Raw genomic sequence first — 144,179 nt, forward strand, 5'->3', positions numbered from 1 at the left:
TTCTCGTTTTATTATTGCATATCTAAAGTGTAAGCAACCACAAATTATTGTTAGGGCCACATGTCACCAGTGACTTAAGTGAGATATTTTTGGTACACCTTCCAAGAAATTTCATGCTAACATATGCCATGCCAATAATGAGTCTAAGAGAACATTATTGAGAGACATGATTGACTTGAAGTTTTTTTTATAATAATATCATAAGAATAATATTAATGATAAAATTGATGATTAAGTTGAAATTGAACCATTAGGATTGATTGATGATCAAAAGGGATTTTCCATCAACAATACTTGATTACCAATTGATGCAAGGTGGTTTACTATTTTTGGAAATTCATACTTGATACTTTCTATTTTTAGAAATTATATTTTAGACTTTTCTATTTTTAGGAATTCTACTTTTAGACTTTCTATTTATAGAAATTCATCCCTGAGATTTCAATTTTCAACATATTGCAAGTTTGATGAGAAACTTGATATATGTGAATTGAATGTGTGATGCAACTGTGCATACCATATTTGAGAAGGATTCATGCAAAATGGTTTGCGGAGTGATGGTAATGATGGGAGTTGTTTATATTGGGATATTGTACAAGGTTTTAGGGAATAGTGACATGAGTAGATGTAGTAGTGCAATCATCTCTAAAATTGATGGGTCAAACTCATGTATAGTCGATGAAACCATCATGTGGTATCAAAGAATGGGACACACTAGAGAGAAAATACTTCAAGCTATGCAATTTAAGCAAAGGTATGGTCGAAGGTCTACCTGGTAATTCTTTGGAAGTCGGTTTTTGTAAACATTTTATTTGTGGGAAATAGAATCATGTTATATTCCCATCTAGCGCTACAAGGGAAAAATGAATTTTGGGGCTAATTCATAGTGATGTATATGGGGTAGTGCTAGTAAAATTGTTAGGTGACTCCATATATTATGTATTCTTAATTGATGATTTCTTTAGGATGACATGTTTATATTTCTTAAAGAAGAAATCAGAGGTTTTCGAGAAGTTTTGGGAATTTGAATCTCTTGTGGAGAACTAAATGGATAGGAAGTTGAAAGGTGTTGAGAACTAATAATGGACGTGAACTTTGTGGCAAATAAATTGAGAAAATCTACAATCAACATGGGATAGTATAGCACATGACTACTCCATACACTTCTCAGCATAATGGAGTTGTAGAAATAATGAATAGGATGTTAATGGACAAGGAAAGGAGCATGCTCAATAGTGTAGGACTAGCACAAGAGTTTTGGGTGGAGGCAATCAACATTGCATGTTACTTGGTGAATAGGTGTCCATCATCGAAATTGGTCAAGAAAGCTCCATATGGAGTATGGTTTGGTAGAAGGCCATCACTCACACATATCAGAGTCATTGGTCATGAGGCTTTTATCCATATCCCAATGGAGAAGAGGAAAAGATTGGATAGCAAGGTAATCAAGTGCATTTTCATTATCTACAAGGATGGAATGAAAGGATATAAGTTATGGGATCCTATTGTAATCTAGTGAAAAGTGTACATAGCTACTAGTAGATCCACACACAAAGAAGATATTAAGCAAAGTAATACATACAACACATAAGATAGAGCAAAGAGAGAAATAAGAGTAGTGGTAGACCAAAAAAAAACACTTCTTTTCATTAATCCACAATTGTCATTACATTGATTGTCATCATATTATATCATATATAAACTAGAATCCCAATTATTACAACTAAATAATTTTCTTAACTTCGTATTCAATTGACTCAATATGGAAACTAACTCAATTGGTCAATCAACCTAACTTAAATATTAAACAGAGAGTTTAGTCGACTATTTGACACATGATTCTAGTTTTTTAAGTCGACTAGCCCTTCTTGCATCTTCCCCACCCTTAACTCCTTCATCCTGAGGTAGGGTAGATGTAGAGTTTTATAATGTACAAAATTTTGAGGAAATGAGAAAAAGAAAGATTAGTTGGAAAAGATGCAGTAAAATGGAAAGTGGTGTTGTTAGGGACTGTGGTGTTTACTTTGCTTTTTCTAGTGCTAGAGTCAAGTTTGGTTGATCAAAAATATTTTCCTCTAGCCATGGATTAAGAGGTATTTCCTTTTTCTTAATTCCTATTCTCTCTTTTTCCATTGGCCACCAATTTGAGCCTTCTACATCAACCTTATATGGATTCGACTGACTAGGGTGAGCCTCGAGTGTTTATTTGGAGGAACAAGGGTGAAAAAATGATATTTTGGTCGAGAGGGGGAAGGCTCCTCTATTGTTGGCAAAGTTTGATTTTCTCAAAATGTTATCTTCTAAATTATTGGAGTGATCATTTGCAAGCACTAAGAAAATGTATTCCATTCCTTAACTAAATAATGCACTTGAGCCTTTAAAGATTTCATCTAATATATATAGTGCAGTTGGTTCAATAAGAGAGTTGTGCTGAAAATATTGCAATTTTACCATATTCTCCATTTACTGGTTTTTGTTGGATTTTATGAAAATGATCATATGTGACATTGGCTTTTACTTGAGCCTTCTTCCCTTATTTAGAGCCACTGCCTCTCTTCCTACATGAGGTTGGTATCTAGGTTCTTTTCTTGTGTGATCTATATATCAAGATTCATCACAACTCTTCCTTCTAATGTAACACCCCATTTGTCTGTTAATTTTTTAATGAACATTTGTTGAATGCGGAGTATGCTATAGTTTTATGATAAATAAGTTTTCCAATTGTTAAGCACAATATCATTATGATTTCTCTATCCATTTTTTTTACAGTTGATATGCTCAACCATCATTTGTTGCTTTAGTGTTAATGAAAATATTTTTGGCCTAGCCCATGGCCTCTTGAATTTGTTCACCAATTGATGATTGCATTCCTTGGCCTTAGTCTGTCATCAAGTTGACTTTCCCTTCTTTGTTATGTCTTCCAATACTTGTTGGTAAATCATGTCGAGATTTTTCTTCTACTTTGAATCATCTAAGGCAATGCTTTGAAGTACTTCCCAAACTATTATGAAGTCTTGTTCCTCCTCAATGGATTTCTTTTTAGTCAGCTTCTTTTCAGTTGAATTCTTGACTGGTAGCTATGGAGGTGATTATAAGGTTGGATTGATCACAAAATGTTGGAAATATATTTTTTTCCTCCTCGTTCTTCTCTTGTTCTCCATCAGTCAATGGTGTTATCATTTCTTGGGGAAATTGGAGAACAACTTTTAGGATTTTCATGACTAAATGTTCTTGTAAGAATAGTTCATCAAATATGTTTAGGGTAGTCAGTTGCCAAATTAGTTTCTTTTGATGCACCCGATCATTATCATGTACCACACTTTTGTGGTATCCAAATTTAATTGAATATGTGAAGATGGGGGTAGGTTTGAATGACCATATTCGGGTACTCTCCATTAATGGGAGAAATATTTCAAATTTGTAACTAATTTTTGAAGACATCCTCCAAGGAAAGTCACTGAGTCTTCTCCAACCAATTTGATGCGAAATATTTTTAATTTTCCTAGAGGGAACTGACTTTCTTGTAAAATCAGTCTCCACTACATGTGAGAATTGAGCCATTGCTATACAAATTAATAAGGAGGGAAAGTGAATTTCCTTACCTAAGTTCTAACATTCCTTGCAATTTGTTTTCACTATGTCAGCTAGATGATCAACCCAATTGTATTGCTTTACCAACCTCACAATTTGTCTAATGGCTTCCAATATTTTCAACTTTATATCAGATGGTCAACCTACTGCACTCAAGCATAAATACATGACTTTGCATGTCCATTTAATGTGGGCTTATTTGATTCTAGTAATGATAAAACCCTTGTAAGTTGTCATTCTTGTTCCCCCAATGAATTATATGAGCCATTTGTTTGTGTCGATTGTCTTAGGGCTCTCACCTCCTATATGAGGAAGCCCTGTAATATGGTGGATCAAAGTTGTTGTAATTTCTAAGGGATAGTTGAGCCATAGAACACCATCGTGAAACTTACTTGTTATCAATTTTGTGGCCTCTTCTTTCTAATTGTCGAATTCTTCTATAAGCGGTGCACCTAGATAATCTATAATAGCGATTGCGTGCAAGAAATATGACTTGGCCTTTCACTTGTTATCAACTAGTGCCCATTTCTTAAATGGTGTCCATTGGTAATCCCATGTGATCTCTTCTACTTTAGCTTGCCAAATATTGTGTAAGCATACTCCAAGCTTTGTCTTGGTCGATTTATTGAAATGACCTTGGTTTGTGGCTTGACCAGGGTCTTTACTACCTAAACCTATCCCCTCATCCTTGGCATCTTGAAATCTTCTACAAACTCTTCACTTCATAAACACTCTAATAGATTCAAGTTGGATTGAGAAAGATCTCATAGCTCTTAACACTTGAGAATGCTTGATAGCTAACACTGTGTTATTAGGTGTTCAATGTGCAACACTAGTAAATATGATGTATCATGTGTGATTTTGTCTAAGTGTATTAGTGTTTGGGCAGGCTTAGCTCACTAATTTAGTGCAATCCCCCATACAATTGTTACATCATATTGAATTTAGGTGCATGATGTTGGGTTGAGGGGGCTATTTATGGCATACATCTTGGGTCGAGTCAGCCACATCCACAATTGTTTCATTGTCCATCTTTTCGCGTTGACTACTTTGTAGTCAAACCCAACATATTTGTCAGATTTATACCCCTGGTCAGCTTGTTTGTTGTGGTTGGCTTCCTTTTGCAAGTTGATTTTGTGACGTAACAATGCCAATATTTATATCTTATTTATTTTCTTTTGAATTGTAGATCTTTACCTTTCCTTTTCTCGTGTTTCTACATCTTTTTTTAACATATTTCGAATATCTTGTTCTTGATCCATACTGAGTTGATTTGATTATGGAATGAACATGTGAAGCACTTTTTATGGTTGAGGATGTTGGTTATATTATCTACTTTTGCAACCAAATTCTTTGTTATTATATCTAAATCTAGTTATTAACTTCATTAATGAAATAAATTGAAACTAATATGCATCAGTTAGCAGGTGAGGTTGTCATAAGTGGTTTTCAAACTCACCCATGGTTACTGGCACCCCAAAAAGTTTTCACCAGTAAACATGTCAACGAAGTTATGAATTGTAATTCTTAAGGTGAGCATAATTTGCGGCTAAGTCCAACAAATGCCCCCTTTATATTTTTAAATATACTTCCTTCGAAGTTTGAATGTCTTTTGTGTCAAATGGCCATAAGCATGTTATTTTCCATTTTATTGGTTTCCCTTTGACTTGACTATCGAACAGAAGTGCAAGGTATTTTCACTGTAAATTTTTAACTATTCCTGTCACACCACAATTTTTTTCATTAAGTGTTTGGAAATTATTTTCTTCCCTTATGTATATTTGGTGGATGCATTTGTTTATTTCTCTAGCAAAAATGCCTTGACACTCTTTAAGGAATTCAATAAATTTAGTGGTCCATTTTTCCAACCAACAGTCCCCAAGTGAGACCACTTTTGGTCGACCATCGCTAGAGATGTCACTTCTTCAGTTTTTAGCTCTGTGTCCATCCATTCTAGTGCTTTTGCTTCATTGAATTTCCTATCACCAATTTTGATTTCCTAGTATACAGGTGGAAAATATAGCTTTTTAGGTTTGACTTCTTCTAATTTATCTATTTTTAGCACTACTTTAACTTCTTCTTTTTTCTATGTCTCAAGATGGTCCTTTCTCCACTTAGAACTCACATTTTGATTATCATATTTTCCATATCAAGTTGGGAAGCTAGTTGGTTGTCTTGGTCTTAACATGATACTCTATTACAATTCAAAGTCAAATTGGGTTTGACTTCATCTTTTCTTTTATGTATTATTTCAACTGGGTTGTGTCTTCCAATGAAGTCGCTAATGCTCTGTATTGCTTCTTTTCTCTCTCCTCATCTAGTCTAAACTCGACATTCTTAGTAAAGTTGTTCTTTAAATCATTCCAATGGAAGGTTTCACCTTGTGCCTCTTCATTTTTAAGCCATTTTTTGGGCAAGCCATCCAATGTATATGGGAACATATATGGCCAAACACATTCATATATGTACCCAAGTCTTTTCCACTCTTTCTCACAACATTTAATATGCTTCGCAGGGTCATAGTTTAGCTTGAATATTGAAATGTTGGCTTATGCAATTAATTTATTTTTCCAAATCGCTCAAAAAAATAAGTAGTTAAGTAGTCCATGTTTGTAGTCGGGGTGCATGGGAGTCCCAACAATGGGTTGCTTGTCCAATTGGTATGGACAAAATTTTACATTCGACCTTGATCCCCATTTTACTTAGGCACTTCTTTGACATGGGTTTGATGGAGAGTTTCAATCACTGAAACACAAAGAAGCACCTAACCTGAATTTTAAGTTTGAGGGAACCAAAGTTGGGATTTGTTTAAGATTTTCTCATATAAAATTGGTACTATCTTTAACAAAAAACATGGTCGGCTTCTTTTGATTGGAATTGCTTGTATCAATCAACATTATTTGGTCATCGATTCATTGTTTTCTAGCTGCCACTAATAGAGTTCAACATTGGAATTTTATCCAACAGATAGTGATGAGCCTCCTCAAATTTATCCTTCTACATTAGGCTCGACATTATGCTTTTCTTTGTGCATGAATTGGTATAATTGTTTGGTCTTATAGTCATCCCATACTTCAAACCATGGATTTCCCTCTCTTGGGTCCAAAGGGATAATGATATTTTTATTATTTCCTTTCAACTGAATCCTATCCCTTTCTAGGGAGACGGTAGCTTTCATCATTCATCCCTAGGGTCTCCCAACCAGAGTTGGGTATGATGCCTACCCTATACTAATTTGACTACCTCTAAGTTTAAAAAAGTTGGGATACCCATTATGATTATTTGAATGTTCCTTAGTGTACAAATTGGCTCCAAGAAGTGTTGATCTTCCAACTTTAAATAATTTGTTGTTCTTTTTAATGTTGGTCTGCCTAGGTTGATTTAAATAATTTGTTGTTCTTTGTAATGTTGGTCTGCCTAGGTTGATCCATGTTTCTCTAGGTAAGATATTCACATGAGATCCAAAGTCGTCTATGACTTGATTTACCATATGTCCATTAATTTATTAAATCTAACTTGAGTATGACACTCATACAATTTATCATGGGTAATCTAGCGAAAGTGTTTGATCAATCATTGTTCATCCTTACATTCCTTTAATATCTTTAATAATTCGATCATTCAATCAACAAATTACTTTTCCTCAAGGAATTCTACTAAGATGCTATATCAACTCAACACTTGGAAAATTGATCAAAGTCATTATCTCTGAAAAATTGAAGTGCTTCTTTCATTATTTCTTCATAGTACTAGACCTTTGTCATCTTGATACATGCTGTGCGAGGTTGAAATTTTTCCCCACCCCATACCTAGTTACAACACGAAGACTTTTTGAATTTAGACTTCATGTTTCAATGCTTTATGAAGTAAGTTAACAATTCTTTTATTTAATAATTTTCTAAAATATTAGGGCAATCTTCTAGATTGTAGTTGCCCAACCCGGATTTGTTACAAAATCTTGGTTATGTCTTTGCATGGGTAGTCAGGGGTCCACACGACCTCCTTAACAACATGTGAAACAATAAAGTCTTCCCTGGCCTTGAGCTCAACCTCTTCCAAATCCTCCACTGCCTCTTGTTCCTTGGTATCTGCCACGATTCTAATAGCCATTATCGATTGATCGTCTGCTTGTAGCGATAGACTAAATGATAGTTCAATTTATTCTGTCCATTTAATTAGGGTTCTTGAGTCAAATGCATTTCTCTCTCTCATATTGCACGCCATTTTTTTTAACATTTTTGAGATTATATCGGAAATCTCTAGTGGCATGGTTTATCAACATTTGATAGATTTCACCATATAAGTCAAGTTGCACTCAACGAATTTCCTTCTCGAAGGAATCTGTAAATTTGCAATTATCTTTTCCATGTCCTTCGTTCATGCAATTAGTACACTAATTATCATTCCAGCGGACTTCAAAGTTTTGAAAATGTTCTTGCAACTGTTCTAATTTTTCCTCCTATCTTTTATCTATCGACGAGGAAGTTGACGGGAATTCATCATTAGTTTCAATGTACCATGATTTTTTGAGTGCTTCTGCACATGTTTTTATCTCGTGCATTCTCAATGTTGCTATGATTTTTTGAAGAAGTGCAACTACACACGAATGAACCAGGTGATTTTTGTCAATATTGTAATTAATATAACTCAGGAAGTCCTTAAATATTTTATCGTATTCTCGAACTAATTCTCCATCTTTTGCTTCATCTCTTTTAGTTTATGTGCAATGAGATGTAAAACATCTTGGGCTTTGAAGAAGGAAAGGAGGAAATTATTTTTCATTTCAACTTTTGTTCGTGGTTGATTATCCGTGAAATTCATGAACCATTTGAGAGCTCCCTTCCTAAGAGCTCCTGCGATTTGAGCCATCTTATTATCTTCATCATTGATATTGTTTGCATCCCAAAACTTTTTGCAAACGAACCAGTGTATTTCATGGTCCTTTTCCCCTTCATAGAGAGGAATATGGTTGAGCCCCATTTTTATTTTTGAGGATTTAGCATGTTGACTTGCTATAGTTGGTTGATAGGGTGGTGAGAAATTGATTTCTCTATGATGGTGGTCAGTGAATTGTTGTATTAACTCGACTTGGACAATTATTTGGTCACTTTTGGGATCAACATTCCTTCGATATGTTCGTCGATTGCAGAAGGAATTGATTCTTTTTCAACTTCAACACTTATAGTCATAAACATTATTTCGTCAGGTTGGAAAGCTTTATCCACATGCTTTGTAAATCGAGTTACCCATGTTGAGATATTAATCTTACTGTCCACTAGGTGTCATCATATTTAATTCCATTGTCTACTAGGTGTTATAGTCGGTTTTGATTCTCTTGAGCTTAATGGATTCTCACTACAGTGATTTATTGTTGATGTCTCCAATATAATTCTATTTAACTGATTTTAAATATTGAGAAAAGTTGTTAGCTCCATTCCAAGTTTCATTCCTTCTTTGTTTCGCCTCTTCATTTTTTGTCATGGGAACACTAGGTCGCATAAGAACCCAAAGAAAGCAATGTATTGTCAGAGGTCGTGAACGCAGAAGACGAGCTGAGCTGGAGAACTGAAATTCCAAGTTGTTGCAAGCGAACCAATCTTTTTTAAACGAAAAGAATTAAGTGACCAACGCACTTATGGTCTCTGCTCAAGTGAGTTGATGATGGAGAACTTGCAAAACAGTGAAGCGGAATTTTAAAAAGAGTAGCGATTTTATAAAGGTACCAGAGCTCCACGAAATCGTTCGAAAGTCAAAATTAAACGAATTTTCAAAAGTTCATTGGTTGAAAATCAAACGAAAGTTCATGGTATGATATTTTTTTTCAAAGGTTCCGGTTAAAGCATGAGTCCCGAAGCTTCACGTTTAAAAGGGTTCCTTTAATTTTTTATTAAAAAGAGGAATCGTTTTTATAAAATTCCAATTTTTGTGGAAGAATTTCATAAAGCTCTTTGTTTCAAAAAAATTAGGTGGTTTCATAGCTTTAAGAGGGGTTTCAAATTTTTTTTACGTATTCCCTTTGTTTAATATTTTAAGTGGAGATTCATGAGATTCGTTTAAAATATTTTTAAGTGGCCTTATTTAAAAAGAGAGTTTTTACTCTATATGAAAAAAAGAGAGCATATTTTATTAAAAAAGTGATTTTTTTTGTTAAGTAGGTGGTGTTTGATTCAAAATAAAAAAGAGATCATAAAAATATACATATTTGTATTTAAAAAAATGGTTCCTTCTTGCGCTTTGCCACAAACCTTGATTTTGTTTGGCAAAAATTACAACTTTTAGTCCTAAAAAATGAAGACATTTTTGCAAGCCCAAGATTGTTGGGATACCTTGCAAAATGGTTATGTAGAGCCGACCCAAGAACAATTAGCAGCCATAAACAATAATCAGAGGAATGTCGCTACAAATTTCAAAAAGAAAAAGCACATAGCCAAATGTTGGATATAAAACTCAATCAATGGCTCTATCTTCAACAAGATAACCGGCACATCAACAGCAAAAGAGGCTCACGATATTTTGAAAGTTGTGTATCAAGGTAATGATATAATGAACATTGATAAATTGCAGACATTGAGATCTTAGTTTGAAACCCTAAAAATGACTGACACAGAGAATGTGGACTAGATCATGACTAGAGTCATGGGCATAGTCAATCAAATCAAACTCATTGGTGAAACCATTATAGATCATAAGATTGTTGAAAAAGTCCTTCGTAGCCTGCCCAAGAAATATGACATGGTTGTAACAGCGATTATGGAATCCAAAGATTTTACAACTTTCTTAGTAGAACAGTTGATTGGATCACTTTTGGCACACAAAACAAGACTTAACCTGACAGAAGATTCCATGGAACAAGCTTTCAAAGCACAACTCTCTCTTGGCAGAGGCAGAGGCAGAGGATATAGAGGCCGCAACAAGTGAGGCAGTGGTCGAGGCAGATGCAGATCAGAACATCATCATGCAGCAAAGCAGTCAAGACCTTCACAAAACCAAACACAAAGAAGCATAATATGGAGCGAATCGAATGTCCAATGTTATTACTGCAAGAAATTTGGGCATTATGAACATGAATGTAGAAGGAAACAATCAGATCAACAAAGAGGCAATGTCCATCTCTCCAACTATAAAGGAGAATTCTCTGAAACAATGTTTCTTTACTGCCATCTTCCTGAAGACAAACACAACAAGGGCCTTTGGTTGCTGGACAGTGGTTGCAACAATTATATGACAGGTAACAAAAATCTATTTTCTTGCATTGATGCTTCCATAACATCTGAAATTACTCTCGGAGACCATTCTCGTATTAAAGCTGAAGGGAGAGGTACTATCCATGTTCTTACTAAACAAAATCAACAAAAATGCATACCTGTCATTTATTATGTTTCACATTTGAAGTATAACCTCATTAGTGTAGGTCAATTGATGGAACATGGTTATGATGTAATATTTCAAGGGAACACATGTTATATCTATGACAAACCTCCCAATAGAAGATTGATAGCAAAGGTTGAAAAAACCAAGAATAGGATGTTTCCATTGACTCTTAGAAGTCAAAATCTCTCACAGTCTTTTGCCCACAATGTGTCAAGAATAGATGAGTCTCAGCTATGGCATAGTAGGTATTGACATATTCCCCTAAAGAGTCTAAATTTGCTTCAGAAACATTCTATGGTCATTGGTCTCCTTGTTATGAATGAAAAAGATTGTAACTATGAAATTTATATTCTATTCAAGCATAAAAGAGAGAGCTTTCCCACATCTTCCTCTAAAGCAAAAGAGCCTTTAGAGCTAGTCCATACAGATATATGTGGCCCAATGCAGAGACAGTCTGTTAGTGGTAATCTTTACTTTTTAACCTTCTTTATTGATTATAGCAGGAAGATATGGGTTTATTTTCTCAAAAATAAATTCGATACTTTTTCAAGATTCAAAGAGTTCAAAGCAGAAGCCGAAAAGCATGGTGGAAAGCCCTTGAAAGTGCTCAAATCCGACCAAGGAGGAAAATACAACTCCAATGACTTCAAAGCCTTTTGTCAACAGCAAGGAATCATCATGTAGAACACAATAATATATACTCCACAACATAATGGAGTAACAGAAAGGAAAAACTAGACAATCATGAATATGGTCAGATGTATGTTGCGTGAAAAGAAGTTGTCTAATGACTATTGGGCTGAGGCAGTTTCGACAACATTATATGTTCTCAATAGATCTCCAAAAACCAGTCTCAAAGATGCAATATATCAAGAAGTATGGGATAGTAAGAAGATGAATGTATCTCACTTTAGATTTTTTGGATCATTAGCTTTTGCACATGTTTCTGAGTAGCTAAGAAAGAAACTTGATGATAGGAGTGAAATATATATTTTCGTAGACTATAGCGAGCAATCAAAGGCCTATAGACTTTACAATCCAGTTACCAAAAACTTTATTTTAAGCAGAGATGTTAAATTTTTTGAAAATAAATCTTAGTCTGATCATATTGATGAAACTTTAAATCAATATGTTTATCCACCATAGCTACCAAGATTGCAGGTTTAAGTAGAGCCATACCACTCTAAAAATGGTGCCTCTTCTAGCAGTGAATCCTCCAGTGATTCAACATCATTAGAAAACAATCAAGAAATAAGAAGCATCAAAGAAATATATGAGCAAAAGCATGAGTTTGATCAGCAAAATATGTTTTCCTTTCTTTCATTTCAACCAACCCATTTTGAAGCAGTTAAAAAAAACCATTGGGTTGATGCAATGAACCAAGAAATTGTTGCCATAGAGAAGAACCAGACTTGGGAATTAGTTGATCTCCCAAGAGACAAAACCAAAATTGGTGTAAAATGGGTATATAAGACCAAGCTGAATGAAAAAGGAGAGATTGAGAAACATAAGGCAAGGTTGGTGCCAAAGGATTCTCACAACAGTTTAGTGTCGACTATGGTGAAAAATTTGCTCCAGTAGCAAGGTTAGACACTATCAAAACCATTTATCCACAACAATTCAACACAAATGGAAAGTCTATCAACTTGATGTAAAATATGCCTTCTTAAATGGTATATTGCAAGAAGAAGTTTATGTGGAGCAACCTCCTGGTTTTGAAGTTCCAGGGCAGGAGCATAAGGTGTACAAGAAAAAGAAAGCTTTGTGAGGCTTGAAACAAGCTTCAAGAGCTTGGTACAATCGCATTGACACCTATCTCATCAAAAATGTTTTTGTAGAAGCAACCATGAGCCAACCTTGTATACCAAAACTCATGAAGGTAAAATTTTCATTGTATGCCTTTATGTTGATAATCTTCTTTATACAGGAAATATGATGTTAGAAGACTTCAAAGCAACAATACAAACAGAGTTTGATATCACTGATCTAGGAGCCATGAAATACTTCTCAGGCATTGAAATTTAGCAATCTTCTAGTGGCATTTCTGTTGGTCAACAAAAATATGCCATTGACATCCTTCAAACGTTTAGAATGACCAATTGCTCAAGGCACTAAGCTAAGCATACAAGATGTAGCACCACCAGTTGATTCCACATTGTATAAAAGTCTAGTTGGTAGTTTATTATATCTCACTGCAACTAGACCTGATATCATGTTTGCAGCTAGTTTTGTCTCTAGGTTTATGCAATCACCCAAGATTTCTCATTGGAAGGTTGCAAAAAGGATCTTAAGATATATTGCAGGGACCTTAGACTATGGTTTTCTCTACACACATTCTGAAGATAACTCACTTTCAGGTTATACAAACAACAATTATGCAGGCAGTTTAGATGATCACAAAAGCACCTTAGGGTATGTTTTTCATCTTGGAACCAATATGATTTCATGGGCATCCAAGAAACAACCAATCGTTTCAATATCTTCAACAAAGGAAGAATATGTAGTTGCCACTTCAGCAACTTGTCAAGTAGTGTGGCTCAGAAGACTATTGGAAAATCTTTCAAATGTTCAGAAGGAGCCAACTACAATTTACTGTGATAACAGTTCTACAATTTATTTATCAAAAAATCATGTCTTTCACAAAAAGAGCAAGCACATTGACACACATTTTCATTTCATCTATGAGCTTGTCAATGATGGAGACATTATTTGCTTTTTGTGGTTCAAAAGATCAACTTGCAGATATTTTCACAAAGCCTTTGGGCAAAAATGTATTTGAATTTCAAAGAGAGAGACTAGGCATTGTACGTGCAATATTTGTAATAGTTGAGATTAGGAGGGGGTGTTTAGATATTAATCTCATTGTCTGCTAGGTGTCATCATATTTAATTCCATTGTCTGCTAGGTGTCATAGTCAGTTTTGATTCTCTTGAGATTAGTTGAGTTGTAGTTTAGTTTCACTACAGTCATTTATTGTTGATGTCTCCAATGTAATTCTATTTAACTGATTTTGAATATTGAGAAGAGTTGTTAGCTCCATTCCAGTTTTTGAGTTCCTTCTCTATGTGTTTTCACCGCTTCATTTTTTGTCAACCAAGGATTGTGGCTCTTCGTCGACGTTATCTATAAGATTGATATTTTGTTTTGTAGTTAAAAAGCTTAGCAAGATGGGTTCGTCGATGAAATCTCTTATTTGAAGTAGAATATTGTTGACTTCTTCAGTTTCAACCCAAGACTAACTAGTTGTCAGTATTTCTACAAGGAGTTGAACTTTAAACTAATTTCATCATCGTTTTAATTCCATATCAAGGAGGGTTTTGATTCCATGTTCAACCTTTGACTGAGAAATTCACGAATTCTAACATTGGTTATATTTAACATCAAAGAATGACATACTACGGGTCTAGAGTCATTGACGTTCATAGTGTTGACTTATCTCCTTGGGCTTAAATACAATTGGAGATTCTCACTTCACTCTAGAGCCATCAGTGTTATGCCTCTTCACTCTGAGTGTCCTTTAACATCCTCAAAGGAGTCTTGTGCACCAATGATATGTAACTTTGGGGTTTCAAGTTGACTCGACCGATGCATTATTCTTGCGTTGCATATATCTTGTTTTTTTTATAATGCTTTTCCCTTTCAATTTTGTGTTTATTGGTTGTTGGCTTATAATAATGTTCATAGAATTATATCCTCTTTTCTATATCCTCGTCGAGTGTGTACTCCTAAGTCTTTTTGGATGAGCTACTCTTTTTCATATTGGCTCTTTGAATTTGGTTGATTCTATAGCATTATGAGTCTCTTCATGAACAATTATCCCCCAACATCGGCCCCAACTTACTATTGGTCGACAACAAGGTAAGCCATGGGCATAGGTTTTTGTTGAGAAAGTAGTCCCACAGCGCTTTTGTGTTTCGATAGTGAGCTTCTAGGAATTAATCCCAATTGTCTTTCCTCTTTTTGTCATGGATATAAATTGGTTCATGCAGAGGGGATTGATACTGAGCAATATGTTTGATGCCCTTGTCGAGAAGAAATTTATGAGGTAAAGGTGGTATTGTACACAAGAAGCAGTCATGGAAATCATTATAGAATCTCTTTTATTTTTCGATGAAGGTTCAATCCTTGAAAACTTGCTCTTCACAGTATTCTCAGATAATTTGTTCAAACCACTCGTGTAGGTTCATTCTCCCACTATTGATTAATTTTGACATCAAATACGCATCGGTGGGAAGATGATGCTTTAGACAACTAGTTAATGTATTTCTTTCAATTCGACGGGAATGCATTCAATAAAAATTTTGTGTTTCTATGAAAAAATGGGATCTTGCAATGGCTAAAGACAATTAGTTTCTCTTGGCATAATTCCTTAGGTAATTATTGATTTCTTTGCCACCATTCTTGGATCCCTTCTAAGCTCAACATTTATGTGTTCATCTTAGTTGACTCGGGTTTAGGATCTCTTGGCAATAGAACCAATGTTGTAATCTAGCAAAATGTATACATAGTTACTGACAAAGCCATACACCAAGTAGATATTAAGTGAAGGAAGACATGCAACAGAGAGCAAAGAGAAAAATAATAGTGGTAGACCAGCGAAAACACTTTTTTGTATTAATCCACAACTATCATTACATTTATTGTCATACAATCTCATATATAAACTAGGCAGTTTGTTGTTACAACTAACTCACTGCCTTAACTACTTAGTCAATTGACCTGAAAAGGAAACCAACTCGACTGGTTGGTCGACCTAACTTGTATGTTCAAGAGAGATTCAATTTGACTACTAACTCATGGGTCTAGTCAAGTATGTTGACTGGCCCTTCCAATGGATCTGATGGCAAAGAAGACAATTTATAGTTGATATGTGATATTCAAAAAGTTAGGTATACTTCTAGGACTAAAGAGGTGCATGACATAAATTAAGCATCTATTTCATATTTAATTGTAATATGAATATTATTTCAAATGTCATATGTCAACTTCATACTGAACAATGAAAAAATTACACATTTCCCTCGTATTAAAAAGTAAACAAGATTATATATTTTTATTATCAATTACTTTATCTTTCTATATAAGTAAAATTTGAAATATCTTATTTTTTTTAAATTATAATTAATATTATTTTTTATTAATGTTTATTTAGTTTGTTAATATAAATTTTTTTATTATTATTTTATTTATTACTATAAGTATTCTTTTATTATATATAAGTATTCTTTTATTATATTTAAATATTTAATGGTAACCATGCAAAACAGAATCTTTCCTATATTAAATTGTAAAGCACCGGTATAACCCCTTCTTTTATTTATATATATATATATATATATATATATATATATATATATATAACTCTTTATTACAAAATATCAGTTTTCCTCGTAATGTTCAGTGTAACGAGAGTAAATATCCTTTTAATGGCATTTTTAACTATGTTCTTCAATGTAGCGAAAAAGCTACTGTAAGAACATTCACAATTCACTAAAGCTAGCCCAAATCCATCTGACAGAATTTTTTCACCAAATCCATCTGACAGAATTTTTTCATTTCGTTTTATATTTATATAACTAGACTCAAAGGATAGATCTGCTTAAACATATGAGTAGAATAAATAGGTAGTCTGCAACAACTGTTCCGTTTAGACAAACACTAAATTTTTAAGAGAAAAAAATCCAAGTTTGTGTTTGTTAGAATTTAATATAAAACTACGTGGAAACTATAGAAGTTATCCTCTCGCTCGGAACGACAGTAGCATTCTTATTACCCATAGCCACTTTATTTTAGTGGACAGAGCGGAGCTTCGAGAGAAGATAGAGACATCCAGAGGCCAAGAGAACTGACATTGAGAAGCAAAGTAAATCCAGAGGAGAGTGTATGGGAATTTTCTTGCTCTTATCAAACATTCCCACAAGGAGGACCATTACAATTGCATGTCCGAGTTTAGTCTTTAGCTCCTCGAGAGATTGTATTTTCAACCATTTTGGTCTTTCCTGCCCAATTCAAAAAATTTGCCACTAAATTGAAATGAGACGCAGGCATTTTAACAGGGTGACCAGTCTGGTCCATAAGGCAAGCTGCGTTACTCTAATACTTTAAAAATTAAAAATCAATCTTTGTAAATAGATGCGAGTAAAATACTAGATATTTGCAATTACATAGGAGGTTATGAATATACCTGCAATTTGAAAAGGCCAAAAAAATTAGATCCAAAGAGAGTTCCTGAATCTTCCGAACCAGAGCTTTCAGCAGAGACATCTAGGCTGCTTATGAAAAGCCCATAAAGGCCCATACCGAAGATGAGCATGACAGTGCCCATTAGATAGGTATCTGGACAAACCATAACCATTTGCAAGTGGTCAAATAAACTTGGAAACAAAATTAATTAATCGAAAGACACTGTTATGAACTAGTTACATGAAATTAGCCCACACATTGAAGTAACCATAGAATCCTGTATAAAGCCGTGGTATCCCAAATCATCTGAAAGCATTGCAGTTCAGACAAATGATCTAGTGCAGAGCTAGACCGCAATGATTTGGGATTGATTTAGGCAGCTTATCTACACTTCAAAACTGGAGCAAAAATCTTTCGGGACTACATGCCATTTGTTTTTCTATTGTTGGTTCTAAACAGAGCCCATTTCAAATGTTCGATTGATACATTTGGGATATGTGATCTAGCGCAAGGTGCAAATAAGCACCTTGGGCATAAGGAACTGCAAAACTGAGCACATTCACAGCTATTGTGGAAGTGTTGTGTGCTGTAATACCAAATATGGTTCGCATAATTCAAGAAATACAGAGTGAGAACAAATGTGCAGTATAAGAACTTAACAATGTATTACAGAGTATAGGTAGTTATACTATAGAACTACAGTACATAGCTTATAGAAATGTAAACGGATAATGGCACTTGCAAGTTACAATAAAACATCCCACAAGTTATGTGCAACGATAAGAGAGAGATGTTAGCTCAAATTTGTACAATTGCCATGGCCATTACAAAGTTTGCTACAATTCTGAGCATGATTGTGATGTAGTGAAGTAATTCTCCCTAGCTTTGTGGAAGAAGATCGGAGGGGCTAGTCGTGCCAATATACAATGAATGAGAGAAGAGATTGAAATACTAAATTTTGTTTTACAAATGCATTATGATGCAACATTTATACATGAGCAGGATGATGATTGCTCATCCAAGGCAGTCCTGAAGGGTCAACTTTGGCAGTGTATGATGATGATTGTTACCCACAGAAGTGGGTAACCCATAGGAGAAAATTGTTCTCCTATTTGACCAACTTGCTAGCCAGCAGCTCTATGATGATCCATAGATAGCCGGCCTCAAAGGATTTCTATTCATGTTATGGTTAGTGTTTTATTTCATCTAGCTTACTCATCAGATGAAGGTGGGTCATCTATTATAAGGCACATTAACCATTTTTGTACACAAGTGCTTTCATTTAATATTTAGGGGCATTTTAGTATGGATCGTAGGTCGAATTGGATGATAGACCACTTTTGGTTATGTTCTTGTTCCCATGCTTCACCTTGGTGGTTATTCATTGCACGTAGTCTAGTGTGACTTTCCTCGAGGACTTACTTTCCACTATCCAGGGGGGGCACAAATAGGAGGTGCTTATTGATGTTGTGCACCATGATAATCCATACTTAATACTTTCCATCTCTCTTTTGTATCTATGTCCCATCCTAGGATGATTGCTATTTGTCACCAGTATTGGTTCCCTGTTTTCCTCATCCTTGAGTAGGGGCCCCAAAACTTTTCCCTAAGAGGTTAATGCAATAGAAAGAAAGAAAGAAAAAGCATGCATCATAATGATAAAATGCAAATGATTAGCAGGGATAAATGAAAGTGCGTGGACAATATCCTAGCCTAAGCTCTATCCCCTTCATTTGCCCTCATCCAGTTCTTGGCTAATACATGAGCCATCTAAATAAAAGGAACTTTGATGATCCCAAACTCGATGAACAATGAATGCTTCATCTTTAAGGGGTCAACAAACAATGAAAGCTTGTAACCAAAGTTATGCAAGAAAAGGGAAATCAATGAAGAAAAAGGCACACAAGAGGGGTGTTAAAAATAAGTTGAGGAAAGGGGTAGCTCAAGTCCCATGATTGCTCCCTCTTCACATCATAACGCTCAAGGATGATGGAATTTCATAGCCGGTAAAAGGACTATGGCATCCTCCATGAAGTAAACCCCTACCATGTTACTAGCCACTTGCACCCACTAATTGATGGGTCGGCCTAGGAATTGTTCCTCCCCTTAGGGTTGGAAGCACCTAATAGGGCCTTTTGATAACCCTCCCACATCTAAAAATGGTAACTTGTTCACAAATCATAAATTAGGAAGACATTTGAAGATGATGCTTGTGTGAAGCATGTGAAAATTTGGAAGACCCAAATTTCTACTACAGCAACTGATTAAGTATCTTCTATTTGTTAAGTTACTGAACAAATTATTTACTGCATCCTATAGCAAATACTGAAACTAATACACTACAGCCTTCACCAAATAAATTAAATGCAGAAGCAAGACACTGAGCAAGAAAGAAATACACAACACATGACACCGTTATTTTTGGACAAATGTCCCCAGAAAAACCCAATGCAGGAAAACCGGTGCAGCAACTGAGGGTTTGTATTACTAAGCAGTAGTTTTCTGAATACAATCTTTGGATGCCTTTCTGGCTATCCAATACAGAGAATCTACCTGGCAGAAGATTAGCGAGAAATACGTCACACTATCACTGGTGATCTGACACTAATCCAGGCCCTGGATGGCTGGCCCCACACTGGCTCTATGCAGCTACTGCATCGGCCTATGCAGTTCTGCGTCAACCTCTCTGGGGATCTACGTCACCTCTTCCCGGATCTCCTGCTGTCTGGAGCTTTGTTCCTCTGGCTCTCCGATCTCACACCCGGGCTACTAGATCTAGAAGTCGACTTCCTAGCTGAATTTCAGACTCTGTCTGAAGCTCTGTGCTGCCTCTACGTGAGCTTACACTGCCCAGTGTGGCCTTCACGCTGCCTCTTCTAGATCCTTCTCTGCCTCCTCCGTGATGTATTCTCGGATCAGGAAACTCTCCAACAAGACTATACCTGCCCCTCACTGTAAGAAATCTCCTCAATTGATTCTCTAACAATTGTTGCGTTGCCCTCTCTAAGAAATTCGATCTCTTGATCTCTCTCCGATGTGTTTTCCCAATGCCCATCGAGGTCTTTCTTATAATCCTCCAATTGAGTAATCAACGGCCCAGATTAGATTCTAATCAATGGCTTAGATCATTTGGACTCGATCTCCGTCTTCTTCTAGAAGTTTCACCCTCAGTTTGATTAATACCCTTTAATTATTTTAATTTCCTAAGTTTAGACTTAGGCCTCCATTAAAAATAATTAATTATTTTAATAAAATTGTTTCTGGGTGGAATTTCCCAAAACGATTTCTAGGTATTGTGGAATACATGTGTCCTAGCCTCCCTGCAAATTTTGAGGCTTAGAGCACATTCGATGCTACCAGAAATCAACACTCCCTCTTAGCGAGGAATGTGCTCTAGTAATGCAACCTGTTGAAGCATCACCCTTCTCTGTAACATCTCCCTTTGCACTGCTGATGTCTGACATCGCTGCCCACCAACTACTACGCAAATGCTACATCTGTACTGTTGCTGACCCTACCACTACCAACACTGCATCTGTACTGCAACCTTCATAAGTTTTGCATTTGTGTTGCTGCTGGCACTACCACTACGAACACTGCATCTGCACTGTTACCTTCTCCAACTGTTGTTGTTACTGCATCTGCACTGCAACCTTCTCCAATTGTTGTTGCTACTGCATCAGCAACGGAAAAGCATCCAAAATTACTGAACAGGTGTTCAGTATGATGCATCTGTTGCTGGAGTTCTGACTGCTACTAGTCTCTATACTAACCCTCTGAAGCCTCTGCATTGAAGCTGACTCTGCATTGTTGCCAACTCTGCTTTGCGTTGCTCAGTCTCTGATGCTCCTAGCCACTACAATTGTCACTCTGGCACTCCTCTGCACCAACTGACACTGGTCCATCCTGCTACTTCTAATTTGGGCTCCCGTAGCAAGGTATTGATCCAAGAGGTGGGCTCCTCAAGGATCCTGCCCATCTGCAGTTCTTTTGAACTATAGTACTAGATCACCCCACCTCTCCCCTAGAGGTATCTAGGTAACCATGGCAAACTCCTCCTCCTCGATCTTTGTGGATGCAGCGTTCGAATCATGCTTCTCGCCCTTGTCCTTCTTTTTGAGAGGACATTGTGTAGCGTAGTGACCAAATTCACCACACCAGAAGCACTTGATCTTCAAAAAATCTTTCTTCTTCTTCTGTTGCTCCTACTACCCCTTAGATGCAAGGGCTGCATTCTCTTCCTCCTCCTTGGGCTTCGTCCCACTGCTGTTGTTGCTATCAAGTTTGCACTTGACTAAGTCCATCCTCATCTCTTTCTGTTGAAGAGCGGCCAAGATCCCTTCCCAATCTGGCAATCTCTCTTTACCCAGGATGCTCTGGACAAATACTTGTCATTCTTCTGAAACAGAATTCAGGGCCAGCGTCACCATCTCGGTAGGCTGAGGTTTTGACCCCACAGCTATCAATGAGTCTTGGATTTCCAAAAGCTTCATTAGGAACGGATCAATGCGTTCCCCCTTCTGCATCTGCGTGGATCTCATCTTTTGCTCCAAGTACATCTTTCGCTGCTCGGAAGATCCTTCGTATAGCGTAGCCAATGCTTCCCACATCTGTCGGGCAGTATCTTTGCTGGCAATGTGACACACTACGTGATCTCTCACTTCGTCGAGGATCAATCGCTTGGCCTTTGCCATCTCACCCTTGTACTTCTTGAGTGGATCTGGATCCGCAGGTACAGCTACCACACTTGACATAGGTTTTGAGATCGTGCTCATCCAGAAGACATGAGATCCTTGCCTTCCAGATCACATAGTTGGATGCACCATCCAACCGATCCTGATCTCTTAACCCACTCGTTGCCATCTCTGCCAATGAAATGTCGAACTGCCTCCTCTCTCCTCTGCGCAGCACTAGGCTAGCCTACGCACTCCCTGCTGGAGTTAGTAAATCTACTCCTCTCTGCTACTGCTCAACAATAGAGAAATTGAATTCCCTTGCTAGGAATTCTCCGAGGAAGAAATTCCCTCAACAATGTCTCCTTCTTCCTTTTGACATTTTTCTGCCCCAGCAACTGCTGCACAAAAATGTGTTTCACAAGAAAATTGCTCTGCATTGACGCTTCTGCTTTGCTCCCTCTGACACTGACAAACTTTGATCTGGAAATCTTTCTTTGTCGACTCACTCAGAGAGATTTTCCCACGAAAATTTTGCCATTCTTACCTGGACTGCGCAATCTCTCTAGGGATTCGATTTGCTGCCTACACAACACTTCGACTTCTCTCCTTCTCTTCAGCATTGGGCTCTTCCGACTCTGCTCTCTTGCTTCACCTGCAGCCCTGATACCATGTGAAAATTTGGAAGACCCAAATTTCTACTGCAACAACTGATTAAGTGTCTTCTATTTGTTAAGTAATTGAACAAATTATCTACTGCATCCTATAGCAAATAACAAAACTAATACACTGCAACCTTCACCAATTAAATTAAATGGCGAAGCAAGAAACTGAGCAAGAAAGAAATACACAACACATGACACCATTACTTTTGGACAAATGTCCCTGGAAAAACCCAATGCGGGAAAATCGGTGCAGCAGCTAAGGGTTTGTATTATTAAGCAATAGTTTTTTGAATACAATCTTTGGATGCCTTTCAGGCTATCCAATATAGAGAATCTGACTAGCAGAATATTAGTGATAAATACCTCACACTATCACTGGTGATCCGACACTGATCCAGGCCCTAGATGGTTGGCCCCACGCTGGCTCTACGCAGCTACTGTGTCATCCTACGCAGTTCTGTATCAACCTCTCTAGGGATCTGCGTCACCTCTTCCCGGATCTCCTGCTGTCTGGAGCTTCGTTCCTTTAGCTCTCCAGTCTCACACCTCGGCTACTGGCTCTAGAACTCGACTTCCCAGCTGAATTTCGAACTCTCTCTAAAGCTCTACGCTGCCTCTACGTGAGCTTACGCTACCCAACGTGGCCTCTGCACTGCCTCTTCTGGATCTCTCTCTGCCTCCTCTGCGATGTATTCCCAGATCAGGAAACTCTCCAACTGGAACTATCCCTGCCCCTCAATGCAAGAAATCTCCTCAATCGATTCTCTAGCAACTACTGCGCTGCCCTCTTTGAGAAATTCGATCTCTTGATCTCTCTCCAATGTGTTTTCCAAATGCCCATCGAGGTCCTTCTTATAATCCTCTAGTTGAGTAATCAACTGCCTAGATTAGATTATAATCAATGGCTCAGATCATTTGGACTCGATCTTTGTCTTCTTCTACAAGTTTCACCCTCGGTTTGATTAATACCCTTTAATTATTTTAATTTCCTAAGTTTAGACTTAGGCCTCCATTAAATATAATTAATTATTTTAATAAAACTGTCTCCGGGTGGAATTTCCCAAAACAATTTTTAGGTATTGTGGAATACGTGTGTCCTAGCCTCCTTGCAAATTTTGAGGCTTAGAGCACATCCGATGCTACCAGAAATCAACAAAGCACTTTGATGCCTTTTGATACTCCTATGGTTTTTATCCCTATGATGTTGATCTCACTTGATTATGTGAGTATGTCTCAGATGTTTGCTCCCAGGTATACCTGCCATCCCTTGAGGGATTATGTGATGTTTCTCCAACATTTTAGAGAAGACATCCAACCCCATTTGATGACTATTCCAGCCACCAAAGTCGGGACATTGACCACCGTTTGAGGAGCATTGACCTTGGGATATATCCAACACTGTTGATGACCCTCTCCTCTCCCTCCAAATACTAACACGTTGCACATCTGAGCCAAATAATTTCCTTGAGTGCTGATGTACCCCAGAGATCGCAAGACACCCCCAAGCTGGCATTGCACTTTCTTGATGGAATTTGCCCTGTTTCTAAGCTAGTTTGATGATGATGATGACTTGAGATCCCTCTAGAGGGGATGGTACACTTCTCTAGATGATGATGTCATGCCCTAGCCTTGTGATGTCCCCTTTATATGGCTTGCATTGATTACGTGGGCTTGGTTCATGATGACGTCTTGTTGAGGGAGCCCTTGCTTGATGATTGGACACCTTTTTTATGAGGATATGTGGTTTTTGATGAGGAACAACTTTTTTGACTCATACATGGCATATTTTGACATAGACATTCACTTTTGGAGGATGATGTCACCCTTAGAGGCCTTTTTATTCACACGTGTGGATTAAAAAGAGGCTTATTGTCATGTTTTATTATTGAAATAGCTATCTATAAGGTCGGTTTGTGACCTACTTAACTTGTAATCACATACTTTTTTATTTTTAGGGTTTTTAATCAAATATTGGACTAAATCAACTTGGTTTCCCTCACATAAATAAAGGGAAATCAATTTAGAGATGGATCATGGTAACACACTCACTCACACATTTGGAGAGTGCACACTAGTTGTCTCTTTTCTCTTGGTCGCTATGGAACATTGATTGAGCGAATTTTCCTGGGGAGGATATTGTGATTGGAAGGAATTTTTTCTTGGATGATAATGTGATTCTATGGAGATTTTGTGCAAGTTTAATGTAAGTATCTTCTTCCATCTTGTAATTGTTGTAGAATTAGGGTTTCACTGAAATTTTCTACAAAGTATGTTGAATATTTTATGGCATTAACATCTCCTTTTGCAAGATTATCATCTAGTTTCCATCAAGGAACCTTAGTATAGCTTCCTTGCCTATTTATCTCCAATTCACTGAAAGTTGTTGGGGCTTTTTATGAAGAGAAACCTCATTGTAGCCTTTTCACCTAAGTCACAGGACACTTCCCTCAAGGTCTCGTGTCTCGTATTTCACGTGTCGAACACGAAACGTACCTTAAAACGTGTCGAAAACGTTTTTCTTCATGTTGTCCAATCGAGACATGTGTTTTGGACAAGGCGAAAATGTGCCCTAACATTTTTGGTTCTTAGGACACGTGTCCCATGAAAACTGACATTTAAAACCTACAACATGGTTTATTTTTAGGTTTTTTTGTCATTGTTTGCCACCGAAGTCGAGTTTGCTCGTTGTCGAAATCAAATTTGTTGTGCAGTGTGTGGAATTCCATCAGATTCGAGCGCAATGCTCACAACTTCACATTGACCTGGACCTGGAGATGTAGGAGACGAGCATTCGCATGCTTTGCTGAGAGTTTGGAGCACTTATAGATAGTGACCACATATAGATAGTGTGTTGAAATGAAAAGCCCAGCTCCTCGTCATGTGCTCATTGCTCACTACACCTTCAAGGTCTAAAGGGAGGGAAAGCTCAATTAACGCTATGGTCAACAATGAAGTTTGAACACATATAAATTTATAGTTCATAAACTACCTTATGTGAAGTTTGAACATGATCAAACTTGTCTGAAGTTAATAACAAAAGTTAGAGCATGAACAATTAACATTGAACTGTGAACATCATTGATGTAGTAAATTAATAAACTAAATAGTAAATAGTGTATATTAAATACTAAATAGATATCATCATTATTCATATCTATATGGATCAAGCACTATATTTCAGTATTTTTTTACTATATATATATATATATATATATATATATAATGTGTCCCTCGTGTCTTGTTTCCGGGGTCGCTGTGTCTCATGTCGAATACTCGTATTTAAGTGTCCTTCGTGTCTCGTGTCGAATACTCATATTTACGTGTCCTTCGTGTCTCATGTCCTTGTGTCATGCAACTTAGCTTTTCGCTCTCATAAGTCTATTTCCATTGGTCCTTTGCCAGACCTCGCCCCTAACTCCATTAGCTCATTGATTGAGAATGGCACTAGTCCACTAGTCTGTCTATCATCTTAGAATAAAATTTAAAAACCCTAAATTTTGATTTTTTATGTTTTCTAGGTAAATTGGGGTTAGGTTACAACAAAATCTGCATTTAATAGTATCAAATACCTTAGAACTTATAGTCCTAGTGATAAGATTTGCATGTACTAAATTGGAAAAGCATAAATATCATTTTTCATGTATTTTTCAACCATTAATTAGGGCTATGTGATATTCCTACTTAGTATTTTACTAAGTAAATATCAATTTTGCTCAATTTTGACTTATTACATAGTTACACTTAGGAGAAGTGGGCTTAGGGGACCCACATTCGATTTTTGGTATAGGAGGCACTCCAACATTAGAGTTCGATGAAAGATTGCAACCTTGGTGGAGCATGGGGGCCACCACAAGGGAATTTCGGCCCACATGGAGAGTACGCTCACATTGGAGTGAAATTGGTGAGAGGAATTCGATGTGGGCCCACATGAGAAATATTGGAGGCAATTTGACAAAAGGAAGGAGGGACTTTCATTTGGATCATTCATCTATCATTTTAGAATTTGTCTCTTGACATAGCACACTTGAGTAGTGAGCCAAGTCTACATGTGTTGTTTAGCACAAGGGTGTTTCTGAGCGGAGATCCCAACCCTTGCCTCGGTGGACTTCAAGTGCCAACCCAAGGAGGGAGTTTTACTTAGTCCCAAATCATACCAGCAGCAGTGAGGTCGTGTACAACAGCGGGGAAAATTACAGCAGCAGAGGGACTGCGCAGTCTTGGGTAGAGACACTCCGGGAGGTTGAGAAGTGAGTGGAGTTTGAGGTGGAAACTTGGAGAGAAGACTTGGGGAGCCTTCTAACATGGATTGCCAACCTTTTTGGAGCATTTAGTAGCAGATTCTACAGGTGGGTCGATTTTCCCATCAATAGAGCCACTCAAGCCAAAGAGGGTCGAATTTTCGGGGTCAAGCTTCGGCCAAACCCTTTCGTGGGTTATTCTGGGTTTATTGAGGAGAGGTTGGGTTAATTTCTTGGAATTTTCTGAGCAATGGAGAGGGCCCTAGAAACAGATCCTTTCAGGTAGCAGCACATTTCTGGGCATCTACAGCGCTGTACTTGGGTAGCATAGCAACAGTTTGGAGGAGGGTGTCTCACTTGTCTTTTTGGGGTTTTGCTAGTTTGCCTAGAGCAAGCTCAGGTGCACTCATTCCAACACCTATTTATACACCTCTTTCCATTAATAAAAAGAGTACACAACGCAGTTTTTGGGTGTCAATTTGTGGAATAATTGCTTGTTTTTGTCTCATGGTGTTTTTGTCTATTTTTCTTTGCATATTTAATGTTAATTTTTCTTAGGGATATTACACTTGTATCAAAGCTCATAGACTTGGCACAGTGTGTGGGAGCAGCACAGTATATGACACAAGAGGATAAGCAGAATGTGACATACTGAAGGCAAAGGTACAGAAGCAATGAAAGACAGTTGGAAATTACGCTTGATCCTATGATTACAGAGCTTGAGGTAGAGGAATTCGACATGGGGGACAATGGAGGAGACAAAGTGAATGAGGAAAAGGAGATTGCCCAACTCCTACTAAAGGCAGTTCAGGACTTATCTCGGAACATTGAGGGAATGGGCCAGTGAAATGGCAATGGCAACAAGGGTAAGGGAGTCCAAGGGGATTTCCACTATGGAGAAGGGTCTGGCACCTCGCAGCACCACGCATCTCTCAATGCCAACATGCCACTGATCCCAAACACACCCCCTAGGTCTACCATTCCCACATTCCTACAATCTGGAGCTGGTGGGAAACCAGAGCAGGAGGAGGCACCTTATGGGGACTATTTCCTGGAGTATCAGTCCTATGGACCTGATTTTGGGAGGGCCATTACTTTCAAAGACTTTTGTTAGCTAAAGGGCAACAATAGGCCCAAGGGACAGAGTGGAGGAGGCTACATGCAGGGGACATACTTGCAACGCATTGTGCAAAGGTTGTTTCTCCTAACTTTTGATGGGTTCTGTTATACTCCTATACCAATAGGTGTCATATTTCATGATTGACTGATGAAATGCCAAATATGTTCATATTTTCCATGCTGCAAATGTTCCATCTTTTCAAAAAATAAAAAATTTAAAAAATGAAAAGAGGGTATGCCCTAAAAGAAAGATCAAAGAGCAAAAAGAATGAATTGGTCAAAAAGAAAGAAAATGAACCCCAAAGAGAAGACCAAGAAAGTGTGCTAGTCCAAAATGCCACTACTATCCTATTTTTGCAAAGAAGTTCAATGTGTGCAATTAGTTGACTTTTGTCACACTTGATGGATGGCCAAACAGCTTAATCTTGGCCAGTCCATGTTTAAATTTCTTGTTTTAGAGGTAGAGAATAAAATCTGTCCAAACAATTCAAGCTTGGCAGATAAGTAGTTAGGTAGAGAAGCAAGGGTGCTCAACAGTTAAATCTGAGCCCCTGGAAGAAATAAGGGCAGACTTAGATAGGATGGCAGTTAAAAGAAAAGAAGAGAGTAAGGGTTTGCTAGTTCAAATGCACCCAAGCAAAAAGGAAGAAAAAATGTTAGGTGTAATAGGCTGGGTAGGCAGTTTTGATGTTGCAGAAGCAGGTTTATGAGCAATTTTGTCTTTTGAAGATGATTCATCTCATGGATATCATAAGCATAATGGCAATGATTTGGCTACAAGTCAGATGAAGCATGACTAACTTCCCTCCATATTTCTCCAAAAAACACTTACTAACCTCCCCCACAAGGACATTGGGATCTGCTCAATGCCCCCAGTTCACTTCATTTCATGAAAAAGACTAAGTGAAATTTTGTTTTTACTTAGGCAAAGAAAGCCACATTTCTTGTGTAAAAATGTTTTTCTTCGGTTATACTAAGTTTTCCAAATTCATAGCTTGGATCCCCTTTCATTTCCCTAAGCCTAAGTTTCATTTTTTCAACTTAGTGCTTTTATTTTGAATATATCTCTCATATTAACATATTAACCTTATATTATAATTCCTACATAACATTTTCCCCATGCCCGTATTATATAACTATATTAAAATCCCAAGAAAACTAAATATCCTGCCCCCAGCTACACTATAAGCCATATGTTATTTTACAAAGGGAATTGAAAGGTTTATTTGGAACCTTTTAACAGTCCATTGCCGCGCCATTCAAAAAACATTAATCAACATCCGGTTGATTAATTGAATTAACCCCGAACCCGCAGACCCAACCAAAAGCAAATACCCCGCAAAACATTATAAATTCGTTGATTTATATGGTGGGTCCCCACGCCATAGTCTTTGCCATATCCCAGTCGCCGCCAACCATTGGATCTAGCCCTCGCCATCCAACGGCCCACATGAATATCGCGAGCCCTCCTCTGTTCGATGATTAGCGCCCGGGGAACAGTGGTTTTTCCGCCATACCCTGGGACAGGTGGTAGCCTCCCGCAATGATCGTTGCCCCCCCTCCAATACCACCATTGCCCAAAAGCGGTGCGGGGGCCAAACCGCTTACCGCCCATGCTCCCTCCCTGCTGACATCACCCTCGTGTCATCCACTGACGTCACGACCACGTCAGCGCCACGTCACCCCACTACACGACAAAATACCACATCATGCAGACGTCATCCAACTAAAAAGCGCCAAAACCCGCCAAAATCAATTTTTTTTTGTCAAAAAGGCGTGAATGTGTTGTTTTCGTTCATTTCTATTGGTTGCTTTCATGAGACCAGTGCCCGCGATTTTTCGTCCAAATCAGTTGTTCGACCACACAGTCCGCCACCCAGCTAAATTGAGTCCACAATTCAGCCTTCCAGCTCGTCCGGCGACCTGCAAATCGCACAGTTCACTGTCAAAACAGGTATTTACCCGAATTTCGTTCCCAAACCCCGTGTTTTTTCAATTTTCTCTACAAAATTGCCCGAAGAACCCAAATTTGAGTTAAATACATCGTGCTGTCTTCAAGCAAACGGACCAGAACCACTATTTTTGCCCATTTTTTACCGAAAAATCCTGCAGACCTCGTTTTCCTCTACAAATTTCGCCCTGTGAACCAAATTCAAGTCCGCTTCGATCTGCAATTCTCTGAGAAAACCCCCAGAAACTGTCATTTTACCTACTTTTGCTGCAAAAAACCAAATTCCAAGTTGAAAAATCCCAGAAAATTGACAAATGGAAGCTCCAGTGGCCCTGAACATTGCTCCCCTTAATACACCTCATAAGGACTTGGAATGGTTGCCCTTCGCTGATAGGGATTTTCAAATACAGGACTTAATTGGTGACAAAAACCACCTCCAAGCATACTGTGAAATAAGAAATAGTCACCTAAACAAAACTAATCTCTATGGGATATGGGAATCCAATCTGCCCAGATACTATCTCCCCTCAGTAAATGTATTCCCAGATGTCATTCGCCTGTGCTGTGCCAATTATGAACCTACTCAAAGAGCAGTCATGTCTTCAGCTGGAACTGTCCTTTTTTATATAACTCCTGAGTCCATAAATGAAATGTTGCATTTCAAACCTACTCAGCCTCTGGCTCCTCTTTCCATGGGACATTTGGTTGATGAAGGCTCTAAATTATCCACTGCAGAAATAGGCCGGGTTGCCAAGTTGTTTATGAGACCAGATTGCCACCTCCTTTTCACCATGTCTGGTTCAATGAAGTTGGAAAATTCATCATTGACATGATATCCTATGTCCTAGGATTTAAGACAAGTGAATATGTTGATGAGACCATTTTAGCTCTGATGTCCATGTTTATTCCAGGACATCCTCCTGCTGTCAAATTTGACTTTGCTACTTTCATTGCCAACAAGATTCATGACCAATTCATGAGTCTAGAAAGAGAGGGAGTCTTCAAATATACCTCTTATATATATCATCTGTTCTTATACTATCAAACAGACAGTTTTCAGTTTCCTATCAGAAAATTGGATACTAAAGGAGAAAGGAGATCTGTCATATTTTGGACCTCAGTCTTCCATGAAGTCCGTAGCTCTCCTTACACTTACTGTGAATTCATTGATTTGTTTATACATCCAGTCTCCTCTCTGCTGATGAGAACTCCTCCTCCTAGACTCTCTAGTGACATGCAGAAAATTTTACAGCTCTCCAAAAACTACAAAATAGGTGACTGGTACTTTTACCAGAATCACACTGAGATCAGGATATATGGCTGTGAGCTGTGCCCCTATAAACTGCCAAAATATGTGCCTATGAGACTGTTTGCTCTTGAATACTTCAGGCAATTTATTAGCTCAGATTTGACTCATTTTTATGCTGCCAAGAAAAAAGCTCAGCTGAAATTAAGAAACCAATTAGGCCCCTTCATCATTAACAAAAAAGAAGGATGGCAAGATGCTGAAAAGATATTGGGTGAACAACTCAAATTAAAAAGGAGCTTTTGGTGGGTACCCTATGACCCAAATGGATTCATCTGTGATAGAAAGGTAAAAAATAGGCTATCAGCCTATAATCATTGTAGGATCCCTGAATTAGAGCAGTATGCTAACCAAGATGAGTGGGTAGAAGGCACATTGATAGAAGAGTTTACTGAGGAAGAAAGAATGGAACAAGCAATGAAAAATCTTGAAAAGACTCTTGACCTGGACTCTTTTGGACAGGTGTCTTTCAAATTGCCTCAGCAAACCGGAGTGGGCACATCAACTGCTGCAACTTCACAACAACCTGCCCAAGAAAGAACTACACCAGCTGCAGGAACATCTAAGGGCAAAGAAGTGCTGGATTCAAAACAGCACATAATGACAAATCAACCAACATCATCAAAGCAACAAGGCCAAGGGAAAATTCCTCTTGCCCAGACCAAAGCACCAGAGGTACCAGCGTTGCAGACTCCTTTAAATGAGGAAAAGGGCAGAAAAAGGGACCGAGAAGAGACCACACCTGTAAGTGGGCCAGCAGAGCAGCCAGGGGAAAAAAGGCGAAGGATAGATCCTCTACCTGAAGAGGAAATTATTGAGGAGATCATTGAAAGTCCAAGAAGTGAGAGGGCAACCAGCCCACATACATCCACCAGTTTTCAAAGGCAGCAATTGGAGAAACCGCGTAGTGTGGAAATTTCCTTCTCAAGGCCACAGAGCAAGCAAGGCTCTGATATCAAAAGAACATTCACGGACATCAAAGCCCAGAATGAGCCAATAAGACTGCAGCTTTATGACCAATTTCTCAAGATGACCCCCGCCAAACAGCAAAGGTTAATGTCTACATATGACATTAAAGAAGGAAAGATGATCTTGAGTCACTTTAAGCCTAAAGTGCAGCAGCCACAGTCAGCAGCTGATTATATTAGAACAAATCTGGAAGCTCTTTCCAAAGACATTCACCCCATGGACCAGATTGAGTTGCACAAGCAAACTGGAGAGATGGTCTACTCCACATTGGCAGACAAAGCAATGCTAGCTCAACAATTGCAGAATTCATTGAACAACACATCTGTCCAACTGGATTTGGAAAAGACATCCTCTTTAGCCAAGGACAACACGATAAAGTCCTTGGAAGAAATTATTATTGAGTTGGGACATGATCCCAAGGATGCCAAGGGAATAAAAGCATTAATGAAAAAAAAGGAGGATGACATAGCTGCCCTCAAGAAACAATTGAAGCTGCCAATTACTATGCATCCACAAACCACAGAGGTTGTGCAAGAAAAAGCAGAAGAAGACATGATGGATTTGCTAATAAAAATGAATCAAAGATTAAATGAGACAGAGCAGCAATTGGAGAAAGCGTTGCAAGAAAAGCAGGGAGTGTCGACCTCCCAGCCATCTCAAACAGCTCCAACAGTTACAACTGCTCCTCCTACAGCCACAACAGCAGTCCCTCCCACTGTCCCGACATCAACAGCACCAAGTACTTCAACAACAACAACAGCAGGCAGCAGCACTACCATGACCACTGAGGAATTGATAAAGGCTATGGAAGATTTAAAGCTCCAAGTATCAGAATTAAAAGAGGCTAAAGAGAAATTGGCCAAGTTGGAAATAAGTTATGACAAATCTAAAATGACTGTGGCAGAAAAGACAAGAGAGGTGAAGGCATTAGAGAATAAAGTAAAGGCATTGGAAAAAGACCTCTCTTTAGATAAACCTCTGGGAGAAATCAGGGGCATTTTATGGGCTAATATCAATGAATCAATCAGCAATGTGTGGAGATCCATTCAAATTATATATGAACAGATTGACTTAATAGCAGCAGCCCAGGTGGAAATTCAAAGGGCCAGAAATTTATTGGGACATAAGCCCGAACAGGCCAACAAGCTGATCCATTTTTTGAACAATAAAACCAAGGAAGAACTAGCAGCATTGGACATCAGAGACAGGACAGGCACCATCCTAACAGTCAAAAGAGTTTTGACCATGAGAACCCTGATGCAGAATTTGGAGAGGAAGAGCCAAGACATGCAAGTGGAGGTAAATTCTTTTTTAGAAAAATTTACAATTTTGCAGGGAAAGGGCTTGCCCAGTCTGGTGGGAAACAATGAACACCTGTTGAGACAAGCTGAGTACCAGATCAGATTGAATAAATATGCTGTTGATCAACAAAATGCATCATCATCAAGTACTCCAACAGAGAAGACCCTTCCATCCGGCCAATCTCTGTACAGCAATTTGGAAAATCTATTTTATATAGAGCATGAAGTACAACATCTTTTTACAGCCCAGCCTAACTTCTACAAGTACACAGACGCTGATGAGACATTAATAAAGCTGCAAAGACATCAATTGCCAAAAGAGCAGTGGTGGCAAAGGATGTTAGAAGTCTTGTAGGCGGGTTTCAAACTCTTGTTTTTTCCCAGAAAATAACAGATATCATAAAGCGCAGAAAAGGAGCGGGTAAGAATCACGCTGGGCAGCGGTCTATTAAAGCAAAATTAAAAGCACCCGAGAAAGCAAAGCCAGCAGCGCGGAATATCAGTGAAGCATCCATCGGCCGACTCACCAAGCGAACGGTCAATGCCCCTTATCAATTCAGCGGCCAGCACAGCGGCATTCACCTCTGCATTTATTTCTTCCTGTTCCCAAGATCATTTACTTCTCCTGTAGAGTAGGTAGAAGAAGTTATTGCTAGATATTATCTCATTGAGATATTTTGTAAACATTTTGTACAAATACCTCCCCAAGCAAAGTATTAGGGGTTGGTGATACATTTCTGGAACTGCGCTGTAACTCTGAAAACTCTTCTGAATAAAAGGTTGTTGGAATGCGTTGTTGCTGAACTCTCTGGTTATGGAATTGATGGCAGAGGACTATGTTGCAGAATTCTCGAATTATTTCATGGATCAATAAGTCTTTTTAACTCATGTTTTACAGTTTCTGTGTTTTTTATATCATCTATGTTCATAATCTTAATAACAGGGAAAAAGAATAACCCAGAACTTGCTTAACTGCACTCTGTGTTCAATCTCTGTTATTATTTATGTTTTCTTCAGAATTAGCATAAGCAGGAATTCTTAACTGCTCCTGTTTCCCCTGGTTCTTACATCTTGAATATAGCTAAGGAATTCTTAACTGCTCCCTGGCAATATTCATCCACTTCCCTCTGTCAGCATGATGAAGGATTCTTAGTTGCCCTTCACCCCCTGACCCCATCTCCCCTGATTCCAGCTTACAATTTGTTTCATGGTTAATTATCTTGCTCTGTAGTACCTTCCCTTTATCAAAGAAACCATATCCAGCAGTTCATCTTCATAGACCCCATTAGCCCAATGGACTGAACTGCTCATATTTACACCCCTGTTCTATTGAAAGTCACCATCCCAAAATCAAACAAACCCCTGTACTTCATAACTAGCCTAATATACCTTAAAAACAAAGCTAAATCAAAAAGAGAGAGCCCTCTCTGGATGCAGATTAGCTAGAACCTGCGTCTAAAAGATTGGTTTATGGTTACCTCGGCCGTATTCCCTTTTCTCACAACTTTTGGGGAACAACTTGAGTGATAACAGGTTCTCCAAGAGCTCGACCAAGGCATGGGTCGAAAAGCTAGATGTCTATTTTCAGCTGAATCAAATGACGGAAGGAGAGGCAATCAATATTACCACGTAGCATTTGGAGGGGGAAGCCCATGACTGGTGGTTCCATGCGCTGACCACATTGGGGCATGCAGGAGTAACTACTTATGATGATTTCACTAGGAGGGTGTTGGATTGGTTTGAGAAAAAAGATCCGAAGGAGTATTTTGGGGCGCTGACAAGGCTCAAGCAGACCAGGAGTGCAAAAGCCTACATTTCAGAGTTTTTGCGATTGTTTGTGATGGTTCCTGACTTGTCAAAGTCTAGGAGGATCTACATGTTTGTGGATGGGCTAGCAGAGCCATTTCGTGGGTTAGTGAGGTCCAACAGGCCCACTACATTACAGGATGCAGTAGGGAGAGCACGAGATTTACAAGATGCCCTACCTAGGGCTCAAGCACCACTACCCCCTAAACAAGGTTTCCAGCAGAGGGGGAAAGACACCAGGGCTCCACCACCGAGGGCCAATCAAGGGTGTGGGCCGCTGGATGAGGAGACCCAGAGAGACCTTAGGAGGTGGAAATTGTGCTTCACTTATCAAGAGCCATGGGCACCAGGCCACAGACGTGCAACAGGCAAGGCCCACTACATCGAGGTCTTCTCTAATAGCGATGCAAAGGATGAGACCTATTTTGAGATGGGTGGAGATGACAACGCAGCACCTCAAGAGGGAGGACCACCACCACCACCACCAGGGGGAGTTTCCTTTGCACCTTCTGGAGGGGTCCTTGCATCATGCGTGGGGTACCCAAATTTTTTACTTTGAGGATCAAAGGCATTTTTTAGGGGCAACATGTATCAGTTCTGGTGGACAGGGGGGCTACCCACAATTTCATTGATGCTCAATTGGTTCAGAGGAGAGGCATCACAACTGAGAAGTTTGAGGGATTCTCAGTTCTTATGCCTAGGGATAGAACCATGCAATGCACTCGCTAGCTTTGACAGTGACCATGGGGAACTACTCCATGACAAATCATTTCTTTGTAGTAGATGTACCGGACACCAACGTGGTGTTGGGAGTCCAGTGGCTCTATGCGCTTGGCAAAGTCACAACAGACTGGAGGAAGTTGGAGATGGAGTTTGTAGGGCCAGATGGCAAGACCGTCTTGCTTCAAGGAATGCCCTCATACCCACCACGGACTGTTTCGGCCCACGGGATGGAGGCTGACTTGAGACATGGAGACATTGAGTGGGATGTGGAGTTGAGGATCTCAGAGGCTGGGGCAAGCCCAAGCCACCACATCCGGAGATACAGGCTATTCTTGACAGGTATCTAGTTATGTTTGGGGACATACCACCGGGTCGACCACCTGACCGAGGGGTTGAGCACACTATCGAGCTGGAGCTGGGAGTGCAAGTCGTCATCACCACTCCTTATCGACATCCCAAGGTATATCAGGATGAGATAGAGAGGGATATCCATGAGCTATTGGCATTTGTCCATATCAGGCCCAACTCTAGCCCTTTTGCTTCATCAGTTGTGCTGGTGAAGAAGGATGGGTCCTTACGGATGTGCATCGATTATCGGACCCTCAACAAGAAGACACTAAAGAACCACTACCCCATTCCACGCATAGATGAGTTGATGGATGAGTTGAGGGGAGCTAAGTTCTTTTTGAAGATTGATCTGCAGTCGGGGTACCACCAGATCCGGGTGAGGAACCAAGATGTCCTGAAGACAGCATTTCGGTGCCATTATGGGCACTTCGAGTTTCTGGTTATGCCCTTAGGGCTGACCAATGCACCAGCTACATTCCAGTCATCCATGAACCACATGTTTCGTGGACAGTTGAGGAAGTTCGTGTTGGTGTTCTTTGATGACATACTAATTTATAGCCAGACTTGGGAGGAGCATTTGCAGCACCTTGAGACAGTACTGCGCATTCTAGAGGAGTAGCAGTTCTATGCTAAACTATCCAAGTGTGAGTTTGGGCTGACTAAGATGCTACCTAGGGCACATCATTGGGGTGGATGGTGTTAGAGTACATGAGGAGAAGATCAGGGCTATCCGGGATTGGCCAGAGCCCCGGAATGTGACCGAGCTGAGGGGTTTCGTAGGCATTTGCACCTATTACAGGAAGTTCGTGAAGGGCTTCTCCCAATTAGCAGCACCCCTCACAGACTTGATGAAGAAAGGGGCTTTCGAGTGGACCACTACAGTGCAGGAGGCATTTGACCGCCTCAAGGAGGTCATGAGTAGTTGTCCAGTGTTGGCACTTCTTGACTTCACCCAGCCTTTCATGTTGGAGTGTGATGCATCAGGAGTGGGTGTGGGGGCCGTGTTGATGCAGGGAGGGCACCCCATAGCTTTTGAGAGTCAGAAGTTACTGCCCCATGAGCTACTGTACTCCATCTATGATAAGGAGATGTTGGCCATCATGCATGCGTTGGCCAAGTTCAGGCAGTATTTGGTGGGGAACAAGTTTAAAGTCAAGACAGATCACAATAGCCTCAGGTTCTTCTTGGAGCAGAAACAGTTGCAGGAGAGGCAGCAGAAGTGGGTGAGCAAGCTCCAAGCATATGACTTTGACATTGAGTATGTCAAAGGGAAGCACAATGTAGTGGCTAATGCATTGTCCAAGAGGCCAGCCACTCTTTCTTTGATGAGCATTGCCCCGGATTGGAGGGCACAGTTACTAGTGGAGTACTCCAAGGACCGGTTCGCGTGTGAGGTCCTTGATGGGTTGGTGACAGATGACCGGTATCGGGTGATGAACGAGGTGATCTACTATCGAGACCGGATCTACTTGGTACCCAACTCCCCACTGAGGGAGAAGATTCTACAAGCTACCCACGATTCACCATTAGCAGGGCACCAAGGGTTCACGAAGACATACTGGGCCATTAGAGAGCGCTTTGCATGGAAGGGCCTCAAGGATGATGTTCTGAGGCACATCCGGGAGTGTGACACATGCCAGCAGAACAAGGGAGAGCAGACACACCCCGCGGGCCTATTGCAGCTCCTTCCCATTCCGGACGGGAAATGGGAGAGCATATCGATGGATTTCATCGTTGGGTTGCCCAGAGTGCAGGGCAAAGATTGCATCTATGTAGTGGTGGACTGCTTGACAAAGTATGCTCACTTCTTCGCTATCCCAACTCATTACTCGGCCTCACAGGTGACTGAATTGTTCTTCAAGGAGGTGTTTCAGGTACATGGTCTCCCAAAGACCATTGTCAGTGACCAGGATAGTCGATTCATGGGTGGGTTTTGGCAAGAGCTATTCCGGTTGGTGGGTATTGAGCTCACCCCGAGTACTAGTTACCACCCTTAGACAGACGGGCAGACAAAGATAGTTAACAAGTTGTTGGAGGGCTACTTGCGTAACTATGTGACAGGTCAGCAAAAGGCATGGATATGGTGGCTACACTTGGGTGAATACTGCTACAACGGTACACACATGTCCATAGGTATATCACCATTCCGAACTATGTATGGTTATGATGCATTGCCTTTTGCTGACATTATGTTTGGAGACAGCAGGGCCCCAAGGGAAAAGGACTAGATACAGGAGAGCCATGATATCTTGAGGGCTCTGAAAGAGAACATGCGGATGGCCCAAAACTAGCAGAAGCTTTATGCAAACAAGGGCAGAGTTGAGAGGAAGTTCGAAGTAGGGGACTTGGTGTTTTTGAGGCTCCAACCGTACCGACAATCCACACTCAAACAGAAGGGGGCCGAGAAGATAAAACCCCGCTTCTATGGGCCTTATCGTGTCACTCGAAGAGTGGGGGAGGTAGCATATGAGTTGCAACTACCCCCAGGGAGTCGGGTGCACAACATCTTTCATGTGTCTTGCCTAAAAAAGGCACTAGGACAGCAGGTTACAACAACTACAGAGTTACCCCCTTTGGACGATGAGGGGCATTTGGTGCTGGAACCAGAGGCCATTTTGGATACCAAGGAGAGGCATTTGTGTAACAAGGTCATCAGGGAGTTTTTTATCCAATGGAGGAATCTGCCGGATGAGGATGCCACCTAGGAGGGGAAGCAGATACTACAACATCCTTCATTGTAGTTGCTTGAGGACAAGCAACGTTTTGGTGGGGAGGACTGTGATATTCCTACTTGGTATTTTACCAAGTAAATATCAATTTTGCTCAGTTTTGTCTTATTACATAATTACACTTAGGAGAAGTGGGCTTAGGGGACCCACATTCGATTTTTGGCATAGGAGGCACTCCAACATTAGAGTTCGAAAGATTGCAGCCTTGATGGAGCGTGGGGGCCCCCACAAGGGACTTTCAACCCACATGGAGAGTACACTCTTATTGGAGCAGAATTGGTGAGAGGAATTCGATGTGAGCCCACATGGGCAATCTTGGAGGTAATTTGAAAAATGGAAGGAAGGACTCTAATTTTGTTCATTCATCTATCATTTCGGAATTTGTCTCTTGACATAGCATGCTTGAGCAGTGAGCCAAGTCTGTATGTGTTGTTCAGCACAAGGGTGTTTCCGAGCGGGGATCCCAGCCCTTGCTTCAATGGACTTCGAGTGCCAGCTCAAGGAGGGAGTTCTACTTAGTCCCAAATCATACCAGCAGCAATGAAATTGTGTTACAGCAGCTGGGAAAGCTACTACAACACAAGGACTATGCAGTCTTGGGTAGAGACTCTCCGGGAGGTTGAGGAGTGAGTGGAGTTTGAGGTGGAAATTTGGAGGGAAGCCCTGGGGAGCCTTCTAACAAGGATTGCCAACATTTTTGGAGCATTTAGCAGCAAATTATACAGATGGATCGATTTGCCCAAGCAATAGAGCCACTTAAGCCAAAGAGGGTCGAATTTCTAGGATCAAGCTTTGGCCAAACCCTTCATGGGTTATTCTGAGTTTATTGGGGAGAGGTCGGGGTTAATTTCCTGGAATTTTCTGAGCAGTGGAGAGGGCCCTAGCAACAGATCCTTTTAGGTAGCAACACATTTTTGGGCATCTACAGCGCTGTACTTGGGCAGCATAGCAGTAGTTTGGAGGAGGGTGTCTCACTTGTCTTTTTGGGCTTTGCTAGCTTGCCTAGAGCAAGCCCAGGTGCACTCATTCCAGCACCTATTTGTACACCTCTTTCCATTAATAAAAAGAGTACACAGCGCAGTTTTTGGGTGTCAATTTGTGGACTGATTGCTTGTTATTGTTTCATGGTGTTTTTGTCTATTTTGCTTTGCATATTTACCGTTAATTTTCCTTAGGGATATTGCAGGCTAACATCTAGGGTTTCATAGTTGTTTTATGCATTTTCAGCGATTGAAATTTGTTGTAATCTATTCACTTATTTATCCATTAAAGCCTTCTTTCCTTTTTGTTTATTATCAATTTTAGGCTATTTTGTTTATTGTTGTTGTAAATGTTGCATGACATCACCCTTGCAAGCCTTATTACTCACACGTGCGGGTTAAAAAGAAGTTTATTATTATGTTTCATCATTGAAATAGCTATCGTTGAGGTCAGCTTGTGGCCTACTTGTGATCAAATATTTTACTATTCTTAGAGATTTTAGTCAAAATTTGGACTAAATCGACTTGATTTCCTTCATATAAATAAAGGGAAGTTTATTTAGAGATGGATCATGGTAACACAGTCACTCACACATTTGGAGAGTGCATACTAGGTGTCTCTCTTCTCTTGGTCACCATGGAGCATTGATTGAGCGAAATGTCTTGGGGAGGATATTGTGATTGGAAGGAATTTTCTCTTGGATGATAATGTGATTATATGGTGATTTTGTGCAAGTTTATTGTAAGTATCTTCTTTCATCTTGTAATAGTTGTAGAACTAGGCTTTCACTGAAATTCGCCACCAAGTGTGTTCAATCTTTTATGGCTCTAACATCTCCTTTTGCAAGATTATCATCTAGTTTCCATCAGGGAACCTTAGTATAACTTTCTTGCCTATTTATCTCCAATAGATCAAGAGGCATTGATGTTTTTGATGAAAGGAAAGCTCATTCTAACATTTTCTCTCTCATAAGTCTATTTCTATTAGTCCTCTACCATAGACCTCATTTTTTACTCCATTAGCCCCTTGATTGAGAGAAACCAGTCCACTAGTGTGTTAGTGATCTTAAAATAAAATCTAAAAACCCAAAATTTTGATTTTTTATGTTTTCTAGGGTAAATTAGGGTTAGGTTATGAGCAAAATCTGCATTTAATAGCATAAAATACCTCTAAGCGCTCCCAATATGAAAGGATTTGAATTAACAATCTCATCAAATTGGATTCGGTCCATGGATTGGATAGAAATTTTTGTTTGTTAAGTAATGTGAGTCCTAAGATGACTAGCATGCCTAACCTGTGCTTTGAGTAGCTATGACCTAGGGTCATCTAAGCCGTCAAAATCACCCATGGATCGCACCTGACCTAGGCCACACCAGCCCTTAGCATGACTAGATTTTTGCCCACGGAGTTTCAAACCGATGACCTTTTCAGCACAAAGTGTATTAAGTTTTAACAGAGTATCCTGTCATCGTCTATTCTACACCTCATGGGCTATGGATTGCATAGAAATTGATAACTTTGTATCTCTTCCAATTTCATTATCCAGGATCTTTTTTTCATTTTTTTTTTACACCCCCCCCCCCCTTTTTTCATCCCAATGAACAAAATATATCATATAATATCAATTTAATAAAATTGGAAAGTTTATGCCAACCATCTGACTCGCTACTAATATATGATATAAAGATCAATATTTAATGAAATGAGCATAAACCCTTTTTGTTCATTATGACAATTTGGATATCTTCCAACTAAAGATCTGGCTCCATTTTGGCCGTTTCTTCTTTACCCCAAAAAAATACCATGAAAAAGAGCTCATGTAAATGGCACGAGCCTCCGAAGTGAAGAGAGTTATAAGATGAAAAACAAAAATTTGTTTGATGGAAGGGCTTACATTAGGTTTAGGGATAATCAGGGTCAAACTGATGACTTTCACCATGTCAAGGTGACACTCTACCACTGAGTTATATCCCTTCCCTACCCTCATTTGAAAGGAGAATTGACTTATAAATAATAACTTACCAAAGGGTCAAGAGACTCAAAACAACTATTCCACTATTTTCTCTCGAACAACTTGAAACCATACGTTCCTTGTTTTAACTTTTCACACTATACAAAAAGAAAGAATGAGAAAGATTATTAATCGTATGTTGAAAAGTATTAATGCTTTTGGTGGTCCAAAAGCTCTCAATGGGGAGGATTGATCCAAGTGGATCTCCAAACACCAAGGGCATGAAAAAGGCTCAAAATTCAAAGTGGCAGAAAGTCGATTAACTTGACATCAAATCGAAGTGTTCGTCGCCCTGATTCCAACGATGCGAACGGCACTCCAATCTGAGTCCGTATGAAGAAGATAGAAGCAATCAAATTTTGGGGTTGACTTACCCATGTGGTAGGCTTAAGGAGGGCGCAATTTGGCAAGAATCCGGCACCGGAATCCGGCCAGTTTTCCAGGCGAAATTGTGGGTCCGTTAATTTGTCTAATATCGCCTAAGGTTCTGGAAAATTTTTAAATAAGCAGTGGAACTGTTTTTATTTTTAAATAAAAATATATATATATATATATATATTAAAAATGGGGTGGGCGGCCATGACCCTGCCGCCCCCGGTACCCACTAGAACCGTAACACAACAATAATATTGGGGGGCGGGCTGTCAACCCCGCCGCCCCTCCACTCCATTCAACGTGAATCATGGCGCATGAAGTGGGGGTGGGCCACCGATACCAACAGTTACAACAAATATACAACAAAACGGGGAGGGGTGAAATTTGATCCCCCGATCCCTCCTCAACCACCATGCTAATTTGACCAATGTGCCAACGAACTCTGTTGGGAGATCTGCTAGCCCAAACGCCATATAAACTCATTTACACAGTGCGTCCGAGAGGAGGAGCACGCACATTTTTTGAGGTAGATAAATTGCAGGTGGAGGAACTGTGAGCAGGCCTATGGTGGGGGCGGAACCTTGCCTGAGCACATTTTCCAGGTGGTCAATTTTGATCCAGTGTCAGAATTGGGCAAGTTTTATATCGATTTTGCACCTCTTGGCGATAGGAACTCAATGGTGATGCTAGTTTCTGCAATAGAGCTCTCCATTTTTCGACCATTTTCCAGATTGGAGGTATAAACTCCTTTTTGTAACTGTTGATTGTACTTCTTCTCTCTCATGCCACTTAATGAATGAAGGCCTCCCCATTGATCGAGTAGGGCCTGAAGACGTAGTCCAAATTGGATGAACTTTGTTATCAAGTCTCTTGTCTTCTTTCATGTTTTTATGTGTTTCTCCTCTTCTCACATGTGCACATTAAATTTCTATGGTTAAGCTGCAATTTTTCCATGTAATTCTTTAATACATCTATAAGCAAAAGATCTTGGATCATCTAATCCAGGGTTAATGGATTGGGGTTTATGAATGCTTCGGCATGTATATATATGTATTGTAACATTAAAAGGAATATAATGAAAAATCAATCTGGTACTCCCGGTTTTGGGATCCAGGGGAAAATCTCTATGTATTTGTTTTGTGTTTCTCGCCATTGTATATTTTCTGTCTTTTAAGAATTTGTTTGTAGGTAATTTATGTACAGGATTAAAACCTACATAACTGCCAACCCATCTATCTTCCATACTCTCTGTGCTGCAGTATCGGGCCTTAATGTATCGTAGCTCTTATCAAAAGAATGTTACGAAATCATAACATTTCGATGCCCTTCGCCCCTTTGCTCTTAGCACCCTTCTTGTTTTACCTCCATGGGACCTGTTGTAACATATTTCGACACACTGAAAATTAATAAATTTCAGAGTGAAATTTCCATTCCTTCTGAGTTAAATACTGAAGGCATATATTAATTTTATGCTTTCGAATGATTTATTTATATAATTTTAATTTTTAAATAAATTAAGTTTAATAAAAATATATAAGTTTATATTTTTATTAAAAGGATTTATTTAAAACATTGATTTTATGTTAAAATTGGGCCAAGCCTTAGTTGCCGACCCCACCAAATCCCGTTGCATTTAAATAACCCATTACCCACATTTCATTATATTTTCCACCCACACATTTACGCTTTCCGCCCATTCCCCAACATTATTAATATTTCCTACCACGTTATATCCTAACCACATCTACACTTCCCACCACTATCCTATCGCTTACCTTACCCTTTCCCTTCCTCCACACTTAACCTCCGCATTAACCACCCATCCCACCATTCATCCCACTTACGCTCCCCCACCCATACCTTTCCCATCCCACCATGATATAAACCTCCGCATTAAACCACCCTTGCCTTATGTTTTCACTCCTGCCTGTCCTTACGCATCCAACGGCTCCTATGCCATTCGGCCCCCCCTCCACCTTCGAACCTTACCGTTAGCGAAAAGGTCTGAAAAGGTGGTTTCTCCCTGCAAGACCCTCCCATACGTGGCAACTCCATAGCAATTCGGAGCCGCCAACAGTGAAATAGCTTACCACTAAGGAGCCCCTCCGAAACGCTGATTCGAAGCTCTGAATACCGTCATTGGTTTCATAATTATGCAACCTAGCAAGATAAAGTAACACTTTGTAGTTACAGGATTTTAAGGAGGTATTCCAAGGAAGAAGATCTTTTTGTCGAAGAAATCATTGCCAGATCCGAAGGAGGAAAATATGTTGTAGGGATTGAGGACCGTATTTAAACTCACTATTAAAAAGAAGGTTCAATTCAACAAAATCCTTTGTGTAGCTGAGGAAATTCGGTGGTTAAGCTTTCAAAGTGGAGTAATTATTCTATTCTTAGCAGAATCGATAGTGACAAAGCACTTCTCGAACAGATAGAAATCAGAATATTATATATCCATGTCAAAGGGCAGTTGGCAGATTTCAGGGAACATGTTTAGCATAATCCTGAAATTTTAGTGATTGAAGATGAGCACTCAGAGGATTGAATCCAAATTTGAAGGCAATTGGTGTAGTATGTGCGGTGTTCAGCTCATATTTCCAGCACCGGACCATCATCATGGATCAAATTATTCAATTACTGTGGAAATTATCATCATCAAGTGTAACCTCAAAGGTTATCATTTACCGGATGATGACCAGAAACAGATTCGTACTCCAAGGCTGAAGGTCAGCAGTTAAAATTGTTTCAAGATTTGAAGGCAGCATCTTTGTATTCGAAGAACACCTAGCAATCAGTTGAGCATATTTTGGCATCGAAGATCAACAGAACACAACAAAGTAGCTCATAAGGTGACAGCGAGGCCAATTTAATAGCGGCACAGCTCCACAACAGGATCCAATCATTAAAACGAATATAGCAGAATAAGCACCAGCATTTCATTCGGTTATCTGTAATTGATTTTAAAACAGCTTTAGTAATTGTTATTTTAAGCTCTTCCGTTCTATTTCTAATAAATCTTGCATTCTGTTGCAAGATATTTTTTATGTAAACATTATAAATACTTCATCAATTGAAGTAATGGGTGTGGGCTTTTGATGCCAAGACTCTACACTTTGTAATAGCTTCTCTTATTTGATTTCTAATGAAAGCCTTATGGCTCTGGTTTGATAGAATTTTGTGTTTCTTGTATGTTTTTCCAGTATTTCCATATCTGTTTTATGCACATGTTCACAGTATTATAGAAGACCTAGGTAAGAACAGATTGTGTTTCAATCTCTCTGAAATCCCCTGCAGATTTATAATTGTTCAAAGAGATTAGTATAGCAGACTGTCTGTCTGATCTAGCTCCTCTTTGAAATTGGTTATTGTTTGTCCTTTTATTTTCTCCTGAATATGTTTTGTGGGCTGTAGAAATCTTCTACACGCATCCAAATCTTCCTAGTTGTTAAGTAATCAGTCTGGTTGCTCAATTATTAGAAATCTCCTTACATTCTTCTGTAAAATTCTTATACAAATCAAGTTGTTCTGTCAGGCTGAAAGCTGACACATTCAGAAGGGACCCTGTGAGAGAGGCATTTAATATGAATAGGGATTGTCATTCATCATCAACCATCCCAAATTAAAACCATAAATCTGGCCATTGTGCTTCAAAGGTTGTTGTTCAATGACAAGTGAACAACGTTAAACAAAGCCTCATAAAAACTGAGGGAGCCCCCTCTGGTTCAAGGGCCAGCTTGAGCCTAAAGACTGGTTGAGTTGGTTTCCTGGCGTAGTTTTTGCAGCGAAGGACTGCCTACAGGAAACAGGTACAACAAGACCGTTGCTTGAGAACACTAGTATAATACTTGAGCGCTACAATATCAGAGCCTTCATCCATCGTAACTTCCTTTAGAAAAGTCTTATGAATTCACAGAGTTTCGATGACTTCACCCCCTTTTGAACTTAACCCCTTTATCGTTTATCAACCATAACACTATGAGCTGTGACCAGAAGCTTTCATACAACACTGCGTTGGAGATTTCGGAGCCCTGTATATCATAACTTTTATTAAGAAGACGTTACGATATTACAACGTCCCGATTGGCCCTTAGCTCCTTGTTGTTTAGCCCCTCTTCCTATTTCTCCTCCATGGTGTTGAAAATGCAACAAAAAAATCCTAATTTAATTTTGTCCTTGTATTAAATTGGGAATAAAATTGTAATTCCACATCACGTGACAACTTGTATCAATTAACTAAGTTAATTTGACTTAGTTGGCTCAGTTAATTCGAGTTGAGGGTCTAACTTGAGTCATGTAGAATGTCTCCTACATTATAGGAGCCCTGGTTGAGTTTATTTTGAGTTGTAATTAATTAATTTAGTTTAACTGAGTTAAATTCAGTTAAACTAGTTCCAACTAATGGAGGAACTAGTGGGAGGTCTAGTAGTGTGGTGTTGCTTGTTGTGATCAACCAGTAAACTGATGATTCACTCATAAATAACTCATGCATGTCAGATCTGTGAGTTACCCAATTGAGATTGAAGTTCAGGGACAATGTATTATGAGTTGTATAATCATCTGAATTGTACAAGTGGGACATGTAGTTAGAGGAAGGCATCCGAGGATTGTGCAATTCCAATTGAGAAATTTTCCTAATTAATAGGGGGTTAATTCCCAAGGAAACAACGCAAGGAAATAGGGACTTGGGCAAGCAGAAAATTGGTTAAGTATTGGCCTGGGCTTGTCTAGGAAGTTGTGAGACAGATAGAGATAGTGCAGAGGTTGCTCGGGCTTGAGCAAAGCATTGTAATCTTCTCATATTTTCTAACTAATGCAATATACAGATAGCAAGGGTTTTTAGCTGTGGCTTTCCCCGGGAAATCATTGTGTAATGTGTTGATTGAATTCTTTCTCTTATATGCTTCATGATTTCGTGATCGTTTAATTGTTTCCACTGATGAGTAGAGTAGATTCAAGTCTTTTGTTTTAGCATATTACATAAGCAGTTTTAATCTACAAGGAATTTCTACATGGTATCACAGCTGAAATCACTATAGAAGAGGAGAATACAAGTTTGTCTTTTGCAGGTGAAATCGAATTTACAATATCATACTTCAAAGCATGCAAGATGTCGTTCTACGGATTGAGACTCGAATATGCCCTTGAGGGTAGTTCGAACTATATTGCTTGGAATGACAGGATGGAGGCAAGGTTGGAAGGCAACGGGCTTAAGGAATTCATAGACAAAGATATCCCTAAGCCTCCAGCAGTTGATGCTCAATATCTGGCAGAGTGGAGAAAATGTGTTGCAAAGGCCAGAAGGATTATCCTAGAAGGAATTTGAGATCATATTTGTCTCGAACCTCCACGGTAAGGAGAATCCATATGCAATCTGGAAGGCCTTGACATACCTGTTTCAAAACAACAATGACCACAAAAAGTTGGCACTGAACGACAAGCTCAGAAAAATCAAGATGGATAAGGGCGACACAATACCAAATTACTTGACCAAGTTCACCCAATGTCAGGATGAGCTTGGAAGTGTCATTGTTACAGTTGCTAAAGATGATCTAGTCAGCCTAGCACTTCTAGGCCTTCCCAAGAGTTGGCACAGCTACCAGGACTCAGTAAATGGGAGGGAGAAGATACCAGAGTGGGAGCACTTGTGGTCCGACTTGGTGCAAGAAGAGATTCGGCAGAACACCAGAGATGGATCCTCATCCAAGCATGATGATGAGGAGAATTGTGCCTTAGATGGAAAGGAGAAGAAAGGGAAAGGGAAGTCATCCCATTCCAAATCAGATTCCAATCAGGGCGGCAAGAAGGACTTGTCGAAGATTAAATGTTTTCACTGTCATGAGTTGGGACACTATGCCACGAAGTGTCCACACAAGAAGGCCGACAAGAATCCCTCAGGAGGAGCGGCAGGTGAAGCTCTTGCTTCACAATTCAAGCTAGATTTCACCCTCATCGCTTGCATGGTGACATCGGTGATGGGTAGTGTGTGGTATCTGGATAGTGGAGCTTGATTCCATATGACCGGAAAACAAAGAATTCTTTAGTGAATTGCAAGAGGATCTCCAGATGCACATCGAAATGGGAGATGATGGAAGGTATAGCGCGACCGGCATCAATACAGTTACTTTTCAGAGGGAGTATGGTTCTCTTCTCACATTAAAAGATGTCATGTATGTTCTGGGTTTGAAGAATAATTTGGTTTCAAGTGCCATGTTGGAGGACCGTGGCTACGATGTGATATTTAGCAAAGGAAAGGCTTTCCTTCGTCACATAGCCTCGGGACAAGTGAAGCAAACCGGCGTTTGGGTGAAGAACCTCTACAAATTATATGTAGAAGACTATGCTACTTTGAGCACAAAAGCAAAGAAGGTGCAGAGCCGATACATCGGTGGGTTGTGGCATAGAATATTGGGTCACTTGCACCATGGAGCTTCCAAGATAATGCAGCAAATTTCTACAGGACTTCCCAAGGGTACACTAGAGCTGAGAGATATATGCAAAGGGTGTACATTGGGGAAGTACACCAAAGCTACCTTTCATGGTAAGGAAAGTCGAGCGCAAGAGATCCTTGAAAGAGTTCACTCAAATGTGTGTGGACCGTTCTTGACAACCTCCACGGCCAAGCATAGGTATTATGTAATATTTGTAAATGATTTCTCTCGTATGTGTTGGATTTTCTTCATGCAGAATAAATATCAGACGTTCGCTAAATTTTGTGAATTTAAAGCACTTGTTGAGAAAAACATCGACAAGAAGGTTAAAGCGCTCAAGAGCGATAACAGTGGAGAATATGTGTCAAATGAATTCAAGAACTTTTGTGCATCAAAAGGCATTCGACGGGAGTTAATAGCACCCCATAACCCACAACAGAATGGGGTGGTTGAAAGGAAGAACGAGTTGCACGGGCAATGTTACATGATCAGGGCCTACTGTTGCACTTGTGTGCTGAAGCATGCAACACAGTTGTATATGTGCAGAATAGGAGTCCTCATCGGATTCTCGAGATGTGTACGCCAGAAGAAGTTGTTTCAAGGAAGAAACCAGATGTGGCACACTTCAGGATCTTTGGTTCATCAGTTTACTGTCATGTTACCAAGGATGCAAGGAAAAATCTAGAGCCAACAGTTGAGTTGGGCATATTTGTGGGGTACACTGATACACCTCACAACTATCGAGTGTACCTGCCATCTCACAGGATGACAGTGGTTCGTAGAGATGTGAAGTTCGATGAAGAGAAGGCCATGAGATGTTCCCTTGAGAGGGAGCTTCAGTTGCATGGAGATGAGGAGATTTTAGCTCTAAAGGAAGAACCTCGGGATGATGTGGAGCAGCCACATGCAGAGGAGCAGAGAGTGGAAGCACCCACTCATGCAGAGACTTCCAAAGATGGAAGGAAGCACACCAGAGAGGTTGACAGATTGATGCATGATACTAGAGAGAATGTGGGAGCACCCACATCACAGCGCAAGCAAAGGAGGTCACCAGATCGGTACACTAGCTACATGGCTCTGATGAGCGAGAGTGTAGAGATTGAGCCATCCTCATTCAACGAAGCAGTACAGCATCCAATATGGGTTAATGCCATGGTAGAGGAGTATGACTCCATTATCAAAAATAGTGTTTGGGAAGTGGTCCCAAGACCAACAGACAAGTCAGTGGTGAGTTCCATATGGCTTTACAAGGTAAAGCAAGCAGTAGATGGGAGTGTGGAGAAACACAAGGCCAGATTTGTGGCCAAAAGGTTCTCTCAGGTGGAGAGAATTGATTACGAGGAGACCTTTGTTCTAGTAGCAAGGTACTCTTCAATCAAATCTATTCTAGCACTTTCAACATAGATGGGATGGAAGATACATCAAATAGGTGTGAAGACAGCATTCCTCAATGGAGTGAGTGAGGAAGAGGTGTACACTAAGCAGCCGGAAGGATTTGAGACCTTCAACAGAGAGTCGCATGTGTGTAGACTCAAGCGAGCGTTGTATGGATTGAAACAAGCACACTGTGCTCGGTACATCAGGATTGACAGCGATTTCACCAGGTTGGGCTTCACCCAAAGTGAAGCAGATGCGAACCTTCAGCATATTGTGGTTGAAGGTAAATTGTTGATTATAGTATTATATGTCGATGATTTAATTCTAACAGGGGATGAGAAGCAAGTAAAATCTTGCAAAGAAGATCTTGCAAGAGAATTCGAGATGAAGGACCTGGGGCTCATGCATTATTTCCTTGGTATGGAAGTATGGCAAGGAGATGAGGAACTGTTTGTCTCTCAAGGAAAGTATGCCAACGAGATACCGAAGAAGTTCCACATGGAGAGCAGCAAATCGATGGAGACTCCTCTAACAGGTAATTGGAGGAAGGGAGATGCTACTTCAGGTGAAGTAGTGGATGCTACTATTTACAAGTGACTTGTGGGTTCACTTATGTATTCGGTGAACACACAACCGGACATATGTTTTGCAGTTAACCAGCTTAGTCAAGCAATGGTTAATCCAACCAAACTCTATTGGAAGGCAGCTAAACATGTGTTGAGATACCTTAGAGGCACCACTTAGTTTGGTCTTTGGTACAGATGGACAGAGGGAGTGAAGTTGCAAGACTTCACAGATGCATATTGGGAAGGGAGTTTATCCGACAAGAAGAGCAAATCAGGGGGAATCTTCAGTATTGGGTCAGCAGCAGTTTCTTGGTACAGAAGGAAGCACAGATCAGTTGCACTCAATTGGGAAGAAGAAAAGTACATGGTTGTTAGTCAAGCAGCTTGTGAAGCTATCTAGATGATGAAGATCCTTGTTGGGTTATTTGGTCAGCAGATGGATCCTACAGTGATTTATTATGACAATCAAAGTTGCACCAAACTCTTTGAGAATCTAGTTTTTCATGATCAATCCAGCATATCGACATCCGATATCACCATCTACGAGATTGTGTGCAGAGGAGAATCATTTTGTTGAAGTACATTCCTACAGGAGAAAAGGACGCAAATATTCTGACAAAGGCATTGTCAAGATGCAAATTCGAGTTTCATAGAGGCAGGATCGAGGTAGAAGATAATCCCTTTCTTGTTGAGAGGGAGTGTTGAAAATGCAATAAGAAATTCCTAATTTAATTTTGTCCTTGAATTAAATTGAGATTTTGTCCTTGAATTAAATTGGGAATAAAATTATAATTCCACATCACATGACAACTTGTATTAGTTAACTAAGTTAAGTTGACCTAGTTGGCTCAATTAATTTGAGTTGAGGGTCTAACTTGAGTCATGTAGAGTGTCTCCTACATTATAGGAGCCCTGGTTGAGTTTATTTTGAGTTGTAATTAATTAATTCAGTTTAACCCAGTTAAAGTCAGTTAAACTAGTTCCAACTAATGGAGGAACTAGTGGGAGGTCTAGTAATGTGATGTTGCCTGCAGTGATCAACCAATACACTAATGATTCACTCATAAATAACGCATGCCTGTCAGATCTAAGAGTTACCAAGTTGAGATTGGAGTTCAGGGACAATGTACTATCAGTGGTATAATATCTGAATTGTACAGGTGGTGCATGCAATCAGAGGAAGCCCTATGAGGATTGCGCAATTCCAATTGAGGAATTTCCCTAATTAATAGGGGGCTAATTCCCAAGGAAACAGCGTGAGGAAATAAGGACTTGGGCAAGCAGAAAATTGGTTAAGTAGGACTGGGCTTGTCTAGGAAGCTATGAGACAGATAGAGATAGTGCAAAGGTTGCTCGAGCTTGAGAAAAGCATTGTAATATTCTCATATTTTTTGACTAATGCAATATACAGATAGCAGGGGTTTTTAGTTGTGGATTTCCTTAGGAAATCATTGTGTAATGTGTTGATTAAATTATTTCTCTTGTATGCTTCGTGATTTCACGATCGTTTAATAGTTTTCGTTGATGAGTAAAGTAGATTCAAGTCTTTTGCTTTAGCATAATACATAAGCAGTTTGAATCTATAAGGAATTTCTACACATGAGATCGGGTGCTCTGACCGGAAGCTTGGCGCTCAAGTGCTAAGGTCTTTAAGATCCTATCAGGGGCCTATCTTGTAGCGTATTTGTTCTCGCCCCTTGGTTCTTTGGGTTTCCATAACCAAACGTTATTCAACATCGAAAGCGCCTCCCATTGTAACTTTTCTCAAATGCAATTACAGAGGGATTCTGAAAGCTCTGACCTTTGATATTCTCCATAGCACCTAGGTGCTAGACCATCTCTCCACTCTCTTTGGAGTCCCTGTGACCAAAAACCACTCAATATCGAAGCCCCTTCATTGGATCAAAACTTTATGAAATAATTTGACAGGAGTGACAAAAAATCCGGCTTTCGAAAAACCGACTTCCGAAATAGTGTCACATTGATGTCATCATTTCCACATGGCACCACCTGAGTTGTGACACTTGTCACCTAAATTCGCCCCATTAGGCCCTCAAAAATGCCGAAACTGACTGACACGTGTCCACTGTACGACCACGTCACGTTAATGTCATCTGCATTGTCAGCTTCTCAGAGCCAATTATCCATTGCCATGTGTCCTCAGGAGGAGAGAGAAAAGGGCCCCTCGGTCCTTTGGTTTTCTGTGGTTTCCTTTGTATTTTCCCTTCTCTGCAACTTCAACGCTTTCAAAGGAATTGCATTTGTTAAGGAGTTATGAAACTTCGATGTTTTGATATCACTTTGTTCTAAGGTTCATCCTTCCGATATCAGGTGCCGATATGAGTCTGCTCCGAGGTCTGACCTCCTGACATTCGCCTGCTCCAATATTCCTCTTCCGATATCGGGTCCCAATAATTGACTCCTGAATTTTGGCTCTCTCTTTTGATATCAGCCTCCAAATTTTGGTTCTCTTTTTTGGCTTTCCAAGATTGCACCCATCCTTTTCTGTAGTAGGGATAAAAATAGGACCATTTGACACAAAATACAAGATGGTATGACAGGTGACAACAGAAGGGAATATGAAGATTCTCAAACAATGAAAACAATCCTATTTATCTTTCTTCAAAAAATTGAACGAGAAGTCGTATGATGCGTAAATCTCATGTACGATTTTGTAGAGTGACAGTGAAAACAACTTATTTGTCAACTTGTCTACTATTACCCCCAAAAAACCAAACTTTGCCTTACATAAAGTTGCTAGAGTACGATTATTCTATGGATTTGAAATCACTACTTATATACCTGGTATTGACCATAATTTACAAGAACATTCTATAGTATTAGTAACAAGAGGAAGGGTCAAAGATTTACCCAGTGTGAGATATCACATTGTTTGAGGAACCCTAGATGCTACCGAAGTAAGAGATCATCAACAAGGGCATTCTAATGCGTTGCATATTCTTACTTATCTAATATTTGTATCATTTCATGATGATGCCACGTGAATTGCTAGGAACATGTAAAGTATAGAGCTAACCTAATAACGTTTTGTAAGGGGACTAAAGCAAGCTACCATAATAAACAATCTTATTTTTCAGGAGATTTAGAACTATTATATGTCCAAGGTTCAACATCGAAACCATTTTTGAAGTTTTCACCGGTTGTTTCAATAGAAAATTAAAAATACCTTAACCTTTTTAGAACGGGTTCGAGTCAAATAGCAATGATTTGAAACACTTCTTTATACACTATTTTGTAAACCTAAGGACTTGATCATATAGATATGTAAAATACAGGATTTTCCAATCATAGCGAAAGAAAGAAAGGGAATCGAGAGTGAGTAAACAAAATTATATACATAAAGAATATATCTCATATATGCAAATATAATCATGTGGAAAGTCGTATTTGATGGAAGTAGTGTGTATGGTTTGGAGGGAGATCTTTCATACCTTTAGAGATCCACCCTACAATATGGAGTCAAAAAGCCAAAATAAATTATTTTCATCCTTTATGAAATATATTCTTGAACCTTTTCCACACTAGTGTCACAAAAAAGTATTGTAGAAAAAAACCTGCAAAATCCAATCCTATTTATCATAATCAATTAGTTAACATGGTGGTTAATCGTATTCTCAAAAACGGAGAAAAAAAATCATTGGCTAATCGAATTCTTTATCGAGCCATCTAAAAAAAAAAAAAAATCCATGATCTACTCTACACCAAGCAATACGTAGACTAAATCCCAATGTAACAGTAAAAGCAAGACGTGTGGTTGGATAAACTTATCGAGTTCCCATTAAGATAAGATCTACACAAGGAAAAGTACTTGCAATTCGTTGGTTATTAGGGGCATCTCAAAAACATCCATGTCAAAATATGAATTTCAAATTGAGTCACAAATTAATGGATGTTACTAGAGGGAATGGCAATGCTATATGCCAAAAGGAAGAGACTCATACAATGGCAGAAGCCAATAGAGATTTTGCACATTTCTGTTAATCCATAAACACGACCAAGATCTACCTATCTATATAGTGGATTTACATATCCTGTGAAATTAGAAATTGATTCCCGTTTGGATCGTGTAATATGTTTATAGGAACAAAAGAGAAGAAAAAAGGAGGAAAAACCATAAATCATAGATAGGTCTAAGTCCTCTTGGGAAGACTTCCTTAAGGGATAAGGAGATAGATTATGGAGGAATATTTGATCCTATTCATGAGGATTATGTAAATCTCTTAAATTGGAATTAGAAACTATTTCTACGCTTTCGGAGATTGAAAGAAATTACTAATTCATGATCTGATATGTACAATGTGAAAACTTCATTTTCAATTACACCCTCAGATCGTCTGAAAGAGTTTCATTTGCTTTTAATCCATTCTAGTTTATGGTCTTTCTTGGCTATATGGTCTATCTAGGAGAAAGATTGAGCTTCAAGAAATAGTAAATGATCTAATAGATACACAAATGTATAACTCTCTAGAAATTTTGATTGTGCTTATATCATAATTGTAGGAATTGGATCCGAACTTTTTCCAATCTCTTTTCATCAACGGACTCCTGACATATATGAAGGAGTGCAATTCGTTTAACAAATTATTACCTCTCTAATAAAATAGAGTGAATAGATATCCATCTTTCTTTCTCAGAAATGTTTCTATCTTTAAAAACTCTATGAACATGTGGAAAAGCGAAAGAAAAGGATTGTTTCCCCTACCTTCACTCAAACCTATTACCAAGAAATTTAGCAAGCCTTGGAGAGGGAACCCTACAAGGCTAAAGCTAAACCAAATGCTAATAATGGGGTAGTGGCCCACTGTCACCACAACCAAAACCCCCTGCTCTTTACAAATTTTCATTGATGGGAGGATTCTTGGTAAGATAAGATCACCTATGAAAGATATGTCAAGGCCAGAGAATAAGGTGATCAGCGAGGATCATCTTAAGAAAGACGCAATATTTGGTTCACGGCTTTAATAGGAAGCAATTTTCTTTCTATAAGAAGACCTAGAAGGTGTGCACAAGACTTAGGGTTTGATAAATTACACGAATGTTGGAGCTCCCAAAAGTCAAGGCAAGGAGAAAAGGTTCCTTATGATTGATTTCAACAAGGTGAAGCCTCATGAAACCTTCAAGGAAGTCCTCATTTTGAGAGAAGACAACAAGGGTTTCCCTCTTAGGTCAAACAACTAGGGAAAGATATTTTATGGATAAAATTGAAGTGGATGCCCACCAAAATGAGAGGTCTTGTAGTCAAGACACTCCTCTTGATGTTTAGGCTCTCCAACCACCAAAAATCTCCTTCCCTAGAATTTTGCACCAAGCCCTAGTTGACTAGTCTAGCCTTAAAAGGACCGAATTTTAGGAGGGAGAAAAGATGGATGAAAAATAAGATTGATCACCAATGGTTTGGACTAGTGCCTTGTCCCTTGGATATATGAAGTCAAGGATGTCAAAGGTAAGCCATTATTGTTCCTAACGAGGCCGAAATTTGATGCCCTTGAACAAATTTCAAGCATTTACCCACTCAAGGAATATTGGATTTTATGGGAAGAGCTTCAAAGAGTTTCACCACTAGGACAATTCTTACAATGTCATGTATGAGTAATGCATGAAATTTTCTTCTAGCTAGCATTCAATAGATATTCAACAAAATTTAGGGCACAATTTAGCATAAACTAGAATTAATCATTCCACACTTTAGAAATAGAAATGAAGATCGTCAACAAATACGAGCACCTACAAGACAATTATACAAGAAATCCATCCATTATGCCAATAATAGCCCCAAAAGAATATCCAAAAATCAGCTCCACATGTCAAAGTGCATCCAAGATCTAATATAATCCAAGGGAACAAGAAGTTTGAGTCTCTCTAAGGAGATCAAAAATCCAAAGATGTGTGATGATTTGAGATGAAATGACATCTCACCAATATATATGAGGTCTAACATGTGTAATTTAGCCTACAAGCCCCTAAAGCTATAAAATAATGTGTAACAAAGCCTCTAGGTCACAGGCCAACCTAGTAACCAATGTGAAATAAAGATAAATCTCCAACAAGAGGGCCAAAATGCTGACGTCATGCATGCATAGGCCTCTAGAGGGCTAATGTTGAGGCCTTGTGCCATGTCAAGTGTAGAGTGTTGAGTTTTTCCACGACACTCAAGATTCAAGTTTGAGTCTAATATCGCAATCACAAACACACTCAAATGCCTCAACACTTTTACTTTGCACAGCAGAATAACAAATAGCAGTGAATCAACTAGTACACAAGACAAATTTTAACCCAACACTTGTTATATTACAAATATTTAATACAACAATCTTAGGGCTCCCGTACAAGTGATCATGGCCCTTACAATCAACCTTGATACAAGACAACAACTAGGGCTTGGTATCAACAACTATGATGACCAATCTACCTTGAACAAAGTACACTTGACCTACTTGCTAATGTAGCGCTTCCACAACCCTTTCAGTCCACGTACCTTGAACACATCTGGTGGGTACTTTGCCTCCCTTCTATTGATCACACAACTTATGCTCCCTTAGAAAGCGTGCTTCTCCAGCTCAACAATCTGCCACTATCAATAATCATAGCTCCTCCAATGTCACTGAACTTTGGCCCAGAACAAGTTTTCCCACTAGTTGCTCCTTTGCTCCCTCAAGTACACCAACACATAAGGTCTTCACCACTGCCCACTTCTTGCCTCTCTACTACTCCAAAGATGACCAGACTTAGGGCTTGGAGGCTTCCCTCTTATCACTAAAGTTGACATCCTACAACTCATTGAACTAGGGCACAATAACCAGCCCTCTTATCATCAATCGTCCACCCTTGAGGTCAATGAACTAGGGACCTATTGTAGCGGCTACAAACACCCTCCAAAATTTTGCCTCAACTTCGTTTTGGAGCCTCCCTACCAACCATCTTCAGCAGCATGTTTTGCACCATCAAGCATATAGGCTTCGGCGGTTTCTCAGTGCCTTGTCAGCCTGTGCATGTCAGTTTGTTTCACTCCCCTCACAGGTTGTCTTTCCGGACTTAGACCATGTCCAAGCAGCTCCCCCAGAAATTTGCTCAATTCTGGAGGGGAACCAGCCTTCCCTCCAGAAATTGCGCAAATCAGCTGGCCAACCTACTGAGCTCAAGAATTGCGCAATGCTGCTTGTCAAGCTTCCTCTGAAAAATTGCGCAATTCATCCCAGGACAGCTGCTTAGCCCAGGAATTGCGCAATCCTGGGAGACAGTCAACTGTTCCTCCCAAAAATTGTGCAATCCCTCTTGGACAACCAGCCCAGCTCCTCCCAGAAATTATGCAATTCTGAGCAGCAGTCACCTGCTCCTCCCAAAAATTGTGCAATCCCTCTAGGACAGCCAACCCATATCAGCTCAAAAACTGTGCAAATTCCTCTCTCTATCAAGCAGATTGTCGCATGTGCCTTCAGGTTGACCGGTTCCCTCCGGGACCAAGCAAAACTGATTTGCATGCATGGGCTGCTCTTCCGAAATAGCGAAAGGCAGCATGCAAAAGGCATCCCTAGATTTAGGGATCTATTTTTAGCAGTTGGAGGTTACATGCATAGATCATTTTAGAAACCTCTCGCCAAGTGTCATTTTTTCCTAGATTTGTGGCATGTGTGTCATAACCTCGATCTTATCAAAACTCATCAACTGGACATTGCAAAACTCATTCCTCACATCGATCTTGCAACTCTGACATCCCACATTGCATCTTGGAGTCTTCGGCACTTTCAGCTTAGCTGTTTCAGAGTAAGTCTGCTTTTCATGTCTTGCGCTACGTTTCTGTCGCTTTTTGTGTCTCGCTTTGTGTGAGTGTTGTCTGCTTGATTTCAATGAGTGCTTGCTGTCGTTTTGATGTATGTCAGCGTGTAGAAACATCGTTTCAGTTTTCGTTTGCATCTCACTATTGTCGCATGCATGACACTATTTTTGCACTGACAGTCGCCGTTGTGGCGACTCGTTTCACACACATGCATGTTCTCTCGTTTTCTGAATCATGCACTTCTTGTTTGCGTGCATGATTATTCACCCTTGTTTACACTCAGTTTCACCACGCATTCAGACTTCTCATGTTTTCAGTTGCTCGTCAGCGGATCTGGGCTGCCTTCACCCAGACCTTGCCTTGCCCGGCTAGCATTGTGCATTTCTGGAAGTGAAGGCTCTGCCTTCCCTCCAGAAATTGCGCAAATATGGCCCAACATTGACCTCCAGGATTGCATTGCCCAAGTCTAGGAGGCAGTGCCCTGCTGGCCCTAGAAACTGCACAATGCAGTTTGTTGGTTTGCATGTCACTGCTGAGTGAAATTGCGCATTGCGCAGTTTCAGTCCTCAGCAGACCAAGCTGGACTGTGCATTGCGCAGTTCTAGCAGTCAGTCAGCTTCCCAACAGCCCGAACTATGCCTTGTGCAGTTTTGGCAGTCAGTCTTCCTTCCTCCCGGTGAAAATTGCGCAATCTTCACAGACAGTCACACAGGTATGTTGCATGTCAGTCCTCCAGTTTGTTTTGGTTTTCGACTAATAGATTGCTTGTCATGAGTGTTGCTATGTCTCCATGTATCATAGGTGTTTGTCTACCTCTCAGCAGCACAGGTACAATAGCTTCCAAGAGAGCAGAGTAGATGACACGTTCAAAGCATAACTAGGGATGCATTCGATCAAGTGTCTACGAACTTACCTATCTATGAAGACATCAAGTTGTTCATGGACAAGGATATCAAGATGAAATGGCAGTGACATCACAACGAGCAACACCATCAACAGCAGCAGAAGGTAGCACACCTACATGCGACACATGCAAGAGGAAGGTTGTTGACAGCGTAGAGGCAGAGCAAAGTTGCAAGTTCAAGCAGATCCACTTGTGATGAAAGCAGCTTTGGAGACTGAGGCTATGAGGCAACGGCACGACAAGAGGATCGCGCAAAGGAAGAACAGGAGTTGCACAAACGAGAGAAGGAGTTGCATCAGGAACAGGTACAGCAGGAGGCACAACATGCATAGACTGATGAAACTGTGCCCATATAGGTTATAGATCCATTCAGCAGTCAGCATGGAGCAGACAGGGTGAGTAGTGTTGTTGATCGCATGCAAGGGTATTCAGGAGCATGGATGTCATTGTGCGCACGCATGCGATCCCACCCATTTGGCACACTCACCGAGGCAAAGACAAGAAGCAAGTCCGACTGGAGCTGAACATGTATTTTGACAAGTTGATGCGCATGGTCACCAACACACACTCGGAGATCAACACAGACACTATGCATCAGTATGTTGCTGGTCCAGCTGCACTCAAGACAGTGATGCGCATATTATCAAACGAGTTGGACAAAGGAGCCATCGCAGTGTACCCGGATGCAATGGAGGCAATAGTTCGCTTTCAATAGGATGTCACCATTGAGCGCACGGACACCATCATGGACGACCAGCTTGGCATCAGTTTGCCACCGTCAATCATCGCAAGGATGTCGAAGAGTTGGTCTTACCACAACTCTTCGAGTGTTAGTGATAGCTTGCATGGCTTGCTCAAGCCTATTTTGTCTCACATGGGTACATGTGCAGATTGGATGTAACATCTTGTAAAGTGGAAGTCCAAGTGTCGATAGTTGAATGTAACAGTCATGAGGGTAGGTGAATAGTCACAAAGGGGAATGTCAAGGGTCACCCCACCCTTTGCTATTTATAGCACCTCATAACTCATTGTATAGGCTTTTGGTCAACCAAGCTTACGATAGGAGTATCTTAGAGAAAGCTTGGAGAGTATTGTAACGAGCCTTGGCTTCTCCACTGTGCAGAGCTAGTATATCTCTTTGGAGGAGCAGGCGACAGTGACTATAACGTTCCGCTGTCGGAACTAGTGGTTGGTCATGGTTGTATTGTATGACTAGAACTTTCACTTCTTAATATAACAGAGCTAGCACGTTTCATGCATATGTCGTATTGTATTTCAGCTATCTTGTTTACTCTAAATGATATATGTATATGTTTTCTTACGCATGTGTGTATAGACTCTTTCTGTATATGTATGTATGAATCTTACTGAAATGTGTTGTTGGTTTAACCATCACTTTGGATTGCTAGCTTACTTGCCTTCTAGTTTGTGATGCATCTTTGCTCGTGTGTTCCCTTCTTAACTTCGTGCTTTCACAGGTTTCCAAGGGGCGCACTCACCTCACCCTCCGTGTGTTAGAACCATTCATGCACCTTCCTTGACTTGCTGCATATGTCACACCCTTGCTACCAACAGGGACATCTTACTTGCCTCTGCGTGCAACCGCGGTCAAGGCGATATCGTACGACCCACTGCTAGGACTCCTACACCAAACGATCTGAGGTCTAGTTGGGACTTCTTACCGAGGAGATCCCCTGACATGTTGGCGGGTCCAGCACTGTCAACAGGACCAAACAACCTGCCCACTAACAACCCTTTTTCTCTCCACAAAGGACTATACTTAAGGCATCAAGATAGTCGCTAACAGCGCTCCAAATCATTGTTCTTAGGTTGATCTTCAAACTGTTGTTCAACACATTAAACAGCCCCTACATCACCTAGCATCCATCAACTTGGAAAGACAAAGCCATACCTCTGAAGGATGTCATCATCTGCCCTCAATACTCAACCCTGTGCACACACTATCTCTGAAGTTTTTAGTCCTTTCTAGGGCTTCCTGTAGCAGCCACAAGGCTGCCCCAACTCGGCCTACCAGACCTCAAACAGCTGCGCAAATCCCCCTCTACAAGCCCTATTCTTCTACACTATTTCCTTAGGGTGATGCGGCCTTGGTCCAGCTCCCTACTAATCCTTTCGACCCTCCAAAACAAAGTCACGTCCCACTTGAAATACATAGAAATAATCTCATCTTGTTCACAGAAGAATTACACCTCAAAACGTGCATAGAATTTGCCCTCCAATTTAGTTAGCATTGCCCTAACTCGGCCCAATACAAAGACACAAAAAAAATGCCAAAGACTCGTCCTTCCTTCACTTGGATTTGCTCCTATAGGGTTGCGGCTACCTCAGATGTCTTTCTCCAATGATGTATTACACTTGGATTATGTGAGAATGAGCTAACCTTTGTCCTCTATGTATAGAGTTCTAGGTGGGTTTTACTAGCCACCTTGGGTCACCACATAACATCAAGGTCGACCTTAACAAAATGTTAAAACTCCATAAAATCGTAGAACAAAACAATTATTTTCATTCATCTAATGCCACCACATTGATTCTTTTGGTGCCCCTTTGCTCCTCAAGGGTGCCCCATATGCCCTCAATGAACAATTTGCACCCACAACTTTGGGTGCAAAACCCACCACTTAGGTACACTTGCCCACAAATCCCATGTGGGTTAAACTTCTCCTAAACCCCGTACCCTAGGGTGTGGGAGTCTCTCTCTTTAAAGGGGTCTCTCTCTTGTTCTCCAACTTCAAATGAAAGCCCTCCTAGGGTGGCACTCGAGGGCCACCGAAGGAAAGGGATGAGCTTCACTCCTTGGGAAGCTCTGGTGCTAAACAGCCAAAGCAACAATGAATTCTCAATTTGACAAAAGGCCTCAAATGCTGCTCCTCTCCTTCTATTTATGCTTGCTCCCTTGGGTCCCACGCGGGTCCCATCAAATATTTTGACCCCCAACTTAGGAAAATTGAGCTGCCTCCAAGGGGTGTGTATTTTTGGTGGGTGAGCGGCCCCCACAATCCATTAAAGGCATATTGACCCCCTTTTCTCCTAAGTTCTTCCATCAAAAATGCATTAAGCCAAAAATAACAGAATTGCCAAAATTGTTTTTCCTCTCCTTGGGAGAACAATTAGGAAGGGATATTACATATTTCAGAGTGGAAGTGGGAGAGTATCTCCATGGACTTCATCACAGGGTTGTTGTAACGACCTATCTATAATATAGAGAACACAAGAATATTAGCATGCATACGATGCATGCATATGATAGTTACATATGGATGTATCGCATGCATCGCACTAGTATGTATATACTAAATTAACTGTAAATATTAAATATCATGACACTCCTTCAAATAGAAGTTATATTCACCCATCGACATCCATATTGCTTAATGCGTCATGATTAATGGGCAAATACCAATGATATAAATTTAAAATGTATAACGTAAAAATAATTATAAAAATCGATGTTTAAAAATTAAGCTAATCTTAAAAGATGGTTATATAATAATATATCTTAGAATATTAATAAAATAATAAAAATAAATTAAAGGTAAAGTATTTAATATGAACCTAAACCTTTATATTAAAAACAAACAAAAAGGATATTAAACAAAAATCAATATACCTTTAAAAGAAATATATATATCACGTGACATGGAAAGGGTGTCACCACAAGGAGAAGCGGTGGGTTGCAGGTGGAGGGAGCGGCCACCGCCAAGAAACAGTATATAGGGAGCAGGGAACGATTTTGAAAGGGGGAAGAAACAGGAGAATAATTTGTACACAAAGTTTATCATCAAGAACAATTGAGCCTTGCTTGTTCTGAGGTTTCTGGGCACGGGGGAACAGTCTGCTTCAACTGAAAAGCTTACTGGACTGAGTAGCGAGGTTCTGCTCAGTTTCGCTAGGTGGTTTCGGTCTTTTGGTAAGAGAAGCAGGAGCAGCTTGAGGCATCATTAACCGCAGGAATACAGGTAGGTACTCTCATCAATTCTGTAAATGGATTTGTAAAATTTTATGTAATTCTATCACAGGTTCATGATGAATTTAAGAAATCCTTTACTGTCTTTACAATGGCTGTAAAATTGTGTACAGTCCTTACAGTTGCCAACTGTTCAAGGATGAGATTGTATATTTTTGGTGGCGGACCGGTTGAAGAAGTTTGCCCATTCCTTTGCTATTCCAGCGCGGTGCTCAGCTTCATAGGTAGCCAAGTTGTTCTTCAGGGAGGTATTTAGGCTCCATGGTCTTCCCAAGACCATCATTAGTGACCAAGACAGCAGATTCATGGGGGGATTTTGGCAGGAGCTCTTCAAATCGATGGGCAAAGAGCTCACACCCAACATTAGCTATCACCCCAAATCGACAGATAGATAGAGGTCACGAACAAGTGGCTGGAAGGCTACTTGAGGAATTGTGTGATGGGTTAGCATCGAACATGGGTGAAGTGGTCACATCTTGGGGAGTATTGCTACAACACCTTCTATCACATGTCCATCGGTATGTCTCCTTTTAGTGCACTTTTTGGTTATGATGCTTTATCTTTTGCTGACATGGTGTTTACAGATAGCAGGGCCCCAAGGGAAAGGAATGGATCCAAGAGAGCCAATAGATACTCAAGGCTCTCAAGGATACTCTACAAGTTGTGTAGAACCAGCAAAAGATGTATGCAGACTACCACCGGGTTGAGAGACAATTTGAGCTAAGGAACTTGGTTTACTTGCACATACAAACATAGAGACAGTCGACCCTCAAACAGAAAGCGCTCGAGAAGCTTAAGCCCCGTTTCTATAGGCCTTATAGGGTGATCATGCATGTGTGAGAGGTGGCATACGAGTTAGAGCTCCCTCCATGGAGCAAGGTGTGTAACATTTTCCGTGTGTCGTGCTTGAAGAAGGCACTAGGGCAACAGGTAATAGCTTCAATAGAGCTACCACCCTTGGATGAGGAGGGGCATATGGTGTTGGTCCCTGAAACCATTTTGGAGGTTTAGGAGAGGAGGCTCAGGAACAGGGTCGTTAGGGAGTTCCTAATCAGGTGGAGGGCCTTGCTTGAGGAGGATGCTACTTGGGAGGGTGAACAGGTATTGCAACACCTAGCATTATAGTTGGTTGAGGACAAGAAAATTTTAGCAAGGAGGATTGTAATATCCCCAAGCTCATAAATTTTGCTAAGTATAACTATATTTGCAATTTTAGTGTTGAGACACATTTTGGCATTTTTGACATAGGAGGAGAGAAAAATCGATTTCCTAGTGGAAAGTGGGGGCCACCAAAGAGAGGCAATTCAACCCACAAGGAAAAAGGCGGCAATTTAGTGGATTGTGGGGACCACCAAGGGGAACGCATGGGTTGGAGTATTTGAGGCAAAGAGGAGGCATTTTGGATGGATCTTTTGACTATCAAACTTCAGAAAATCAACCTCTTGGATTTGTTGAACACAAGAGTTGGAGTGTTGTTAGCACAAGAATTCCAGGTGGAATTCCACCCTCATTTGCAGGAGTTTCCCCAGTTTTGTGCACTTTCTGGGCGCAGAGGTAGTTCGAGTTGTTCATTTGTGTACCAACTAAAGTGAATTGGAGTACACGCTAGTTTGCAGGATGATTTTCCAGTGTTGCGAAAATCGCGATTTTTTCATTTTCCCGATAATATCGTGCGATTAATTCAGTGATTTTTCATTTTGAAAAAATCGGGATTTAATCCCAGTTTTTTGAAAAACCACGATTTTTTCGAAAAAAATTGCGATTTTTTGGGAAAAAAACTTTCTTTTTCTTTTTCTTTTTTTTACCGATTTTTACTATTTTTTCCCCTCGCCGATTTACTCCCGATAACGATTTCCGCAACACTGGGATTTTCCTATTTGGTGCCAGTGATTTTGTGGTGGATTTGCAGGGCTAAAGGGGCAGTGATATTGAGGGTCGAATCTCTCTTATTTTGGCAGTGAGAAGGGATTTATAGGAAAAGCCTACGCAAGGGTTGGGCCAAAGCTAAATTGATGAAGCCAAGGGCAAGAAAGGAAGGGCTTCCGAAGGTGACTTTTGCGGGGAAGTTAGGAGGCGATTCCAGTGGTGCATTTGGGGTTTGATAGCAGAATTTCTCCGAATAATTCACACAGTCAGCCAGAGATGGAAATCACACTTCTTAGAGGGGTTCCGAAACACCCGGAAATAGCCCATACCCTTTCTAGGTTTTTGGGGGTTTGGTGAGAAGAGGTTGGGGTTATTTTTACAGAATTTTCCAGGCATATCTAGAGTAGAATCCTAGACTCCATCAAGAAGCAACTAGCAAAAATTTTTTGGCAGTGCGCACTTCAGTTTGGGGGCTATTCCAACACTTGGGTTAGCAAGATATCACGTGGGTTTTGCGTAGCTTGCAATAGCAAGCCCATGTTCCATTGTTCCTACTCTTTGTACCTAGATTTACAATTTTAATAAAATGGCTCAATTGTTCTGCTCATATTTGTTGGTGTTCTAATTTGGGTGTTTGATTTTATATTTTACATTGTTGTTCCTAGTGCATAGCTTTGTATTTACTGTCAATTTCCTAGTAGGAATATCATAATCTGGACCCGAAAAAAATTTCCCTAAGAGCTTGATGCAATTGAAAGAAAGATGAAAGCATGTGAAGCCACAAAATGAAAGAAAATGAAAACTACAAAAGATGGCTAGGACATGTAACAAGCACATGGGAAAATGCCTAACATGAGCTCTTCTCCCCTCATTAGCCATCACCTAGTTCCTTAGCATTTCATTCTCTATGACAAAATGAAATGACAGAACTTATGAATGTCCCAATCTCATTGAGTGATAAACTGCTACATCTTCAAGGGATATTGGAAAAGCATAAAACAACTTGGGTCACCTATGCTATGCAAGAAAGAAACACAAATCATTAAAGACGGACTAGAGGGATGGAAAAAGGAGGCCAAGTAAAGGATTTACTCATTCCTGCATAATTGCTTCCTCTTCTCATCATTATACTCAATATGTTATACCTCCTTGATATCTTACCATGGCTATGGCCATCTTCCTTGAAGTCTTTCCCAATCCATGACCACATTTATCATATGCATCTATGGATTGATGGGCCTACTTGTGAAATGTTCCTCCTCTTGGGGGATAGAAGCACCTAATAGGACTAACTACATAATCATCCCAAAAGTAAGTTTGGTAACTTGCTTACAAATCATAAGCAAGAAAGACATTTGAAGGAAACGTTTGTGTGAAGTATTTTTGTGCCCCTAGCATTGAATATGGTCCATTGTGATAATTTAACGATTTTTGTCCCTAATGATATTAATCTCACTTGATTTTGAGAGTGTGTTTCAGGTGATTTCACATAGACTCATTGGATGTACCTTGAGGGATGGCTTGTCACCTTTCCAACATATTGAGGAGGGCATCCAACCCAAATATGAGAGCACTTGATACCTTGCATAGCCAACATTTCCCTTCCAAAGATCAACATTGGGCATTGAGGAGCCCCACATGGACGTATGGCCCCCTTCTTAAATAGCCAACATTTCCCTTCCAAAGATCAACATTGGGCATTGAGGAGCCCCACATGGACGTATGGCCCCCTTCTTAAATAGCCAACATTTCCCTTCCAAAGATCAACATTGGGCATTGAGGAGCCCCACATGGACGTATGGCCCCCTTCTTAAATAGCCAACATTTCCCTTCCAAAGATCAACATTGGAAGACGTTGAAATGTTTAACCAAGAAGCCAAGACATTAGCTTGATTGACGATGTGCCTAGAGAACCCACGATGTCCCTAGGCTATCCTTATACCTTCTTGATGGGCGTTGCTTTGTCTGGAAGAGGATGGAGATCACTTGAGATGATTTGGGAGGTTGACACACTCCCCTTTAAGGTCAGCGCTATGCCTTAGGGTTGTCATGTCACCTATGCATGCCTAGGAGGATGATGCGAGCTTCTTGATGATGATGTCTTGGTTGAGGAATTGTTATTTGGAGATGCACCCATGCATTTTGACGATGTCCCTTAGAGTCAGGAGCACTATTGGACCCACTTCGTCACTTGCTTGATGTAAATGCCCACGTTTGGAGGATTACATCATGTGGAGAGCCTTTTTCTTCCACGTGTGGAGGATTTATGACATTTATATTAGGATTTATCATTTGTAAAGCTATCTTTAGGTTGGATTATGACTTATTAGACTAGTTTAACGCTCCAAGCAAACTTTAGGGCTTTTTCATTGTAAATTAATAAAAAAATAACTTGGTTTCCCTCATATAAATAGAGGAAAGTCATTTTCATTGGATCATCATCACATACACTCATCTATCTTATCTTGAATCTGCACTAGCTCTTTTTTCTTTTTCTCTTAGACATAATGGCTAATTGCTAAATGATGGTGCAAATTGTCTTGGAAAGGATATTTTCGCTTGGAAAGGTTTTCTTATGGATTGATGAAGTGATTATTGCGTGAATTGTGTACGTTTAATGATATTTTCTTCCATTTTGCATGCTATTTTCTGAAATTGGGGTTTAGCTTGTGCCATATTAAAAAGTGCAATATCTTTCATGAACTCTTGTTTATATGTGATTATGCAAAAAATATCATTCAAGAATCCCTCAAAGGAACTCGTTTTCATACATCCTTTGACTCTAAGTTGTTGATGTTTGTAGCTCAGGCAAGTACTTCTACATAGGCCTAAGTGTCTAGGCATGTAGAAATCACCCAAAGTCTCCTTAGGACACTTGCTCAAGTGTTGACTAAGTTGCTATTGTAACTTAGCAGAAGTCTAACTTAGGAAAATCACATAATTATTTATGTTGGCTATTGAGCTAAAGAAAATTAGAAAAAGTAAAGTATTTACATTAGTGATCATGTTTTAATCTCAATCATGTTTTCAAGTGTGGCGAGATCTAATCTTGGCCATCCATTTCTTTGGAGATTGGGGTTGGGGATTTAGCTCAACGAAAAGTTATAAAATCAAGGCTAAGGAAAGGAGAAAGACACATCATACAACGACACAAGCCATTGAGAAAGATATTTTCTCAAGTGAGAAGAGAGATACTCAAGAGTGCTAGGTCTGAAGAAGGTGTAGGGATATAGCATCGAAGATCTAGATCAGCCAAGTAGATCAAGTAGAGAACTAGGGCCTAATTAGCGAAATTAGATCCAGGGTATGTTGTAAATATATTTTCCCTAGTTGGGCCATTATCCCAATACGAAAGCCCAAGTAGGTTCAAATTATAAAGTTAATGAATAACTATTGATTGGGTAGAATTTGTATGTGTCACATGTGATTGAGCTTGATTGAATAATTGTGCCTCTGTTGAATAAATGTGTTAAGAACCTAGTTGTGCTTTTATTCAGTAGATCCGTAATCATCTAATAACTAATTATTAGATGCTAAGTTTAGGATTTAACATGGTATCAGAGAAAAAACTCTGAGAAGCCAATCTCAAGGTGCCAAGTTCGTACAAGCATCTTTGGGGCCAAGATCAACCGTGAACGTATCAGGCACAGATTTAAAAAAAAAAAAAAGTTGAGAATCAGAAGGGTGTATGAGGGTCAGATGAAGTATGATGGTATAACAGCCAAGGTAAAAAATTCCCTCACTGAGAAAAATTAAATCATACAGTGTACCACTAACGGTTAAGTTTAAAATTTAATAAATAAAAAGAGGACAGGCCCTATGGGTGGTCAACAGGCCTATCAACAACCCTACCAACCCACGCGGAGGGATATCGACACATTAGCAGAGGCAACCACAACACTGTGGGGTCTAACAACCCTAGCAAGACTGCAAGAACAAGTCATGGCAAATATGGGATTAACAGATGATCGAGGCAGCATGCCAACACAGATCACAAAGAAGTGGTCGGGCATGAGACTAAACCAACAACAAGCGTGGTTGATGCAAGGGTCTAGCCAGCGTCGTATCAAGGCTGGAGCTTGGGGGACGAATGCACAAGGAAGTTGGGACAAGAGGCTACATGTATAGGGTACAGTCACTCCAACAAGTAGCAAATTCAACTCGTCACTGGCTTGTCGACATGCACTATGAAGAGGCCTATGAGGGTTGTAGCCAGAGCCGCCATAGAGTGCAATTTCGAGAATTGTGTTAGGTGCCAGAAGGAAGAGGTCGACAGAGGTCTAGGCTGTCGAGTCGGCAAGGACGATAGGCTAACGGCTAAGCTACCGAGAGTAAGAGGTTCTAGCAACCAGGAGTAGGTGTTGATTGAGCAGGTCAAACAGATAGCCAATTAGCATATTGCATGTGGGCAGATAAGGGAAGTGGCCGACAGCAAACAACACTCAACCACAGATCCAAGGATCTATTCGCGGGGATGTTGGGACATGAAGCCAAGAATTGAAACAGCAATAGCAAGTGTGCAAACAAGTGCACGGGTGTAGTTGTACATTTAGTATAGTGCCACAAAGTAACTTAGAAACAAGTACAAAGGCTATACAGAGTGTATGGGAGTTATAGGAGCAGCAAATTTTCAGTTGAGATCAAATCAAGATGACTACAGTGGGTCTTCGGTTTCAACAAAGGCTGGATAGAGCCTCAATTTTTTCTGCCTTGGAAGGCTAGGGTCACCTTGGTTCTCAAAGAAAACGATCTCTAGGAGATTGTGGAGAAAGTAATCCTGAAATTGATAGATGCCAAGGAAAGGGCCACCCTAGCTAAGAGGTAGATAAAGGCATAAACGATACTCTTGGATGCAGTGAAGGACCATTTGATCCCTCACTTGTCCAAGAAGTTAGCCAAGGAGATGTTCGATGCTTTGGTGGGTCTATACTAGAGCAAGACCGTTAACAGAAAAACAGTGTCGAGGGACAAGCTCTAATCTACGCAGATGACTCTCACAGAGTGACAGGTTACATGATGAAGATCACTCGGATTGGTGATCAGCTTGCAGCAGTGGGGCAAAACGTGGACGAGCAGAGAGTAAACGTGGCATTGAATGACTTCCTAGAGACATGGGATCCATTCTTCAAATGGATCTGTGCTTGGGAGACCTATCCCTCATTTGAGAGGCTATGGGATGACTGCATCCAGGAGGAGATGAGAGTGTAGTCAAAGGCTAAGGCCAACAAGCAGGAAGGTGATGAGGACTCGACTCTAATTGATAATATAGTGAAAAGCAAAGGAAACGTTTTGAGCGGGAGTGAGTAGTTAGCCTTGTAGTTGAAGAAGCAGAAGCACTTGACTAAGGTCAAGTGTTTTACATGTCATAATACAGGACACTATGCTTCACAATGTCCAAAGAGGAAGAAAGGAAGAAAGGGTACACAGTCAGTTGTAGCTACTTCGACAAAAGCTCAAGTGGAAGAGTTTGCCAGGAAATTTGAAAATGAATTCTCACTTGTTTCCTACATTTCCTCAAGCACCATACCACCCAGTGTGTGGCTATTGGATAGTGAAGCCACATGACATATGACAAGAGCACAAGAATTGTTTGACATCCTGACAAAGTGGGACTTAGAGTTCCAAGTGGAGTTTGGTGGCGATACCAAGCATGCAGGTAAGGGGGTTGGGACAATAATATTCCAACTTGATTCAAGAGTAATGTTGGAAGTGAAGGGCATGCTATGGGTGCGAAAACTCAGGAGAAGTTTGCTTTTGATCTCTATGATAGAGAAGAAGGGATTTGTTGTAGTGTTCCAAGATGAACATGCACTGATCAAACCCATGGGTTCTAGCTCTGATGATGGCCATGTCATTGGAGTTAGAAACGACAACCTGTATAGGCCAAAGGGCCGGGCTATTCAAGCAATGGAAAGAAGCAAAATAGTGACAAAGAACAAGAAGCAAGAAGCAAGAAGGTTAGGCAGTTTAGAGGGAGTCAGCCTTCCGATTCAAGTGGGTAGGAGCGGTTAACAAATCCTTCCAAGTTTGTTAAGAAGGTCTCTTGGTATACTGTATGAAATGTAATATCCCCAATCACTTGAGAATGGAGTTATCTTCCTTTTAGCTTAACTTGTCTCCTTTAGGCTAGAGAAAGGGGACAAAGAAATTTTGCCTAACTCTATAGAATAAATAAATAAAAGGGGGGCAAAAGTCACCTGGAGAAAATAAGGAAAAACCCACTTAGTGATTTTATCAAATAAAATAATAATAAAGGTCCTTATAGAAGATCGGAGAAAGCTCCCAACGAATCTTTAAAAAGGGGAGAGGAGGTCACTTCAAAATCATCCTATTCTATTGATCATTTTTTAAATTTGACTTGGCTCAAGGGAGTCCAAAGCAAGGGTTTCAAGCGAAACCCTTCGCTGATTCCAATGGATTTTGAGTGCCACCCTAGTTGGCCATTGAGGGAGATCACTTCAAGTCTTCTAATGTGATTATTGCAAGTGTTTGGAGCATATTTTCTAGAGGAGAAACCCTTGATAGAGGGGATAATTTTCTGAATAGAAATTTTGTTATTGCAGGGTATTTTGCTGAGGCCAAGTTCTAATTATTGAATATTTGAGGAGGTCGAGTTCCATTTGTTGAAGCCAAAATGTTCATTAAGACCAATTTCATCTTTTGTGGAGGTCGCACTGCTTAGAGGGCCCAATTCTTCTTGTAGCTGAATTACCTCCAAGAAGCTCATTTATAGGAAGCTGAGATCAATTGTCAAGTCCATTTGCCGGAGTAGAGTATTATTGCTTGAGGTCGAGTTGTCTTTTAGAGGGCCGAATTCATCAAAGGTTGAGTTCCCTTTCTAAGGAGGTCGAATTCACTTGAGGCTGAGTCCATCTTTTGTTGGGGCCAATTTCATTGGGAGTCTAAGTTATTGATCTGGAGAGGTCAATTTCTAGAGGTCGAGTTATTCCTCTATGGAGGCTAATTTCTGAAGGGCGAATTATTTAACTGAGGAGGTCGGGTATTGGAGGTTGAATTCATCTACAAGTCGATCTTATCCTTGCATGCTGAGTTTTACCCTCTGGACGTCGAGTTCTTGAAGACCAAGTGTTCCTGTTGGAGGTCGAGTTTCTTGTGTCCGAGATCATCTTTCTAAGAGGGCGAGTTCATCATTTGGGAATTAAATTATTGCTAGGCTGAGTTGGTTGTCGACTAAGTTCATTTTGAGTGGGCCAAGACCATCCTTTTGTGGGACCTAGTTGGTATAGTCAATTGTCGAAGTTGTATAGGTTCACAAATATTATTATTTGCATGTAAACTCTCTGATTCAGTTAATAAAATTATTGGTTGTGCCCTTGGAATATTTTTGTTGTATGTGTTTATTTCTTCGCTTACAAAGTGTTTGAAGAAATGTTTGCTCACTAAGTGTTTGACAACATGTTTCAAAGGAAAATTTAAATTTTTTGTGAGATATATTAGCAAATTTTAGTAGCAGAATATTACATGAGATGACCTTACAGGACGTTCAAGAGCAAGAGGCTTCTAGGAACAAGTCCAAAAGGATAAAATCTTTGAGGAAGAACCAGGTATTAAGGAAGGCTTCCAGTTCAAAGGGAGCAACCATGGCAATGGATGTAGTTCTAACTAGCAGAAATGCCTCCATCACTAAGAGGGAGTGTTGATGTTTGTAGCTCAAGTAGGTACTTCTACACAAGCCCAAGTGTCTAGGAGTGTAGAAATCACCCAAAGTCTCCTTAAGGCACTTTCTCAAGCGTTAAGTAAGTTGTTATTGAACTAAAGAAATTTAGAAAAATAAAGTATTTACTTTAATAATCATGTTTTAAATATCCATTGTTGATCTCAAGTGAGGAGAGATCTAATCTCTGCCATTCATCACATTGGAGATTAGGGTTAAGAACTTAGTTCAATGAAATATTATAAAAGCAAGGCTAAGGAAAGAAGAAAGACACACCATATTATGGCACAAGCCATTGTGAAAGGGATTTCATCAAGGAGTGAGATACTCAAGTGTGCTAGGTCCGAGTAAGGTGAACAAGTACAACATTGGAGATCTAGATGATCCAAGCAGATCAATTACAAATATAGGGCCTAATCAACTAGATCAAATCCAAGGCATGTTGTAAATGTATTCTCCTTCATTGGGACATTATCCTAGGATGAAAGCCCATGTAGGTTTAGATTATTAAGTTAATGAAGAACTGTTGATTGGGAAAAATTTGTATGTTTTACATGTCATTGCGATTGGTTGTGTAATTTTGCTTCCGCTGAATAATTGTGTTAAGAACATTGTGCTTCCGGTACTTTTATTCAATGGATCTGTAATAATCTGCTAGGAACTAATTATTGAGTTCTAGGTTCAGAATTTAACATAAGTGTCCTATGAAAGAAGTCGCTAGGGTTTGTGTTGATTTTGGGTAGCATCAGATGTGCTTTAGCCATGAAAATTGGTGAAGAGTCTAAGGCACATGAGATCTCCAAGACCCAGAAATCGTTTGGAGAAATTCCACCCAAATTAAGAGATATTAAAATAATTAATATTTTTTATGGGTCCCTAAGTCTAAAGTTAGGAAAATTAAAATATTAATGTGTATTAATATAAAAAGGGGGAGTAAGTTCTAAGAGACGAGGATCAAGCCAGATCTAATCTTAGTCGTTGGTTAGGGACTTAATCTCCGTCGTTGAATCGTCAACAACAAAAGTATAAGAGGAGGCTTGACGGTCAGTTGGAGACACACCAAGAGAGAACAAGAATTCGATTTTTTGGGGTTGGGTTTGCTGAGGAAATCGAGTTAGAGATCAATTGCAGTGAGGGGCAGTTCAGCAAGGGATTTCAATCCAAGGTTGAAGAATACAAATCAGAGAGGTAGTGAAGTGTCGGAAGAGGCAACGCAAGCCCAAGAAGGGCTGACAAAGAGACCTGAGGAGCCAGCGCAAAGGGCGCAAAGGACGCAAAGGGTCGTAGAGGCTGACGCAAAAGCTGTAGAGGCTGACGCAAAGGACGCAGAGGGCTTCAGAGGCAGCACTAGGAGATTTTGTGGGGTAGACTAGGAGCTGATCAACAGATCCTGAGCCAGGCGAGGGTGACACAGTTCCAGAGAGGGTGACGCAGCTCCAGAGTAGTGCTTGGAGAAGCTTTCGCTGTCCAGCACAAGGAACAGTCAGAGTCACTGTGGGGTTGATCATCCGGTTGCTGATTTGTCAGAATATTTGTCTCTGGAGAGAGGTACTACTGCCAAGGATATTCTCTGAAGGATGAGCCATTTCTGGCACCCTAGTTGTATTCACGAATCTGCTTAATAATACAAACCCTATATATGTTGCACCAGTTTTCCCGCATTGGGTTTTTCTGGGGACGATTGTCCAAAAATAACGGTGTCCCTTGTGTGATTATCTCAGTTTATTTCAATGCATGATCTATATATCTATGAAGGTTGCATTTGTGTTTACTTCGATGTTTATGCAATTAAATAACTTGTTAATGAAAAGAACAAGTAGGAGATAGTAAACCAGAAATTGTAGTAGGGGTTTCTGATGTGTTAGATTCAGGAATTTTCACATGGTATCAGAGTGATTGCAAATCATAGGAGACTGAAGGCACCAGCTAGGAAATCTGAGAGTTTGCAGCAGAGAAGCAGTTGTCCCGAGAGACAATGTTGTTCCAGAGCCAGAGACGCAGAAGGAAGGGTGACGCAGTGCAAAGAAGGTGATGCAAAGGCTCACGCAATGCCTAGGTCAACATTCTGAGCCAAGAGAGGAAGACGCAGTAGTTGGGAGGAGCCCACCCAATAGTTGCGTCAGCGGTCTAGGCCAGCACAGAGACAGGGGGGCAAATTAGGCCTACACAGTGCCAAGTCATCTTTCTTAGCCAGGAAGGATTGACGTAGTGGCCAGGAGGAGCTGATCTAGTTCTCACTGTGATTGCGCAGAGCCAGCAGGGCCCAGATTCTTCATTTTCCAGGTCTAAGGGCACTGTGCAGATTTTGATTTGTGGAGCTAGTGGGATGCTGTGTCTGTCAGTGCATAACAGTGTCTAAGGAGACTGAACCAAGGTAGAGGGAAGCACTACCTCGACAGATTTCTAGCCAAGAAATCTAAATCTGGGTTGCAGTGACAAAGGAGGAATGGAGAGGAGTGATTCGACAGTTGGTCAGAGGATTTTCGAGAGGGAAATCAAGACTCAAAGGGATTCTAGAGAAGAGGAGTAGAGATGGTAGCGAATGGATTGAGGGATCAAGACAGATCGAACGGGGCTTCCAATTTTGTCATCTGGAAGGCCAGGATCCTGGGAATCCTGGATAAACATCGCATCAAGGACCATGCCTTGAGAACCATAGTTGTCCCAGTTGACCCTGATGCTAATGAGAAGTATGAGGGGGCCCAGGCGAAGGCGAAGGCGAAATGCATGATCCTAGACAAGGTCAAGGATCATGTAATACCACATATTGCTGAGAAGAACACAGCAAGGGAGATGTAGTAGACCCTGACCACCCTATACCAGGGCTCTTCTGTGCAGCGGAAGATGTTATTAGAAAATCAGCTGAGGTCATATCAAATGCAGAAAGGAGAGGAGATAGATCACTTCCTTCTCTGGTTACAAGGGATTCGAGACCATTTTACTTCCGTGGGGTCTACATCGGATCCAAAGTTCATGGTCAAGATTGCCCTAAATGCAGTCTCCGAGGAGTGGGAGACATTTGTCCAAAGCATTTTGGGCAGAGCGACTCTCCCCAGTTGGGAGGAGATGTGGGCAGCGCTTCGACAGGAAGAGCTCAGGAGATTGACCAAAACGAGGAGTGGCGATAAGGGAGTTCGAATCAAGAAAGAGGAGGAGGAGGATGTAGCTCTAGCATCTGCAGGACAGTAGGGGGTTCAGAAGAGGAAGAAGAAAGATATCTCCAAGGTCAAGTGCTTCAACTATGGGGAGATGGGACATTATGCCTCTCAGTTCCCTAGGAAGAAAGGCAAGGGAGAAGCTTCCGACTCAAAGGCTGCTCCAGCAAAGGCGGACAAGGATTTCAAGACTAATGACGACTATGCCATGAGTGCTCATGCGCCTCTAGAGAAGAGGTGGGGAGACATAGAGCTGTAGTCGAGAGGACTACAGAAGTAGGGACAGAATCCTTGAGGTGCCCAAACTCTGGGATCACATCCGGCTACGGGAGCCCTTAACGACCGTAGCATGATGACAAGTGTCAGGTGGAGCAAAGTGTGGTGGAGCGGCAAGGCAGCGCTAGAGTGCAAAAGTCTGTAGCAGCGCAGTAGAGGTTGCAGTAGTGTGAGAGGCACATAGGTGTTTGCAGCAGCGCAGTGGCAGTAGAGGGAGCACAGGATAGCAGTAGAGGTAGCTTCAGCATCACGAGGCTTCCAGACTGACCAGGATGTCAATGTTTGGGTGAAGTCAGTTACTTACTTCTCGGTAACTGAGTTGCAGTGCAGCAGTTAGTAGTGGCAGTGCTATGGGCAGCATGTTGAGAGGGAGTTGTAGTACAGATGTAGCAGTGGTAGTGGCAGTGTCATGGGCAACAGTACAAGAAGCAGCAGTGCAGTGGATGTGGGGCAACAGGCCTAGCATCAGCACAGAGGACCGATGCAGATGATCAGTGTAACGCTTCTATGGTTAAGCATTGCTAGAGCACATTCTTCGCTAAGAGGGAGTGTTGATTTTGGGTAGCATCGGATGTGCTCTAGCCATGAAAATTGGTGGAGAGGCTAAGGCACATGAGATCTCCAAGACCCAGAAATCATTTTGAGAAATTCCACCCGGATTAAGAGATATTAAAATAATTTATATTTTTAATGGGTCCCTAAGTCTAAACTTAAGAAAATTAAAATATTAATGTGTATTAATATAAAAAGGGTGAGAAATTTCTAAGAGACGAGGATCAAGCCAGATCTAATCTTAGCCGTTGATTAGGGACTTAATCTCGATCGTTGAATCGTCAACAAGAAAAGTATAAGAGGAGGCTTGAGGGTCAGTTGGAGACACACCAAGAGAGATCAAGAATTTGATTTTCTAGGGTTGGGTTTGCTAAGGAAATCGAGTTAGAGATCAGTTGCAGTGAGGGGCAGTTCAGCAAGGGATTTTGATCCAAGGCTGAAGAATACATAGCAGAGAGGCAGTGAAATGTCGAAAGAGGCAGCACAGGCCCAAGAAGGGCTGACGTAGAGGCCTGAGGAGCCAGCGCAGAGGACACAGAGGGTTGTAGAGGCTAATGCAGAAGTTGTAGAGGCTGACGCAAAGGATGCAGAGGGCTTCAAAGGCAGCGCTGGGAGATTTTGTGGGGCAGACTGGGAGCTGATTAGCAGATCCTGAGCCGGGAGAGGGTGATGCAGTTCCAGAGCAGTGCTTGGAGCAGCTTTCGCTGTCCAACACAAGGAACAGTCAGAGTCACTGTGGGGTTGATCATCCAGTTGCTGATTTGTCGGAATATCTGTCTCCAGAGAGAGGTACTACTACCAAGGATATTCTCTAAAGGGTGAGCCATTTCTGGCACCCTAGTTGTATTCACAAATCTACTTAATAATACAAACCCTCTATATGCTGCACCAATTTTCCCGCATTAGATTTTTCCGGGGACAATTGTCCAAAAATAACGGTGTCCCTTGTGTGATTGTCTCAATTTATTTCAGTGCGTGATCTGTATATCTGTGAAGGCTGCATTTATGTTTACTTCGATGTTTATGCAATTAAATAACTTGTTAATATAAAGAACAAGTAGGAGATAGTAAACCAGAAATTGCAGTAGGGGTTTCTAATGTGTTAGATTCATGAATTTTCACAGTTTGTAGGAGAGGTAAATTAGGCTTCCACCCTCTCTATCCATGTCCTTCCATCATTGAACTCACCCTAATTAACTACATTGCCAAATTGAATAGAGGAACTACTCTAGTTGTGGGGATCACCTTTAAAATTTCTCTCTTTGCTTTATGTCTTGGTAACTAGGGTTAGGGCTTGGACTAAATTTGCATTTCATAGCTATTTTACATCTATATGTTATTTTCCTATTGGTATAAATTCCATTTAATAAATTTTAAAAAGATAAATCTAACATTAATTGCATGTTTTACCACTAAAAATAGGGATGGCATCTAAATATTTATTGTTGTTATGTGCATATTCAACCTTTAAAACACTAAAGTTGACCTATCCCTTGCTTAACTCTTTGATAGTCTATCGTCCTTTGTTGATATTAACATTTGGAAGGTTATTTCTTTGTTGTTATATGCTACTACATGTTGTAAATCTGCATATCATAAAAACCCTAGCTTGGAGCAGCTTTTTCTTTGGTTTATTAGGGTTGATGGAAAGTGTACTTGAACATTTGTAACTCTTATCTTGGCCTCCAAGGCTTTCTGGTACTTTCTCCCATAACCTTTAAGTCTTTATCATCCTTGAGCCCTCATTTATTGAAGATCTTTCTAGGTGACCTTATTTGCAAGTCCTTTAGAGAATCATTTGTCTTAGAAACCCTAGGTCATTTATCCTCTAAGCCTTACCAGGGAAGCCTCCCTTATGGGGATTACATCCAACCACTAAATAGCAAGAAAAAGGCCATTGAGGTGACAATGGTGGTCGATCTTATTGTTGCCATAAGACCTAGGTTGCCTAGTAAGGCTTTGCACTAGCCCTGCTAGATTTTATGGTAATACGACCCACTTACTTGATTTGAGGATGACATCCACTTTGGAGATTACTTTGCACATTTCATCATGCTTGTCGATGGGATGTTTCACCTTGGGAGATGTGACTAGTCCCTTGAGGAGGCTCTTTATAGTTTCATGCCCTATCTTGAGGAGACATCCATCTTGGAAAAGGCTTGCTTACATTCACAGTCGAAGACATCCCACATTAGATAAGATCAAGGAGGTTTTGAACCCTACATCTAAGATTCATTGCATATTTTGAAGGAAACATAGCTTTAGGAGCGGTTATCTTTCGACAAAGTGCCCAAATTTTAGACAAACTACTACATAGATGCAAAGTGGCTATGGGATTTCCAAAATGTTGTCATAATACAAATTGCAACAAAAATAATGTAATTATGGTGCTTTTAAAATTTGTTGCAAGAGAATTTTCCCTATAACTTTGACCACCCATTTGAGGAACACCCCACCTCTTTTTCTTGAGCATTTTGGTTATTTGGGTAGATCAACATTGGTGTATGCCCATAGTGAAGAGAGCCTAGCTCTTGAAGCCACATGGTCAAAATTTTATGCATCTATTGGAGGTCCTCCACTCTTGGGAGCTTCTATTCATTGCTTTTTGGGAAATTTCACCTTAGAGAGCTACACATCCACCTGATATTCAGGTTAGGATTTAGCTCAATGCGAAATTATAAAAGCAAGGCTAAGGAGAGAGGAAAGACATAAGAGAGTGTGATACTCATCGCTGATGATAAAGGAAGTCTTGCAATAGTGGAGAAAAATCCAAAGAAGGAAGATTGAGTGGAGGCTGAGGCCATACTAATTTCCCGAGCACCATTTTTGCAGAGAGCCACATTTGTGTGCGAGTTTTAGCTTTAGTCTACACAAGTGAAAGGTTTTTGCAAGGATGTTGCAAATGTGATAGCAAGGAGAAATCCGGGCCGCACGTGCAAGAGAGATAGCATGCATGCCACACATGTGATGGCTGAGAAAGTGTGAGGCCACATGCCTAAGTTCCTAGAGGATCGCACAAGTGGAGAGAAGCCAACAGAGGTGTAGATCGTGTTTTCATAGGGGATGATAAGCCAAGTTCTAAATTGTTGTAAATTTAGAGGATGACCATCATCATCTAGGTTCTGGAACAAGTGATTCCCATCAAACAGTGTCAAAGCCAGCCTAGGATCATCTTGGGTCCACTAGGTACATCATCAATATCTCCAACACCAAGCTTCATGGGCTCGACATTTTAGCATTTGGGGGTCCCTCTGAGTGTCAAGCATCATGTGGAGTCATCAAATAGCCTAACACTCTGCTTTGGATAGGCAGCGTTGTATCATCAAGGTTAATCTCTCTCTCTCTCTACTATGGATGGTACAATCTCTACTTCTCTATTGAGAAGGTGGGGCAATCACCTCAAGAAGCCATCTCCTGCTATGATGGCTTCTTGACAAAACCCTCTCAAGATCAAGTGCAAATCAACAATCATTAGGTAACAAAAACCATGGATGTATCATAGTGGACCATACTTAATGTTAGGGGCACAATAATACTTCACACAAAGATCACCTTCAAATATCTAACTAGACCAAGTCCCATATAAGTGTTCCCTCTCTTATGTTAGGGATGGCTAGATGGATAACCCTATTAGGTGTTTCTAGCCCCCAAGGGGAAGTGACAGGTCCCAGGTTAACCAATCAATCCATAGGTGCATGTGAAAATGGTGGAAATGAAGTGAGCATGACTTTAAGGCAAGGTGCCATAGCCAAGTTGTCAGGCCAGGCAGTAACTCCACAAAACAAAAACTAATTCGTATTCATTCAATCAGGTAGTTTTGTTATATACATGAGGGAGAGACTGTTCAGTTCATCTCCCGATGATTGTTCACATTTCTCAATTATTTATTTATAATAATCCACCCAATCACAAGGATTAGGTGTCAACATTCCCCCCTTAATCTGAAGGGATGTTGGTGAGTCCAAGCATCGTTCTGAATCTTTCAAGCTTTTCTCTTCCAAGCGCTTTGGTGAAGATGTCTGCAATTTGCTCATTTGTGGAACAATAACGGAGATGGATTGTTTTGGCCTCAACATGATGTCGAATCAGATGATATTTAGTATTGATGTGCTTGGTTCGATCATGGAACTTTGGGTTCTTGGCCAACTTTATTGCGGAGGTATTGTCAATCATGAGTGGGGTTGATTGTACTTGTTTTACCTGCAAATCTTCAAGAATTTTCCTGAGCCACACAATTTCTTTTGTTGCTTCAGCTGCTGCCACGTATTCTGCTTCTGTTGTGGAATCTGCTGGAACTGATTGTTTGCGTGATCTCCAAGAGACAGCTCTTGATCCAAGACTCATAGCATATCCTGAAGTAGATACCCCAGTTTCTTTATCTCCATCGAAGTCTGAATCAGAGTATCCAATCAAGCTGAAGTCGTCCACCTGTGTATACTTGATTCCAAGGTCTTGAGTTCCCTTCAAGTACCTTAGAACCCTTTTTGCAGCAAACCAATGTCCCTCACAAGGCTTTTGCATAAACCTGGAGAGGATTCCAACAGCAAATGAAATGTCTGGTCTGGTAGTAGTGAGGTAGATGAGACTTCCTACAAGCTGTCTATACTTTGTTGCATCCTCAAATTCCTTTCCTTCAATAGATGTGAGCTTTAAGTTTTGTTCCATTGGAGTAGTAAGAGGATTGCACTCTGTCATGCCAAATCTGTTTAACAAATCTCCAATGTATTTCTTTTGAGAAAGAAATATGGACTTTGGATGTTGGGTTACTTCAATGCCAAGATAGTAATGAACATAGCCCAAATCAGTCATTTCAAAACTTTTCCCCAATTCCTTCTTTATGGATGCAATGTAGCTTTCATTGTTCCCTGTCATTAAAAGATCATCTACATATACCACAAGATATACAACTGTTTTGCCAACTTTCTTGACAAATAAAGTTGCATCATCAAGATCAAAATGATTGAAGTTGAGTTTCAGAAGATGCTCAGTTAGTTTTTCATACCAGGCTCGCGGTGCTTGTTTGAGGCCATACAAGGACTTCACAAGTTTGCATACTTTATGTTCATGTCCTTTCACAGCAAATCCTTTAGGTTGGGACATAAAAACATTCTCTTTTAGATCTCCATTCAAGAAGGCAGTTTTTACATCCATTTGATGGACTTTCCAACCATTCTGAGCTGCTAGTGCAAAGAGTGTCCGGATGGTGGCCCATTTTGCTATGGGGGCAAAAGTTTCCTCATAATCGACCCCTTCCTTCTGTGCAAAACCTTTTGCCACAAGCCTAGCTTTGTGCTTGTCAAGTGAGCCGTCAGCTTTGTACTTGTTCTTGTAGACCCATTTGCAGCCAATTGGTTTAGTTCCAAATGGCGGATCAACCAACTTCCAAGTGCCGTTCTTTATGAGGGCATCATACTCCTTTTGCATCACTTCTTTCCATTCATCATGAGAAGCAGCTTCTTTAAAGGAAGTTGGTTCAAAATCTGTAGACAAGTTCAATTCACAATCATAAGAAACATCCATATCAACAGGTGAATTAGAGTCATCTACATCACCTCCATTTTGTCGGTTTGAATTTCTGGTTCCTGTTTTTCCAATTTCATCAGGATGAACACTTTCAAGTGTCTTCGTCAGCCACTTTGGGGGACCTTTCTGAGATGGTCCACGCTGCTCTGTTGATTGAGTTGGGACTGAATCAAGATTGAGTCTCCCAATTCTATCAATTACATCACTTAAAGCATCATCCGTTGTTGGAGTTTCAGTCGAGGGAGAGTGTTCTTCAGAAGAAGATTCCACATGTTGATCTAGTATAGGAATCCCCCCTTCAAGATGTGGAATCTGATTATCAAATTCTTGAAATGATTTCATTTTTGTGAATCTATCCAAGCGATCAAGTTGCCGCTCAACAACATTGTCAGATTTAGATGATTCAAGAAAAATTACATCTCTAGATACAACAAACTTTTTATTTACTTCATCATAGAGGCGGTATGCTTTGGAGGTGTTTGAATACCCCAGGAAAATACACTTACGACTTCTAGCACCAAGTTTGTTTCTATGTACCTTTGGTATCAAAGCATAACAGGTGGAACCAAAGATCCTGAGATGTTTTACCGAAGGAACATGTCCATACCATAATTCATAAGGAGTCTTGTTTCTTATAGCATTAGATGGACATCTATTCTTTATATATGCAGCACATAGAACAGCATCAGCCCAAAACATTATCTTTACTTTTTTGAAGAAAAGCATGGATCGTACCATATTCAAGATTGTTCTATTCATTCTTTCAGCTACACCATTCTGTTGGGGATTATAAGGCACAGTTGTTTGATGTTTGATCCCATGTTGTCGAAGATAGTTTTCAAATTCATTTGATGTATATTCTTTTCCATTATCAGTGTGAATAGACCCAATATGAGATTGTGCATCATTTTCAATCCATTTATGAAAATTCTTGAATGTTTGGAAAGCATCAGATTTGTTCTTCAATAAATAAACCCAACACATTCTGGTGTAGTCATCAATAAACGTCGTGATATATTTATTTCCATTTGCAGAAGAAACAGGCATTGGACCACATAAATCTGAATGAATGAGTTCAAGCTTCCTATGTGCTCTTGAATGTGAATCATGAAAACACTGTTTGCTATGCTTTCCTAGAATGCAAGCATCACATTGCTTATGTTTCCTAGGAATTGTAGGCAAACCAACAACACCATTTTTCTTCAATAAGCGGACACTGTCATAGTTTAAATGTCCAAATCTAGCATGCCGTAATAAACTTGATGGAAGTGTACCTTCTTCATGATGAGAAATATATGAGAAATGTTGTGCATGAGTAGAGGTTCCTTGCAGTTTGAAAAGCCTTTCTTCTTCTATTCCCCTCATGACAAGTGAGTGGTCAGATGCTTTTCTTACCTCAAGCTTGCCATCAAACATATGAATGGAGTGACCTTGCTGGCAGATGTGGACCAAGGACAGCAAGTTTCTCTTAAGCTGTGGGAGATATAGAACATGATCTAGAAGAAAGTCTGGAAGACCAAGCAGTTTAAGCCTGATTGTGCCAAGCCCTGATGGCTTGATTTTTGACTGATCTGCAAAGTATACTGCTCCATCAACATTGTCAGTGAAATCTTCAAAAAAATCTTTTCTATGAGTCATGTGACAGGTTGCTCCTGAATCAAGCAACCAATCATTTTTCGAAGAAGCAAGTGAAGCATTAAACAAATCTTCATTTACTCCAATGTTACATTGTGCCTCAATATAGTGAGCGGATTCAGGTGCTTTACCTTTGTCTGTATCATCAGTTTTACCTTTCTGTTGGTTTCTTTTCTGCTCAATTTTGTCCCATGGTAGCTTGCATGTAGAGGCATCATGTGATCCATTTCTTTTGCAGCGAATGCAATGCAGATCTGCCTTTCCTCCTTTAGAATGTCTGCCCCCCCTGCCTCTGAAATATCTTCCTCTTCCTCTTCGTCCACCTCTTCCTCTTGTAGAATCTTGAACAGGATGCTTTTCTTTATGAGCAAGGCACACAGTCTCTTCAGAAGATTCAGAGGTTGTCTTCTTTCCAAAAGCTTTCTCTCTTTCAGCAAACTTTTTCACAAGAGAGTCAAAGGTTATATCTTTGAGATTTCCATTTGCTTGCAAAGACTCAAGATAATTGGAGTAAGTAGGATAGAGTGCCTTGAGAAAAGCAATAAGAGGGATATCCAGCTCAACCTTAATGGAATTGATATCATGCATTATAGACTTTACTTCAGATGCAAGAGCAAGAGGATCATTATTTTTCAGTTCAAGAGTAAAGAGTTTAATCATGAGCTGAACAACTTCAAGTGCAGAATGTGAGTCATAGAGTTCTTTCAGCTTTTGTAAGGCTTCAAAGGCAGTTGAATATGGCGAAATATGGCGACTCACCTCTTCATTTACAGATGCTGCGATTAATGCATAGGCTTTGCTGTTCTTGTTTTCCCAAATGACGAGCTCTTTGTCTAAGGTAGGCTGTACTGGGTCTTTGTCTCCTTCTCCGACACACACTCCTTTCCACAACTCATTGAAGATGAGGGTGTGTTTTATCATCCGAGACCATTCAAGATAGTTCTCCTTGCCAGTGAGAACTATTCCTACCATAGAGATGATTGAATGCATTCTGTAAAAAAAATAACTTCTGCTGATAGAAAAAATACTTCTGCTGATATACAGTGAAATTGTACTCAAAAGGGCAAAAAGATTTCAAATACTTTATGCACTATATTTTCTTCAAATCCCTCCAATGTTTATAAAAGCATCCTCATATAATATATCCAACATATTCCATTCTACAAACTCAGTTCATATTCCATTCAACGCATTCAAATGGAAACCATTCAATATATACGCTGGACCATTCTACGCATATACAAACTTGGACGGGCATATGTATAAACCCACAGCGCACAGCGTTAATATCATATAAACCCACAGCGTTTCCCTGGATGCGCACCACGTTAATACTCAAACAGCGTTAATATCATTCAAGCCACAGCGTTAATACGCATTCAATAAACCGTTGATACTACAAACGCTGTGTTAAAATGTTGATACCACACAACAATTCGCATTCAAATACCATTCAACATTAATTCAACAGCGTTAATAACACAACAATTCAAACGCTGTGTTAAAAATGGGACAGCGTTAAAACCATCATTCAACGCATTCAAATTCAGTTCAACATACAGATTTTGGACAGGCATATACCATTTTGTCAGGTATATCGGAGTGCAGTACCCCCTTCAACGCTTTCAACAGAGCCCCTTTTTCGCATCTGTCTCCCACGCATACCATTCAATAAACCAAACGTCGATACCACTAGACAGCGTTACCAAACGCATTCAACTTCATAACGCATTCAAACTTTGAATCATATGCATACCATTCAACAACGTTAATATTCAAAAACCATACGCATACCAGGAGCTGGACCTTCATCAATGGTGGCGTATCTCTGCAGTGGCACCGTCAGGCCTCAGCGCTAAAACAGGAAAAGACAGTGCTATAAAAAAAATTGACAGTATGGACAGATGTGCAGCACTGGCAGAGGCAGGTTATTTCAGGACAGGGGAATAAGGCAGAGGCAGAGGCCAGGACAGAGGAGTTACAGGAGCATAATAGCTAAAACAAGGAGCTTGCTCTGATACCATGTCAGGCCAGGCAGTAACTCCACAAAACAAAAACTGATTCATATTCATTCAATCAAGTAGGTTTGTTATATACATGAGGGAGAGACTGTTCAATTCATCTCCAGATGACTGTTCACATTTCTCAATTATTTATTTACAATAATCCACCCAATCACAAGGATTAGGTGTCAACACAAGTGACCAGCTTATGGTGGTCCAACATTCTGAGTATATAAATGTAAGGAGGGGGAAATCATGGAAGCATGAGTTACCCCTTTTCTCGACCTTCTTTTTCCACCCCTCTTGTGCACCTTTTACTTCTTTATGATAATGCTTTGATTTGGGTGCATAGCTTAGGAGTCTAAGCTTGTTTTTAAATGTTTAGCATTTATTACCCCTTAATGATGAGGCAGTTTACCACTCATCAAGGTTAGGACAATACAAAGGTTCTTTTTTTATGAATGGAGCATCATGTGTATAGGAACCAAGTGATGGCTAATGAGGGATAGAGCTCATGCTAGGCTTTTTCACACGCACTAATTTTTGTTTCGTCCATCTTTTGCATTTTATGTTTTTCTTTTATTGTGGATATCTTTTTCTTTCACCTTTCTTTTAGTTGCATCAACCTCCACGGCAAAGTTTTTTGGCTCAAACTCAAGGATGAGGATGAAAGGGAGCCAATCCCCATGACCAATGACCATCAGCCCAATGAATGGAGATGGAATAATAAGGAAGGGTGTGTAATAGTCCTAAGGAAAATTAATAGTAAATATGCAAAGCAAAATAGACAAACACATCATGAAATTAAAACAAACCATCAAACCACGAAATTGGCATCCAAACTGCATTGTCTACTCATTTTATTAAATGGAAGAGGTGTACAACAAGGTGTTGGAATGTGTGCACCTGGGCTTGCTCTTGGCAAGCTAGCAAAAGCCCAAAATGAACAATGGAACACTCTCCTCCAAGTTGCTGGTAATTCGGCCCAAGAGCTGCGTTGTAAATGCCCAAAAAGGTGTTGCTTCCTGAAATGATCTGCTATTAGAGCCTTCCCCACTACTCAAAAAATTTCGGGAAATTAACCCCGGCCTCTACTCAAGAAACCCAGAATAACCCACGAAGGGTTTGGCCAAAGCTTGACCTCGAAATTTCGACCCTGTTGGGTTTGGCTGCCTCTCCTACTAGATAAATCAACCCACCTAAGAAATTTGTTGTTGAATGCTTTAAAAATTCCTGCAATCCCTGTTAGAAGGCTTCCCAAGCCTTCCCACCGAATTTCCTCCTCAAACTCCCCTATCTCCACAACTTCCCAGAGTGCCTCTAGCTGTGACTGTGCAGTCCCTACGGTGTTGTTATTCTACTTGCTACTTTTACTCGATTCCCTACTGCTGGTACGAATTGGGATGAAGTAGAACTCCCTCCTAGGGCTGGCACTCGTAGTCCACCGAAGCAAGGGCTAGGATTTCCGCTCAGAAACACCCAATGTGTTGAATAGCAAATGCAGACTTAGCTCACTGCTCAAGCATGCTCTTGTCAAAAGACAAACTCTGAAAATCATAGATGATGAGCAAAATGAGATCCCCTCCTTCCTTTTGTCGATTTGCCTCTAAGGCTGCCCATGTGGGCCCACATCGAATTTCCCTCACCTTTTTCACACTAATCAAAGCGTACTCTCCATGTGGGCCGAAAATGCTGTGTGGTGACCCCCACACTCCACCAAAGCCACAATATTTCCTTCGAACTCTAAAGTTAGGATGCTTCTCATGCCAAAAATCAATTGTGGGTCCTCTAGGCCCACTTCTCCTAAGTGAAACAATGCAATACGCCAAAATTGAGCAAAATTTGATATTTACTTAGTGAAACACTAAGTAGGAATATCACAAGGTGGAAAGCGGTAAGTGTGGAATATCATAGGCATGCTACTTCAATCAAAGCCTCCCCAGTAGTGTCATTCCTATAACCCTAAGGCTTTAGAGGAGGTCCTACTAGACTAAAGTCAAAGACCAACCTCCCAGGTGAAGTAAGAGGACAAGAATACAGTTAAGATCAGTGAATCAGTCAGATCACCCCTTAATTCTTATTAGTATGCCCCAAAAAATTAAGCAAAAGAATATGATTACAAAATGGTTAAAGTGTCTGTTGATGGATGACCCACCTTCCTTCAAGAAAGAATGTTGGATGGGAGAAAGAAATTTGACCAGAGCAATATGTGGAGGGTCTATGGCATCATGTCATGTGTTAATCAATAGGGTTGTCGGCTAGTTGGTTGTCCAAGGAGGAGAAAAGCTTCTCCTACAGTTTACCCACTTTTTGGTGGGTAACAATTATCTTCTTCCATTTTGTGATTGTTGTAGAATTAGGGGTCCACCGAAATTTTCATCATATGCATTGAATCTTTAATGGCTCTAACATCTCCTTTTGCAAAATTATCACCAAGTTTCCATCAAGAAACCTCGGTATAGCTTCCTTTCCCTTATATCTCCAATTGATTGAGAGTCACTAGGGTTTTGATGGAAAGAAACCTCATTGTAGCATTTTCTCTCTCATAAATCTTCTTTCATCAATCCTTTGCCATAGACCTCACCTTTGACACCATTAGCCTAGGATTGAGAAAGGCACTAATCTATCGGTGTGTCAATCCTATAAAAAAATTAAAACCATAAATTTCCTTTTTTATGTTTTCGAAGTTAAATTATGGTTAGGTTACGGAAAAATCTGCATTTAATAGCATACAATACAGTGGAATTCATAGTCCTAGGGTTGGGCCTTGCATATACTAAATTAGAAAAGCAAAAATATCATAATTTTTTTGCATTTTTCAGCCACTTTTTAGGAGTGACATCTAGGATGTTATAGTTGTTTTAAATGTTTTCAGCCATCGAAAAATTGTTGCAACCTCTTCCCTGATTTACTTATTAAATAGCCTTTGTTTATTTCTTGCTTATCATCAATTTTAGGCTATTTTGTTATTGCTGTCATAAAGTTTGCATGCTATAAGTTGTGCTGCTTAGAAACTATAATTTATAACAGCGATTGGTACTTTAAAGGTAGCAAGTGTTTGGGAACCTATTTGAGTCTTTCCAAAAGTAATTAAGCCCTCTAGATTTAGCCATAATGTCCTTTGAACTCATTACTTTGGAATTATATCTCATCTCACCCAAAGCCCTACTTTATTGAACATTATCCTTGGGTGTTTTATTTAGCGGAACCCTTGGAGGGTATTTAGCTTGGGAGTCCTTGGGTTATCTAATCTTTGAGATCCGTTGGGGAAGCCTCTCTTGCAGAGATAGTATTCAACCATAGAACAACAAGAGAGTAGTTTCTAAGGTGACACTAATAACTGATCCTATTGTTGCCCTTAATCTAAAGTGTTTACTGAGGCTTAACACTAAGGTGCTAGATTTTGCAGTAACATTTTTGGTGTTGTTGCCAAGGAGGAGTTGTGTTTTTTTCCTCATGATCTGAAGTCTATTCTTCAATCTCCCTTGATGAGCTTATCCCAAAGCCAAGGTTAAATTTGCTCATCTAGAAACTCCACAATGTCAACCCAACTCAGAAGCTACTATTTTAAAGCCTAGTAAGAAAGCTAACATTCCTCCAAAAAGGAAGAATGTTCAAAAGACTTTTATAGTTAAGACCCTCCTCAAGGTCCTTCTACCCAATGTTATTGGAACCAAACTAAAATCGATGGAACCAACTGATCCAATCGGTTTGGGGGTCAAACTAATCCAATTCGGGGTATTGCACTGAAAATGGCCAGTTTTGTAATGGAACTCACTGGTTCGGTACCGAACTGACCTTTTTTCACTGGACCGGCCGGTTTTGTACTAAACTAAATAGTTCCATACAATTTGAACAAAGATGTTCCAAGCACAATTTTTTTTTTAAACAAGAAATTTTTAGTGGGGCAACCTAATATTCAAGCCTATGGCGCTAGTATTGTTGTGCAATTCATGGTAATGTTAAACTCTTAAAGTAAAAGTGACATCATCCTTATGTCACTTTTACTTAAATTTTTAACAATACCATGAAATGATTCAGGATGTTCGAGAGAAGTTCCAACCTCAGTGGATTTCATATGGAGAAAGTAGAATTTTAGATCTCACTCAAAATCCAACAGACTTAACAATTTTTCGAGATTTCAAGATTGCAAGGATTGTAGCGTTTCCATTGGATTTTGTCATGAACAAGGGTATGGAACTAGTATTTAATCAAGAGCACCAAGCCCTCTATGTACCTTGATGTTAGTGGCATTGGTTTTTGAACTCCTCTATCATGACCCTACTAAAACTATACCCATCACTCAAACAAAATCTTGACTTGACATGCTACATTTTGTCTATCTTATTTTAATGCTTAGAGGGTGATATTGATGACAAAGATCCCAATATAGGCAATGATTTTGATGATAGGAAGGTATTTGTTGTAGCATGGTTTTTTTGGATGCTAGAGGCCATCTAGAGCTTGTTTGTTGATGTATTTTTGGCTCAGAGATGGATTGTAGTCGATGTTATTTTGGTTATGCGTACCCTTACATGCTATGCAGCTATATAAATGAGAATTTTTGCTTATTTGTACATAGATGGTTTGGATTCATATGGATGCACATATCTTTTTCTTTAAAAGCTGAATATTTTGTGTTTTTTGTCGATCGGTTGTTTGGTCTAATGTTTTCACTGGTTTCGGTTCGGTTCTAACCAGTTCCCGATTCAGGGGGTTCGGTTCCGACCAGTTCTCGATTCAGAGGGTTCGATCACTGGTTCAATTTCGATAACATTGCTTCTACCTCAACCACAACGACTCAACCATGGATCACAAATGCCTTTAAGCCCTTGGAAATGAGTGCCATTCAGGGATACCCTAACAATAGGCCTAATGAATTTGAGGAATGGTTGCCTAAGTTCATTGGAAATGATGTGGTCACAACTGAACAACATATCGATTTATTTTACGGGCCAACATATCAAAGAGGAAGATGTTGTGACAAAATCGTTTGCCCTATCGTTTGAAGGCAATGCTAAATCATGGTACCTAGATGTGCCTAATGGAGGGATCAAGAAGCAGGATCAATTCCATGAAGCTTCAACAAGAGATGGGAAACAATAAAAGATGGAATAATATTGATGGTTCGATTTCATGAAATATGAAGAAAGATAATGTAAGTGTCCACCATTTTAATTGAAGGTTTGATATCTTAGTCAAGAAGATACCGACTAATTTCAAGTCCACTGCAGATACTATACTAATCCAATATACTATTGTTTTTTATAGACACTGGTTATGCACTTAGAGACAAAGGTCTTACAAGTTTGGATCAAGAAAAAGAATTTGTTGTTTGTGTTGAACATAACCTTGCAACTTCTAAAGTTGATTTCTTCTCATATCCTAAAGCCAAAGTGGAACATATGTTTAAATTTATGGGTTATGTTGACCTAGCCTTATAAGCCTTCTCCCAAAAGTTTGACAAAATGACTAATGAGCTTATGCAGGATCACATTACCAAGATGAATAAGTTGACTGTTTTGGATAAAGAGAGAGGGTCTCATCCAAGTTATCCTCCTGAGCTTCATTATCGTAATGACAAACTACCTAGAAGGAACTCAAGCCCAAGTAGTAGCAAGCCTCATCCTCAACAAAATGTGCCTAACACTCTTGCTCCTACTAACATGATCAATTAGGAAGGGATCCCTTGGTGTCTTTATTGTAATGAGTTTCATAGTGAAGAGGAATCTCCTCATAATCAAGCGAGGAAGAAAACACAGATCATTTGAACCTGATAAATGATCTTTGTCCCAAGTCTATTTTGTTAAATAAAACTTTCCCTATTGTCAAGTAGCCAAATAATGAAATGATCAAAGGATGTGTAAAGAATTCAAATGAACATGTTAATTCTATAGAAGCAGGGGATAGATTTAAAGGTTGCAATAAATTAGGAGAAACAAACAACTAGAAAATCCTAAGGCAAACAATAATGATGCCCCGCTAAAGAATTGGACTAGAACATATTTATCTTTTAGCAACAACCCCAAACCCACTCCAACCCAAAAGAATAGTGATGCTTCTTTAGATGTTGATTTGGGGAATGCACTCACTAAAGTAAATGTTCATGTACCTTTTCTTGAATTGGCCAAGCTCGAATCTCAAAGAGATCAAATAAAGAGAATACTTAATATTGATAGAGAACCTGAGGATCCTCCTATGATTTTACAAAATATGCATTATGATAGAAGAAATGGAGAACATGCGACTTTCTCTCTCATTGGTAGTGAATGACTTAATTCTACATAATTGTATGCTTGATTTTGATGCCTCTGCGAATGTGATGCCCCTAATGGTCATGAACCAATTTGACTTACAAATTACAAGACCTTATAGAAATGTGTGTGTTTTTTATCCAAAATCTATCCAAGTTTATGGCTTGATCAACGACTTGAAGGTTTGTTTGGAAGCTGACCCTGACATTGCTTTGCTCATGGATATGGTTGTCATAGATGTCCTTGATGCTTGGGGTATGTTCTCATCAACAAAATGGTCAGACACAATAGGTGAGCATCTGCAAATGGACCTATCCTATGCTACCATACCCACCTTTCATGGAAAACCATTTATCCTTTATAGAAAACCTACCATAAGATATCATGTGGAAGCCATCAAGGAGTCTAATTATCATATATGATAATGATAAGGGATTTATGGATGGATAACCTTCCACAAATTCAAGGACGTCAATAGAACATCAATATGAAGGCTTGTTTGTCTCTTCTTCCCTTTTCCTCAAAAGACATGATTGATCCCCTGGTAAGAAAATATAAGCATAATTAACCTTTAAAATTTGAAATAGCTTAGAAGCATATTGAACCTTGTTACCCAACATTTTGTGGGTGATATCCCTAGGAGAAAAAATTTCTCCAAGATGGTCCTCAGTCGGCAACCAGCAGCGCCTTGCAGCCACCAACTAGCTCGCTGTGCCATTTCTCTGCCACCTGAGCCAGCCATGTGGTCCCTCACCCATCTACCATGATCGTATGTTTGAAAGTGGGCCTCCCGAACCTAAAGGTATGCCTTGTCATTTGGTAATTCGGTATTGTGGTCTGCTTATCATGGACACTTCTCGGCATGGATTAAGGGGCGATTCGGTGGAAAGAGTGGGGTAGGTATGTGCTCTTGTCCCTTAGGCCTCTTTTGAATGTTTGCATTGGACCCTAGAGTGCGATCTCTTTTACTAACCTTTGGGCTTTAGGGATGGTACTACATGGGAAACCCTGATTTTGGTTGTGTGGTCCCGCTCCCTCATCCATATATATTACTCCCCTTCCACTCATTATAACCCCATTCATCATTTCTCCCACCTGGGTCCACATGTTTCCACTTGGTCCACATAGGGTTAGCTTTCCCCTTCCCCTTGCCCACACCTTGGGTCAGGCCTGGAATGATGCCTTGGAGGTTGATGCAGCTGAAAAGAAAAGTAAAAGCATAATTGGCCACATTCAACAGGAAAATGTACCACAAAATGCAAAAGATGGCTAGGACAAACACATTTAGTACATGGGCAAAAGCCAATATATGAGCTCTACCCCATCATCATGGCCATCACCTTGGTCCCTACAAACACTATATGAGCCTCCTTTATCATTTAAGAACCCATGATTGTCCCAAACCCTGGTGGGCAATGAACCGCCCTACCTTAAAAGGGGGATCCACTGTTATATCTCACACATCATGCTCTTACCCTTGAGCCCCAGGCAGTTAATTAAAGAAAAATCATAAAAGGCAAAAGGCATATAAAGAAGGGTGGAAAAATCAAGGTCAGGGCACCTCATGTACCATGATTTCTCCCTCCTATACATTATATACCCAACTGTGGGCTTCCCTTTTTCTAGCTACCCTTGTACCCCAGCATGTGGCTCAAGGTTGCCCCTTTTCATTCCCTACTCCATTCATCTCTTTATCACATGCCACCACCTTTTAAAGGATGTGCCTTGGACATATTATCCCCTTTAAAAGTAGAAACCACCTAATGGGATACTTGGTTAACCCCATTTGGAGCTTGGAGACATTAGCACATGCCAAAGCCCATTATGGAAGGGCATGCCATTATGAAGTCCCCACCCGTTGTCCATGATTTGTAAGCTCTTTTACTCAATTTCCTTGATGACTTGTTATACTAGAAGGCTAGGGGACTCATTGGATGTTATGCAGAATTGCAGGTGGTCTCCATCTTGGGTTTGGTCTCCTTATACGGGGTCCTAACCCTCTAGAGGGCTACATTAGCACATGTAGGGTATGTGTTGAGAGCCATGGGCCTCCACAGCAGTAGACAGCACTCCATGGATCCCCATAGATGTTCAAAGATTGCTCGAGATTCACCTATTGGACGAGGAAGATGCACTTGGTTCACCTTTGCCCAGCCAGCCCCACAGTTGTACCATGCACTTGGCAGATGACCCAGGACTTGTATGTTGATGTGGCATCACTTACACCATCATCTGAGCCCTTACAGATGGTCTACAGGCATCTTCGACTTACTTGGAGACCCATGAGGTCACTTGTGTGCCCTCACAACCATTGAGAGCACCACAGGTTTATTATGTGGAGAACAAGGGGCCAACCCCTTGTCCATTACTTTTGGAAGTCCAATTCATCATTTTGGCACTTATGGACTTCATCAGGCCCCTTAGAGAGCACAATGACATGAAATATTGATTATTTGACCTCTTGAGAGGCTTCTTATTTTGTTTATGAGCTAGTTTGGTGGGCTTGTCACCAAAAGTTAGTTATTTGCACATTATTTTTATTTGATGGGCTAATGTAGGCTCAAATTAGGTAATTTGAACTCCTAATGAGTGTATAAATAGGAGAGACATGAATTCATTTTGTATCATCACTTGGATTGGATCATTCTCTCTCTTGAGAATTTCGCATTTCCTTCTTGGTGGACGAAATTGGAGCATGGATGAATTTTGATGTTTGGATTGCATTTTCTTATCTTGGAGCTTCTTAATTGGCAAATGTATTGATGGTTGGATATATTCTCTTACACGTAAGTAAAATTTTAATGCTACTCTCTTTTACTTTGCCACATAAATTGATCATGGGATTTTTGCTATTTTAGGGCTAATTGTTGCATGCATTCACTGCTTTATTGTGGAATTATGTTTCTATATAGCATATCTCTATGTATGGACCATGTTTGTTGAACGAATTTTCCTAGAGATTGAAGTTATCTTGATAAGACATCTTGATTTGCAAACAAAGTATAAACATTTTAAGGTCACTCTCTTTTTGCCCTAATGCTAAACAAAGTTGCCCTTAAAGCCTCCTTGAGCTAGAAACGAGATCCATTCTCATAATTCTTCTTGAATCCATATCCCCAAAGGAATTAGGAACTGATCCACCATAAGGTGATCGCTTAAAACCTATTTTTCTTCACTTTTCCCCCTTTTTCTAGGTCTAGCCACGTTGGGCCACCTAGGGCATCATTTCCCCGACAAAGTATCCATAGAAAAGGTTCGATCTCTTGGCCTCTATTGCTCTAGTGTGTACTCAAGGTCTCCTCCACATTTGAAGATATTCTGACGGTGGGATTGCGAGATATCCCAAGCCCTAGCCCTAAGACCAAAATTTGCCCTAGTGTTCCCTAGGCTAGTTCCTCATAGGGATCATTTTGCATCTTCAACTGAAAATCAATTCTTTGATCCCCTTCTCCTCCTTGTTTAGGTCAAGTCTATCATTGGTTACTAAACTCCCTCCTCTTGACCTAACTTGGGTCCACTTGGTCCCATGTGGTTCAATACCTTTTAAAAGTCAACTCTTCAAAAACCACTTGGGAAACCAAGTTCAACAAGGATTTTAGGGTTTTGGAAGTTCCTTTACAATTCACACTCCTCAAACCTAGCCCTTAAATCCTCATCCCCTTCTCCTAGAAAGCCTTGTACCTTGCTTAAAAGGCAAGCACCTCCCATTATTGAGCCTCCCCTAGGAAAGGGTCCTTGAGATCACTTCACACCCATTTTAGCTGATCTATCCTTCATAAGTGATTCTCAATATATCAGGTCTCCTCCCATCGATGAAAGTCTTTAAAGAGTAGGAAGCTTTAGTTGTGGTGATAGTGGGCTTTAGCTTCGTTGTCGCTCTTGACCTAGCAAGTTCAACAAGGATTTGAGCGATAACATTTTGGCGTCGTTGCCAGGGACACGAAATGTGTGTTTTGTTCCCCATACGACATATTAACATAACATTATTTGTGACTCCATTGGAAGAATGAAGCCCTAGTTCTTCATTGAACTTTAAGGTCGATGCTTGTAGGGTGAAGCAAGCATTTTTCTAGGCATCTTTAAATTCACCCTGGCGACTCCTACATATTTTTCGTGTATATCTCAAATAAGTTGTCTTTCTTTGATAAATTTCCTTCTTTGGACATTGCTAGCATCCCTGGGCATCCTAATCATGTCATGGGAAGAATGGTACATGGGGTGCCCATGTTTGATGGTGATCCACTCTCCGTAATTGACCACGTAGAAAGATTTAATGCACATGCTTCAAGAGAGAAGGTTGTTCACCAAGATGTCCTTATGTTATTGTTCATGGGATCTCTCAATGGTCACAACTCATGGTTGCATGATAATGAACCTAGGAGCATCTCATCCATTGAAGAGTTTGTTGATGGCTTTCTTAGACATTTTCAAGTATACCCTGCATTAAGCATCCAAGAGGAAGCCTTCATTGAGCATCATCAAGACATTGAGAATCTAAGTAATGAGTAGGAAGACAAGTCCTCCTTGGGTCCACATGATGAAAAGGATGATTTTGAGGACACATGTGTTGGGAAGAATGGGTCTATGGAAAGTGAAGTTGAGACTAACCTTACCTTTCTCAAGGATAGTACTCCCGATGATTCTCCTTTTGAGAACCTTGAGGAAGGTGATCCCATTAGCCCCTTAGAAGATGACATTGGAGATTATTTCCATATTGAAAAAGAGAAATGGGAAGTTGTTGTCCCTCAATTTGAATGTGCTCCCATGTATGACGCCGACAAGGAGGATAAGGTCGAGAGTGGTCCTCCCTTTCTCCCGAGCATTATTTACAAGGACATATCCATTGATACCCTTGGGAAGGAGAATTATCACTTTCCCTTGCATAAAAAGGAGCAATTGGAGATAATTGATTCTCCTTTTTGGGAAGACCCTATCTTTGATACCAACAATGATAGGATTGATAAGGCCCTTGCTCATACCTACCTTCCTTATGATTTCGAGAGTATATTCAAATCACATGAGCCTCTAGAGTTGGATTTTCAAGAAAAGGGTCCCATTAAGACTTCACCTTCCCCTTTGCCCTTTTCTATTGTTCATCATCTTGAGTCTTCATCAAGTGATTCCCTCACCCCTTGTCATATGATTTCAAGAGACCGTGAGCCCTTTCCCCGTTCCGAGTATAGTGTTGAGGAAGAGCCCCTCATTGATTATACTTTACCTCCTTGGACACACCCTTAGGGTTTTGATCACTCCATGACCTCCCCTCTCCAATGTGACCATCACCTTGAGCAACCTATTTATTGCACCCCTTCTTTCCCTCGCCCTTCATTCCCCTCTCATCACGACCTTGTGGCATCTACAAAGCATGATATTATAAACAATGATTGTGATAGGGAGTTGTTGAAAGTGATCTTTCATTCCACCATTGCGTACTTAGAGGGAAATTCCTGCACTTCTAGATTGGCTTATTCTCCTTCTCCTAGGGCTTCCTTTTACCTCGAATGGAGATCATATTTTCCCACCTCCCACCCACTTCATCCTCCATACAAATGTATCTGCATCTGCTTCGAGATTTTCTACATGAGTAGTCATACTGGCAGGCCTATGTATGTTCATATGATGATATGTTGGTTGCATTGGCTTTATGATTACACTTAGCATTAGCATTATTACATGCATGTTAGGGTAGGATGCATTCCATGTTGATTTTTGCGTTAGAACTAATGACATGATATTTCTCATGATAAATTCGCAGCATTTAAATTTAAAAATTGCATTTACTTCTATGAGTCGATTTTATGGGTCTAATCCAAGCATGTGCAATCATGAGACGTCGTAGAAGCATGTTGCCCCATGTTTTTCATTTGTTATATGTGCAGGTAACATGTTTGCGATAACCAAGAGATTGTTGGAGTTCTCGTGACCTCCTGTTCGAGTAGATTCGTCAACTTCTTCTAGAGATCACGTCCTAGTTGGAGCCAGATGTTACTCACCATTTTGTGGGTGATATCCCTAAGAGAAAAAAATTCTCCAAGATGGTCCTCAATCGGCAACCAGCAACCCCTTACAGCCACCAACTAGCTCATTGTGCCATTTCTCCACCACTTGAATCAGCGATGTGGTCCCTCACCCATCTACCATGATCGTATGTTTGAAGGTGGGCCTCCCGAACCTAAAGGTATGCCTTGTCATTTGGTAATTGAGTATTGTAGTTTGCTTGTCATGGACACTTCTCGGCATGGATTAATGGAGGGATTCGGCGGAAAGAGTGAGCTAGGTCTGTGCTCTTGTCCCCTAGGCCTCTTTTGAATGTTAGCCTTGGACCATAGTCTCGTGGGATCTTTTTTACTGACCTTTGGGCTTTAGGGATGGTACTACATGGGAAACCCCTATTTTGGTTGCGTGATCCCACTCCCTCATCCATATATATTACTCACCTTCCACTCATTATAACCCCATTCGTCATTTCTCGCACGCGGGTCCACATCTTTCCACTTGGTCCACATATGATTAGCTTTCCCATTCCCCTTGCCCACACCTTGGGCAAGCGTGGAATGATGCCCCAGAGGTTGATGCCGCTGAAAAGAAAAGTAAAAGCATAATCGGCTACATTCAATAGGAAAATGTACCACAAAATGCAAAAAATGGTCATGACTCATGACAAACACATTTAGCACGTGAGCAAAAGCCAATACGTAGCTCTACCCATCATCATCGCCATCACCCTGGTTTCTACAGGCCCTAGATGAGCTTCCTTTATCATTTAGGAACCCATGATTGTCCCAACCCCTGGTAGGCAATGAACCACCTTACCTTAAAAGGGGGTGTTGACCACTGGAGTGGCACCTGATGATTATATGAAGACTCCATGCCCAAGGATGATCCAGAGGACATTTGCACCATCAGATATCATCAGTGAACAGAGTTTTTTAACTCTACTTCTATTTTCGCATCATCTTTCTTATACCCAAATTCCACACCCTGCGGGGAATTGTAATAAGTGATACTAGTAATGATGAGTTTTGAGTTTGTAGCAAGCCTAGGATGTTGGGACTCGATCAGCAAACGAGTACACCTTGGAGTGTTTTTTAATATGGTTTATTATCCTTTCTTTTTCAGAGGCAGATAATTTTTTGGGTTTTTTCACTCACGTTTTACCCCAAAGCCGGGGTGACGGTTTGAAGGTTGAGCCCCTAACACATCTTAGTGTCTAGAGTCGATGTATATTACCATACTAGATCACACAAAATAATTCGTGGAATTTGGTTAGGTCTAGGTAGTCATTTTTAATTTTTTAGATTTTCCGCACCGCGGAAATTGCAATAAAAATTATACTTGTAATGTAATAAGTGATGTCTAGAGAAGTTGTATGGTGTATGAGTGATGAAATTTACACCTCTCACCCTCAACTTTCTACTATCAGACACTTTGAGGTGTTAAAAATGTGTTTTTAACCCTCAAAACCCACTTTTCCTAAGTTTAGTGGGAAATCTGGCAATTAATTAAGCCAGAAATTAAATAAATGGAGAAAAATAAATATCCACACATGCTAAATGTTGTGGAAATGAGGTGGAAAATTATGGGGGAGTTAAAGTGAAGTCGCAAGGTGATGTGGACTCCTAAAATCAAGGAAAGGACATGTGCTGAAATAAAATCAAATTTCTGACATTAAATGAAAAAGCTACTTACTTGGAAATTCGAATTTGTGAAGTTAATGCACATCTGGGAGGATTTGGGAGAATATTTGGTGGATATTTTTGTGGGAAAGTGTCCGCACATGGGTTACCACCCATATACACTTGTCATTCTATCATAAAATTCGAATTTGGCACATAAATGAAAAAGAAAATGATGTCCACTTGCCAGAATTCGATATTTACACTTGGCATTGGAGCTTCATTCAACAAATTCGAATTTCTCCTTGGGATTGTCACCTCATGCCACTTATTTAATCACTTCTACATTGGGATTGGCTCCAATGCCATTTGTCATTGTCATTCTTCATTGGGATTTGCTCCCAACTCTCTATATAATAGAGCCATGGGCTCTCATATGGTATCATGTAATACGAGCTATTGTGCTTGAGGAGACTCTACGGGATTGTATTCACTACTTGCAATATAATACAACAGTCTTTGGGATAAAACATAATGGTGTTCTTCTTCTTGCATGCATGGTAAATTCTTGACTTGTTGTTATGCTTCTATTTATTTCCTCATGTCATTATTTCTTTCATGCTTGTTTCAAGTTATGTTAGTATGCAGCTATCTCATATTAGCATAAGAATTAATTATTTGCTTTAGGAAAAAAAATCTTCTAGTGGATAATAGATGTATCTCTAGGAATTCTTTCCACTGCACTTATTTAATTTCATGTCAATTTAATGATTTGTGGTGAAGTTTTGTAGATGAATCATTATTTGGTCAAGCTTTTCAAGCGTGAGGGGTAATTCTCAGGAGGAATCAACCCATTCTTGAAAAATATTCAAGGAGAACCTGCATGTTTTGAATTCCAAAGTCACATCTATACCTTATTTGTGTCTTGCAGGGATTCTTTCAAGTTTCTTAAAGCTTTTATTTCTTGCATCAAAATATCAAACTTGGAAAATTTTATTTTTTGCGTAATGTACTTCATTTATCAATATCTGGCGATTTCAAAGAGCTAAGTCATGGCTAGTCAAAGAAGAGAGCTTGCTCATACTCTTTAGCCTAGCCTCTCGTAGATTATTTTTGTAACATACTTTGTTATCATCTTGGTCTAACATTTGAGTTATTTTTGTATATTTTTGAGCAAGATAGTTTCCATGCTTTGATTTGTAGACTTATTCATCTTGAAAGCATTTATAATATCTTGTGCTAACAATTTAGTGTTTTCACTTTTTAGGTTTATTTTGGCTTTCCATTTGAAAGCATTTCACTTCATTTTAAGCAAAATACAATTTCATTTCTTAAAGAGCAAATACTTGGAAGGCACTGGTTGTTTATGTATTTCATGTTTATCTTATGATGTTTATTGCTCATATCAATTTTTTGCTTATAAATCTTAAAGAGATAATCTATTTAACTCCAAAAATTCTCCTAGAAACTCACATCCTTTTTAAATTAACTTTTCATTAGGGACCACCCCCTTAGTTAATCTAGGAGATAGCTCAAACAGAGAGAGTCGGGATTAGTGTGACAGCCCCTTCTCTGAGTTCCTTGCCACCAACCACACCTTGTGGGGTTGAAGGCTTTTCTCACTGACTTGTAGGTAGGTGTAGGCGGCAGGGTCAACAGGGGGTATCCAGTACTTTATCTCACACATCATGCTCTTACCCCTTGAGCCCCGAGCAATTAATTAAAGAAAAACCATAAAAAGAAAAAGGCATATAAAGAAGGGTGGAAAAATCAAGGTCGGGGCACCTCATGTACCATGATTGCTCCCTCCTATACATTATATAACCAAGTGTGGGCTCCCCTTTTTCTAGCTACCCTTGTACCCCAACATGTGGCCCCAGGCTACCCCTTTTCATTCCCTACTCCATTCATCTCTTTACCACATGCCACCACCTTTTAAAGGATGTACCTTGGACATATTATCCCCTTTAGGAGTAGAAACCACCTAATGGGATACTTGGCTAACTCCATTTGGAGCTTGGAGACATTAGCACATGCCAAAGCCCATTATGGAAGGGCATGCCATTATGAAGTCCCCACCTATTGTCCGTGATTTGTAACCTCTTTTACTCGATTTCCTTGATGACTTGAGGGCTACATTGGCACATTTAGTGTGGGTGTTGAGAGCCATGGGCCTCCATAGCAGTAGACACCATTCCATGGATCCTCATAAATGTTCACAGATTGTTCGAGATCCACCTATTGGACGAGGAAGATCCACCTAGTTCACCTTTGCCCAGCCAGCCCCACAGTTGTACCATACACTTGGAAGATAACCCAAGACTTGTATGTTGATGTGGCATCACTTACACCATCATATGAGCCCTTACAGATGGTCTACAGGCATCTTCAACTTACTTCAAGACCCATGAGGTTACTTGTGTGCCCTCGCAGCCATTGGGAGCACCACAGGTTTATTATGTGGAGAACAAGGGGCCAACCCCTTGCCCATTACTTTTGGAAGTCCAATTCATCATTTTGGCACTTATGGACATCATCAGGCCCCTTCGAGAGCCCAATGACATGAATTATTGATTATTCGACCTCTTGAGAGGCTTCTTATTTTGTTAATGAGCTAGTTTGGTGGGTTTGTCACCAAGAGTTAGTTATTTGCACATTATTTTTATTTGATGGGCTAATGTAGGCTCAAATTTGGTAATTCGAACTCCTGATGAGTGTATAAATAGGAGAGACATGAATTCATTTTGTATCATCACTTGGATTGGATCATTCTCTCTCTTGAGAATTTCACATTTTCACATTTCCTTCCCGGTGGAAGAAATTGGAGCATGGACAAATTTTGATGTTTGGATTGCAATTTCTTATCTTGGAGCTTCTTAATTGGAAAATGTATTGATGGTTGGATATATTCTCTTACATGTAAGTACAAATTTGGTGCTACTTTGTTTTACTTTGTCACATACATTGATCATGGGATTTTCGCTATTTTAGAGCTAATTATTGCATGCATTTACTGCTTCGTTGTGGAATTATGTTTTTATATAGCATATCTATATGTATGGGCCATGTTTGTTGAACGAATTTTCCTAGAGATCGAAGTTATCTTGATAAGCCATCTTGATTTGCAAACGAAGTATAAACGTTTTAAGGTCACTCTCCTTTTGCCCTAATGCTAAACAAAGTTGCTCTTAATGCATCCTTGAGTTAGAAACGAGATCCACTCTCATAATTCTTCTTGACTCCATATACCCAAAGGAATTAGGCACTGATCCACCATAAGGTGATCACCTTAGAACCTCTTTTTCTTCACTTTTCCCCCTTTTCTAGGTCTAGCCACACTGGGCCACCTAGGGCATCTTTTGCCTGACAAAGTAGCCATAGAAAAATTTCAATCTCTTGGCCTCTACTGCGCTAGTGTGTCCTCAAGGTCTCCAAATTTGAAGAAATTACGATGGTGGGATTGTGAGATATCCCAAGCCTTAGACCTGAGACCAAATTTTGCCCTATTGTTCCCTAGGCTAGTTCCTCGGGGATCATTTTGCACCTTCAACTAAAAATCAATTCTTTGATCCCCTTCTCCTCCTTGTTTAGGTCAAGTCTATCATTGGTTACTAAACTCCTTCCTCTTGACCTAACTTGGGTCCACTTGGTCCCGTGTGGTCCCATACCTTTGAAAAGTCAACTCTTCAAAAACCACTTGGGAAACCAAGTTCAACAAGGATTTTAGGGTTTTGGAAGCTCCTTTACAATTCACACTCCTCAAACCTAGCCCTTAAATCCTCATCCCCTTCTCCTAGAAAGCCTTGTACCTTGCTTAAAAGGCAAGCAAGTCCCATTCTTGAGCCTCCCCTAGGAAAGGGTCCCCGAGATCACTTCACACCCATTTTAGTTGATCTATCCTTCATAAGTGATTCTCTATATATTGGGTCTCCTCCCATCAGTGAAAGTCCGTAAAGAGTAGGAAGCTTTAGCTATGGTGACAGTGGGCTTTAGCTTCGTTGTTGCTCTTGACCTAGCAAGTGCCCCTCTAGGACCCCCCTAATAGTTTGAGCGGTAACAAACCTCAAACCCTCAGGAAATTGGAGAGTCTTAAGGAAAAAGGGAATGAGGAAGTTGGAAGAAGTATACGCCAAGTAGATCCTTTACCCTCTTCCAAATCCAATCCCGATGATTAGAAGACCAAAAGAAAAGAAGGTATAAGGTCAAAAGGAAAATCGATCATATGTCAGATGGTTTTCAGATAGGAGACCTTGTGTTGGTGGGAGATGACCCTTGCCCTTATAAGATTCATGGAAAGGTGGCCAATGATTACTTCTATTTGTCCAACCTTGATGGTGTAAAGTTGCCATTACCAAAAGATGGTAAACTTCTTGCATTTTATAGTGGAACTTAATTCTTTAATTTCGATAGCTTAGAGTAGGTAGTATTGTGTGTCTAGCATTCTTGATTTTGCATCCTTCCTTGTTTTATTCATGTTGTTTTTCTTTCATAATTAGATAAATTTTTTTTTTTTCCATAGTTTAGTTGAAATATTGATTTTTCCCATCTCACGAGGTGGCAATTGGTAATCTACCCTTTTATTACTAATAGTTTCTTTAGAATGATACAAGTAACAACTTTGCAAGCACCGGGAGTTGTTGGGATTGTCATTCACTCTTCGTTTGAGCACATGTCCATGAGTTGGAGTTGGATGTTACCCACCCTAGTGTGTAGTCCCTAGGAGAAAATTTTCTCCTACTTGTTCAGCTTACCAACTAGCAACCATATGATGAACCACATATAGCTAGCCTTAAAGGCCTTCCATCCAAGCTCTGATTAGTGCTTTATTTCATCTAGCCTACTCACCAGATGAAAGTGGGTCATCTATTATAAGGTACATTAACCATTTTTTGTAATCAAGTGCTTTCATTTAATGTTTAAGGGAATCTAGTATGGATCACAGGTTGGACTGGATGAGATACCACTTATGATTGTATCTTTGTTCCCATGCTTCACCTTGGTGGTTATCCCTTGCCCCTAGTCCAATGTAACCTTCCTTGAGGCCTTTTTTTTCGTTGTCTAGGAGGGGCACAAATAGGAGGCACTTATTGATGTTGTGTGTCCATGGAAATCTAAATTTACACTTTCTATTGCTCTCTTATATCCGTGTCCCGTCTTCAGTTTGATTTCTATCTATCACTAGTATTGGTTCCCTTGTCTTCCTCATCCTTGAGTATGGGGCCGAAAGCTTTTTCCTAAAAGGGTGATGCAACAAAAAGAAAAGAAAGAGCAAGAGCCATGAGAAAGAGTAGTACATGCAAAAGATTGGCTGAGATATAATAAAGTTCATGGACAAAAGCCTAGCCTGAGCTCTACCTCTCTCATTAGCCCTCACCCAATTCCTAGCTAATGCATGAGCTATCAAAATGAAAGGAACTATGAATATCCCAACCTTGATGAACAATAAACCACTTCATCTTTAAGCGGTCAATTATGCATAAATAAAAACTTGCAACCCAAGCTATGCAAGGAAAAGAAAATGAAGAAAAAGGTGCACAGAGGGGTGGTAAAAATAGGCTAAGGAAAGGGGTAACTCAAGTCCCACAATTGCTCCAACTTCACATTATAACACTCAAGAATGATGGAATTTCATAGTTGGTACAAAGACTATGGCATACTCCATGAAGTAAACCCCTACCATATCACCAACCATTTGCACCTGCTAATTGATGGGTCGACCTAGGAACTGTTCCTCCCCTTAGGGTTGGAAGCACCTAATAGGGCCTTTTGAGGACCCTCCCATATCTAAACCTAGTAACTTATTTACAAATCATGAGCTAAGGAGACATTTGATGATGATGCTTGTGTGAAGTACATTGGTGCCTTTTGCACTAGATATGGCCCACTGTGGTACTCTTATGGTTACTTTACTATGATAATGGTCTCACTTGATTTTGAGGGTATGTTTTAGATGCTTACTCCTAGGTATAGCGACACTAGTCTATTAGTTTTTATTTTTTATGTTTTCTAGGGTAAATTAGGATTAGGTTATAGCAAAATCTACATTTAATAGCATAAAATACATTGGACCTCATAGTCCTAGGGTTAGGCTTTGTATATACTAAATTGGAAAAGCAAAAATATCCTTGTTTATGCATTTTCAGCCACTTTTTAGGGCTAACATTTAGCGTTCTTCAGCCATTGAAAAATTGCTGCAACCTATTTTCGTAGTTTACTCATTAAATAGCCTTTGTTATTTCTTGTTTATCATCAATTTCAAGCCATTTTGTTTTTGTTGTCATAAATTTTACACGTTGTAAATTGTGTCACTTAAAAACCCTAATTTATAATAGCAATTGGTAATTTAAAGGTAGCATGCGTTTGGGAACCTATTTGAACCTCTCTAAGGCTAGTTAAGCCGTCTAGATTTAGCCATAGTGTCCTTTTGACTCATTACCTTGGAATTACATCTCATCTCACCCAAAGCCCTACTTTATTGAACATTATCCTCGAGTGTTTTATTTAGTGGAACCCTTGGATGGTATTTGGCCTGGGAGTAATTTAGTTGTCTAATATCCAAGATCCATTGGGGAAACCTCCCATGTAGAGATAGTAACCGACCAAAGAACAGCAGGGGAGTAATTGCTAAGGTGGCAGTGGCAACTAATCCTATTGTTGCCCTTAATGTAAAGTGCTTAGTGAGGCTTTACACTATGGTGCTAGATTATAAATAAGGCTTTACACTAAGTGTTCTTAGATTAATGATTATAAATAAGCATTATGTGTGATGCTTTTCAAAGGGGAATGGAATGTTATGATCCTCCCTAGTGATGTAATAATGGCCCAAGGGCCCATTAGTTGATGTTAGGATATTTAGTTGATCAATTAGTGTAATATGGACTAGTCATTAATAAAGGTCCACAATATTAAGGTTCGCCCTAGGGTAGTAATTAAACAAGTTTCACTAGTGGTGGATTAGGGTTAGGATATCTAGGAGCTAGAAATAAGGAGGGAGTCCTCTTTATGGAGGGGGAATTATTATTGTATCATTTTCATATGGAAAAGATTTGGGGTTGATCCTTCCTTGAGGATCCCTGTAAGTGTACTCCTATCTTAAGAGTATTTTGGTTGAATGAAAATTGGGATAATCTTCAAGTACTATGGATTTTAACAAGTGAATTCTTCTGCTATGTGCTTTCATTTTTGGCAGCTGCAGGCAGCTAGTTACATCAGTCAAAGGAAGATAATGCATAAAGTAGTGAGACTGAATTTGTTTTTCAGCAGAGACTGTAATACAAGACAACACATAATATATTGTAGTAATACAGACGAATTACTTTTCAACAATGTTATTAAAAGTAATTGCTGGAGATGCCTTTAAACACCCACGCAATTCTTCATAGATAACAATAAAATTCTAAACTAGGATAAAAGAAGGAACAACGAAAGTTGAAAGGCCTGTCTAGACTCTATCTACCAGGTGGAAGTAGCCTGAGGCCCTGAAGGTGATGCTGGCATATGAACATTTTATGGTTTTGTCATCGTCTAAAAGTTACCTAATGTTTCTAGTCAATAGCAAATTATGATATGGTATTCAGAACAACACCCCAGAAAGAGAGATTTATAGGCCTTTTCTAATTTAACACCTAACAGTGACAGTGGTGAAAGATCTGTAGAGCTTCAGAAATTCTGGACCTCCTAGTTTTGCATTGGAAATAAGGATTTCAACATACAAGTCCTTAAGCATGAGAAGTAAAGTACCAACACCAAGCAAATTCAGGTGAACCGTACTCACCAAGAGCTTCAACAAGAAGCAATATGACTTTCCCTGCGGCATGCTGATGCAAGCAGCAAGAATACCATGCCCTGAAGGACTCAAACACATAAACTCCCCCCTGTAAAAGGACAAATCCCATCATAAAATGTTCATAATATTGCAGTTCATCCTAATCTAAAAGTTTCTGGCCAAGAAGACTTTTGATTGCCAAAGTATATTTGAAGAAGATTCTCACGGTGTTGCATCTTCAACTTCTATGTCTGATGTCAGCAAACGGTGAGTGCAACAAAGAATAATGGTACAGATTTAAATAATTGAACCTTCAAGGCCATTAGAGACAGAGCATCAATAGAGTTTAAGCTTTCAATGCAGTCCCTGAGGATTGGCACTGAGTGAGAATGGATCTGTTAAAAGCTTCCACGAGAATAACAAATAGCAATAAAAAAAATATACTACTATGTACCAGCAAAGATATTAAAATTTAAATTGTGTAAAATAAGGATGCCCAATATCCTTGACAATATTTGGGTCTATATGTCTAGAGGTAGCAGGGTGTTTACAAAAAACTTTAACAAACTTAAGAACCGTGAATTCCTCTATCCATTGTCTTACTGGCCAGAATTATTGAAGATATGAATTGAGTAACAACAAATAAACATGGTATCAAGAGACAGCGCACAATGCTCGCTCTGTAAAGAATCCAAATATACAAGTATCTCGTAATCAACTTCCCACCAAACTCAAACTCAAATTACAATTATTGTAAGATAGTGCATCAGCAGATGATGGAATACATATTTCAGAATAAAAACAAATGTAAATTAGTAAAATAGTCACTCCTATCCTGCTCTATGGCCGTGAATCACAAGGAATACATTCATCGAAAAATAAATCTAGTACAGAATTGAAAAGGCTAAAGGTGTTCCATATTTATTTTTAAGGTTAGGTAGTGGGACTATCCATGGGATTTTAAACTAACGACCATCAATAAGAAATACCTTAACAGTATATCTATTCATCAATTATTTTGCATCCAATACAAAAATGATTTATATTAAATATGATGTAACACTTCCTATGAACATCGGATTAGACATTCCTGTGAACATCAGAATAGACGTTTGATTTGAACTTCAGATTACAGATGGCTAAGAACATTTTTTATAAGAATTATCAGAATAGACATTCGCTTTGAACTTCAGATTACAGATGGCTAGGAACACTTTTTTATAAAAATTATTATCAACTGGTAAAAAGTAGGAGGACTAATAAAAGATGTTTATAATTGCATAAAAAGACTGGTGCTTTTATCTTTTTAGTTGGATGATATGATTCTTTAAGTTTAAGATGAATTTATGTTACTATAATTATAAATATTTTTAATTATTCAAAAAATTTATATTAGTATAAACTTAAATTATTTTATTATAAAACTAAATATTTAATAAGTAAATTAAGATTAAGATGAATTTAAAGCAGTATAAAACTAAACTATATCAAAGAGAACAGGGCCCGTTGGTTGTCATAGCCTTCCTAATGGACATTAGGTTTTATCAAGATTCATAGAGCATTACACACCTTCAGGAAGCACAGAACAGAACCCAGAAGTGAACCCGCAACGGCCATCAATGTGAAAAATCGGCAGTTGAAAATAACCTGTGAGATGTGGAAAACAACATAAATGGTTGCAGTTAAGCGATCTATTTGACAGTTACTAGACAAAAATCGAAGCAAAATATGATCATTCTTCTTCCGCTTCTGCTAACCATCTCAAGACGCTCTTCCACGGATAGAGGCCCCTGCGGCAGAATCATCGGGGGTGAAACTGTTCCATCGCTTCCCATAGACGATGTCTCTGAGGATGATGGAACTGCTGGATAGGATGATGATAATGCGTTGGCTCTTCTGGGCTTCTCATTCCCATGGAGCTGGGAACTCTTCACAACAATGCCTGGATTGCTTGAAAGGCCCCTCCGACGCTTCACAGTCAATAATTCCACGGAGCGATGGGCTAATTTGGGCCACACGAAGAATCTCCCATCAATACCCAGCTCAAGGCCTGAGAACCCATTGCCTTTTCTTACTAGATACTGAGATGCTGCCACATTTATCAACATCTCTACTGCTTACCAGAGAACTCTGTCACTAATTTGAACTCTTGGATTTTTATATCAGAGATGCTGATGAGATATGGATGGAAAGGGCAGTGTAGTGAGCATATGCGACTCCGGAGCTAAACTACCAAAGCTATGAGTCTGATGTTACCATTTTCATAAATTGATCTTTATCAGATCAACCGTGTATCGATAAAAGTGAAGACAATATTGACATTGAGGCTCCTCAAGATTCGAGATTTTGTATGGTGTAAATTTGTTGCTATTGTTTTTTTGTAGAGGGAATGATGATGCCAGTATAGTACAGGATTTTCTGAGATGATGGGACACTGTACATGGATAAGCTTATGTGGGTTTTACTGATAAACACTTCAGACCAACCACTTAAGATGAGACTTCACACTAGGCCCACAGTATGCTATTTTGTTCGACCTCATTATTTGACTATGCAGATAGAGTGTAGACGTCCATATTATTTTCAGTCACGTGCGTATTGAACTACTAACCACAAAAGACATACCCGCGTTTTATATCGAAATTCCATTGAACGTCGGCTGGTTAGAGCAAACTGCGCGGTCTACCTGCAGACCACAGGTCAACAAACCATTTTGTGTTACTTACCAATCAAATACAAGAGGACTTTTTTCAAGCATACCATAGAAATGCAAGTTCACAAATTAATTTGTCTACGCTGAAAAAGCACGATGCAGTTGAGAATTGTGAGAAGGTCGTGTTCCAGGGTGGGGGGTGTAATATTACAAAGATCAGGTTTTGGTTTTAGGGCCTCAATTTGGAATTTGTCGTGGTTTGGAAAGAAAAAAAAAAAAAAAAAAAAAATCGGAAGAAATACAACTTCGTAAGCCTACAAATGGAATTAGAGACGTCAAAAAACGCAAGGCAGTCATGAATTGTTAGAAGATCATGTTTGTGGGCTGAGGCACAATCCTCAAGTATAAAAAGATCGTGTTTTCATAGTAAGATGGAATGAACCTGCGGTGGTTTAAGAGCTGTTGTTTATATACTTAACATAAACAAAATCAAATTGATTCAACATGAAACACAACTAGGCAAGTTCAGAAATCTTGAGCATCACTTGGCCATCGATGTTGGTCTAAGCGCTGTCGTTTATGCACTGAGCAAAAACAAATGGAACCAACCAGAAAAGTAACCCGTCAAAGTTCACAAATCGATTTGATGATTTTAATAACCCCAACGCCATTGTGGATTTCAATATCATGTTTCAAGGGCGGAACGCAATCATGAAGATTGCATTTCTAGGGTAGGGTAGAGTGTTAATAGGCCACCAAGACAAGGTTGTGGTTTAAGGCTGTGGAAAAAGACATTTTTATTAATGTTTAGAAATTTTATTGAATTTCACTAAATCGTAAATCTTAATAGGAAAATTATAAAATATGTGTTGATATATTTGTAAAAAAAACAAATTTATAATGGTTTTATATTTAGTTTCTATATAATTTTAACAATTTTTAAGGTAAAATAATTTTACATTAAAAAATGGAAATTTACGAATCTGTTTTTTGGAAAAAACATGGGAAATTAGCTCACTTGTGAATATTAGCCCCTAAAATTTTCTATGTTTAAGGGTTGTTGTTTATGCATTGAACAAAAAAAACTCAATTCAACAAGAAACACAACTTCACAAATGTGTTAGTCTAATTATTTTATATTTTGGTTTTTTTCATTAAATTTGGAGATCCAATTTTTGTGAAAGAGCCTGATTTTTTTTTGTTACTTAAATCACTATTTTGAATGCATAAATAGATTTGGTACTTTGAAAATTTTCAAGGGCATTTGGATTGTGTAGATCCAATTTTGTGAGAGAGTGTGATTTTTTTGTTACTTAAATCATATTTTTGAGTGCATAAATAGATTCAATATTTTGAAAATTTTCAAGGGCACTTGGATTGTGTAAATTACCTAGCTCAAACATGCAAATCTCATAAATCCATCCCATATTTTGAACGAAATTGATTAGAAAAAATGCCAAAACATAGAAGAGTTAGACTATGTCACTCACAAATTGATTTGTAGACATGAAAAAATCCAAAGGCAATTATGAATCGCCAAATTGCAATCCTAGAGTGTGGTGCACTTATGAATTGCAAGAAGATCAGGAAGTTCAAGTTTTCAGGGAAATGGTAGGGAGCCAATTAGGTGTTAATGACAGTTTAAGGGTTGTTTGTGTGAAAAATCGGTGACCTGATTCTCGCTGCAACAAATTGATGATATTTCTCCTATTTGTTAAATTACTTTGAACAAGTTACTTGCAGTTTTCTTCGAAAAATATCGAAATACATACACTACAGCCTATACAAAATAAAATATTGTGGAAACTAAATACTGCACTAGAGAGAAATAGGTACACAAACAATTACACTATTGTTTTCAGACAAACGTCCCCAAAAAACCCAATGTGGGAAAACTAGTGCAGTTGCTGAGGGTTTTATTATTATGCAGTAGTAATCTGAGTACAAATCATTAGATGCTCAAACTGATAATCTGATATAGAGAATAAACTAGCAAAGAGGTAGTGAGAAAAATCTCACACTGTCACTGGTGATCTGAATCTAATCCAGGCTTTGGATGGCTAGCCCCACGTTGCCTCTGCATTAGCCTACGCAAATCTGTGTCACAACCTCTAAGGATTGCGTCACCTCCTCCTCTAATCTTTTGTTGGCTGGAAACTTGACCCTCTGGCCCTCCAGTCTCACACCCCGGCTTCCGGCACTAGATCTCGACTGCTCCTCAGCAGAATTTCAGACTCCCTCTGAAGCACTGTGTTACCTCTCTGAACCTCTCTCTGCCTTCTTTGCCTTGCACTCCTCAGAACTAGAAAATCTCCTCTAGTCTACTATCCCTACCCCTTTCTCACTGCTTCGACTTTACTGAGTCACTTCTGGCAACTCACAGCTGCTACATAGGAAATTGACTTCCCAGCAAAATTGAACTGCACAAGTGTGTTCTCCAAGTGCCCATCGAACTCCTTCTTATAATCTCTCGTTGGAGCACCAACAACCAAGATTAAAACATAATCAATAGCTAAGATTAACTGGGAGTTGATCCTCGTCTTCTTCTAGAAGATTCACACCTTATTTAATTAATACCCTTTAATTAACCAGATTTCCTAAGTTTAGACTTAGGGAACCATTTTAAAAAGTTAATTATTTTAATTAAATCATCTCTAGGTGGAATTTTCCCAAACGATTTTTGGGTATTGGAGAATGCATGTATCTTAGCCTCTCTGCAAAATCTCGAGGCTAGAGCACATTCGATGCTATAGAAATCAACACTCCCTCTTAGTGAGGAATGTGCTCTAGTGTTGCAACCCACTAAAGCATCACTCTGTCTCTGCACAATCTCTTGTTGCGTTGCTGATGTCTGGCTGCTACAGCCCACAACTATTGTGCAACTCTGATTGTTGCATCCATGTTGCTGTTGACCCTACTGAACTGCTGCCAACACTACATCTGCACTACAACCCTCTTCATCTATTGTTGCTACAACTACAATGGAAAAGCATCCAAAATACTGAACCAACTATGGTAAGTATGATTCATCTGTCACCCGAGTCCTGATTGTTGCTAGACTTTGCATTGCCACTGAAGCCTCTACGCTGCTACTCACTCTACATTGTTGCCAACTCTGCTCTGCACTACTCAGTCTCTAACCTGCTACTAGCTATTGCATCTGTCACTCTAACACCTCACTGCACCAACTGCCACTGATCCATCCTGATACTGCATGTCTCGGGCTGTCGTAGCAAGGTACTGATTCATGAGGTGGATCTCCTCAAGAATCCTACCATCTTGTAGCTCTCTGGGGCTACAACTCCAAATCACCCCTTGAAGCAACTCGACAATCATGGAAAACTCTTCCTCTGATCTAGAGGACAGCCTATCGCCTCAGTTGATGCAGTGTGTTGATCCTTCTTCTCCTCTTTTTCATTTTTCTAAGAGGACAATGAGTGTTGTAGTGGCCAAGCTCGCCACACTTGAATCACTTGATCTTTGAAATGTCCTTATTTCTTTTGCACTGCTCTTGTTGCCCCTTTGATGCAAAGGCCATGTCCTCCTCTTCCTTCACTTGCTTCGACCCACTGTTGTTGCTGCCACTAATGGTGACCTTCACCAGATCACGCCTCATCTCCTATTGCTGCAGATCAGCCCACACACATTCCCAATCTAGCATTTTTTCTCTTCCCAGGATACTCTCGACGAAAACTTGTCATTCTTTAGAAATGTTGTTCAATGCTAATCGTATAAACTCTGTAGGCTGGGGCATTGATCGTATTGAAGCCAGTTGATCCCGGACATCCTGAAGCCTAGTAAGGAATGGGTATACACGCTCCCCTTTTTGCATCCTCATGCATCTCACTTTCTCCTCAAGGTACATCTTTTGCTACTCGGAAGATCCTTCATACAACATAGCTAATGCCTCCCACATCTGTCGGGCAGTATCTTTTCTAGCTATATGGGATACCCCATGATCTCGAACCCCGTCGAGAATGAACCTCTTAGCTCTCGGCATCTCCTTCTTATACTTCTTGAGAAAATCTGCATCGACGAGTACAACTACCACACTATCGACATAAGTTTTGAGATCATGCTCATCTAGAAGGCAGGAAACTCTAGCCTTCCATATCACATAGTTGGAGGCTCTGTCCAACTGATCTTGATCTCTCAACCTATTTGATGCCATCTCTCCTGAAAAATTCAAACTACTTCCTCTTCTCCTCTGCGCAGCTGCTACCCATCTATTCGCACTCCCTTCTAGAGTGATAAACCCCGCACACAACTACTATTGCTCTGCTAGGAAAATTCGAACTTCTTGGCTAGAAGTTCTCTAAGAAAGGAATTCCCTCAGTGTGTGCTCTTCTCTCCTTATAACATTATTTTGCCAGTAACTGCTGCAAAATAACTGTGTCCCAGCTGAAGATCTGCTCTGCAAGTAAAAAAATGTGTTGCTTCCTTCTACCTCTAGAAAGCTTGATATGGAAAATAGAATTTCTCTGTCGACTCACTTAGAGAAATCGATCTTTCCTCAAAATTCAACCTCCTTGGCCCAAGGATTGTGTTGCCTCTGGGGTTTCGAACTGCTGCTAAGGCAGAGATTCGAACCTCCTTCTTCCTTTCTTCTCTGAGATCTCCGACTTACGATCTGTGCTCTGATAACATGTGAAAAATCAGTGACCCGATTCCTGTTGTAGCGAATTGATGATGTTTCTCCTATTTGTTAAATTACATTGAACTAATTACTTACAGTTTTCTACGGCAAATATCGAAATACAAACATTATAGCCTACACAAAATAAAATATTGTTGAAACTAAATACTACACTGGAGAGAAATAGACACACACACAATTACACTATTTTTTTGGACAAACGTCCCCGGAAAAACCCAATGTGGGAAAACCGGTGCAACAGCTGAGGGTTTTATTATTATGCAGTAGTAATCTTAGTAAAAATAATTAGATGCCCAAACTGGCAATCTAATATAGAGAATAAACTGGCAAAGGGGTAGTGAGAAAAATCTCACAATTTTACTGACGATCTGAATCTGATCCGGGCTCTAGATGGATAGCCCCACGCTGCCTCCACGTAGCCTTTATGTCAGCCTATGCAGATCTGCATCACAGCCTCTAGGGATTGTGTCACATCTTCCTCTGATCTTCTGCTGGCTGGAAACTTGACCCTCTAGCCCTCTAGTATCACACCTCGGCTTCTTGCACTAGATCTCGACTGCTCCTCAGCAAAAGTTCAGCCTCCCTCCGAAGCATTGCGCTACCTCTCTGAACCTCTCCCTGCCATCTCTTCCTTTCACTCCCCAGAACTGGAAAATCTCCTCCAGTCTACTATCCCTGCCCCTCTCTCACTGCTTCGACTTTACTGAGTCACTTCCAGCAACTCACAGCTGCTACACAGGAAATCAACTTCCCATCAAAATCAAACTGCACAAGTGTGTTCCCCAAGTGCCATTGAACCTTCTTATAATCTCTCATTGGAGCACCAATGGCCAAGATTAAAACATAATCAACGGCTAAGATTAACTGGGAGTTGATCCTCGTCTTCTTCTAGAAGATTCACACATCATTTAATTAATACCCTTTAATTAACCAGATTTCCTAAGTTTAGACTTAGGGAACCATCTAAAAAAGTAATTATTTTAATTAAATCATCTCTAGGCGAAATTTTCCCAAACGATTTCTAGGTATTGGAGAATGCATGTGTCTTAGCCTCTTTGCAAAATCTCAAGGCTAGAGCACATCCGATGCTACAGAAATCAATAGTTTGTTATCCATTGAGCAAAAACAAATTGACTTATCAAGGAACACGACCCAAGCAAGTTCAAAAATTGAATTGGAGATGTCAAAATACTCTCAATCATAGATTGCAAGAAAATTTTGTTTCTAGGGTGGGGTGCAATTGCGAAGATTGTGTTTCCAAAGTAGGATTGGGCGTTAATGAACAATTAGTGCATCAGTGATGTTTTAGTGTTGTTGTTTATGTCAAACCAAAGACAAATTGATTCGAGAAGAAATACAACCCAATGCTTTTAAAACCGGAACCGATGACCAAACCAGTCCACCTAATGAACCGGTCTAACTGGGACTAGTTTGGTCTAAACGAACCGGTTTTAGAAAAATACATTAAATAATTAATTTTTAATGAAACAAAACTATTTTTAAGATTTAAAACCATGATTCCAAGCCAATAGAGACAAAATATGCAAAGTTTGCTCATTTATATACCATGTAAAGGTGAATATATCAAAATGGAACCGAGAACAATACATATCATCAACAAAATAGCAAAATACGTAAGCAATGAGGCTCTAAATGGCCTATAAAGTCCAAAAACAATGTTGCAAGCTATGAGGTCATTGGCCTACTACAAGTCTACAGTGTACACATGATCAATCATCAAGTTCATCACCACTACTAGCCATAGGATCATCATCAGGAGCTACATAGACACCATCAGGTTCAGAGTCTGAGGATGCCTAAGCCTAATCTACAACCTTAGTGTCAATGCCACCAATAACAATAGAAGTGGACCTAATGGAAGCACGAGTTTGTCGACCTGCACGACTAGTGCCTTCCATTGGTTCTTTGCCTTTCCTTGATGCCGCTTTTGATCCTGGTTCTGATGCCGCCACATAATCTGCTTCATCCTCCGCTAAAGCCACGTCGATATCAAAATTAGCCTCAAACACAGGATCTTCAGTCTCCTCCACCCATTCTGATGTTGGATCAATATCGTCCAACACAATGGGATCTAGATCAAGTGTTTTTCTCATCATTTGGTTCCTCTTCATTCGAAGGTTGTATTGCACGAAAACAAGATCATTTAACTGTTTTTGTTCCAAACAGTTTTTCTTCTTCATGTGTATGCGCTCAAAAACAGACTAATTGCGCTCACAACCTGAAGCACTGTAAGTTTGACTAAGGACTCTAATTGCAAACCTTTGCAATTGAGGACATTGGCCACCAAATGACTCCCACCAATGTGCTGCAAAGAAAAAGGCATTAATTAGTAACTTAGTTTATAATTTGACTTGTAAAGAACGTAAACAATTTTAACTTGAAAAGAAAAACAAATTGGAAATTGGAATTACTTACCTGGTTGGTCCACATCTCTTGCCATCTTTGCCAAGTTTTTGCCAAAGGTACCACCTGCCATAGTGAAAACAGTAAGTTGTTTATGTATTTCCAACTGGTCTGCATGGGTAGGGACCATGCGCTCCAAGCAATCAATCAATCCAGCTTTGACCTCCCCATCATGGAGATCTCCTAGACGATTTTTATAATGATACTTTAGGTTCAAAAAATACCCAGCTGCATGTATAGGACGATGGAGTTGATTGTTCCAACTGTTAAAAATGATCTCCCATATATGGCCACATTTAGCTAACCTGTCCTTGTGTTTCACAAAATATTGTCACCATGACATTTTGCAATCGGTGTGAGTCTATCACCACTCATACTTTCCTCCTTTGCAAGTCTTAAACCTCAGTTCTTCATGTCAAGCCTTGAAAATAAGAGAAAGCCCTTAAAAATCTTTAAAACTCTGGTTCCGCACTTTCTCTTAGCATTACCTGCGGTCCCACACCTACTGGTCATGTCCCCTACGTACCTGACCGCTCTATCTCTGTGTAATGGGTGCAGACCCCTATAAAAGTCAAAAAGGTTCAAGTACATTCTTAAAAACTCACTTTGAGTCATTTCTGGAAGCTTCTAGAAGGAATCTTGAGGTGGCAAGTTCGCTCCTTTAAGGTTCATGCATCCCATACCTTAAGGAGCTAACCCCTTGATGTGAGGAGCTTATCCCTTTGAAGGAGGACTCTATCCCTTCATAGGTGGACCTGTAACCTCCTTCCTTTGCACTATAAAATGAAGCATTGGGCTGGTTACTAAGGAGGTTGAAAGCTAAAGATTTTTGAGGTGAAATGCTGCTGGAACTTAGTCTTCCTAATTGAGCTTAAGTGAGGAAAGATTACATACCTTGTTGATCTCATTTGGAAGAGTGTGAGGCTTGTCAAAGTAGAGGAGATTCCTGTTTCAGACCCTGGGAGGAGCTTGTACAACATCAAGGCACCAAAGGTTGTAAAGTTCTTCTTTTTTCAAAGTTAATACAATCAAGTTTATTTTTCTCAATAAGTTGTGTTTTATGGTTTATTTCATGGATTCCTTGATCACCATGATGAATATGATTTATTATATTAGCTATGCAGGTGTTATTTGATGTGTGCTTGTTTGTGTTTGCAGGTTCTCAAAAGGAAACTCGTTCGGACAGTCGAAGCGTGGCTGCCACAAACTAGCGTTGGACTTAAGGTAGGGTCTAAAACACCTCTTAGTTTTTATTAATAAATCGCAATATATTTAGAGAAAGGTAGATTTGCTTGTCTTGCTTGTCGCTAGATATCTGTTGATACTAGGGAGATCGGTCTTATCCGCAAGAACAATTTATCCGGCCGACAAATTGGCGACTCCACTGGGGACTTGAATTTGGGTTTTTGCCTTTCCTTTTTCTTTGACTTGAGAAACTTTTTCTTGTTTCTAGTTTTTGCTTGATGTGTGTGGGATTGGGTAGTTTTTAGGATCTGGAGTATATTTTGTTTTTTCCGAAATTTTGAAGAGGACCGCACTTTCTTTTACAAGACAGTGCGGACATCCCCGCACTATTCCTTTAGTGCACAGAGCGATACCGCATCTGGTTCTACTGGAAGCCTGTGGACCCTGTCAAACTTTTTGAAAAACCTAAATTGTTTTCGTCCAGTTAAATTTAGTTTTTATTTTCGGCTTTTAGTGTCTACCGAGATCTGCATGTGTTCTATCAAGAATCTCTTGTGAGTAAGTTCCATTGGCATTTTTGTTTTAGGTGATTTTCTAGAAGTTTTGTGTGCCTGGATTGATTTTCGCTTGGTCTTTGTAGTGACTCAGAGATTAGAAGCCTAAGAGACCTTAGATTACCCTGGTCCTTTTGGTCTTTTTGATGATTCTGACTGATTTTTGAAATCTACCCTTGCTGAGAAATAGATTTCGTTTTCTCTTTGCAAAGCTTTGAACGAACTTGCTTGTAAGTTTTGAATTTCATTTTTAAAAAGAAAACATAGCTGGGTGTTTTTTGATTGATTTGTTATTCTGAACGAATTAATCCTTAGTTTACTGAATAACTAAGTAAAACGTCCTCAAAAAGAAATTTTTTAAGCTTTTACTTCAATTAGGTTTTTAGAAGTTTTAGATCTCAAGATTAGTTTTTTATAGTTTTGAGTGTTTTCTAGAAATTGTAGAATCTCTTTTGAAAGAAATTGTTTTCTGTAGTTTTTGAGTGTTGAAAAAGAAAGGGATTTTTCGTGAGCATAATTAGTAGTCTCGTTTTGAGTTTATTGAAAAAGACAAAAAAATTTCTTTTCATTTATATGTTGAAAGAAAGATTTGTTTTTCAAAGAATTACATTCTCAACTCTTTCTTTTAGCTAGAAATTCATTGAAGAAAAAGAATTGTTTATCATCTTAGGTGCATTTTTAGTGTTTTTGGAGTCGAGTCTTCACACCATAAAGTTTCATCTCCATTCCTATTGACTTAAGAAACAACCCATAAAAATAACGCTTAAATTAAAATTGATCTAGCAATCTTTTTATTTCTAGGGCTCTTATCACCAATATAGCTTAGGCTAGTATCTTGGAGTAGGGAGTAATTAACTCTCCAAGATAGTTAAAACAAACAAGTAGCTATATCTTGCGGTAGGAAAAATTCCAATTGTTGCATGTATGCTCTGGGAAGCTCCTCTTAAAGGAGTCAAGCACGAGATCATATCTGAACCAATGAGGTAATCAATCCTTCCTCATTGGGAACGATAGTAGATATACACATATTAAAAATGGTAAACCTCGGATTGACCATTATCGAGGAGCCTGCGGTCACTTGTTGGTAAACCTTGGATTATGTCAAGGAGCCTTCAAGGGGATTGAGCTTTGTTACTCTGCCCTTGTGTGTGTATCGGATCGTAGACTATTCCCCCAGGTATATTTGTTTCTGTTGGTAACCTTAGTGGCCATAATCTATAGGATTATTTCCTAAGGTGACGGTGGAGGGAAGATCCCATTGTACCTGGAGCAGACGTCGACTAAACTCACTTGGACTCTCTAGGGGGTTCTCTTCACTCGAGACGGTTTTGTGAAGAAACTTGTGCCAGTCTGTTTCATTAAGCAGGTTGTCGAGGTAACTGTTCCAACTGCCCTTTCTGTATTGAATTCTGCGACGTTGGATTTCATCACCAACTAGTGTTTTTGGTACGGAAAGTTACTGTTTGTGTGTGGTTTGAACTCTTAGATTTTTTTAGGTGTGTGATTCAATTGTTTGTTTCTTTAGAGAATTTAGGTGGTTTTATTGAGATTTTCTTTGTTTGCATGTGAAGTAATTAAAATATTTAATCGTGGCTGAATTACCGAGACAATCCCGTAGACTTCGGGGGAAACCTCCTGAATATACACCAAGCCAGCTTGAAGGGTTATGAGCTCTTGTAACACCTAGTGACAGTAGAGTTGGGTCACCGGAAGCCGGAGAGTCTCCTTTAATTGTTCATCCTGATTATCAAGTTCAAGCAACAGAGTATATTTCTGAACCAATTTCATTTTCCGAAGTTACTGGTAGTATTTCTTCTACTAGTGAATTAGCTGAAGAACCTGAAATTTCTGAGCCTGAAACTGAACCTGCTGCTACTCCATCTTCAAGATTTGCTTCTCCAACTTCTAGTGGTCCTGGTTCACCCAGGGTAGGAAGGATCATTACCCAAAATCTTCCTTCTGGACTCATTTCTATTGAAGAACTTGCTAGTCCGGAAGAAGATATAACTTTCCTTGAAAATCAACCAACTTTAGAACTTAGGGAGCGTGAATCAATTTTCTACAGTCCACCTAGGAAGGACGCTTGGTACGTTTCATTGACCAACTTTTTAGAAAATCCGGGTCTTAGTTTTTCACCACCTCGAATTCCTTTTCATCCAACACCTAGAGGTTATTATCCTCCATTGAATATGTCGAGACAGTCATCCATGTTTTCCCAATCACCGGAAACATTTTTATATGGCGGTCCTTCTGTTCCTTCTGGGTATCAGTCACTCACTGGTACCTTTTTAGGAGCATCTCCTCAACCCATTGAACATGGGATATCAACTGGTAATAACGAAACTCAACCGTTGAGCGTAGAAGAAATTCTAATGATGTCTGGTACTACTCCAAATCCGCAACCTCAAGGTAGTCAGTTACCGCTTGGGGGGCAACTTCAAGGTACTCAATTACAGCCTGGGGGGAAACCTCAAGGTAGTCAGTTACCGCCTGGGGGGCAACCTCAAGGATAGTACATACCTCAAGGTCAACCCCAGACTCAGTACATACCTCAAGGTCAGCCCTAGTATCAATACATACCTCAAGGTCAACCCCAGTTTCAGTACGTGCCTCAAGGTTATCAACCTCAAGGTCAGTACCCAACCCAAGGTTTCCAACCACCTTCTCGTCAATCATTTGTACAAGGAACTGGAAATGTACCATTTAATTATCAGCCTTATGCTCAACCCGGTTATGGCCTTTCATATGCTCAACCTTCTATGGGTCCATACCTCGGAATGAACATGATGTGGGATCCATCTCAAACTCAACAGATCTTGCAACCTAATGTGCAGTTGTCATCTCAATCTGGACAACCTTTGGTTTCTGGTTCAACCCAGCAACTTGTCTAGCCTACTATTCAAACTTCTACACCTGGTGTAGCTCATCAGCCTGGGCCTAGTTCGCCTCGAACTCCACCTTAAACAACTGTTGCAACTACTGCAGCTTCTATTCAATCTACCCCACCTACTTCTGGAGTATCGGCAGCTCTGGTTTCTACTGTTCCTGCATCAACTCCTCAAGCCTCTTTACCTCAGTCGGGACCTACAATTTAGACTTCAGTTCAGATGCCTGTAGGACAACCTGGTCCAAGTACGGTTGTCACAAGTCAACCACAATTCACTTATCAACCGTACCAGGGATAGTACCAATTCGGTCCTGCTGTTCAAAGCCCAGTTTACCAGTATCAACCGTACCCTGGATATACTTATCAGCAACCTCAACAACCCTAGTTTGGTCCGGTTAATCTTGGTTTTCTGGGAGGATACAATATTCCAAATGCAATTCCAATTCCAAGTTATCCTGGATATCCTCCTCCTGGGGCTGGTCTTATGACCTAGGGTTTTCGTGACCCTAACCGTCAGTTACCATTTATTGCAACTTTGGACTTGCCTGATTTGTCGCGCCTTACGAACGATCCGATTAATTATCTTTCGTTTTGGCCGCCAATGCCGAATAAGTTGCCCAGTGATATCCCAAAGTTTGAAGGTAAATCAGGAGAGGATCCGTCAAACCATGTGATGAATTATCACCTCTGGTGTGCATCTAATTCCATTATAGATGATTCAATTCGCTTACATCTTTTTCAACGCACTCTGATTGGTCTTGCGGCCAAGTGGTACATTGAGTTACCACGAGCTTCTTTTTATAATTTTAGTCAGTTAGCCACTTCATTCTTAACTCATTTTCAGTTGCCTGTCAAATATGACAATGGCACGAAATTATTAACTTCATTAAAACAGTCAACGTCCACATATATTTCAGATCATATTCATGAATGGCGACGTAGACGACGTTTAGTGAAAGTTTTTATTCTGGATCAAATTTTAGCAGAATGGTTTGTTAAATCATTATTACCTAAAATCACTGAGGATGTAGCTAAGGCAGGAGTTGTTACTAAAGAGCAAGTAATTGCTCAAGCTAAGTACCTTGACCTTGTTTATACGCAGTCGAGTACTTTACATGAAAAATCCCCGACCTCCCGAAACAAAATCAAATAATTGCATCTCCTTCAGGGTCTCATGCCACTGATGGTATGATTGGTTCAGTTAACACCAAAAGCAAGAAGAAATCTTCAAAGAATTCTTCTCCTATTATAACTTTACCAGATTCCCCGACAGGAGACTCTTCCGCTGAAATTCCTGTCGATATTCATGTTGTAGAATCATCTACGGCCAAATCAAAATCCGGTGGTAAAAAGAAGGGGAAGAAGAAAAATAAACAAAACTCAAAAGAGAAATCAGATAAAACTGAATCTACTGACGAGAAACGTAAACCTCGCTATCCTTGTCTCATTTGTGATGAAGAGCATTTTACAAGAGACTACCCACATCGCGCTGAGGTTGCGAAAATCGTCAAAGGTTCTCAAATGCCCGCTGTCTTGAAGGATCCTTTTCATAGTCAAGATAGTAAGATGATTGGTTCTTCCTCAAATGCCTCAGAAGAACCCATAATGATGATGTCTCATGTCAGGATTGCGACGCGATCGCAAGATTATGGTAGTAAAAGTCCTGTTGGTGGTAAGGAAGCAGAATCTTCTAATTCAAACCCATCAACTTCAACTCCTTCTGGTTCTGATCCGCTACAGATCGAGAAACCTAACCCAGACTTAGTAATCAAACCGCCTGCTAAAGGTATACTTCGGAAGTCAGCTTTCAATCCGCATGCGAGAGCTGCTCAGAATTATAACATTGTTGAAGACTTAGCTATTTCCCCTTCAGCAATGTCGGCTTTGGAGGTGCTGCAATCATGCCCAGCACAGCGTAAATTACTATTGTCGGCTATAGGAGCTGTTGATATTCAGGATTCGAACCTTATAATCTTTGATTTAGAGAATAGTACACCTCGCCTACCTCATCAAATGGCTTTCCAGATTCCAGTGTTAGTCAAAAATAGACCTTGCTTTAGGACTGTAATTGATGAGGGAGCTTCTACGTGTATTATGTCGATCCAGTGTTGGAGATCGCTTGGTTCTCCTACACTCAATCAATCCCCGATGATTCTAAAGGCTTTTGATGGCCGTGGGTTCCATCCTTTTGGCATTCTATAGGATTTACCTATAGGGGTTGAAGGCAAAACTGTTAATCTAGATGTGGAAGTGGTTGATGCCCCTCTAGATTACAACCTTCTCTTGGGTCGCAGTTGGTCTTATGCTATGACTGTTGTTGTTTCATCGGTCTTTCGGCTTATCAAGTTTCCTCATAATGGAAAGATCGTAACCATAGACTAGCTGAATTATTTTTCATCCAACCCAGCCTCTTCTGAAAGTATCCAACATGTCGGTAAAACAACTATCCCTTACAAGGATGTTGGGGTAGGATTGATTAAAGATTCTGGTTTACTAGGAACTTTTTCCTTTCCTCCTTCTAACGTATCGCCTTCTACTGCAACTATTCATATGATTACATTGAACACTATTATTTTTGATGATCCTTGGATCGTACCTTCCGAATCTGAGGTGGATTCATTTGGTGATGCGATGCCTTTGAGTCCTTATGAAATTGCATGTCAGGCTGTACAGTCATTTTCTGACCCTTGTTCAACCAAAATTGATCTAATGAATGTGGTCCATGGAGAATCACTTTCAATATCAACCTTAGATCCAACAACTTTTTCTGAGCTTGTTCATACTGATGAGCAGATTCGTGAACTTTTGTCTGTTGATGATTTACCATGGGAAGATCTTCATCATCGATCTTCGTTTTTACCTGAGCCTGATCATTTTGAAAATGTTTTTTCATCTATTTTTACTACTGATTATGTCAAAGAACCACAGAATCCATTACAACATCCTGATTCTGATTTAAATTTGGGAAATATTTCTCGAACGGTTCCTATTGACATTTTAGTTAAACCTGGAATTATTGAAAACATTCATATAGGTGCTTCTTGTACGGACAATGAACTCCAAACTTATAAAGCCCTATTTCAAGAATTCTGTGACGTGTTTGCCTGGTCATATGAAGAAATGCTAGGAATCAATCCGTCAATTGTTGTCCATGAAATTAAAACTTACCCGGATGCTAAACCTGTCCGCAATGTTTGCGTCAGATACATCCGCAAAAAGCTGCTGCTATTAAAGCTAAAGTTGAGAAATTACTTCAAGCAGGTTTCATTTATCCAATTCCCTTAACGGATTGGGTATCGAATATTGTTCATGTTAACAAAAAGCAAGGAACAATAAGAATATGTATCGATTATAGGGATATTAATCAAGCTTGTCCGAAAGACAATTACCCAACCCCCTATATCGATCAAATCATTGATGATTGTGCCGGCAATGAAATTTTCTCCTTTATGGATGGTTTTTCCGGTTACAATCAAATAAACATACTCCCTGCTGATCAACCAAAAACGACTTTCATTTGTCCATGGGGGACATTTGCTTACTGCAAATTGCCTTTTGGGGTGAAGAACATCGGAGAAAATTTTCAAAGAGATATGTCTTACGCATTTCATGACATCAAGCACATTGTGCAGCCGTATCTCGATGATTTACCTGCCCATTCATTACGTAGAGCCGATCATCTCACTCATTTATGAGCAATCTTTATGAGATGTAGGCATTATCGAATTAGGCTGAATCCACACAAATGTGTTTTTTGTATAAAAACAGGTCGTTTACTGGGATTCGTTGTTTCAAAAGCCAGCATTCGTGACGATCCCTTGAAATTTGAAGCTATTGTCAAATTGCCTCCTCCTTCGACTCTTCGCCAACTCCAAAGTTTGCAAGGGAAAGCAAACTTTTTACGTCGTTTCCTTCCTAACTACGTCGATAACAAAGGGTTTTACCAGGTTGTTGAAACAGAATACTCCATTCTTTTGGGATGAGATAGTTGACAAATCTTTTGATGCACTTAAACACGCGTTGACCCATGCACCGTTATTGCATCCTCCCAACTACAACCAGGATTACTTCTTGTACCTCGCCGCTTCTCATTCCACCATTGGGATGGTTTTAGTTCAGGAAGATGAATTCAACAGTGAACATGTGATTTACTATCTTAGTCGAACTCTGAATCTGACTGAGCTTAAATATTCGCATGTGGAGAAATTGGCCTTAGCAACTGTTCAAGCTGTCCAAAGATTTCGTCATTACATCTTACTACGCAAAACTACTGTAATTTCTGACTATAACCCTATGATCTATATTTTGACCAAACAATTGCTAGGGGGCAAGTATTCCAAATGGATAGTTATCCTGTAGGAATTTGACTTGGAATTTGAAAAATCCAAGGCAAAGAAATCTTTGGTTTTTGCGGAATTGATGTGTGATTCCCACGTGCTAATACTGAAACTGTGGCGGAAGAGCCCATTGCGGACGAATCCTTATTTCTTATTAGCACTCTTGACCCATGGTATGGAGATATCATAGTTTATCTCCAAACCCAATCTTTTCGGCTTGAAATTTCACGATCTCAGCGACGGAAAATACGTTTCCAATCCCAACAATACAAAATTATTGGAGATACACTCTATCGTCGTGGGGCGGATTCTGTTTTCCGACGCTGTTTAACTCATGAAGAAGCTGAAAAGGTTCTAAATGACTGTCACTCTGGAGCATGTGGCGGTCATATGTCTGGGTATGCCACAGCCCAAAAGATATTGTGCGCTGGTTATTTCTGGCCATCTTTATTTAAATATTGTATCTATGCAGTCCGAAAATGCCACAATTGTCAAATTTTTTTATCGAAAGATGCATGTTCCACCTGCTCCTCTCCACCCTATAATTGTCGTCGGTCCTTTTGCAAAGTGGGGTATCGACTTTATTACATGTAACATGTTGAGTCCCAAACTTGCATCTTCCCTATACACCTTTTCAACCTTCTTTTCCATTTACTTGACCCACCAAGCTGTCAAATCATTGCATATTAGTTTAAAAAGAGCTTATAAAATGGTTTCCTAACTATGTTTGTGATTGCTGTTTGATTTAGATTTTTGTTCAATCAGCTGCGGAAACTTGTCACTTTCCGTAGCCAGCTCAAGTTTCCGCAGCCATTTTGTTGAAGACTATGTTACAGGTGTCCAATGGAGAATTCGGCCACATGGGCAAGCTGCAAATGACATGTACATGGAGCGTGTCGCCTTGGTTCAGCTGAATCACTCACAAACAGCCATGATCAAGGACGGTCAAAGGAGTGGTCAAACCAAGAGTTTTGCAGTGGCACGACTCTGTTTTGCCCAAGTGAAGTTTTGCATGGCAAGTTCCTCAATCTCCGGAGGTGTGCTAACACTTGTGGATCAATCCGTGAACCAAATTGAACAACCACCACTCCATAGATTTATTTGTCACGGCTACCATACTGCTAGATCTCAGGACGTGGAGATTTACGTGTCTGTTTGGCAGCGTAGAATTTAGGAATCAGTTATAGCATCTTCAGTTATAAATAACGCGTTATCATACGCTTGATAGCTAGCTTTTACATGTAATCTTGACTGTGTTTACGAGCCCACTGTGCCGTGCTCTATCTTTATGTTTTGACTGCACTTTAATATATGAGAAGACAACATTCTTAAGTTCAATTTGTGACTGAGTATTGATTGGCCGAGGTTGCAGAGGGCCCCTGTACACCAAGGCTCTGTATCTACTGTATAGTTTCTCGCTTTCTTTCATTATGTCACTTCTTTCATAATCGTTTACTTGTATATTATTCATGTTAACTGCTGTCCATATTTCCTTTTATGCTTTCTCATGATTGTTAGATGATCAGTGTTTTTCTTTCAAGTTCTTGTAGGCAGCCCGGGCAATTTACATAGTTTTAATGACTAATGACATGAGATCATCTTGTCCTTTCTGCTGATTCATTTTCTGAGTTTTAATTCCAACATTGTCATTTCTTTCAGTTCTGCTTTGCTTATTTACTTTTATGCAATTTAGATATCATATTACTCATTTGTTTATGATTTCCTTCCTATAGCCAAGCGACTCAAATAGTGAGGAATCAGAATATTACTTGATGTAGTATGATTTAGTTTACTTTCCTGCAAGTTAGTGATTAAATTACTTATGTCATTTTCAAGGATTGAAGTATGAATGAGTAGTTTAAATCTTAGTTTCATATTATGCAATTTCATTTCCTGCAATTTAGATATCATATTACTTAATTTGTTTATGATTACTTCCTATAGCCAGAGCAAGTCGAAAGGTGAAGGGTCAGAATATGAGTTGAAGTTGTGTGATTTAGTTTGCTTTGCTTACAGTCTTTGAATTGCTTTGAGTTTAGTTTTTATTTTCTTTTTATATAGCAGTAAGGATACTGGGCTTCATTGTCACTAGTTCACTGTTTTGGTACATTTTTATTTTCTTTTGAGAATTAATTTCATCACAGCCAGTTTGAAACTTTTTTGAGAACTTTAAAGTTTGGAAAATCATTGTAGAAATCACCATTACCATCCATACTTGACTTTCAATTCTGCCATCTCACATTAGGGAATCAACAGAAGATAAACCCAAAAACAAACCAAAAACTCAAAAACGACAAAGAACTAAGAAATTGGTTATCTTGCATATACAGTGCACTTCACTTCAGCAGTTTACGACTCTCGGATTGACATTTTAAATAGCAATTTAGGACACACTAAATTGACCAAACATAACCCTCACTCGGCCGGGGGGCATGCGTATATCATCCTTGCGGTAGATTATTTTACTAAGTGGGCCGAGGCGATGCCTACATTTTCGGTAGACGGCAAGATTGCTGCAATTTTCGTTTTCAATCATATAATTACTAGATTCGGTGTTCCTCAAGCAATTATTACTGATCATGTGAGTCATTTTCGAAACATCATGATGACTGAACTAACATATCAACTTGGCATGTGTCACGATAGTTCTACTCCATATTACCCATAGGCTAATGGTCTGGTTGAAGCTATCAACAAATTTCTAGTCATTATGATCTGACGAATCATTGGTATTCATAGGTCGAATTGGCATAACATGTTATTTTCAGCACTTTGGGCGTATCGAACCTCAGTAAAAACATCAACTGGTTTCACTCCTTTTCAACTGGTTTACGGTTTGGAAGCTGTGTTACCCATTGAATGCGAAATTCCGTCATTACAAATAGCCATAGAATTACTCCCAGCCACTTCCGAAGAGGAGAAACGTTTGTTGTACTTAGCTCAGCTAGATGAGAATCGACGTGATGTTGCATTAGCAATCGAAACTCATGCCAAACGAATTAAAGCTTAGTACGATTGAAATGTTACACCCCGTAATTTTTCGGAAGGAGACCTAGTCTTACTATATGATCAAGCAAACGATAAGCTAGGGGCTAGAAAATTTGTACCTATGTGGCATGGTCCTTATGTTGTTAAGCGAAAGCTGGCAAAAGGGGCCTATGAATTGGTAGATTTTGACGGTGTCTCTTTGGGTAAACCCATAAATGGTCTTTATCTGAAGAGATATTATGCTTAAATCTGGGTGTGGAGATTTTAGTTAGATTAGTTTCTTTCTAGCTGGTGTGTTTTAGATTAGAAAAGTGTGCTTAGTTTAGAGAGTGATTTTATCATTATTTCTGCTTATCTTGATTTTACTCTTGATATTGCAGATGTCGACGTCCCTTCAAACATACATTGGTTTCGCTGATGGTGCTTGTCGTAATACACAAAACATTTCTTCCGCAGCTTGGGTTATCTATTCACCCTCTGATGAGTTGGTATCTATGCATGGGGTAAGCCTTGGTCAAACAATGAACAACATTGCAGAGTATAGTGCAGTGATTGAGTTATTATCTGAATTCATCTCATTTGGGATTCAGAGTTTGATTGTTAGGTTAGATTCTGAACTCGTTGTATTGCAGCTTAACAGAGTTTATGCCATTAGAAATCCAGTGTTGTTAAGATTATTTTTGAGAGTTCGTCTCTTGGAACGTGAATTTGACTACATTGAATATCAACATATTCCAAGATATTTAAATACATTAGCAGATGCAATTGCTTCTCGAATGTTAAATAGACATTTGCAATAATCAAACAATAAATTTAAAAACATTCCATAACATGTTATACAAGATAGCCAGTAATAGTGATATAGCATAGTATAGAAGTGTGTCAAATATACATCATCTTCGATCATAGGTTGAAAAACACCTTATGATCGACGAAAATGATAGTACAAAAATCAAAATGTCGTATGAGTCTACAAAGGCGATCATCCTATCACTGGTGATGATCACGATAAGAAACCACTGCTCGGGCCACCCTACAAAGGAACCTCCTGAAAGGTCCTGGGACCCCAATCACATAGCGCTATAACCTAAGTGGAATATCATCTATGCTAGTCTCTGGAATATCTGTTGTCAAACGCTCTAGATGATTTTCCAATTCGGTTAGGGTCTCTGTAGATTCATCCTGTGGGGCCGGTACTGCTGCAGTTGGGTGTCTCCTCTCATAGGGCCGGAGAGCGGCTAGTCGTCGTGGACCCACATCTGCATTTGAAACTTTTATTATTAGTTTTGGACGATTTAAAAACAAAAAAAAATTAGTTAAAACTTAGAAAATGTTGAGAATGATTTTACCTGAATCATCCCACTGCTCTCCTGGTGGAAGAGTCATGTCTGGATCACCACGATAATCCATCCCAGCATAAGGAAAATCCTGAATCACGAAAAGTTGGTTCTCCAACCAATGAAAATACTCAGGCAGAAATCGAACAACCTCTGAACCCTCCTCAGGATGACGGGCCATAACTGCAACCCAACGCATTAGCTTAGGTTCTCAGGGAAGTCCAACTCCAATGGAAAGCTGCTATGGGAACAACATCGGGACCCTCTCTAGACCAAAGCTCACAACTAGGAAACCATATCCAAATTTTTTTAGTTGTCCGTTCTTTGCTCTAGTTAGTTGGCATTTTACATTCGCCAACACAACTTCGCACCAGTTGAAGATGGTGCCTCGATAACAGTCTATTGCCATGCGCATTTGGGATCCAATAGCTACATGCAGTGTTGCGCTCCCGCAGAGTCTGGTGACAGTAAATGCAATCACTTTAAGTTCACGACGAGAGATAGTTTTGATATCGATCCCTTTGTCCTTTGTTTGGTCATTACAAAGCTCTAGTCGGAGACTATCGATAGATTGGCCACCTGGCCTAGTCCCGAAAAGAGATAATCGTTCACCTCTCTTGGGCAAACCAGTCAAGAAATAAATGTCATCTAGCTCGATTTCGAGCTGGTGGCCACCAATAATGAAACACAGGTCCTGTATGTTCCACCTGTCTACCAGCGATTGCAAAAAGTCTACTTGGGCCCTCATGCCAAGTATGGCCTAGAATTTAAATAGTCCGCAATCTCTCAATGCATCTAATGAGGGTTGATGATTTATTGCGGCAAGGTCCACATCTTCGTGCTTGCGTTCCCTCCAAATAAGCATTTTGTATGTCCTACATTGCAAAAAAGACGTATTATAAGAACTTAGTTCGAAAATTTTTGGGCGGAAATGGAGAAATTTGAAGTTTTAAAACCTATTCTGTGGGGTCCGCACCCGCTAGTTAGGGACAGTGCGTAGGTCCACACTCTTCCCAAGCAACAGGTGCGAAACTCTGGCTCTTTTCTCTGTAGAAAAAAGTCGGGGTCCGCAGGTTCCGCATGTTGCGCCTGTGGACCCCTGCGAGCGGTTTTTTAAACTAATTTTTCCTTAAAAATCAAATTGGAAGCCTAAAAACGAAATGCAAACAGTTGAAATGCAAGATAAGGATGATGTGGATTACCTGGAGCTGACAGTTTTTGATTCCAACGGACGGATTTTCCACAATATTCACAGGAAGTTTCTTACCCAAAAGCTCTCTTCTCTCACTCTGAAGTCGAACGGTAAAAATGAATTTACAAAAGCCCTTTTTATAAGCTTTTTTGAATAAATGAATTTTTAATTTGTTTATTTTTCACTTTAAAAAGGTAACTTTTTGATGCATTTTTATTTATTTTAAACAGATATGAGTAATGTTTGAGTTTTTGTGCAGAATATTGGATTTTTCAGGGAAAATTGATCATTTTCAACAAAAAACATTGGAGTCCTCTTTAAGCCCTTTTCTGACTCGTAAAATATGAAAAGGTTTCCGAGTTTTTCTTTTTAAGCTTGTTAAAATGGAATTAAAAGGATGGTCCACTTACAGCTCTTTTATGACCGTATAAACATGAAAAGATTGTTGGGCTTTTGTCGTTTCAAGTTTGATATTGGTTATAAAATGGCGTGTCATTGATCACTTTTTTACTTTTTCGGATCAGAGACACTAATTATGAAAAGTAATCCTTGATTGTAATGGTCAATCGGTTCTCTCAAGTATTGTTTTATACTTTTTCGGGCTTGGGAGACACAAATTTACGAAAAAGGACAACCATGGAGTTTTCTTAAGTTTTTCTTCTGACTCCCTAAAATTGAAAAACACCGAGTTTCTCCTATACTAGACTCGTTAAAATTTAACAGTAAAGGACCTGTTCAATTTTAAACAGGAACAAACCACTCCCTAGGGTTTGAATTTTAAACTAAGTTGGACTCATCCGAAGGATGAGCTTATAACCAAGCAAATGTTATCCTCCTTGTTACACAAAAATATCGTCACCATGATTATTTGTAGTCAATATGGGTCTATCATCACTTGTACTGTCCTCCTAAGCAAGTCTCAGACCTCAGCTCTTCAAGTCAAGCTTTGAAAATAAGAGAAAGACATTAAAAATCAATGAAACTCTGGTTCCGCACTTTCTCTCACTATCACCTGCGGTCCCGCACCTTCTGTTTACAAAAACTGCGGACCTGCCCGCTCTGTCCCTAAAGGTGTGGGTGCGGACCCCTGTGAAAGTCAAAAGGCGCAAGTTTTATCTTAAAAAACTCACTTTGGGTTAATTCTAGAGGATTCTAGAAGGAATTTTGACGTGGATTGTTCGCTCTGAGGTGGTTCATGCATCCCAAAAGAGAAGGAGCTAATCCCTTGATGAGAGGAGCTATCCCTTTGAAGGAGGGCTTTATCCCTTTGAAGGAGGACCTAGTAACCTCCCTCCATTGCACTATAAATTCAGGCATTGGGCTGGTTGCTGGAGAGGTTAGAAGCTGAACATTTTTGAGGGTAAATGCTGGTGAAATCAAGACTTCCTAGTTGAGCTTAAGAGGAGAGATCACATACCTTTTTGGCTTCATTGGGGAGTGAGTGAAACTTGTCAAAGTAGAGGAGACTTCTTGCTGGACCCTAGGAGGAGCTTGTACAGCATCAAGGCATAGGTTGTAAAGTTCTTCTTCTTTTGAATTAATACAATCAAACTCATTTTTCTCAACAAGTATCTCATGTTATTTGTTTCATGGACTCCTTGACAGTTTTGTGATATTGGCTTTTCAGGTGCTATTTAATTTGTTTGCCTTGTTTGTGTTTGCAGATTCGCGACAAAGGAGCTCATTTGGATCGAAGGAGCGAGGGCATCCACAAGCTTGCGTTGGACCTAAGGTAGGCCCTAAAAACACTTGTTTGCCATTGTTTATTAAAGCATATTTAGAGAAAGATAGTGTCTGGTTGGTTTGCTTGTCATTAGGTCTTCTTAAGATTCTAGGAAGGTCTATCTTGTCCGCAAGATCGACTTATTCCGTGTGACAAAATGGCGACCATACTGGGGACTTGATTGTTTTCCTTGTTTTTACTTTGACCTGAGAAACTGTATTTTTGTTTCTGTTTTTGGCTTGTTGTGTGTAAAATTGGGTAGAGTTTGTAGATCCAGGGTTATTTTTCATTTTTCATAGCTTTGGGAGAGGACAGCACCCTAGCCTTTTGACATAGTGCGTACCTATCCGCACCTTTGCTTTTAGCACAGAGCGGGACCGCACCTGTGTCAACTGTGGGCCTGCGGACCCTGTCAAAATTTTGAAAAACCTAAGATTTCCTCTATTAGTCAGCTTAGTTTTTGTTTAGAAATTGTTATCCACTGCCCAGACCTGCATATAACTTGTCAGAAGCTTTCCTTAAGTTGATTTCATTAGTGTTAGGGTTTTAGGTGAAATTCCTAGGAGTTTTGCTTGTTGGGCTTGTTTTTGATTTTGGTTGTGTAGTGGCTCTGAGCTTAGAAGCTGTAGGGACTTCAGATCACCTTAGTGTCTACCAGCCTTCTTATGAGTCTGACCATTTATGAAATCTCCCCTTGTTGAGGAATCCGCTTTGAGTTTTCTCTTTACAAAACTTCGAAAAGCTTGTGTTTAAAAGTTTGGATTTTCATTTTCAAAAAGAAAACAAAATTGGTTGTTCTTGACTGATTTGTGATTCTGCATGAATTAGTCCTTAGCTTACATCTAGCTAAGTAAAACATCCTTAAAAAAGACATCTAGTAGGCTTTGACTTCGAATAGGTTTTTATAATTTATAGATCTCAAAGTTAGTCATTCCCATAGTTTTGAGTGTTTTATAAAAAAAATAAAGAATCTCTTTTGAAAAAAGTTTTTTTTGTAGTGGTTGAGTGCTTTGAAATGAAAAAGGGAAATTTTTGTGAAATAACTAGTTGTCTCGTTTTGAGTGCATTGGAAAAGGCAAAAGCTCTTCTTTTAATTTGTTTGATTGAGAAAGATTTGTGTTTACAAAAGTATTTGCATTCTCAAACTCTTTCTTAGTTAGAAGTTCATCGAAGAGAAAAAGATTGTTTAAATCATCTTAGGTGCATTTTTAGTGATTTTGAGTCGAGTCTTCATACCACAAGTTTCATCTCCGCACCTTTCGACTTAAACAAAAACCAATAAAAAATAACATTTAAAGTAAAATTCATCTAGTAACATTTTTATTTCTAGGGCTCTGATACACCAACTTAGCTTAGGCTAGTGTCTTGGAGTAGGAGAGTAATTAACTCTCCAAGGCAGTAAAAACAAACAAGTAGCTGTATCTTGTGGTACGGAAGAAATCCAATTGTTGCATTTATGCTCTGGGAAAGCTCCTCTTAAAGGAGAAGCACGAGATCGTGTCCGAACCATTGTGGGAATCAATCCTTCCTCATTGGGAACGACGCCAGATATTCATGTATTAAAAACGGTAAACCTCGGATTAACCATTTTCGAGGAGCCTGGGGTCACTTGTTGGTAAACCTTGGATTATGTCAAGGAGCCTTCAAGGGGATTGAGCTTGCTACTCTGCCCTTGCGTGCGTATCGGATCGTAGACTGTTCCCCCAGGTATATTTGTTTCGGTTGGTAACCTTAGTGGCCATATTCTTTAGGATTCTTCCTGAGGTGACAGTGGTGGGAAGATCCCACTGTACCTGGAGCAGACGTCGGCTAGACTCACTTGGATCTTCTGGGGGGTTCTCTTCACTCGAGACGGTTAAGTGGAGGAACTTGTGCAAGTCTATTCATTAAGCAGGTTGCCGGGGTAACTGTTCCAACCGCCATTTCTGTATTGAACTCTGTGACGTTGGATTTCATCACCAACTAGTGTTTTCAGTACGGAAAGTTACTGTTTTTGTGTGTTTGATCTCCTAGATTCTTTAGGCGTGTGATTCAAATTTGTTTGGTTCTTTAGAGGCTTTAGGTGGTTTTTATTGAGATTTTACTTTGTTTGCGTGTGAAGTAGTTAAAAGTTTTTTAAGTGTGGCTGAATTACCAAGGCAGTCCCGTAGACTTCGGGGCCAATCTCCTGAGTTTTTAAACGTGGCTGAATTACTGAGGAAGTCCCGTAGACTTCGGGGCCAACCTCCTGAGGAAGTCCCGAGCCAGCTTGAAGGCTTGAAAGTCCTTGTAACTCCTAGAGACAGTAGAGTTGGGTCACCTGAAGAAGGAGAATCTTCTTTAATAGTACATCCTGATTTTCAAATGTTAGTGGCAGATTATAATCCACAGTCAGTGTCTGTTTCCGAAGTTACTGGTAGCTTTTCATCTACTAGTGATATAGGTGAGGAACCTGAAATATTCGAGCCTGAAAGTGAATTTGCTGCTACTCCGACATCTGGGTTTGTTTCTCCAACTTCTAGTGGTCCTGGTTCACCTAGGGTAGAAAGAGTAATCACCCAAGATCTTCCTTCTGGACTTATTGCTATTGAAGAACTTGCTACTCCGGAAGAAGAAGTAGGCATCCCTATCCCTGAAAATCAACCTGTTATTGAGCTAAGGGAGTGTGAATCAATTTTTTACAGTCCACCTAGGAACAATACTTGGTATCTTTCTTTGACTAATTTCTTAGAAAACCCAGGGTTAGGTTTGTCACCACCTCGTGCTCCTTATCACCCAACACCTAGAGGTTATTATCCTTCGTTAAATATGTCGAATCAGTCGTCCATGTTTACTCAATCGCCTGAATCCTTTTTGTACGGCAGTCCTTCTGTTCCCTCCGGGTATCAGTCACTTTCTGGTACTTTTTCGGGAGCATCTCCTCAACCCATTGAGCAAGGGTTATTAACTGGAAGCAATGGTACTAAGCCGTTGAGCATAGAAGACATTCTTATGATGTCAGGTTCTATTCCCAATCCTCAACCTCAAGGTGGCCAGTTACCGCCTGGGGGGCAGCCTCAATTATCGCCTGGGGGGCAACCTCAAGGTACCCAATTTGCATCTGGGGGGCAACCTCAAGGACAGTACATACCTACGGGACAATACGTTCCTCAAGGTCAACCCCAGACTCAATATGTACCCCAAGGTCAACCCCAGTATCAATTTATACCTCAAGGTCAACCCCAGTATCAGTACGTGCCTCAAGGGTATCAACCCCAAGGTCAGTACTCGAACCAAGGTTTCCAACCACCCTCCGGTCAAACGTATGTTCAAGGAACGGGAAATGTACCTTTCAATTATCAATCCTACCCTCAACCTGGTTATGGTCCTCAGTATTCTCAACCTGTTATGGGTCAGTACCCCGGAATGAATATAGTGTGGGATCCATCACAAACTCAACAGGTGTTGCAGCCAAATGTACAGTTGTCATCTCAAACTGGACAACCCTTAGTTTCTGGTACACCCCAGCAACCAGTCCAGTCTAACATTCAAACTTCTGTACCTTCGGTAGTTTCTCAGCCTGGGCCTAGTACACCTCGTACTCCGCCTCAAACGACTGCTACAACTACCGCAACATTTGTTCAATCTACCCCACCTACTTTTGGAGTATCGACAGCTCCGGTTTCTACTGTTCCTGTATCTACTCCTCAGACATCTTTACCACCGTCTGGATCCACGATTCAAACTTCGGTTCAGATGCCTGTAGGACAACCTGGTTCAAGTACGGTTGTCACAAGTCAACCACAATTTACTTATCAACCGTACCAGGGACAGTACCAATTCGGTCCTGCTGTGCAGCAGCCAGTCTATCAGTATCAACCGTACCCTGGGTACACTTATCAACAACCTCAACAACCCCAGTACGGTCCAGTTAATCCTGGTTTTCCGGGAGGATACAATATCCCAAACGCAATTCCTATTCCTAGTTATCCCGGATATCCTCCTCCTGGGGCTGGTCTCATGACCCAGAGTTTTAGGGACCCTAATCGTCAGTTACCGTTTATCGCAACTTTGGACTTACCTGACTTGTCGCGCCTAACGAACGATCCCATTAATTATCTTCCGTTTTGGCCGCCAATGCCGAATAAGTTGCCCAGTGACATTCCTAAGTTCGAAGGTAAATCAGGAGAGGACCCGTCGAACCATGTGATGACTTACCACCTCTGGTGTGCATCTAACTCCATTTCAGATGATTCAATCTGTCTTAGACTTTTCCAGCGCACTCTAATTGGTCTCGCGGCCAAGTGGTACATTGAGTTACCGCGAGGCACTTTTTATAATTTTAGTCAGTTAGCTACCTCGTTTTTAACTCATTTTCAGTTGCCAGTCCGATATGACAATGGCACGGAATTGTTAACTTCGTTAAAACAATCGACATCCACTTACATTTCAGATCATATTCATGAGTGGAGACGTCGACGGCGTTTAGTGAAGGTGTTTATTTCGGATCAGATCTTGGCCGAGTGGTTTGTAAAATCTTTGTTGCCAAAGATCACTGAAGATGTAGCTAAAGCCGGAGTTGTTACTGAGGAGCAAGTAATTGCTCAAGCACAGTACCTTGACTTGGTCTATACTCAGTCAGGTACGTTACACGAGAAAATCCCCGATCTTCCCAAGCAAAATCAAATCGCTGCAGCTCCTTCGGGATCTCATGCCGCCGATGGTATGATTGGTACGGTTAACACTAAAAGTAAGAAGAAATCTTCCAAGAATTCTTCTCCTATCATAACCTTGCCTGATTCCCCAACAGGAGATTCTTCTGCAGAGATTTCCGCCGATATTCACGTTGTAGAGTCATCTACAGCCAAATCAAAATCCGGTGGGAAGAAGAAAGGAAAGAAGAAGAATAAAACGGACAAAATTCAAAGGAGAAACCTGAAAAATCGGAATCCAATGATGAAAAGCGCAAACCTCGTTATCCTTGTCTCATTTGTGACGATGAACATTTTACAAGAGACTGCCCTCATCGTGCAGAGGTTGCGAAGATTGTCAAAGGTTCCCAAACTCCTGCTGTTTTGAAGGATCCTTTTCCAGCTCAAGACAGTAAGATGATAGGTTCGTTCTCGAGTGCCAATGAAGAACCCATACTGATGATGTCCCATGTTAGGATTGCGACTCGATCGCAAGATTATGGTAGTAAAAGTCCTGTTGATGGTAAAGAAGCAGAATCTTCTCATTCTAATCCATCAACCTCAGCTCCCGGTTCCGATCCACTACAGATCGAGAAACCTAATCCAGACTTGGTAATCAAACCGCCCGCCAAGGGTATACTTCGAAAGTCAGCTTTCAATCCACATGCGAGAGCGGCTCAGAATTATAACATTGTTGAGGATTTAGCTGTTTCACCCTCAGCAATGTCGGCTTTGGAAGTGCTGCAATCATGTCCAGCACAACGTAAATTACTTTTGTCGGCTATAGGAGCTGTTGACGTTCAGGACTCGAACCTAATAATTTTCGATCTAGAAAATAGTACACCGCGTTTGCCTCATCAAATGGCTTTCCAGATTCCAGTGATAGTAAAAAACAGGCCTATTCATCGGACTGTAATTGATGAGGGAGCCTCAACGTGTATTATGTCGATACAGTGTTGGAGATCGCTTGGTTCTCCTTCGCTAAATCAATCCCCGACGATTCTAAAGGCCTTTGATGGCCGTGGGTTTCATCCTTTTGGCATTCTACAGGATTTGCCTATAGGGGTTGAAGGAAAAACCGTTAGTCTAGATGTGGAGGTGGTTGATGCCCCTCTAGATTACAACCTTCTCTTGGGTCGAAGTTGGTCTTACGCTATGACAGCGGTCGTTTCATCGGTCTTTCGAGTAATAAAGTTTCCACATAATGGAAAGATCGTAACAATAGACCAGCTGGCTTACTTTTCATCCGACCCAGCCTCTTCTGAAAGTATTCAGCATGTCGGTAAAACGACTATCCCATATAAGGATGTTGGAGTAGGACTAGTTAAAGATGTCGGTTTACTGGGAACTTTTCCTTTTCCTCCGATCAACGCATCGTCTTCATTTGCAACCATTCATATGATTACATCAGACACCATTGTTTATGATGATCCTTGGATCATTCCTTCTGAATCTGAGATAGACTCATTTGGTGATGTCATGCCTTTGAGTCCATATGAAATTGTGTATGAGGCCGTGCAATCGTTTACCGACCCATCTTCAACCGAAATTGACTTCATGAATGTGGTCCGTGAGGAATCACTTTTCACATCAAGCTCGGATTTAATCACGTTTTCTGAACTTGTTCACTCTGATGAGAAAATTCGTGAAATCCTATGTGTAGATGATTTACCATGGGAAGATCTCCATCACAGATCTTCGTTTTTACCTGAGAATGATCGTTTTGAAAATGATTTCTCATCAATTTTTACGACTGAATATGTCAAGGAACCTCAGAATCCAATGAAACATCCTGATTCAGAGTTAAATTTGGGAAACATCTCTCGAACTATTCCTATTGACATTTCGGTTAAGCCCGGAATTGTTGAGAACATTCATATAGGTGCCTCGTGTACAGATGACGAAATTCAGATATATAAGGCCCTATTTCAAGAATTCCGCGACGTGTTTGCCTGGTCCTATGAGGAAATGCCAGGAATTGATCCCGCGATTGTTGTTCATGAGATCAAGACTTACCCGGACGCTAAACCCGTCCGGCAACGTTTGCGTCAGATTCACCCAAGAAAAGCTGCTGCAATTAAAGCAGAAGTTGAAAAATTACTGAAAGCAGGTTTCATTTATCCGATCCCGTTAACGGATTGGGTATCGAATATTGTTCCGGTTAACAAAAAGCAGGGAACAATAAGAATATGCATCGATTATAGGGACATTAATCGAGCCTGTCCAAAGGACAATTACCCAACTCCCTATATCGATCAAATCATTGATGATTGTGCCGGCAGCGAAATATTCTCCTTCATGGATGGTTTTTCCGGATACAATCAAATCAATATTCTACCTGCCGATCAACCAAAAACGGCTTTCATTTGTCCATGGGGGACATTTGCTTATTGCAAATTACCTTTTGGGCTCAAGAATGCCAGAGCAACTTTTCAAAGGGCCATGTCTTATGCGTTTCATGACATCAAGCACATTGTGCAACCGTATCTCGATGACTTGCCTGCTCATTCATTACATCGAGCTGATCACCTCGTCCATTTACGAGCAATCTTTATGAGGTGTAGGCATTATCGGATTCGGTTGAACCCACACAAATGTGTCTTCTGTATAGAAACGGGTCGATTGCTGGGGTTTGTAGTTTCGAAAGCCGGCATTCGCGTCGATCCCTCGAAGGTCGAAGCTATTGTCAAATTGCCTCCTCCTTCGAGTCTTCGCCAACTCCAAAGTTTGCAAGGGAAAGCAAACTTTTTACGACGATTCATTCCTAACTACGCCGAGGTTACAAAGGGTTTTACCCGGTTGTTGAAACAGAATACTCCATTCTATTGGGATGAGATAGCTCAGAAATCTTTTGATGCACTCAAACACGCGTTGACCCATGCACCGTTATTGCATCCTCCCAACTACAACCAGGATTACTTCTTGTATCTCGCCGCCTCTCATTCCACCATTGGAATGGTCTTAGTTCAGGAAGATGAATTCGGAACTGAACATGTGATATATTACCTTAGTCGAACTTTAAATCCAACTGAGCTAAAATACTCACATGTGGAGAAATTGGCATTGGCAGCTGTTCAAGCTGTCCAACGTTTTCGTCACTACATTTTACTACGTAAAACTACAGTAATTTCGGATTGCAACCCTATGATCTACATTTTGACCAAGCAATTGCTAGGGGGCAAGTACTCTAAATGGATTGTTATCCTGCAGGAGTTCGACTTGGAATTTGAGAAATCCAAGTCTAAGAAATCTTTAGTTTTTGCGGAGTTAATGTGTGACTTCCCGCGTGCTGACACGGAAACTGTGGCGGAGGAGCCCATTGCGGACGAATCCTTGTTTCTAATCAGCACTTTAGATCCGTGGTATGGGGATATCATCATTTATCTCCAGACCCAATCCTTTCGGCCAGAAATTTCAAGGTCAGAACGTCGAAAAATTCGATTCCAGTCCCAACAATTCAGGATTATTGGAGATACTCTTTATCGCCGTGGGGCGGACTCTGTTTTTCGACGTTGCTTAACTCACGAGGAAGCTGAAAGGGTTCTAAATGACTGTCACTCTGGAGCGTGTGGCGGTCATATGTCTGGGTATGCCACAACCCAAAAGATATTGCGCGCTGGCTACTTCTGGCCGTCTTTATTTAAAGATTGTATTACGGCGGTCCGAAAATGCCACAACTGCCAAATTTTTGATCGAAAGATGCGCGCTCCACCTGCTCCTCTCCACCCTATAATTGTCGTTGGTCCTTTTGCCAAATGGGGTATCGATTTTATTACATGTAACCCTCACTCGGCCGGGGGGCATGCGTATATCATCCTTGCGGTAGATTATTTTACCAAGTGGGCCGAGGCGATGCCTACATTTGAGGCAGACGGCAAGACAGCTGCAATTTTCGTGTTCAATCATATAATTGCTAGGTTTGGTGTCCCGCAAGCGATAATCACTGATCATGGGCGTCATTTTCGAAACGTTATGATGACCGAACTTACAGGCCAGCTTGGTTTACGTCACGATAGTTCAACCCCTTATTATCCACAAGCTAATGGTCTGGTTGAATCCATCAACAAAGTTTTAGTTATCATGATCCGACGAATCATTGGGATTCATCGGTCGAATTGGCACAACATGCTATTTTCAGCGCTTTGGGCATACCGAACTTCAGTAAAAACATCAACAGGGTTCACTCCTTTCCAACTAGTCTATGGTTTGGAAGCTGTGTTACCCATTGAATGCGAAATCCCGTCACTGCAAATGGCCATCGAGTTACTTCCAGCCACTTCCGAAGAGGAAAAGCGTTTGTTATACTTGGCTCAATTAGATGAGAATCGACGTGATGCTGCATTGGCGATCGAGACTCACGCAAAACGCATGAAAGCTCAGTATGATCGAAATGTGACCCCTCGAAATTTTTCGGAAGGAGATCTAGTCTTAGTTTACGATCAAGCTAATGATAAATTAGGCACTGGAAAATTCGTTCCTATGTGGCATGGTCCCTATGTTGTCAAGCGAAAGCTAGCAAAAGGGGCCTATGAATTGGTAGACTTTGATGGGGACTCTTTGGGTAAACCCAGAAATGGTCTTTACTTGAAGAGGTATTATGCTTAAAGAATGGGTATGGAGATTTTTAGTTAGGATAGTTTTTCTTTCTAGCTGGTGTGTTTTAGTTTAAACAGTGTGCTTAGCTTAGAGAGTGTTTTTTCGTCATTATTCCTGCTTATCTTGGTTTTACTCTTGATATTGCAGATGTCGATGCCTCTCCAAACATACATTGGTTTCGCTGATGGTGCTTGTCGTAATACACGAAACATTTCTTCCGCAGCTTGGGTTATCTATTCGCCCTCTGACGAGTTAGTATCTATGCATGGGGTAAGCCTCGGTCAAACAACGAACAACATTGCCGAGTATAGTGCAGTGATTGAGTTATTATCTGAATCTATTTCATTTGGGATTCGGAGTTTGATAGTGAGGTTAGATTCTGAACTCGTTGTATTACAGCTTAATAGAGTGTATGCCATTAGAAATCCAGTGTTATTAAGATTATTTTTGAGAGTGCGTCTCTTGGAACGTGAATTTGATTATATTGAATATCAGCATATTCCAAGATCTTTAAATACATTAGCAGATGCAATTGCTTCTCGAATGTTAAATAGACATTTGCAATAATCATACATGTAAATTTAAAACCATTCCATAACATGATTTACAAGATAAGCCGGTAATAGTGATATATATATATATAGGAGTGTGTCAAAAAATACATCGTCCTCGATCATAGGTTGAAAAACACCTTATGATCGGCAAAAATGATAAGTACAAAAAACAAAATGTCATATGTGCCCACAATAGGCGATCATCCTATCACTGGTGATGATCTCTATAAGAAACCACTGCACGGGCCACCTTGCAAAGGAACCTCCTAAAAGGTCCTGGGACCCCAATCACATAGCGCTGAAGTCGACGAGGAATGTCATCTATAGTGGTCTTCGGAATATCTCCTGTCAAGCGCTCGAGATGACCCTCCAACTCGGCCAAAACCTCTGCTGATTCGTCCTGTGGGGCTGGCGCGGGTGCAACTGGTTGTTTCCTCTCGTAAGGCCGGAGAGCGGCTGGTCGCTGTGGACCCACATCTGCATTTGAAACTTTTGTTATCAGTTTTGAGACGATGGAAAAAAAAAAAAAATAGGAAAAATGTTGAAAATGATTTTACCTGAATCATCCCACTGCTCTCCTGGTGGAAGAACCATGTCTGGGTCACCACGAAAATCTATCCCAGCATAAGGGAAGTCCTGAATAGAAAAGACCTGGTTTTCCAGCCATTGGAAATACTCAGGTTTGAATCGAGCAACCTCTGTCCTCTCGTCTGGGTGACGGGCCA

The 144,179-nt window shown here is 40.0% G+C and overlaps 1 protein-coding gene across 1 annotated transcript; it reads right to left on the bottom strand.

Moving 5' to 3' along the window:
• Window positions 1-16,501: 16,501 nt before the first annotated feature.
• LOC149153134 (uncharacterized) lies at window positions 16,502-110,207 on the bottom strand. Its single transcript, XM_089440904.1, has 5 exons — window positions 109,476-110,207; window positions 109,288-109,365; window positions 107,728-107,827; window positions 17,147-17,298; window positions 16,502-16,961 (listed from the first exon to the last, which is right to left on the bottom strand). The coding sequence occupies exons 1-5, from the start codon at window positions 109,824-109,826 to the stop codon at window positions 16,752-16,754; spliced, it is 891 nt and encodes a 296-aa protein (XP_089297030.1). The 5' UTR covers window positions 109,827-110,207; the 3' UTR covers window positions 16,502-16,751.
• Window positions 110,208-144,179: the final 33,972 nt, after the last annotated feature.

Source organism: Pinus tabuliformis, chromosome 9 (genome assembly GCF_031772625.1).
Source record: "Pinus tabuliformis cultivar Carrire ecotype Pingquan chromosome 9, CPIR1, whole genome shotgun sequence".
NCBI classification, from domain to species: Eukaryota; Viridiplantae; Streptophyta; class Pinopsida; order Pinales; family Pinaceae; genus Pinus; species Pinus tabuliformis.

Bases quoted from the DNA above. Each gene is read 5' to 3' on its own strand.
- LOC149153134 (XM_089440904.1), bottom strand. From the start codon at position 109,826: ATGTTGATAAATGTGGCAGCATCTCAGTATCTAGTAAGAAAAGGCAAT. The intron at 109,366-109,475 runs GTTAGCAGAAGC...CACATCTCACAG, and splicing joins TGGAAGAGCGTCTTGAGATG to GTTATTTTCAACTGCCGATT. The intron at 16,962-17,146 runs GTATATTCATAA...TGAATTGGGCAG, and splicing joins TTGGCCTTTTCAAATTGCAG to GAAAGACCAAAATGGTTGAA.